This window comes from Crocuta crocuta, unplaced genomic scaffold (assembly GCF_008692635.1).
Source record: "Crocuta crocuta isolate KB4526 unplaced genomic scaffold, BGI_CrCroc_1.0 scaffold6, whole genome shotgun sequence".
Lineage (NCBI taxonomy): Eukaryota > Metazoa > Chordata > Mammalia > Carnivora > Hyaenidae > Crocuta > Crocuta crocuta.
This window is the reverse complement of record NW_027531917.1, coordinates 9805048-9942954: the sequence shown is the minus strand read 5'-3', so window position 1 is coordinate 9942954 and position 137907 is coordinate 9805048. Positions and strand designations below refer to the sequence as shown.

The 137907-nt window shown below is 34.7% G+C and overlaps 1 protein-coding gene across 3 annotated transcripts; it reads left to right on the top strand.

The window, feature by feature from the left end:
• The first annotated feature begins 25345 nt into the window (after positions 1 to 25345).
• Positions 25346 to 134948, top strand: CSNK2A2IP (casein kinase 2 subunit alpha' interacting protein). 3 transcript variants are annotated; one of them, XM_077774882.1, is made up of 3 exons: positions 25346 to 25580; positions 26891 to 26965; positions 131807 to 134948. In XM_077774882.1, the coding sequence occupies exon 3, from the start codon at positions 132091 to 132093 to the stop codon at positions 134245 to 134247; it is 2157 nt and encodes a 718-aa protein (XP_077631008.1). In that variant the 5' UTR covers positions 25346 to 25580; positions 26891 to 26965; positions 131807 to 132090; the 3' UTR covers positions 134248 to 134948. The 3 variants fall into 3 exon arrangements, with proteins under 3 accessions (XP_077631008.1, XP_077631009.1, XP_077631007.1); XM_077774883.1 differs by lacking the exon at positions 25346 to 25580 and adding an exon at positions 78703 to 78755 and having other exon boundaries at positions 26770 to 26965; XM_077774881.1 differs by lacking the exon at positions 25346 to 25580 and having other exon boundaries at positions 26770 to 26965.
• Positions 134949 to 137907: the final 2959 nt, after the last annotated feature.

Genomic DNA, 137907 nt, shown 5'->3' with positions numbered 1-137907 from the left:
CTTCAGTGATTTAGAAAGTCTAATATTGCACAAGGAAAAATAGATGAATGATGCAAAGAACAGAGCCCTTAACAAACATTTATCACATGCTCACTTGATTTGATGAAGTTTATTCTAGTGATATGAGAAAAGGATGTTCTTTTAAATAAATAGTGCTAGGTTAATTGAAAAATTGATCTTGATTCTTAAATCATATTACACACAAAAACTAATTTTAGATTTTAAAATTAAGTATGAAAGGTGAGCCGATTAACTTTCCAGAAAGAAAACACAACATATAAAATAACACTTTAAAAAAATGTTTATTTATTTTGAGAGAAAGAGAGAACTGGGGAGGAACAGAAAGAGAGGGTGAGAGCACCTCAAACAGGCTCTTCCCAGTCACCCCAGAGCCAGGTACAGAGCGTGATCTCAGGATCCGTGACATCATGACTTGAACTGATATTAATAGTTGGCCACTTAACTGACTCAACAACCTAGGTACCCCTAAAATAGCACTTTCTTGGCTTCAAGCTGGGTAAATATTTTTTAAACAAAACATAAAAAAATACTAGCCATAAAATAAATGACAATAAATTGGACATTAAAATAAAGAACGTCTGTTTATCCAGATATACAAATTAGAGTTTAAAAAGGCAAACCTTGGGCCACAAAATGAGAGAAAATTTTGCTGTATGGGTGTGTGTGTGTGTGTGTGTGTGTGTAGAAAAATGTGCAAAAATCGTGAACAGGATCTTCACAAAAGAGACCATCCAAGTGGCCAATAAACATAAAAAATATACATTAATGCAGGGATTCATACATGTCTGCTGTAAAGGGCCAGATAGTAAATATCATGAGCTGTGGTAACACAAAAATGTGCCCTCAAAAGATATCCATATCAAATTTCTGAAACTTGAGAATATTACCTCACTCGAAAAAGAATGTTTTTCAGATATATTTAAGGATCTTAAAATGAGATCACTTTGCATTATCCAGGTAAATCTAAATACAGTAAGTATAATATGAGACACATAGCAGAGAACACACATATGAAGGAGAAGGACAGAGATTGAAATGTTGTAGCCACAAGCCAAGGAAGTTAAGGAATGCCAAAAATTCTCCCCTAGAGCCTCCAGAGGGAGTGCAGCTCTGTCAACATTTTGATTTCAGACTTCTGGCTTCCAGAACTATGACAGAATAAATTTATGCTGTTTCAAGTGATTCAGTTTGTGGTAGTTTGTCATGGCAGCCACAAAATGGTCCATATGATCTCTGTCATAACTATTTAACTCTGTGTTTCTAGCAATTAGCCATAGGTAATAGTAAATGTCTATGCTTATGTTCTAATAAAATTTTATTTATAAAAGTTTGGAGAGACTGTGGAGCAAGGGAATTCTCCTATACTACTGGTGGGACTATGAAATGAAATGAGAATTTTTTTTTTTATGTTTTATTTATTTCTAGGAGAGAGAGAGAGACAGCGTGAGCAGGGGAGGGTCAGAGAGAGAGGGAGTCACAGACTGAAACAGGCTCCAGACTCTGAGCTAGCAGTCAGCACAGAGCCCGACGCGGGGCTCGAACCCACGAACCGCGAGATCATGACCTAAGTGAAAGTCGGACACATAACCGACTAAGCCACCCAGTCGCCCCTGAAATGAGAATTTTGAAAAATTATTTGGCATTTTCTAAAACCCAAAAATTCTGCTCCTAGGTTTAAGAAGAAATTTATAAATATATGTACTAAAACACACATACAAAAATGTTTGTAGTATTACTATATGTAATAGCTGTAAAATAAAATAGAACAATAAATTGTGGTATGTCTATTGCAGAATCAATCAATCCATAAGTTGTGGTATGTGTAGAGACATACAGGTACATATGCATACACATTCATGTAATACTATAAGGCACTGAAAATGAATAAATACTGCTGCCTGTAATAACATGGGTGATTTTTCCAAAAATATTGGGAAAATACAGCTACAAAATAGTAAAAAAAAAATAGTGCATACTGCACAATTACATTTAAAGTTCAAAAATAGGCAAAATATTAATAGCGATAAGAGTCATGTTAGACTTTAATTTTGGAAGGCAGTGACTGGGGTGGGGACATGAGGGGATGTCTGGAGTTCTGTTCTTTGAGGGTCACCCAGTTGTTCTTACTTTGTTAAAATTTGTTGAACTGTATGAGTTGTATGTATTTCTTTATTTATGGTATACTTCAACCAAACATCTGTGTATTTTTGGAGTCTACATGCCATGAATTTTAATGTAAAAGTGGGATCAATAGTACTATATCATGTGACAAAAATTTTCCGTAAAGTTGAAATAGTGACACTTTCTGAATAACAGTTTTTTTCAAGAATTTGCAAAAGTTTTATTGATAGTATTTTTGAAAATCAGTATTTTAAAAAATAGTCATTGTGATTTGGGGACAACATACACTTCTAGTTAATATTGTTGTCTTTAAGTGATTGAAAAAAATTCTGGTAGTTGATGTTCTTTCACAAACAAGAATAATAATGAAAAACTGAAAATCCTGAATATATATATATGTTTTTAGCTCACAGGGAGTTTTTAATTATAAAAAAAACATATTTTCAAACTGTAAAATGCTAGGCAGAATTCAGTACATAATACTTCTTTGGGGATAGCAAATGTTAGTAAGGAAATACAGATTGTTGGCAAGGGCTATCTAGTCTTCTAAGCCCCATAGTTGTAAAGTGGCTAAGATCATAATATGAAGTTAACTTGCGTAGCTATCTTTATATCATATGCACATAGTTAACTCACTGATCTAGTCATTTAGTTGAAACTTTCCTGAGGTATTGATATTTAGAGTTTCTAAAGTCTTTCATTGCCATAAGCCACTTTGTTTAATTTCTTCATTTCAGAAATGGGAATTCTACCACCTTCCTGACATCACAGTGACATGATGATTAATTAGTTAATGTTTGTAAAGTGCTTTGAGGATGTAAAGTGCTAAATAAGTGTTAAGCCCTCTTAAGCATCACAATCAATCAATATAATGTTTTATTGTACAGAATCTCATGTGTTACTTCAAATGCAGTATACTAATTTAGTTAATGTGAGAGTTCTTATGAAATTAGAACTATATCAAAAAATTGGCAGAAATTTTATAAATTATGAAGATACAGCAGGGACCAGAGAATTATATTGATGTACTTATTTAGAGTTTTAATTTGTATCCATTATTTTCATTTTTAATCAAAAAGAATTAAAATTTATCATCTCAACTTTCCATTTTAATTTTATATAATAGAAATACTCATAAAATAATGTATACTGGAGTCTTTTTAGCCATCCTCAATACTGAATATAGCATTTCATTTCCAAAAGTATTATTACTCTCTTTTTAAGAATATATGAGGGCTGGAGTTTTAATGATTTTATCCTTGTTCCTGTATAAAATCTAATAAGTGGCTTTGCCTTAAAAAAGATGGTAAGAATTTTGTAACATGGCTTTTAAGTAATCTAAGACAACCTTTCTATCTAATAGCAGTAGTCTAAGACCGGCTGAAAGAGGCTTGATATAGTCCAGGTATATTGACTCAAGCTCAGATATACAGAATAATTAAGGAGGTAAGAAACATAATTTTTTTTCAAATTCCTTAAATCCCAGAGGACATTCATGTTCTTTGTTCAGGAATGAAGAGTTAACCCAAATGTATTTATCCACATATAATATAGAAATGAGCAAATGATAAGTTGAAAATAATTCCTTGTTACTCAAAATAGTTAACAAACTATTCTTTAAAAATACTGAAATAGATAATATAAGTACCTGAAAATCTATTGCACTCTTTGTTGCAGTATATAATTTCACTCTTTTGGGTGGAGATTTAAGGCATGTAGTGAACCAAATGAAAGCGCAAACCCAGAGTTTGTGTACTCTACATGGCTTTTTCTTGCCTTTGTAGACCTAAGGAAATTCCTTCTCTGTGTTGACGTCAGTACTTGCGTGAGAATAATCTGAGAACAGCAAAAGGTTTAATTAGGTAGCTGACTTTGCAAAAACAAACCACACTTTGAAAAACATATAGATCCTAGAATCTTCTCTCCTTCTGGGAAATTATTACTTTTTGAAGGGGGGGCTCCTAAAGATCTTTTAGTGACATTTTATGGATGAGAACACTGAGCTTAAACACAATCTCTGGATTTGCCTGGGCTCCCAGGCTGGTCACCTCTCCATTGTCTTTGTGGGCGAGGGAATAGGTACAGATTTTGGAATTAGGCAGAGTAAGCCTGGGCCAAAATGTGGCTTTGTCACTTTCCATGTGTGTGACTTTGAGATCACTTCTCTGAGTATTAGCTTTGGTTCCTTATAAAATGGAGAAATGCTGCTGCTTTTCAGGATTGCTGTAAAGATTACAGATAATGCACCATAAGTACCCAGCGAGGAGGCTGACCTATAGTCAGGAGCTCAGGAATTGTGGGTCCAATCATATAATTGTCATATACTCCATTAGAAAATCACGATTATTACAATAATTATATTAACGTAGCATCTTACACACAACAACTCTCTACAGTTATTTATTGAATTTCACACAACTGATAGGTTGTGTTTATTTCTGTTTTACATACGAGAAAGCTAAGGCTTAGAGAGAGTAATGGATATGTGTAACACAATCAAGACTCCAAGAAATTAAGCAATCAACCCAGGAAAGGCCACACAGCTTGTGCCCAGAGAGCTGGACCTCTGTCAAGTTGGCCCATATGCCCTTCTGTACCTTATGCTATAGCTGTCTACCTAGATGACTCATTAATTTTACCCTGTAGCAATGATTCTAAATATAAGCAGGAGAAATTCCCCTATAGAGAAGAGAATGGAAAAATGAGGGCAGGAGAAAGAGAAAGGAATAGATAAGAGTAGAAAAATTCAGCATGCAGTTTGTAGGGTTCTTGAATAACGAATGCCATTGTTACATTCTTTACATTAATTATAGGATTTGAAAAACTCTGGTATTTTGTCACTCTGGTGTAAAGTTAATTCTGCTAGAATTTGAACTTTTCTCTCAGTTTTAGTGTACTATCAGTCAGATGAGGTCAGTTTACATAATATCTTTTCTTTGCCACCAATTTTGCTGACTAAAATAAATTCAATGTAGTATCTGTTACTGACATGGCTCCCATTTGTCACTGGTAAATGCATATTATGTCCTCCACCATGACAGTGACTTTATCCACGGTTCCTTGGGGAACCAGAGTATATCACTTACAGTGCTTGGTGAGCTCATAAAGCTATTTATAATGTGTAACACAACCATTAATAGTTTGAATATTTATAACCATCCTTAATAGCTATATATCACTGGTCCAACAACAAAAAATACATATGGGGAAAAATGGTTTCTTTCTTAAAGGCAAAACTAATATCCTTGCCTTTAAATGTACTTGGGAAGAAAACTAGATTTCTGCACAAAATTGGAAATGGCCCCTCAGGAGAGAGAAATGTGTCCTAGGATTTTTGTAGTGTATCCTTATAGCATTGTTACTTACTTACCTACATGCTGCATTTTCTGTTTGCTTGTTGTACTTTTCTTACCATCCTGTGTCCAATTAGTTCAGGCTGACGTAATTTACCTAATAGACATCCCAGAGTTAACCCATACAAAACTGGAAACTTGACCCCCACAATCTCAGCTTCGCTTGTACTTCCCAGATCCATTTGAAATTATGCTTTCCTCCTGGTTGATGACATGTTTCTTTCCTTCTGATTCGCAGGCCTCAGATTTTCGAGTTCTCCTTCACTCTTGTCTTTCCATCTCTCACTGTCTGGATCCTCTAGTGCGAACCATGCTCATCAACATAAAATGTCTTATAGTTTCAGGAGTTTCACAGATGTGCTGAAGCTTAGACACTTTATGGACATTAGTGTAGAACGCCTATGTAATGCCACTTTCACGTTTATAATCACATTATGCTTTATAATGAAAGCTTTTATTGTAAAATGATACAAAATAAAATATGATTCATTTTCCTAACAAATAGATGATACTTTAATCGTTTCTTTTAATCAATAGAAAAATAATATCTTACTTTGGACTTCTTGTTTTCTCTTCAAATATTGGCAGTAAGAAAGTCTTACATGGAAAATGTGTCACAAAAGAGCTTGAGGATCAGATAAAGGACTTCTGGTCTGCCTTACTAGATTATAGAGAACTTAGATATTCATAACATGACCAAAAATAGGGTTTCTGTGCCTCATTGAGCTTTAAACATTAACTTAAATACAATATTGAAAGAATGCCACCTATCATGTATACAAGCAAGCCAGATAGAAACTTGGATTTTTTTTTTCTTGAAAATTCACTGGGAATCCTATTCTTTGGCAAGTTAACCAATAGTGATCAAGTAAATTTTTATTATACAATTAGAAATTGCAATGTTATTGTACAGTTTGTTGAATGTGAAAAATCCCTGCTTGAGACTCTAAGAAGTTCTTGACCTTAGAATTATAACAAAATCTATCTATTGCTCTATGAGTCTGCTTTTTATTTTAAGTTTTAAGCAATAATGAAGGTGTGGTTTTTACATGGCTGTATATGCCTCTTTTCTATTCCTTTTATAATATTATTTTTTCTAACAGAATTGTTTTTATTTTAAGCCTTTAAGCTTTAATCATTTATAAGTAAAAACAAAATCAACTTTTAAATTAATGATCCCAAATTTAAAGCAATAATTGAAACATTTCAAGTGAAATATTGGCTATTGACCCTCTGAGACTGCAGGGGTAAAATTTACTTGCTATGAACAGAAAAAATTGAATTTAGACTCTTCTAGGTGCACTTATGTGTTATTAGGACAAAGTCGGGAAGTTCTAAAGACATTTTAGTAATAATTAACATAATTTTAGAATATAGCTAACATACTTGGAATTTTAATTTAGAAGAATGGATAGTTTAAGAAATTAATCAATTATTAAAAACTCCTATTGAATTAGGAATTTGTAAGAAGCTAAACAACATTTATATGTTCATAAAGTCATTTTGAAACATGAGCAGCAACGTCAGAATTTGAATTTATAAAATAAATAAAATACAATAAGCTCATTGTATTGTTAAAAATGAGAGAAATGTTTCTACATAATTAAAATAACATTAGTTTAGGTGTTACTGTGGAATCGTAAATTTCTGGAGATAAAAGGAACTTTGGAGTTTATTTCATTTTAAGTTAAGTTCAATAAACAACTGTTTAAGAGTTCTCAATATTGCCATAAAAAATCCAAAAATACTTTCCATTATTACCTGTGCTAGGTACCATGTAGTATAAAAGAAATACATGACACCATTTATTATAATCACAACAAAGAGCATGGTACATAAATTCTTTGTTCCTGCCCTCTTCTCCCTCACCACAGGCAGTCACTACCAACGGCAAACTGCATACATCTGCTAAAACCTCAGAGAAGCTTCAAAATACTTTACAACACGTTCATTAAATAGTCACTTCCTATTTATCTGAGTTGGCTAATAGATGAAACTTATTTACCATTTTCTCCCTACAGTACAACTGCCTCCCAAGAGTTTAAGATCTTGTCTGGCTAAGAGTTATGTCTTTTTGTTGCTGTTGGAAAGATTTGGCAATGTATTTATCGTATGACTTTTTCTTTGGGATGGCCCAACGTCTGGGTGCCAAAGATTCCAGATTTCTCCTTAAACTGGCCTATGTTTTTGAAATAAATCCAAGAATTTATCTTTCACGTTTGAGGATGGTATATGTAATAATTTTTGGGAAGCCTAAAAATTGTCAACAATTCTGAGATTCTGAGTATACTTTACCTACTTCTGGAAATAATACCAATTAACTTTATTTAAGGATATTAAAAGATGAGGGCACATTTAAATATACCTTTAGTACCCAATGTAGCAGTCAGTCTATTGTTAATAAAGATATAAATCTTTTTTCCTTATTATTACTGTTGCAGTTTAAACAGAAGCCCTCCAGAGGATCAATATGCTATTTAAAAAAAAAGAATCCAAGAATAAATAGCATGCATATCTTCATTTTAATATTCTTTGCTTTCCTAACTTGAAGCATAAAAGCCTTTCAGTAACTGATGTTAAATACTTAAAATAGACTACATTATCTTGAACCATATTATCTATTTCCATATGTCATAAAATGACTAAGTTTCTACCAGAATACCGGGAAATATACAAAAGGAGTCAGTAAATGGTATTATTTTCCTAATGAGTTTGAGAGAGATTTAGAATTTGATTCTGATTTTTTAGTGTAACTTGATAAAAATAGGAGAAGAAAAAAATATATTTTACTTGTTAAAATAATCATAATTTAGGGTAAACTATGTTAAATTTTCTCAGGTTTCAAATACCATATAAACATGTGAAAAGGCAAATGTTCCATTTCCACTAATATCTGTTCATTCGTTGAACAAATGTTTTGAATGTCTTCTTGATGCTAGTTGTTCCATGTTACAGCAATGAAAACCAAACCAAACCAAATCTCTGTTGGTAAGCAGCCTCTACATGGCCCCCAATGATCTGAGCCTCTTGGTATTCACAGTCTTGTATAACTACCTTCATTGAGTGTTTGCTAGATTTAATGATTCATTTGTAATGAACAGAATGTGGCAAAAGTAATGGGATGTCATTCCTGAGATTAGGTTACAAAAAGGCTATGATCTCTGTCTTGCTCAAATTCTCTTGTTCTCTTTCTCTTTCTCTCTAGGGCCTCACTCTGGAAAAAACAATCTTCCAGATTGTGAGCTGCACCATGGAGAGACCTATGTGACAAGGAACTGATAATTCTGTCTCATAGCCAGTGAGGACTTGGGGTATGCCAGAAGCCATCTTGAGTGAGCCTGGAAGTGCATTTTGAGACTTCCCAAATAGACTGAGTTTGGAAATGGATTCTTCTCCAGTTGAGCCTCGAGTTGACTACAATCACTGCCAATACCTTGGTTGTAGCCTTGTAGGATACCTTGATTCAAAGGTATCCAGCTAAGCTGTGCCCAGATTTCTGACTTACAGAAATGGTAAGATAATAAATATTTATTGTTTTGTGTTGCTAAGCTTTAGGGGTAAACAGATAAACAGCAATAGGTAACTAATACATCTTCCCTCATTGTTTATATTCAAATGTATATATCTGACCTAAGGAGAAAACATTTTAGAGTATAGTGCATAAAAGAACTAATGTGAATATTAGACCTAATATAAAGAACTAATATTCCTTTGGGTATACTCTGGGTGTATAGTATATATACACAAAGGAATATTATTCAGCCTTAAAAAGGAAGAAAATTCTGATATTTGCTGCAACATCAGTAAAACTGGAAGATACTGGACTAAGTGAAATAATCACACAAATACCATATGACTCCACTTATATATTGTACTTAAAGTAGTCAAATTCATAGAGATATAAAGTATAATGATGGCTGTCAGGGGCTGGGAAGAGGGGGATGAAGAATTACTGTTTCATAGGTATGAAGTTTTAGTTGGAGAAGATGCTAAGAATTCTGGAAATGGGTGATAGTGAGGATTGCATGACAATGCGAATGTACTTAATGTCACTGAACTGTAAATAAGTAAAATGATAAAGTTTATGTTATCTATGTTTTACCACAGTAAAACAAATTAAGAGCAAACAAACAGAAAAAGAAAGAACTATGTATGTAAAGGAAAATCCTCCACTAGCTCCAATACTTTCCTTAAACTCAGACAATTGAGGATGATTGAGTACATTTTAAAGTGGGGTGTGTTCTATGTCCTTAAGGTACAATATGAATGCTTTAGGTGATGATGGAAGACGTTGCCCATGCTCCTCCACCTGCAGAGAACTGAGAAGGCTGGGAGTTGCTCGAACGCACATGGAAATGATAAAACCACATGCAGTAGAAAAAGACAGTGAAGACATGGAAAGGAAAGATGACAGTCCAAGCCAGTGTGGACTTTATGGAGATCATACGAGAGAAGGTAAGAGAGCGCTACAGAGTGTGTTGTCTAGAAAATACATGGCAGGACCTTGATGGGTCACTGATGAGGAGGGGATGTGGAAGCCCAGAGATTAGTCAGACTTTTAGAATTCCCTTTGACCACACTTTCAGAGAAGCTTATGTGCATGGGGTTTACAGGGCTGGGCTGTCACGACACTTTGTGTAAAGCTAAATCTTTTCTACCACATAGTCGGTAAAGAGAAGGTAGAATGAGAGGTGGGTGTTTGGGGCCAGACTGAGAGAATTTGTTCAGTCAGAGAACATGTAGATACATATATATAGCCGAGTACAGTACAAGGCCTTTGGCTTTACATCTACAAATAAGATTTAGAGGACAGAGGTAACCAAGTGTATCAGACTCCCAGATATAAGCTTCCTGCTGTGTCCTTCTACCGCACGGAAAACCAGACTATGAGTCTGCACATCAGATTCGATACTATGCAAGCTCATGGATAGTATTGTTTTCTCTAAGTCTAGAGATGAAAGTCTCCAAATCCTGGGTCCACTTACCTAGACTCTAGGTTTTTTGGTTTCTTCAATATCAGAATCCAACCAAAAGGTTGTATTATGGCTTATATATCAGGTCTTTGGTGCCAAGTGTCTTGTTTTTCTGTTGAATTAAGAGCAGTGCAAAGAGCAGTATAGGAAGGGTCTTTTACCGGAGTGCCCAGTGACAGGCTCAGGGACATTTGAAAACAGTTTACCAGTGTTCTGAGAGGTAACCGAGAAGACAAAAAAGTGTGAGATCACAGTGGATGGAGGACTGAAGGTCAGGAGAAGCATATTTCCCTCCCTACCAATGACCTGCCTCCTTTTATAATTTGCACTTCACATTTGGGTGTTATTTATATCATCAAATACTGACAGTTCAATTATTAATAAATGTCTCATTTAGATCATATCAGTATAGTTGTGAAGTGAGGTGGATCATAAATTTGCTATCTTCATCCCTTTATATTATGAGTTATATATAGGATGCTGCAGTTGGTCACAAGGAAACACAGATGATTTAACAATAAACTTTCCTTCTGAAGTCTGAAATAAAATGGAAGGAAATAGTCATTTGCTTTCTGACATGATCAGCAGGATAATAAAGGTATGATAACGATGCAGAGAAGGAGTGCTTGTGGGGGCAAGAGAAGCCATCCTAGGAGAGGTGAACGTTTGTTAGAGAAAAATTCACCTGTGTAAAATTTAAAGGTCTCATTGGCCTTATTCAGCAATTTACAAGCCAGGCAGTATCCAATCTAGTAGATAGAATGGTACTCCAAAGAGTTGTCCAAGGAGACAGATTTTTACAGAATGAAGTGAACAGGCACAAGCAAGTTCTACTGGATGTTTGCTGATTGGTTCCTTTCCTTATATGGAGCAAAGGACTCTCTTGAGCTGGTCAGGTAACTTGCTCTCAGTGGTCAAGTGGTTGACCCAGGTCTTCCTTTTCTGGGAGAGCCTAGCAGTTAAATTTTGGTTTGCTGATGTAAAGGCTGAACACGAGAGCCTCCATTTTGGGTCTAATCTGGCCACTTTAGCATATTAAATGGTCTTGAATAGGTTCTAGCTCATGGAAAAACAGGGGACTTGGGGCGCCTGGGTGGCTCAGTCGGTTAAGCATCCAACTTCGGCTCAGGTCATGATCTCAGTTTGTGGGTTTGAGCCCCACGTCCGGCTCTGTGCTAACAGCCAGCTCAGAGCCTGGAGCCTGCTTCAGATTCTGTGTCTCCCTCTCTCTCTGATCCTCCCCTGCTCATGCTGCCTCTCTCTTTCTCTCTCTCTCTCTCTCAGAAATAAATAAAAAACATTAAAAAAAAAAAAGGAAAAGCAGGGGACTGTGAAAGATCATGAAGCAAGCAGGTAAATGTTTTAATACTGCTGTCATAGTGAATATGGGTGGCAAAAGAGTCTGAGATATGTCAGGAGAGGCAGGTAGAAGCCAGACCCTATTGTGCTGTGTGCTCCCTGCTGAGTATCTCAACAGACAATGGCGACATTGGCGATATTCTTACAGCCAGTGAAAGAATTCTTGATAGAAGTAAGATGATCAAAGTTATATTTTTTTAGAGATAAAAACTCTCCAAAGGAGTTGTTTGAGTATAATTTTAAATGGCATCAATTGCATGATGCAGACCTTTTTCCTCCATTTCACTTTCTCTACCAACACATTTTGTAAGATCTGTTGTGATTACTCAGATGTAGATAATTCCCACACCATCTCACTCCCTGTTCAGTCCACCCCTCACCTGTGAGATAATAGGTGATTGTGGTTTAACAGGTGGTAGAAGAGTGAAACCAAGAAGTTGATTTATTTGTAAAAATTTATTTAATATTACTATGTTATTTTTTAAAATACGTTTTTGGAGACCTTTCTATCTAGAAAACAAAACTGATTGTTAGACTTCCTGGGTTGCTGCTATATTTCCAAACCAGAAAGTAGTAAAAATGCATTCTTTATTTTCTTCAGAATTTTAAATTCCTCCTCTTACTGTTTCCCTTCTTCTTGAACATTATATACATTATTATTTTTATTTTCAGTGATGTTTGAAATACTATCAAATTAATGATGGTAAAAGTTTTATTTATGAAAGGACAACCACAAAAATACATGAGGAATATTTAATAGATAATAGGGAAAATTAATTTTTGTCTTCTTAGATTACTTTCTTAAGTATATCTTTAGACAGGCTAGTTTGGGTCCATTAATTGTATAGTATCTACTGGATTACTGTAAAAATAAGGCACTTGTATTATAAAATGGAACATAAGATACAACAATCTCCCTACCATGAAAATTCTGTACTGTAAATGTAAAAGTAATATAATCACCAAAGTAAAAATAGCTTGGAATCTTATAATATGAAGATTTGTTTTATGATGAGCCTGAGAAAGATCAGTTACAATTAAATATTTTTAAGTATTTAATAGGGTCTTCTGTTCTTAGTTTAGTATTGATTCCAAAGAATATTGTGGATAGAAAATCAGTTTGAAGAGATTATTAAAAAAATTACCTGGGTACCTCAGTCAGTTGAATGTCTGACTTCAGCTCAGGTTATGGTCTTGTGGTTTGTGGGTTTGAGCCCCGCATCGGGCTGCCTGCTGTCAGCACAGAGCCTGTTTCAGATCCTCTGCCCCCACCCCCCCCCACTTGCGGCCTCTCTCTCTCTAAGATAAATAAACATTTAAAAAATATCCTCCCTAAGATCCAGTGAAGGAAATATATTGCAAAATCAAGTAGCAATAGCAACAGCAAAGCAAAAAGACAACACAAAACTAAATTTCAGGGTATATCTGAATTTCAGACTGAAGTCTAAATCTTTCTCTTCTTTCTTTTTAAAAATTTGTTTGTTTGTTTGCTTGTGTGTTTATCTATTGAGAGAGCCTCAGCTGAGGAGAGATAAAGGGGGAGAGAGAGAGCATCCCAAATAGGTTCTGTGCTGTCAGTGCAGAGCCAGATGCGGGGCTTAATCTCGTGAACCGTGAGATCATGACCTGAGGTGAAATCAAGAGATGGACACTTAACTCACTGAGCTACCCAGATGCCCCTAAATCTTTATTTTTCAAGAAACATATTTTCCTTGTTGGAAATTATGTGTTAGGTAGAACTGTCTCTTTCTGTGCTTTTCTGTTATTCATTCATTAGACAATGGATTTTGGGGTGGGTCCTATGTGCAAGTCATAATACGTAGGTGCCCTTATAGAGATGACAGTTGAATGGGGGACACAGACATAAAAACACTAAACCAGAAATGAAATAAGAACTGAGAAGTTCTTATTGGATATAGCAATGAGGGGAAAGCCTCGCTGAAAGCTGCTTCAATAAAATGTTAGTCATTGTGTAGGTTGAGGAAAGATGGACAGAGAGATTTTGGAGACTGACTATAGATAACTTTAATCAAATTTGGCTCTGATGGGTGAAGAAGGATTGGGGGGGTGGGTGGAGTAGTTCACTGAGGGCTTATCAGTGGAGGGAAGCCTTGTATATTCAAGATTGAAAGAGAGTTAAGTGTGTTCAAATGCTAACCGGAGGGAATTAGATGACAGGGAGAGGTTGAAGATACTGGACAGTCACAATACCCAATGACACACTGCTGTGGGGAACAAGGAAACCCATGGGCTAGTAAGGGTAAGGATTATGTACCATTTATGAGATAGGGAATAGACTGAGCATCTTTTGGGATTCAGTTTCCAGGTAAGATTGGTCAAGGCAGGTGGTAGACCTTATCTCCCACGCTCCTTGCTTCTTTACCTGGATTTCTAGAATGCGAAAGGTGGAGACGTAAAAATAACGGAAAAAAGGACCATTTTTGTCATACTCTGCCTCCCTTTCATTGCCCTATAAAAGATATCATGGCTAGTTCTAAATTAATTACTTAAAAAACTCAACAGCAATAAATCTGGATAAGGCAATAGAGTTTGCTTAAGAACCTTCATTATATACTTCAAATTATTTCAGTGAAAAAAAGTGAAGTAATACCCTTGTGGGCTGATAAAATTTTGGGATGTTAATCTTTATATTTTCTTGCATTCTGTTTTTTCCCCCTTTTGTCCACTAAGGAGGTATTATTTCTCTATCATGGTCATCAAAGCAGGCAGAGGTAGAATGGAAAGGAGATTACAAGTCTGTCTGGGTTTAGTTTTCCAAAAATTGTAACCCTTAGAATAATTTGGAGGGACAATGGAGGAGTTAGAAAGAAGAGGTATCGTGCATATAGACAAAATGTTTTGTCTAACATATTGTGTTGGAGAGTCATATTTCCTCTCTAGACTAACAAGATTTCTCCATGCTTTATAAGTTCAGGGAAAGAGATGAGGAGGAAAGGTCGGGTTGTAAGATGAGTAACAATCACTCTTTATATCCAATAGCATTGCTGGTAAGACTGAGATCTGACGGTAGAATGGCTTGTTGGTGTCTTGGCAGGGGACAGCTTTTCCTGTGGCCCCTAAGCATGGCTTAGAAGCAGCAGAGCCATTAGATCTGGCTGGGTCATATATCAGGAGCAATGGGGAACGTGGCAGAAACTTGTGGTGACTGAAAACCAGACCAGATGCCCATGTGGCCTCAGATGCCTTGGTACTGATCTATTTCAAAGCCACTTGAAGAATTCTGCGTGCTGTGATCTTACTGTTCCAGAAGGGGTATTTATTCTCACTTTGGTGAATTTTGAAGGACAGGGAGGGCAAGTCTCACGGGAGACCTAATCAGCAAGCAGTAGAGATTCAAAGCTGTAAAGTTGCCACTTTTCTAAAAACTTTATGTATCTTTAACCGGTGTATTCATACTGAAGTTTTTTTTCCCCCTTTGGGCTCACTTTCATATAGATTTATGATTCATCAGCACAGAAAGTAACCTACACTGGGGGTATATGGACGTATTTCTGGGTTCCTGCCACTGAGCAAGTGAGTCATATAGCTTTCTTGTGAAGAATTTAAAGACTTAGGATACTTGGGTATAGTAAATTTCAATTAAAAAAAAAAGGGAATGGTAGTAAATTACCTTTCATTTCAGTTTCAAGGTAAAAGAACTCAGTATACAATAACTGTTTTACATGTCTTTTCTCATTATTCTTATAACAATCATAGGAGAACAATGATGCTTGAAAGGGGAGCAATTTTTTTTAAGGTAAATAATTTTTCAAGGTAAGACAGTTGGGTTCTAGAGTTGCTTTTTGAATGCAGGTTTCTCTCTTTTTTCTCTCCCTGTATCTTCTTTCTACCTTCTTTCCCCAGTAGGGAGTATTGACTTTTGATAAATTTACATGATTTACAGATTTAAGCTAGTATCTTTTGTTTCTAAAGTAGTAGCTTTTGGGCATTTATTCCAATAGTAGTTCTTTTTACAAAAAAAACAAACTTAGAACACCTTTTGTCATTTGCCTTCAAAATCAGTTCATGTGCCATGTGAAAAAAATTTTATTTCATGTCTTGTCATATCATTCACGTCTAACATTGACTCTGGATTGGTCACTGACAATTATGACGTTTGGTCCTGGATACCCGGTGGATAGTTTAAAAAACTCTTAATTTATGAACAGATATGATATCTACATTGACTTTAGAAAAAATGTTATGACCTCTTGAGGTGATTAAAAAAAGGCTTATAGTGTGAGATCATAGCTGAAACAGATCTTTGTCCAACTTCCTGTAGCTCAAAGTTACTTTTAAAGTGGTTTAAGTGTGGTTTAAAGATAACATACAGATTATCACATTAGAAACATAAAGTTATTCAAGAAAATGTTCACCACAAAGATTCATTTTCCATCTTTACACATTCTTAAGACATTTAATTCCAAGAAGGAGATTTAATGTCCACCACTAGAGCTAATGGAACAGTGAAGAGATTTCTACTTAATCCCCCTGAACCAAGGAAAGCTAATTTATAAGGCTTCATATAACAATGAAGATTAAGAATTTCATGAAATCCAGATGGACAAACAGTATCTATATTATGTCTCTAAAAACGTATACCTTTTCTTTAGTGTGTTTTAATTCCACTTTAAAATATAATTGAGGATTCAAATACTCTGGATTTTAATCATTATTCATTACTATTATTTTTATGATGCAGAAATATTGCATGTTTTATGCTTCTTGATAGCAGAGTTAAATATGTTTGCATTGTTTCATATATTTATAATTCTAAAATTTTGAAAGTTGTTTATAATGGAATTCCAATTTTCTTAAGACTAAGAACTTTTTACTGAATTTACATTAGGAAAAAAACCTCTTGATACTGTACAGTTGTCTTATTAATATGGAAGCAAGTAGCATGTGCTTTTATTTAGAGATGCTAACTAAATAATAATTTTTTAATGTTACAACATTTTTTTATCTGTAGTATTCCAAGTAATATTAATAATTGCTCAAGAGATGGTATGGTAGATGGAGGGGTGCCTGGTTGGCTCAGTTGGTTAGGTGTTTCTCCGACTCTTGATTTTGGCTCAGGTCATAATCTCACACTTTGTGGGGTTGAGGCCCAAGTCAGGTTCTGTGCTGACAGCATGGAGCCTGCTTGAGATTTTCTCTTGCCCTCTCTCTCTCTGCTCCTCCCCTGCTTGTTTTTTCTCTCTCTCTCTCTCTCTCAAAATAAATAAACTTTAAAAAAAAAGAGATGATAGATGGCTTAAAATCAACATTTAAAAAAAGGTGCTTAAGAAGTGCTTTTTAAAAAATGTTTTGTTTTGTTGTTTGTTTGTTTTTTTGACAAAGAGAGAGTACAAGCAGGGGAGGGGGAGAGAGAGAGAGAGAGAAGATCCCAAGCAGTCTCTACACTCAGTGAGGAGGCCAATGTGGGGCTCAATCCCATGACCCTGGGATCACTACTGAGCTGAAATCAAGAGTTGCACGCTCTACTGACTGAACCAGCCAGGTGCCCCAAGAAGTGCTTTTAAACATGTTCAGTTTCTTCTCTGGAGTATATGGTCATTAACAAAGATTCTTTTTTGCCACATGTTAGAATGCATGTTATTGTGGACAGAGCATTATTAATATGCTCGGTAGAACACATTATAACCAAAAATTGCTGCTGCTCCCCAAAGCAGCCAAAAATTTATGAAAATATAAAAAATTCTCATAAAAATATGAATTAAGTCAAATGTTTGTGTCATAAAATCTCTATTAAAATGTGAAATGAGATAAAGTATTTTCAAATATCCACATAATATTTAATATTGCCTAGAATTCAATATATACATTTTAAAAGTTAATTTAAAAAATATCTGTTCAATGTTTATCTAATTTGCCTAATTAAGGAATATTATTCAATAAGCCCTTTATGTAGCCCTTGAAATGACACATGGATTTTTAGCTTTTCACCAAGACTTGCAAACTTTCTGAGGCAATGCTTTATTTTAAGAGTATGTTGATTATAATGTTATTTGAATAGATTGTAGTTTTTTGAAGTCAGAAAATGTGTCTTATTCATCCTGGTGTCCTTAGCACTTAGCACAATTCATAGGACTTAGCCTATTTATTCAGTCTATTGAATATAGATGAATGGTAAGTTTTTCTTTATGAAACATGTTTGGGATATCTATATCTTTAATATGTTGTATTTTTATTGTTCCAATGAAGCATATCTTTTGAGCTTCCTAATACAGCTCCACTCATTTAAAACTGCATTAACAAATAACAAATAAATCAACAAGTATTTATTGCCTACCCATATGAAAATGAAATATAAGTCAATATCTAAGAATTTTGTCTATTTGGGGAGATACTGAATAATGGCATTGCTTAGTAAAGATAAATTTGGTTGAAGATAATGAAGCTCTTGAAATTGAGAAGCATGAAATTTAAGCTTAAATCATTGAGGTAGGCAATTGAATACATTTTAGGCCTTAATCAAGGGTTTAAGTGTGATAAACTCAGGATTTAGAATAAATGAGCCTCATTGCACTCTAAGAAACTCTAAAAGGACGATAAGGTTAAAGACAAGGATGTCAGTTGAAAGAATATAATTCTTGTGTGAGCTGTATGGTGGAAATGTGAATTGAGAGAGATGTGCTAGAATATATCTAGCAGGAAATATTGATAAGAAAGGATATAAGTCAAGGAGAAGTTGAATTAGAAATTTCAAGCTGGTCTGACTGCAAAAATATATTGAACAACTAAGGCATGAGGAGGAGAGGACTAGAGAATTTGATGACTGGCTTTAGGCTCATTAAATTTGAAATGACTGTAGGGAATCAAAACATCCACATGTAAATATCTGTGTATCTATCTATCTATCTATCTATCTATCTACATATCTATCTATAATATATCATTTTATATGGTACTATAACACCTATATCATATATAATATATAATTAAATATATAATTTAATATCTATTTTAAATCCAAAATATTTAATACTTAGCAGTCTATTTAGAAATGTGAATGACAATGTAGAGCAAATATATAGCTTTGAGCATAGTCAACAGTGAAGGAGTAGTTGAAGTTATGGTCAGAGAGCATGCTGAGATGGAAGAGCTGAGTCACATTGAATCCTGTAAATTAGAAATGAGAGTAGGAGAAGAAGCTACCTGAGAATAAATAAAGAGAGCCAAAGAAGAAGAAAAGAACCAGATTAAAGTAGGAGATGTAGAGGGTAAAGAGAATTTCAAGGAAGGAGATAGAGCTGTTGTGTGCAGAAGCCTATTCCTATCAGTGCAGGAGAATAGATAGTTAAATTTTATCTATTAACTAGGTGCATTTTATGGGACAATTTTTAGACACAGTCATTAAAAATTAAATTATATAAACTCAATTCAAATGAAATATATTAAGAGCAAAGTTAATCAATGCAATTTATCACTTTCTCCTTCTTAGGTTATTTCTTTATATAATATGTAGTTGTATGGTGGAAAGACTGTGCAATTGTGTTATATTCTATTGTCCAACTGTTCCCAGCTCAGCCTACAGTGATATCATATTAGATCGCAGTGAGGGAGTATGTAAACCATGAAAATGGCAAGTGCTAAGATTTAGGCCCAGTTTATAGTTCTATTGATTATGTAGGCAAAGGATTGGCAAACTAAGTGCTTCAGCACTGTATACAGCACTGTATACAGCACTGTATACAGCACTGTATTCAGCCCGTTGCTGGTTTTTATACATAGCTAGACTATTTGTACATAGTTGGACTAGTGTACATAGTCAAATTTTATTGGAATACAGGCATACATTTTTGTTTACATACTATCTATGGCTGCTTTTGTGTACCAATAGCAAATAGGAGTAATTATCATAAAGACTATAAAGTCCAAAAACTCTAAAATGTTCAGTCTCTGAACAGAGAAAGTTTACTATTCCTGGTCTACTTGTGACAAAGTGATGGAGAATATCTGCATAATGCAGATTAAATTTAAAAGTGTGTTGTGTGTACAGGTGTCACATTGTGAAGACCACAAGAATTTGAGAAGATATTCTTCTAGTATTTGAAAACAGTTATCTGAGTCAGCAAAAAAGTTGCCAACACATTGACAGATGTGTGAAGTTTGGACATGTTTCTGTTTTTTCATTTTTGTTGTGTTCAATAACATTAACCAAAATGTCAGCCAACATCCACACTGGAGTTGCACTCATTTGTCCACCTCAGATACAAATTGGCTGCGGATATAAGAGTTTGGCAAATATCAACAAAATCCGGCCGTGAGAATCAATTGACTAGATGGAATTTTCAGTGAAGAATATTATATGTTTTATTGGTATTTGTAAATTGTATCTTATATATCTTTTATGTTAGTAAAGTTTAAAATACAGTAATGTATATATACACATATGCATTACTTTTCATGCAGAGGGCAAGTTGTTAATGATTTCCCAGACAGCACTGTGCAACTATTTCAGAAGCAATGGAGTTTTGGCGGGCGGGGGGAGATAAAAACAGAAGAGTGTTACCTTTAATAAGTACTTAATGACATAGAGTATATTTGTCATCCAGAAACTATGAATCACTTAAAAAATCCTTAGTTAACTGCAAATTTTACTTCTTTTTTCCTTTTACGCATTTCGCAAATAATTAATTGGTTACCTGCTCTGTACTAAACATATGCTAAGTGATTGATATACTTTCAGGAATTAAAACACAGCTTGTTTTGTGGCATTTATAATCTCATGTAAAATGAAGGTGATAAAGGAATAAATAAATAAACAAGCACATAGTTACAAAATTATAGAAAGAGAATATAGAATTAGTGAATAATAAAATGGGATGGATTGACCTTGTTAAGTGGGACATCCAGGAAGGTCTCTGAAGTGCTATTTCGGCTGAGCCAAAGCTGGGGCTGGGATGATTGTGCCTGGCAAGGAGAAAAGACTGTACAAATATCCTGAGGACCTAACTTAAAAAAAATTTTTTTACTCCCTTGCAATAAAAAGGTAATCACCTTCAATTGCTTCATTAATTATAAAAGAAACTAAATTTTAAATAATATTACTTGGGGTATAGGCAGTTACTTTCCTCTAAAAACCTCAAAGTTAATCATGTGTGGAAGTTAATTTCCCAAGTTTCCTTTTAAAGCTAGTGTGGAATTCTCTATATGTTTACATATGACCTTCATTAAGGCTAAGAATTTCTTCATTTAGATTTTGGCTTTATTTGATGCTAATATGTTATGTCGGGTTGTTTCTCAATACTATATATCAAAGGAGTATCATTTTTTTTCTTTCTTTACTTACATGTTCCTGAATCTCCAAACATGTTTAGGCTCAGGCACACAAGCATTCACACTCTTATCCAATTTGAACTTTTTCTTAATTCATCAAACCGCAGAGGTAATATATGATCCTTAGTTTCATGAAAACACTGGGTAAATTCAAGATTACTGTGGCAGTCTACCTTGTGAGAAAAGATTAATTGCACTTTTCTCATCTTCCTTTGTCTGTTTTGCTATATGATTATTTTTTTAACAAAACGCTAAGTCAGGTATAAGTTCTTCAAGTGATAAAGGTTAGAGCTAATATTTGTGCCTATTTTGAAGTGTTGCTTGAAATATCCTCCTTACCACCATTTATTTCCTTCTCTGCCTGACCTCATTCCCTTACTTTTGAAGTTTTTTGATTTTCTTTTCTTGGGCCTTGAGACCCTTCATTCCAGTGTAGGCATTGAGAAATTAGTTATTGAATATTATCATGGAAGATTGGAAGAAACAAAAAAAGGCAGCAAATCTTTGGCTTTTTGTCAGAGGCCGCGCCGGCTCCGACAGGTCCAGGGGTCCCTGAAGGATGGACAGTGTCGGCGAGACAGAGTGAGAGAGCCCCGAGATCCTTTCTGATCACCAGGCAGGCATCTCTGTCCTGTCTGTTTTGGTGTCTTTATTTATAGGTCAAATGTTAACATGGCATCAGGAAATGGAATTTTTACAATGGATAGCTCTTTGTGATAAGGTGTCTTTGGAAGATGTACAGAAACAGGTTTTACAGAAGTCGTCTTGCAGAACTGCCCCAATTATAGTGAGGTTGAGTAACTAAGAAAATAACAAGGTGTTCACATTTTAATAACACTAAGATTAAGTCATAGGTTTGTAGATACGCTTATCCATCCTCATCACAGCTGCCAGTGTAAGGGAAGGTGTTTGTGGAAAGTAGGCCTTAGGGAAGGGGCTGCTATACACCATCAGTCAGCAAAGGTGTATGTACTAACTTATCTTCTGCCCTTATCTGTTCCTTTTCTCTAAGTTAGGCTCTTTGTCTCCGGGCAAGACTTGATTTTCCAGTTATATGCTTTATTGCACCAGAGAGCCAACCATACCTTTAAAGAGTTTAGTTTATCTCCAATACATAGAATAGCCTCTTCGAGTGAATTTACCTCTGTGTCTACTTTTATGATTTCTTGAATAGCTAGGGCATGAGAGACATTTTTGGTTACTTGATTTACATATTGAGCTGTATGAACATCTTGGACTAACACAACGGTAGAAACAGAATTGTACATGTAAAGGTCTATCTTTTATGACTAGGGGTCATTAGCCTGTTCATAGATCAAGGGAAAGTATGGAGGGAAACAGGACCTTCTGGAGACATGATGTCTGTTCCCATAATCAAAAGAAGTTCCCACAATAAGTTCCTTCACAAGGTGCAATCATCATACCAGGGCCGGAATAAGGGGACAAGTCACTCCTGATATTGATCAACAAGGTACCCTAGGGGTCAGTGCTCAAGCAGAAATAATTGAGTGGGGGTGGATATCGGTCGTCATCTGATTGGCAAGAGACCCTGCAAACTTGCTTTAACCTCACCAGGAGTTTTCTCGACTAGTGGGCTCAGAATGGCTCCCAACAGCTTTTAAACTCAAAGTTTCACTTCCTATGCAAGAAGGAAGTATGTAGGAAGAATATTTGTTATCCAGTTCAGAAGTCCCTTCACTCCGGCCAGGAACTTCTCTGAGCTGGAGAAGGGAATAGAACATACAAGAAAGCAAGATAGCTTAGTGCTGGGCCCAGGCTCTGCTTCTGTTCTCTACCCGTTGTTACTTCAAAACAGGGAAAGTGGGTGTTGATAAGTGTGGCTATCCAAAAGTAGAGGGGGCTATTCTGGAGTATCAGCAGACACTTTTCTTATAATACTTCCTATATTGACCAGGGTGTAAATCCTAATGGCTTTTTGTGTTATCTAAGAAAATAAAATCTTGATAAAGATTTAGGGATTTTGTGACTTCAGAGAAGCATGGGAAAATAGTTCATTTTTCCCCCCACTACCTTCAAAGAGGGTACAAAATTTGCTGACAGAAAGAACGAGCAGTCTAAAATGCCTTCTACATTTTGGTTGCTTGATGCTACCTGAGACCATGAAGGAGTGACAAAACCTCTGAGAATGGCAGTGATAATGGGTGCAGGAATAGTCACAGACGTCATCTTGGCATAAAACAATGTAGTACAGTCAACAGCTACAGGCCAGACATCATCTTCTGGCCTCCTTCCCTTCTGTGTATGCTGTTTAAAATTAAATACTGGGTTGAGGAGAAACAAGACGGAGGGAAATTTTGAATGAACTACACTTAAACCTGAAATGACCAGGAAGAGCTAGAAATGACTAAGATTTTCTGCCTATTTTCTATCATTTAGGCAGGATGGGGCTTGACATTCATTTATTCAACATACATTTATTGAAGAGTTATTATGTGCCAGCCACTGTTCTATGTACCTGAGACATACTGGGAGAAGAGATAGATGCTCTCATGGAGCTTACATGCTAGCAGGTGATCAGAGTGATTAGGAGAGTGGGTTGGGGTTAGATTGTTGCCGTAGTAAGGTGAGATTTGAGAAGACACGTGATAGAGGTTAGGAGGTTAGAAAACCTGGTATTTTGGGCCAGAGTATTCCTCTGAGAGGCAGCAGCCAGGGCAAAGTCCTACAGAAAGTAAAAAGAGTTGGAGAAGTAGGAGATGGAGGTGAGAGAGGTAGTAAAGAGCAGATCGCTAGGCCTTACAACCCAGTTTATAGAATTTGTTTTCCACTTTGAGTAAAACAAGACTCTCTTAAAGTGCTGAGTAAAGTGATCCTTCACAGTTTCAAAGGATTATTCTACTCACTGTGGTAAATATAGATGGAGGGGGCAAGGATAGTCACAATGAGAGCAATTAGGAGGCTATTACTGTAATCCAGGCAGGGAAAGATTGTGGCCATTGTGAAGATGAGCACAAGTGATTAGATTCTGAATATGTTTTAAAGGTGGAGCCAATAGGATTTCCTACTGGACTGGATGAAGGATATGAGAGAAAGGGAGGCATCAAGAGAACTACAAAGTTTTCTCTCCTGAGGTACTGGAAAGATGTAGTTGCAGCATACTCAGATGGGGTTAGAGGAAAGATCAGATTTATCTTTGACATATGATATATTAAATTTGATAATATATTAATTTGATAATAAACTGTGTTTATTAGACAGCCAGTTGGAATTTGAGCAGGCAGCTAGCTACATGAGTCTGGAAGGAACTGTAGTAGAGATATTAATTAAGGAGCTTTTAGCATAGAGATAATATTTAAAGTCATGAGGTTGAATTGAAGGCTCACTCATAGTAATATGTTTGAGTAATCGAACAGATCTGCATCTTGAAAATAACAACTATGAATTCTAAACAAAATACCAAAAGCAGCTACTACAAAGGCTCTGAGCAGTTAACAAAACAGGTACGTTATGAAGAAAAATGAAACTTGTTAGAAGTAATTGGGATTGGGTGAGTTTCCTCATCTTTATAAAGGCTTTTAGCTTCAGTACCATCTTCAGTGGTTTCTGCAAGGTTAAGTTGCAATAAGGTTAAGTCTTTTCTGGCCTGAAGAATCAGAAGACAGAGTTTGGGGCAACCACAGAGAGTAAGAAGTGAGGAAACAGAGCTAGAAAAGGGGATCCCTACTCACAATGTATGAACTCTATATCTCTGGCTGACACTTGAACCAACTTGATTAAAAAAAATTCAACTAAAGAGAAAAGAAATGAACTGATATTTGAGCTACCTCTGCTGAGACAGTTTGTAGTTTGAGTCCAATTAAATTAACTCTCTGATGAAAACATTTTTCTACTTTTTGGAGGAATAAAATAAACAGTTTCCACAACATGGCATTTACAATGCCCTGAGTACAATCTGAAATTAGTCAACATAAGAAGAATCAGGAAAATGTGAGTATTCTAAAGAGAATTAACAATCAGTGGAAGCCAATTCTGAGATATTGCAGATGTTAGAATTAGCAGGCAAGGATTTTAAAGGAGCTATTTTAACTGTGTTCAGCGAGGTAAAGATGCTTATACTGGATGAAAAGAAAATCTTAGCAGAAAAAAAAACATAAAAAGAAAAGAATCCACTGAAAATTCTAGAACTGAAAAACAGTGTATCTGAATTAAAGAATTCCCTGGTCTCAACAGCAGAATGGAGATGACAAAGGAAAGAGTCCATGAGCTTGAAGAAAAATCAGTAGAAATTATTCAATTTGAAAAAATAAAAAATAAAGATCATAAATTTAAAGAGAGATTTAAGTCTGTGGGCAATATCCAAAAATCTAACACAGTTGTAATTAGAGCCCAGAAGAGAGGAGAGAGAATAGACCAGAAAAAGTATTTGAAAAAAATTGACTGAAGGTTTCTCCAATTTGGTGAAATATACAATACTTCAGATTCAAGAAGCTAAGCAACCCAGGTCAAGGTAAGTATAAATCAAACTGCGGTCATCATTGTCAAACTTCTGAAAATCTATCTTGAAAATAGCAATAGAAAAATGAGTCATTACGTACAGGGCAGTAATTATTTGTAAAACCACAAACTTCTAATCAGAAACCAGAGACATCATAAGATAATGGAACAATGTCTTTTAAGTATGGACATAAAGTCGTGGAACTATGTGGGATCACTAAGGAAGCAGACAGAGAAGAGGAACCAAGAAATTAGATGAAGTGATAAGAAAGAAGGAAAACTGGATGATAAGTATCCTGGAAAATGTTTTGAGAAAGAGGCTATGGTCAACTATGTGAAATGCTACTATTATGTCAAGTGCAGAAACCAACCCTTGGATTGAACAACAAAGATGTCAGTAATAATCTTGGCAGGAGTAGTTTTGATAGAATAATGGGCTTAAGGCTTGATCAGAGTCAATTTAAGAGAATGAGCGGAAAGAAAATGAAAATTATAAGTAAAGGCAACTTCCAAAGAGTTTTGCTGAGTAAAAAAGAAATGGAATAGTTGTTAATGTGGAAACTGGGTCAAGAGAAGGTTTTGTTTTATTACATGCTAATTAGCATAATCCAGTAAAAAACAAAACAAAAGTGATAATTTGGATAAGAAGGGTAAGAATTGTGCAGTGTTATCAGGTCTGTAGAAGAAAAAAACCGATACATCCAGTTGAGTTAGAATACAAACCATGTACATGAATATCTGGCTTTATTCTCTTATCTCCTCAACTTGTACAAAGCTTGTTATTCCCAAGGCTTTACTATTTATAAGTTAATCATTTGTCATTGCAAATATTTGAAAAAATATGTCCACTAAAAATGACATAAAATTCTATGATTTTACAGAATAATAACTTTGATTTCTTTCTCTGTGTTTTTAATTATGGACATTCCCAAATTATGAACAGTATGTGCTTTAAAAATTGTTCCTTAAGTGATTTCAAAACCGCAAAAATATTTTTCTAATAACATTAATGTTATATGAGGTAGTTTCTCCTGATCAACCCACAAAATCCTGTAAAATAACTGAATTGTAATGCTCATTATCTGAGAAGTCTCAGCTATTCAGACTTTTATTTCTATGGAAAAACTTATTCTAATTTCCAACCCAAGATTCTGGAACACATCTTCCATTGTGAAGTGGGTTAAAGGTGGGAGTGAAGACACAGCCTCCTGGTCACACCCCCCACCCTCATCTTCCAGCAGTGAGGGTAGGCCATCAAAGTTCTCACGGCACCGATTCAAACAATGGGGTAATGGAGATCCTGGACATTTATTTTCTCACCAGTGAAAATTAATGAAGACTCAGGAGTTACTACAACTATAGTGATGAGAAGGAAGTTTCAGCAACTAGAGTGTGTTGGTGAGTTCTTGGTTACATGTCTGTTTATACCAATATATAAGGGTGTGTTAAAGTCTTTCTTGGTGTCTGTGTGTGTGTCTGTGTGTGTGTGTGTGTGTGTGTGTGCACATGCACATGTATGTGTTATTATTTCTGTGTTCACTAAAGTCCTGTTGACCTGAAAACCCAACATGTCAAACATGCCAATGAATAAACTTTTGTACCAATATTTGATTTTATGATTAAGAGATAAATGTCTAGTAAGTAAACTAAAACAGATTTATTTCCATATATATTTTAAAAGAATATAAAGGAAAACCCCATTTCCTATGCATTATGAACCTACAAGATTGTGCAATGATGATGATGTATGTGTTCAATGATGATGCTAAGGGCAGCAAAAAAAATTCTGAATCCCTCATAGTTAAATTATTTTCAGCATAGATTCAGTGCTCTTTGTAATATTTGAACATTAACAAACCATGTAATGCTTGGGTAAAAGAACTGTTAATCAGAACAGCTCCAGATTATGGGGGTGAAAACTTAACATTGTGTCCTTAAGTGGAGAGACACTTTATTGAGACCTATTGAAGTATCTTTTTTTTTTTTTTTAACCTTTTCTTCTTGATCTTCTCTGGGTTATCATTAGAACAATCTTGAAATGTGAAGCTGATAATTTTAGACATACTTTGGACTTTAAGAATTGGAGGTGCATTTGCCTGTTCGTGAGGACACCAACTAACTTGAAACTTGCTGGATGGAATATTTATATATAAATATANCACTTCATCTCAAAGGGTTTAGAGTCATTGTAATTAGGACTCACTGAGAGTAAGAATTATAGCTCAGTAATTTTCTTTTCTTGGTCCAAAAGAAATGGGTACACAGATGTATATCCTGAATACTTACAGAGTCTTAATTGCCTGCCAGGAGGTAGTATTTAGAAGCATGATTAAATGGGTTAAGACACATCTAGAAAGGAAACCTCTAAGAGAGGATGTACTAGTTAATGCTGCTTCTGAGATTGAAATTAAGATTTATAGCATCCCCCTGTTTAAAAGAGAAAAGTTATATATGGCTTATGCACGCATTGTTAGAAACTAAATTGTTTACAAATGATATATTTTATGCTGATTCATTGGCATTGTTTCTAAAATAATGGTTGCTATTTCAAATGTTTCTTTAGAAAAACCCCACATTTTTATTTTTATTTTTTTTTAAATATTTTTATTTATTTCTAGGAGAGAGAGAGAGAGACAGCGTGAGCAGGGGAGGGTCAGAGAGAGAGGGGGATACAGAATCTGAAGCAGGCTCCAGGCTCTGAGCTGGCAGTCAGCACAGAGCCCGACGCGGGGCTCGAACCCATGAACAGCGAGATCATGACCTAAGCGAAAGTCGGACGCTTAACCGACTAAGCCACCCAGGCGCCCCAAACCCCACATTTTTAAATGCCAGGATCTCTTCTCTGTAATCTAGTTCTTCTAAGATATCACTGGTGCGGTGATCAGGAGCTATTTGTTCAATCATGACCTGTGAGGTTTTCATAACCTCTTATAAACTTAAGTGCCAAATCACCAGGCTGGATATAATTACGTTTTAGTGATTTCTTTGAGCTTTGAAGGCTAATGGATAGCCTCAAGTATTTAAATAACTGCTTGAACTTTCTTAATTGATACAAACTGTCTGTACTAATTCCACTTTGTCTAGTATCCCACATGAACAGCTTTATCTTAGGTTTATATACCTAATTGATAGTGTTCAATGGTATCTGATATTTATATGAGCTTTTGTCTAATTGAATTGTATATAAGATAATCATTCTAAGTTATATTTTAATGCTATGTACCAATTCACTGGAATCAATGTTTGTATGCTAGATCAGCAAATTTAGTAGGTCATATCAAATTTTGTTAGTCTTTTGTAAGCATACTAAAACTTATACACCCAAATGAATTTTCCTGTTATTTTTACATTGCAGATTTATATAGTCATGTATTTATATTTCAATTAAAAGAAAAATAACCATGTTAAACCTATGAAAACCATATCAAATGATCTAATATCTAATTATAATGAACAATTATTTGAAGACTTTTAATTTTCATTGAAGAGTTTTATTGATTTTCTTTTTTAAAATTTTTTATATAGTTTATTTAATTTTGAGACAGAGAGAGAAGAGCATGAGTTGGGGAGGGGCAGAGAGAGAGGGAGACACAGAATCTGAAATAGGCTCCAGGCTCTGAGCTGTCAGCACAGAGCCTGATGCAGGGCTCGAACCCACAGACTGTGAGATCTGACCTGAGCCTAAGTTGCACGCTTAATCGACTGAGCCACCCAGGCACCCTGTTTTACTGATTTTCTACATTAAAACTAATCAAGATACACTTCAAGGAATAACTGGGTTCATATCTTGTTTTCCTTTAAGAATATCACATCATAAAATGTACAGTATATATTGACCAGAATCAGGATATAATATAAATTGTTATAACATAAATTGTGGAAGGAAAAAGAATTATAAATAAGAAAACCTTTTTTGGAATTTTTCATTAAGAATGAACCTTAGCATCCTAGATTTGCAACTAGATATTTCTGAGTCTGAATCCTTGTCCTGCAATGTGACTGTTGTGTGACATTTGGCAAGTTTTGACACTTTTATGAACAGCTATTTGCTCATCTGTAAGATGGGGAAAAATTTATGAACTTTATGAGTATGAACCATACTCAACATCTCTTGATATTTTATGAACAGTCAATAAATGCTACCTTATCATTATTATTATTATTGTCATTATCATAAGAAATGCCTATTACTTTTTAATTTCACCTTGATTATCATCAAGAGTTATGATCCAGATTTGGCTTAGAATGACCTTAAATTCTTTTCTTTTCTTTTAAAAAAATTTTTTTAATGTTTTATTTATTTCTGAGAGAGAGAGAGAGAGAGACAGCATGATCAGGGGAGGATCAGAGAGAGAGGGAGGTACAAAATCTGAAACAGTCTCCAGGTTCGGAGCTGGCTGTCAGCAAAGAGCCCAACATAGGCCTGAACCCAAGGACTATGACCTGATTCGAAGTCAGATGCTCAACCTACTGAGCCACCCAGGTGCCCCAAGATGACCTTAAATTATTTTCAAAAACAAAGTAAGTCCCCCAAATATTAAGATATGATACCACTTCTGTTATTTATAAAAATATTTCAGAAAATCTAAAGGCAACTCATTTTTCTGACATGTAACTACTTGAGGAGAGTACCATTTGTTTGAATGCATACATTTTGGTATGTTTGAAAACAATGGCGATGTTCTATAATTAGTTATATATTGCATATTTTTATTCATTGTATTCTTTCCCTTAATAAATAGGTTATATACAATCATATAAGTCATTAAATAGGTTTTATTAAATCTAAATCACCAAACTCAGTTCATCTCAGAATTCTTGCTTATATATTAGCATAAATTTGTTATTTTTGGTGTTGGTTTTGTTTGATAATTTTTATTTGAAAAGATGTGTGTGTGTGTGTGTGTGTGTGTGTGTGTGTGTACTTTTTTGTGGGGGCATTAGCAACTAATATGCTATAGTAAAACATCTTTGAAATAAATCTTTGCTGCAGTGTTGTATAGATATATGATTTGAGTGTTCTGCGTGATTACTAAGAAATCCTGTAGTATTGGGAAGCGCATATTATATTCAGAATTTTTTTATTAAAAAGGAAATTGAGTCATTTGCGTGTGTCTCCCCCCATTGTTAGAAAAAAAGAATAAGAGTCATGGTTAAAACAAAACAAAACAAAACTGTATATAAATGACTCTGCTACGTACATTAATTCTTGGATAAAGTTTGGCAATTTTGCACTTTGATAATTTTGGTGTGTATTATTCCCAGTTTCAGGAACTGATGGATACAGTGTAGCCATTTATGTGAAATTTTCTTTTCCACTGGTAGCCATTAGCCACATGGGACTATGAACATTTGAAGTTTGGCTTGTATGACTGAGAAATAGAATTATAAATTTTATTTACTATTAATTTATTTATATATACCTTTAGACAGCCCTGTGTGCCTAGGGGATGCCTTATCAGACAGCACAATTCCAGATTCATGAATAGTTTTCTTACATGGTTATGTTTATGCCATGGCTTGCTGCTGACAGTACCCAGGGTACAAGGGCCTTGTGGTGGCCTATCCTTAAACCAATCTTCTCATCCTAAAGACATGGGCCATGCAGAAGATTACAAAGCAAATAATGGCAGATATAACACTTAGATTTCCATATATTGTGTCCTAGTCTCAGAATCTCCCAAAGAACTTAATTTCTGATTTCCTTATGACAAGTGGTAAAGTTCGTAGATGACGATAATGATCTTCAACAGCCACAATAATTAAGCTCTATTTCCCTTCCTGTGGTGCACTGATAAGAAATGAGAAATAGGAGAACAGAAAAAAGAGAACATTTTTACGACTTGTCTCTGCTTCTTACCTTTCCAGTGAATCCATTGACAGAAATGGCCATATTCCTAATCAGCATTATCCCTGGGCTTGGTTACAAATCATTAGTTGAGTTCATTATGTGAAAGTCACTAATTTGAGCATAACACAATGCTATTTTGATAAAGAATAACATTGATATATAAATCAAAGAGGGCAACTTTTCAGAATTTTCTGATAATAAAATATAGACTATTTTAATAATAGTAAATTCATGTTACAATGAAGTACACAGGATCAGTGATTTGGGGGTCAAAGATCCATTGCACAGAAAGTACTAAATAAATGCCCAAAGCCATCTAGAGAGTGAGACAAGAGTCTTTCTGTCTTCTTTTCAGACATAAAAAGAAGCCGTTATATACTAGTCATTTGGTATGTCGTAATTTGCTAGAATAGAATATCACAGCTAGCATCTAAGAAGCAAATAACTGCAGTGAGAACTTCAAAATTACCTTAACTGTGATAGAACACAGAAGAAACTGCCACATAGTCGTTTTCATTTTCCCAGTCTAGATTTCACAATGGAACTCTCAGGTCAATCAAGCATTCTTCTGTATTATTAAGATTTATTTGTAGGAGGGCACATAATATGACATTCTGATCTCTGACATTTATTTATTTTTTTTTAAAATTTTTTAATGTTTTATTTATTTCTGAGCGAGGGAGACAGAGAGACAGCGTGAGCAGGGGAGGGTCAGAGAGAGAGGGAGTCACAGACTCTGAAACAGGCTCCAGGTTCTGAGCTGGCAGTCAGCACAGAGGCCAACGCGGGGCTCGAACCCACTAACCGCTAGATCATGACCTAAGCGAAAGTCGGACGTTTAACTGACTAAGCCACTCAGGTGCCCCTGATCTCTGACATTTAAATAAGAATAATTTTGGCAATGTTTTGCAGGATTACATTCTTAAGATTTCATGACTTCTAGGCCCAAATGCTAGAGACTTTTTCATAGAATTTTAGTAGATACTAATAATATTTCTGCTAGAAATTGGAACTAGGCTCAAGTTCTACTGAAAAGACATTCTTGAAATTAACAGCAGTAAACTGTTAACTGTCTGTAGGGGTGCATCTTATGTTCAAAACTGTTTATAATATTCTGGAGGTCCATATGAAATAATTCCTGTCACCAATAAAATTTTGTTTGTGGAAAGTGCAAATGCTCTGGGCTTTAAATGTTTATATATTTTGAACTTGCCATGAAGGCATGTGCTTTTTATTTCCTCAAGACATTGTTTGAAAATCCTCTGTTTAAAGATGTTCTTCTCCAAACTTTAGTAATAATTATAGGTTCATATTGAGCAGCTCGTTAAGTCTTGGGCAGAAAACAACAGAAATAGTTGCAAAAGAGATTCTGAGTTTAGAAGAACTGAGCCCAAAACTGAGTTTAAAGTTAGATAAATGTCAACTGTGGATATCTACATGGATTTGATACAGTAATTCCTTTCTTGATATGCAACTTCTTTTTTATCTTTGTGGGTAACCTATGAATATCTGACTGATGCTCATTTAAATTTGCTCACTTCTATTCCACTGGAAAGATCCCTGTTTAGAACTACAAGATATAAGGGTAAGCATACACATTACTCCTAATAAATTAATAATGAAGAGAGAGCTATCATTACTACATTGTAAATTATACAGTAAGTCTTAGGTGATTTATTTAGTAGCTTAAACACCTAGGAAATTTCACTAGTTGGCAGCAATTGGAAATGCATATTAATTGCATTCTCCATCCCACATCTGAAATAAAAGGAAAATGTCAGGAATAGATTAATTCTGGTTTCCTTTTGAATATCATATTTTAATTTCTTTTATGTTTCTTTAATCTTTTTAGCAGTGCTTAAGGATTTAGAAGATGTTGATTAAAGCATTTCCTCTGATTAATTATATTTTGGCTTTCAACTGTTTTATTTTATTTTAAAATGAAGTGCACACACATTGTCTGGATTATATGAGCATCTGCTCTTCCCAGTCTCTGCAAATATTTATATAAATCTTACTGCCACCCTGTTCCCTCCAAGTTCTCACTGCTTAGCTAATCCTGATTGCATCTCCTCATTAAGCCATCTTTAGGATATAGAAACATAAATAAAACAGACTAACAGCCCACATTTCAAGGATATTTGTGTGCATGGTTTACCATTTAACTCATGTTATTAAATTCTCAGAATTCATTCTGAAATTATAGGGTTTCCTTTACCTCTGCTTTCTCTATTTATGCATCTGATTATTATTAACCCAGGAGCTATTTTGGATATAATGAGTAGGACTTTATCAAAAGGATATATTATTTTTTAAGAAAGGTCTATGAGACTAATATGACTAAAAATTTAGAATTTAGTAGGTGGTTTAAAGATAAAGCATAAATGTCCAATATCTCCTATTTTTCCTCCTTTATCCTTTGTATTTGTTTCTTCCTTTGTTATGTATCTTTGGGCTCAGAAAATAAAAGATAGTACCGCTCCACAGGGATGGAATGCTAGGACTTACTATAAAGATTGTCCTTCACCTGGGTTTCCTTAACTAATTATGGCTTTCATATGGAGACAGTACTTTAATCTGGGGGCTTAGCTTTATTTCATGCTTTGATACAGAGTGAGAGACATCTATTTGACTTCATTTTACAAATTGTCCTTTGACCATGTAGTTTCTGTAGGCAGAACGATTTTTTTTTTATAGTAAATTTCTAAGACTGAGAATTTCTCTTCTTGCAGCTTTATGTAATTATGTTCAAAGGGGTTTGAATTAAAATGGAACAGATGTGTCCATCTTTAATTATGGTGTAACAAATTGTGTTACTCTAAAGCTTTATTAAGCGAAACGCTCATCTTTATGTAATAATGGGTCAGACAATTTCAAAATGATATTGGTGAACACAGCGTATTGCCTATTTCACTTAGACTTCAAAAGGACTGTTAAAATTTAGAGGCTCTGCACATAGAACCAGGAGAAACTATAGAAAATGTGCATTAATTTTTTTATTTCAAGTTAAGTGAAAACAATTGTTAGATGCATATGCATTTTAATGTCATGTAAATAAGACAAATAAGGTAACATTTGGCATACCAGGTATATGTAAAAGCATAATGGGAATATTCAACTCTGTATTGGAAAGTGCAATTTTTAGATTTTCTGAAAAGTCTTTTGTATTCTTTTGTGCAGATACTCTCTTATAAATGAGTGTCCAGGACACTTTTGGGGGGTGGGAGGACCACTTCTAAGTCAGTACAATAAAGTCCTTTATAGAACTAGCTGACAGCTATTAACCAAAAATAAGTAAGAAGAATATGGATAGCCGCAAATCCTTGATGCGAGTCCCTTTCCAAGGTTTCCATTTCTGTCTTTAGTATCATAATCCTTTAATGCTTTGGGACATCTTCAACACCTTATACTTTTTCCATTCCCATAACCCAATCTGTCATCAATTATTAATTGTATTTTGATTTTTTTCTTTACATACCCTCTCTGCTTCATTATCATCACCCCTGGAATCCAGACTCCATCACCTCATACCCCGATTATTCCAACAGTTTTCTAATATGTTTTCTTGATCCTTCTGTCTCCTTTCAATTCTCTTCAATTCATTGCCAATATAATATAAAATAATAATTTTTTACGACATATTGTTTTCTAAAATATTGTGATAGATATAAATTGTCTATTGTATAAGGCTATACTTTTTAGGTCTGGTCTTCAGTATCATCCATAATCTCTAATTGCCGCCTTCTCATCTCCTCAAGAAAGCTGGTGATATAATCTTCCTTTTATCACATCTTTCAGTAACAACACCCAGCTTCTTCCAGGCATGGTTGTTCACTGCATGCCAAAATACACACCTTTGTCTTCACGTCCGTGCTCTTTCTCCAGCCTAGGATGCCCTGGTGGCTTCCTCATTAAACTTTCCCTTTCTTGAAAGGTTAGATTCATCATGACGTTTTTTTTTTTTCCCTTTTCCCTGTCCCTGAGTTACAGTTCAGTTTTCATTTATTCCCTAGTTATTTTCTGAACTAGGTTTGAGTTTTCATAAATATCTTAATCTTGTGAACTAAGGTCTAATTCACAGAGTGACTTAATGAAAAGTATACATACATTGGTTGATCAATTGACATGCCTTTTTTTAAAAATTTTTAAATGTTTTATTTATTTCTGAAAGAGAGACAGTGTGAATGGGAGAGGGTCAGAGAGAGAGGGAGACACAGAATCCGAAGACAGGTTCCAAGCTCTGAGCTAGCTCTCAGCACAGAGCCTGACGCGGGGCTCAAACCCACAAATGGTGAGATCATGACCTGAGTTAAGTCGGACGCTTAACCGACTGAGCCACCCAGGCGCCCCTTGACATGCCTTCTTTGAGGGATTCATGGCTAAGACTGTCTGTGTTTATTGGGATGGGCAGAGAGCAAAAACAGGAGTTGGGTAAGAGTAAAAATTGGGAAAACTAATATTGTATTTTATTATAATGTCTGTAAAATTGTTCGTCTTAAGGAAACAAGTACACTAAATTCAAAGATGAGAAAAAGATGAGTAAACTTCACAGAACTGTAGTAAACACCAGATGTTGAAAGAGGATCTTACCAGACTAGCCATCTTCATCTTTCATCTCCAAGAGACAAATTACAACAAAGAACGAGAATAAACATTAAGAAACCATAGAGGACATTAAATGAGAATGCAGAGCTATAGATTTCAAAACAGAAGACCCACCCAGGGAGCCACTCAGTTTGTCCCTTCATTATCCAAGGCTGACGCTCCCTATCTTTCTGCCTCCATAGGGATCTGCTGGCCTCTGTCCTTTGCTTTCCCCTCCTTTCCTGCAATGGACCTGTGCACTCACATTTTCAGGATCCAAGGAAGGGAATGGAGCTTGATGTTCTGAGTCAGTCAGAGCATCAAGAGAGCTGAAGCAGTTTGATACTTTCTCCTTTAAATTCTCATCATAATACTCTGGATTCTCATTTGAAGACTAAGAGCCTCTTTAACTCTGATGAATTTAAATAAGACAAGAACTAAAACGGAGTTAATTATCTAATATTAGGAAACAAAGAAATGTTGATCATTGGCTTCCCATGGTTCACTAAGAGTATTTTTATGACTTGAAACATACACAGTATAGGGTTTTTCTTATTCTTTACTAATCAATTTAAAGCAACCTAGATATCATTTATATTAAAAAGTATGGAGGAGGATAAATTAAATGTAATATAACAAAGTGAGATGCTACAAATGAATAACATCTTATGGCATCAAATAAATGGGGCAAAGTGGACATGGCTTCAAAGATGTTGATTTCTTGTCTTTTATTTTTCTAATATCAAACTTATTACAATCATTATTATAGAAAATTGTCCAGAGAGAAAAACACAAAATAAAAAGCTTACCCTTACTCATCTACCACTAAGTGATAATCCCAGTCAATACGTTGGTGGACATCTTACCAAGAGGTAGCTTTGCATAGATAGACATTATTTTTAATTACAAAATGATATCTGATTTATGTTTAATAAAAACTTTTTACTTAACAATATATTGTCATTTTCATGTCAGAATAATATTATACTAGAGCTTTTATGCCTAATTTAAAACAACACTGAATGTAAGGTAGCTCCTATTTGCCCTATTAGAAGGTCAACTTATTTAGTTGCAAAGACATTTAAAATAATATGTCTTAGCAAATACTAAGTTTATTTAAAAATGCTAATTTTTAAAAATTTTATATTTCATGAAATGCCATTAATTTTTCATGATTGGAGACGTTCTTTTGAGTCACCAGCTTTTTAAGGCCATCATCTATACTTTGTATCTGTTTATGATGCTGTTACTGGAAATTTTATCTCATGATATAAGTGTTCATTTACATAACATTAAGATTTATAGTATTTTTGTTAATCTCCACAATATAATCATTTATCATATTGCTTTTAAAAGAGATCTTCTTTACCACAATACCAACACTTAGAATTGTGTGGTCAGAATCCGGGAATAACTATTAAGTGTATTAATTGTCTACAATTCCATTTTTTAATTTCAGTCATATTAATTCCCTGTCTATATCTATCTCTCTATATCTATCTATCTATCTATCTATCTATCTATCTATCTATCTATCTATCTATCCACCCATCCATCTGTCCGTCTATCATCATGTATCTGAATATATATACACATAAAACTGACACTTGATGAAGGCAATTTTGGGCTAATGTCTTCTCCCGGCCCCTGCATTGCCATTCAAGACAGAGAAATTAAGAATACACCATTTGGAAATATTGATTTTAAGCTAATTATTTTTTTTTGAGGGATCATTTTGAGGAAAAGAAATTTACCTTGTATTTGAGCATGTAGGTTATGGAAAAGACAATGAATGGTAAGGGAAAATATAGAAAATATGTGTTTAAGTGTTTTTTGTTTAACACTTGATAAAAATTTTTTATACTCTACAAGTAGACAATTGGAACTTATTTTTGAAAAGACATTGACTGAAGATGATTTTATAGATTGTCTGACTTAATCCTTCTATTTTTAAAATAAAAAAATAGTAAGATTAAGAGGATAAATGACCTTCTTCAGTTCCACAGACATTTACAGGGAGCCTTTAAATTAGGCATGTTTGGGGGCATCTGGGTTGCTCAGTCAGTTAAGCATCTGATTTCAGCTCAGGGCATGATCTCCGGTTTATGGGTTTGAGCCCTGCCTTAGGCTCTGTGTCAACAGCTCAGAGCCGGGAGCCTGCTTCAGATTCTGTGTCTCCCTCTCTCTCTGCCCCTCCTCTGCTTACACTCTATCTCTCTCTCAAAAATAAATAAACATTTAAAAAATTAAAAATGAATTAGGCAGGTCTCCAGACAATTTATTGCTTTTTAGTCAATACCATATTGAAGTGTAGACCTTTGTATAAAACTCAGTAAATGGTGGCTCCTATTATCATTAATTATTAGTTTGTATTCGGTATAGAATGGCTGATACTGATCCAACAATGCTGGGTAATGGTGGTGTAAAAGTAGGGTGAGTGAGTATAGACCATAATTCAAGAAATTTGGCTGTAGATAATGAAAGGGGAATGCCTGAGTGGCTCAGTTGGTTAAACATCCAACTCTCTTGATTTTGGCTCAGGTCATGCACGATCTCTCAGTTTGTGAGTTCGAGCCCCATGTCCCAGTCTCTGGCATGTCTTTTCACCTTCTTAATAGTCATTTGAAGAGCAGAAGGTGGTTGTTTTCTTTTTTTTAATTTCAGTAAAGTTCAACTTATTTATTTCTTTTAGAAATGGTGCTTTTTTTAAAAAAAGAAATGGTGCTTTTGATGTCCTTATTTAAGAAATGTTGGCCTAACGCAAGGTCACCAATTTAATAGAAATGTTTAGAAATTTTATAGTTTTATGTTTCATGTTTAAGTTTATGACCTGTTTTCAGGTTTTGTTTATATATGTATACATACATATATGTATATATAAGGTACAAAGAATGGATCAAATTTTTTGTCTCTTTGGTTGAAAATATAGGCCTATTCCATTAAATTGCTATTATATATGTCTCAAAAAAAATCATGTGTTTTTGTTTGTTTGTTTTTATTTTTTGGTAGACATGTATTCTGTTTCATTGTTCTGTGCAGCTGTCTTGAAGACAGTACTGCACTATCTTGAATACTATATCTTTGTAAGTCTTGAGATCATGTGTCAGCTCTCCAAATTTACTTTTACATTTCAAAATTGTTTGGGGTATTCTGGGTCCTTTGTATTTCTATGTAAGTTTTAGAATTGGCTTTTCAATTTCTACTAAAATGCCTGATGAAATTTTGATTGTGATTGCATTGAATCTATAGATCAATTTGAGGAGAATTACTTTCTTAACAATATTGAATCTTCTGATCCATGAACAAGTTTCATCTCTGCATTTCTTTAGATCTTTTAATAATTTACTCAGCACCATTTTGCTTTTTCATTGTATATTTCACATCTTTTGTCAAATTTATACCTAAGAATTTCATTAGATAATATTGTAAATAATTTTTTAAATTACTTTTTGTTTGTCCATTACTACTATTTAGGAATACAATTGATTTTTATATATGGATCTTGTATCTGGCAAGTTTGAGAAGAAATTTATCATGACTAGCAGCTCTTAGGTAAATCACATCTGAATCTCTTCCAGACAATAATATCAACTGCAAATAGACAGGTTTATTTCTTTCTTTACATAAAAATGCCTTTCCCAGGTGAATAATTACAGTGGCCTGAAACTCCAGTACAATGTTGAATAGATGTGGCAAGAATGAACATGCTTGTTTTGTTACTGAACTTAAAAAGAAGGTATTTAGTTTTTGTGCAGGATTTATGTTACCTGTGTATTTTAAAAATCAAGAATGAAATGAATATTAGATTTTGTCAAAAGTTTTTACTACTACTTAGATAAATTTTTTTTTAATTTTGTTAATATGATGAGCTACATTGATTTTCAAATGTTATAACAACCTGCCTTTTTAGAATTAATTCCTATTTGGTCATAATATATTAATCTTTACATATATCTATATATCTATATCTATATGTAGGATTCTATTTTCTAAAACTGTGCTTATAATTTTTGTACCCATAATGAGGAATATTGATCTTTTATCATTCTTTCTACTTACTTTGGACTTTATCTGCTTTTCTTTTTCTATTATTGATTTCTTTAAATTTTTTTAAATGTTTATTTATTTTTAGAGACACAGAGAGACAGAGCATGAGTGGGGGAGGGGCAGAGAGAGAGAGGGAGACACAGAATCTGAAGCAGGTTCCAGACTCTGAGTTGTCAACACAGAGCCAAACGTGGGGCTCAAACTCAGAGACCACAAGATCATGACCTGAACTGAAGTCGGACATTTAACCGACTGAGTCACACAGGCACCCCAGATTTTAATTCCATTGTGATCAGAGGAGATTTTTATGGCTTGAATGCTTTTGAATTTTTTGAGATTTGTTTTATGGCTTAAATTATGATCTTTCTTGGCAAGTGGTCTGTTAGCTCTTGTAAAGAATGTGTATTTTTATGTTGAATGGAGTTTTTTTATTTTAAGTCTGTATGTTAGGTTGCTTGAAGTTGTTCCACAGTTACTTGATTCTCTTTATTTTTTCATGTTAGTTTTTCCTCTTTCANGCTCATTTTAGCCACTCTGACTGGTGTGAGGTGGTATCTCAGTGTGGTTTTGATTTGTATTTCCCTGATTTCCTCTTTCATTTTTAATAGTTCTATTATGTCCTCTAGTTTACTAGTCTTTTCTTTTACATTGCCTAATCTACCTTTACTTCTATTCTGAATATTTTTCATCTCAGTCACAATAGGTTTTATCTCTAGAAAATAGATCTGAGGATTTTTCAGATCTTTCATGATTCTAGTTTGTTTTACATATTGAACATAGTTTTAAGGCCATTTTATCGTCCTTCTCTACTAATTCTAACACCTGGATTAGTTCTGGGTCAATTTCATTTTATTGATTCTCCTTCTCATAATGGCTCATGCCTTCCTGCTTATTTGCAAGCTTGGTAATCTTTGACTGAAGGTTACTTCAGTGAATGTTATTTTTTGAGTACTGGGTTAGATCTGTTGTATTCCTGTAAATATTCTTGAACTTCATTCCAGGATACAGTTAAATTACTTTGAAACAGTTTGATGCTCTCTGGTTTTCCTTTTTATACTTGTTTGCTAGAGCTAACTTAGGGTTAATATTTTTCCTTATCATTGAGGCAAGACCTTCCTGAGTGGTCCACCTCATTACCTGTAAATGATGAAGTTTCTTAGTCTCGATGATGTGAACAAGGCCTTTTTGACCCTGTGTTAGTTCCAAGCATTGTTTCTGATGTTTTTTCCTCCCTAGTTTTGGGTAATTACCTCATGTGCATGCATTGATAATTTCTCTGCTGAATAGTTGAGGGGATCCCCTACAGACATCCAGGATTCTGTCTCAGTGAAATTCTGTCCTCTCTGGCTCTCTGTCCAGTGAACTGTGACAGTATTCTTATTTCTGTATTCTTCTCTATGTCTGCTGAATTCAAGGAGTCTACTTGGGTCCTCCTGGCTTCTCCCTCCCATATTGTGGCTTGAGAGCTCTCTCAAGACAGTAAATTAAAAAAAAATAATGTAGGGCTCACCTCATTTGTTCCCTATCTCTTAGTGATCACTGTAATTTCTTGACTGGTGTCCAAAGTCTTAAAAAAATTGTTTTGTATATTTAAAAAAATGTGTTATGTGTTTTGTCTGTTTTCTGGTTGTTGCTGTAGGGGAGATTGTTTTAGGTAGGGTGGTAAATCTGGTTGCTATTACTTTGTCTTGGGTAGAAGTACAAGGTTCTGTTAGCTTGATTCATAATCTTGAAATATTTAAAAATATTGTATGTTGGCTTCCAATTGTACTGTTGCCTTGGACTGAACAAATATAATGGTGAAATTGGGAAAAAGAAAGGAATTAGCATAGATGAAAAAAAAAGACAGATAACTGATATAATAACAAGGTCTGAAAAATAAAGGAAATATTATTCCTAAAATATTTTTTAATGTTTATTTATTTTGAGAAGGGGGAGGGGCAGATGGTGAGGGAAAGGGAATCCCAAGCCAGCTTTATTCTATTAGTGCAGAGCCCCAATGGGGGGCTTGAGCCTATGAACCGTGAGACCATGACCTGAGCCCAGATTAAGTATCAGGCACTTAACTGACTAAGACACCCAGGCACTTCATTTCCTAAAACTTTTTTGTGTAAATAAAAAAAATGTTTGTTTATTTTTGAGAGAGAGACAGTGTAAGTGGGGGAAAGGTAGAGAGAGAGACACACAGAATCCCAAGCAGGCTCCAGGCTATAAGCTGTCAGCACGGAGCTGGTTGTGGGCCTCAAATTCATAACCCACAAAATCATGACCTGAGACAAAATCGGCCACTCAACCAACTGAGCCACCGAGGCACCCATATTCTTAAAATTTTTATATAAAATAGATGATATAGGATATTTGAAGAATGCGGTTTATAAAACATGCTGTCAATATTTAGAATGGTTGTTTGTTGACATGTAAAAGGCTTACTGAACCATAGCAATAGCATGATTCCTGCTGGAGGTCTTACAGTTTTGATGGTTCAAGCCAAGTTATGCATTTTCCCATCAATTTTTAGCAGTCTTGATGTGGAGTAGAAGAGCTGGTTGACTAAATTTTCCTGTGCCTGATTTGGGGAAAAGAAAATAATGAAGCACAGATTTTAGGCTGGATATGAAAAAATTAGATGAAAATTAACAATTTTAGGAATAACTAGGTTAAAAAAGAACTACTATTTATTTATCATCTACTATGTTCCTTACCTACATTATGTTAAATATTCCAGATTATCTCGTTTTATTTTCAAAAAAACTCTATTAAGTGGGCATGAGTATCTGCTAGATTAAACTAATTCCATTTTCTTTAGATGAGGAAATTGAGGCCTGTCTCAGTGTACATAGCTAGAAAGCAAATGATCCAAGATGTGGATCCAAGTAGACTGATTTAAGAGCCCACACACTTAACCACTGACTATATTGCCAATGAGGTTAAAATGGAAATGGATTAAAATACACAGAGAGCTGGAACGATTGAGGGTTGTGGTCAGAAAGCAGGATATTAACATTAAAGATGTCGGACACAGAACTACTTTGGGTGGTGCTGGATCTAAGGTGGGTGGCTGAAATAGAGTTGAGGTTAATGTAATTAGAGTTAAGGTAATTTAAGAATGTTTAGGCAGGGTTTTGGGTAATTCATATCCATGGAGATTAAAATCACCCATGATACTTTTTTAGGTAGAAAGTAAGACTAATGAAATTTTATTTTCCTACTTTGTCATACTGACTGGCTTTCTCTAGTCCTTTAAGAAAAATTCAAGAAGTTGAGAAACTCTAGCATCAACCCTTATTTAATTAATCAGGAAAGGTTCCCAGGTCCACAACCTGCCAACAGACAATCTAATAAATAGGAATATTTGCTTTTCTGGTGTCCACTACTTGTCAACAACTCCTGAAGTTATCTGGGTCTCAGTCATGTGGCCCTTTGCCAAGGAAAGGTCTTCATGTCCTTGTTTGGGACTTAATCTCTATGCTGTGGTCCTTTTGGCCCCCTTGCTCAGGTACTTTGTCAGTGTCAGAGAGAAATTCCAACACATACTAAGAGTAAGGTCATCTGAAGTTTCCTGCTGTAATAGGAGAATTTACCAAAATAAGTATATATTACAGAGCCAAAACTTAAAGAATCTCTAAGTTTTGTGGCTGCTTATTTAATAATTGTCAGGTAATCTCATGAAGTATCAGCTCTCCAATGTCATCTTAACTCATGGTGTTATTTTAACATAACATTATTTTTGTTATTGTTTTGTTTTGTTTTGTTTTTACAAAAGACTCCTTTATGAGGCTTATTGTTTATATAAATTTTCTGTGGGGATTGAAAGAAAAGGTAGTGCCAATGTCAGCCTATGAAAGGAGATCATCATGGATTCTATACTGTATCTAATAGGACTATAATGTGAAAATTAGTCCAAAAGTAACTGCATTTTGGCAATACTTTCCTCCTTCTGATTTTGTTTAGTGTGGGTTTCCTGCTCTGCTGCATTTGTCCCTCAGTGGAGGACTTTAAACTCTAGCACTTTGAGGTCCCACAGACCCACAGACCTGTGCTGGGTCATGGGTTTCCAATTGTGGCCAGTCCAATGATTAAAGTGCTTCAAAGTATCTCAGCAACAAGGAGTGTTGGCATTCTAGTGCAGTTGGTTTGTGTAATGGTTAAACCACAGATATATGTGGGTATCACACTGTCATCATGTTCTAGAGTAAGTTGACCAAAAACCAAATGAGGCGGGGAAGGCATAAAATAAAACTATAAGGCAAATTAGGAAAGAGAAATTTGTTTTTCTAAAAGAGATTTGAAATTTTCGTGTCAGTGAGTCTTAAAGTTTGGTTTATAAATGAGTCTGGAAGGTGAAAACAAAATACTTGATTTCCTCAAGCAATAATTCTGTGTCCCACCAACACATTTTAATAAAGAATGGGCACATATAGGGTAAGTTTAATTAGAGTGTTAAAGTGATCACTATTTTATAGGGTTAAAAATGAGAAACAGGCTGTAGTTATATTGAAGAGGGAACATGAGGGGCTAAGTCAGAGTGAAATGTATAACTGGAGCCAATGCAAGGAACAAGGGAATATTTCTTAAATGGGCACAATTAATATTGTAAGTTAAAGTGTTCTTAAAAAAAAAAAATAGAACAGCTTGTGTCTCAGCCTGACCCCTTGCTATTCTCAAGAGGAACTTTCTAATTCACGGGAGGGAATAGAAAAGGAAACCAAAGTGAAAAATAGGGGCCAAACAGTTGCTGAGGACACTAAGCTTCATTTATGAAAGTTGTGCTTAGAGTTGAATCTTAATGGGTGATGGGGCAAATACATAGTTAAGGTTGAGGCAAAGAAAGCGTCAGGTGGGGGGAGACACAGGGAGTAAGGAAAGGGTACATTGAAGATAGTGTTTGAGCACAGTGGCTTAGGACATGTTTAAGTTTTGTTTTTCATGTATTGTTACCCTGGTGTATTGTAATTAAGATTTTAAATAATTTCAAAGCTTTTAGAGATAAAAAGAGAGTTCTAAGAGAAGTCCACATTTAATACCTACATTTCTTTATCAGTTATATTCTGTGTATTCAAAACTTTAACTTTGTTGCATATAGTGCTTTGGAGAACAGATCCCTAAGCCTGGAAAGGTCAATGCAAACCCTTCACACCAACAAAATGCACACTTTCCTTTCCAACACCCAAGCATAGTTCTTTTGATGCTATTGAATATTAAAGTAATGAATTTCAGTGTTAGTTACATTATTTGTTTTGTTCTCTGGGTATATGAACTAATACTAATTTGTAAAGGCCGGTTGAGAAAAAAACTTATTTGGATTGCATTTAATACAAAAAAATGCAGTCTTTTGACTAATGGTAAGATTATAGTATTTGGTTCTTCTCCCAAGTAAACAGATTTATTTCCAGAAATTTGAATGATGGAAAACTGACCTTTAAGCCTATTTTTCAAGTGGAAGAGATTGTCCTATTTTGAATATTAGTATACAAATATTTTGGAGACTACAAATCTCTAAGGAATTATGGGAGGCAAAAAAGTATGAGATAAACCATATGGACTTAAGCTGATATTACTTACATTTTCCTTTTATGCATAAACCAGTTGTACAATATAAATTTGAAAGACTTCTAATGAGTTTTATTGTTAAAACTATTTCCAACTAAATTGACTCATTTCTGCTAGTTTTTTGGTTAATAACCATTTGTTGAGGGTCTAATAACTGCCAAATCCTTTTCTAGGGACCAAACATACAGCAGTGAGCAAGAAAATGTTTGCTTTCCTAGACTGATATACTTACTGGGAAAAATAGATAATAAAAAGAAAAGAATGAATAATATGATATCAAATCATAATAAGTTTAAAGGAAAAATTAAATAGGGACATTGACAAAGTTGAGAGGCTACTGTAGCTAGACTGGTTGGGGAAAGACTATCTGAATAGTTTGAACTTGAATTGGAATCTGAATGATGAAAATGATACAGGTAAGTTAAGATCTAGGGCAAGGTCTTAAAAAGAAGTAATAATAATTAAAATAGTGTGAGGCCATGAACATGCTTGGCATTTTTGAGCAGTGGAAAGAAGGACAGTGTGCTTTCTTTTACAAGAAAGAGAAAAAAAGATTCCAGTAGTTAAAAATGATTAGGACATTTTTTGTCTCAAATAACCAGAAGTGCAAAGATCAGGTAGTTGTCAAGACTGTTTGGTCCTGTCAACCATATGGCATCTGTTGCCTGTTTTATCAGGAGGAAAAGTTCAAACATTTCTGTGCACCCTATCTTGGTATTGGAGTCAGGGAAAACCATGCAGTCAAGTACTGGACTAACTATTAGAGAAGAGACAGTAGAAGACAGTTTCTCTAATGACATTTGTCCTCATTGGTCCGTTCTGGCAGCTGATGGAGAGTGCATACCCCTTCATGCTGCAGCATGCAAGAGGAAGACACAACAGTGGGTTTGCTCAGGTGCTTTATGATTCATATGCATAAACATAACAGGGAAAGATGCTCCCCCACAAGGTAATAAACTCAGCAGAGACTGTAAAAACTCTTGATCTCTTGGCAGAGAAGTATTCCAGGCCCAAGGCCCATCCTTCGGCAGTCGATGGGGTGGAAAGACTGCAAGAGTTAGACTGTTTTTCCCAATAGATCCCATCATCAAGAACCCAGTTTTTTCCTCCTCTTTGTTTTTCTCCCCAATATGTTTGCATTAACCTTTGATCTGTACCCCTTGAAGGCCAGTTCACTTTTTGACTAGAGGATGGATGTCAGTAGCTATTAGAGCTTCTTCATTCAAATTCAAGGAACAAGAAAATAAATTTCTGAATGTCTCTTAGAAGAGAGGGGAGAAACTTTCTCAGAAGCTCTGCCAACTTCTTTTCAAATGCTACCCAAATCTTCCAAATGATCAATCCTGAATTAATCATGGGTGAGGGGAATGGAATTGTCCTTAGGTAAATTAGAACTACTACCCCTGCATATGTCTGGGAATCTGGGAAACCCTGTACTTTTCACATTCCTGAGATATGTAACTTACATGTATGAAAAAAGAATATGAAAAAAAAATACAGGAGGATGGGGCAAACTGTTGGTTAGGTAAACTGCTGATTGTCTGATACAACTATTATCACTATTATGGCTATAGTGAGCAAGGAGAATGGAAAAGAATGAGGCCCGGCATTTAAGCAGAGGGTAAATGCTGCATAGTCTTACAGGATACTGAGTTTGTATTCTATTCCAATTAAAGGGTAGGACAATTCCTGGATTTTTAAACTGGTGTGTGTGTGTGTGTGTGTGTGTGTGTGTGTAATATGATCTGATTTGTGTGTTAAAATGATCAGATAATAGGGGGGTGTAACAAGTTCAGGCAATTCTTCCCACAGAAAACAATTACAGTAACTGGAAAATAGTCAAAAACAATAATTTGAAGATACTGGAAAATGACCAAAGGCAGGTAGAAACTTGAGAAGAGTTTACTAATGAAAGACTGCTACTGCATCATGTAGAAAGTACAGTGTTGTGGCTTTTTAAGAAAACCTCAGCCTAAATGATTCAACTTCAGGGCAGCCAAATCACTGGATATTTAAGGGAAAATTCTAGAAGCAGAAGCACCAGGAAATATCTGAAATCCAAAACTCTGAGTATAATATTTTGAAAATTGCTGAATGATCAATAAAATATGACCCCAGACAGGCTGGTGAAAAATCAGGGAGGAAAGAGATATGGGTTTGCTCTTCAATGGCAGAATTGTCTCTGGTGAGATACTGTAGTTTTTAGCCCCCCTTTTTTTAAAGTGTATTTCCTAGTCCATGGAGAGCTTGGGTGGCAGAGAAAAGAAATCATATGATTGATTTCTCAGAAGGCAGGATTCTGGGATGGAATAGCAACTGGAAATTTACTAAGGGGGCCTGCAGGCAAGAAACCACCAAAAGAGTGAACCCCCAAATCTGAGCATTGACTCAGCTAAATTTCTTGGCAGACATCTAAACTAAATAGGAACAGAGAAGACCAGCATGGAAGCTAGGCTAAAAGGCAGCAACTGGAAGCCAAGAAAACTTGGCCGGCAGTATCATCTTCTCCACACCATGAGGAAGACAAATTTTAGTTTGGATCCAGGCAAGTTAGTGGTTTACTGGAACCAAAAGCCAATAATCCTAAGACAAAAAGAGATTTCAGAGTCACTAAACACATTATCTGTTATGGACTGAATGTTCTTTCCCAAATTCATATGTTAAGGCTTCATCTGCCAATGTAACTGTATTTGGAGATAGAGTCTCTGAGGGCATAATTAAGGTTAAATGTGGTCTTAAGCGCGGGGAACTGATCCAAAGGCTTGTTGCTCTTATAAGAGAGACTAGAGAACCAGCACACACTGTCTCTTTTTCTGTCTGTCTGTCTGTCTCTCTGCATACGCTGAGGAAAGGCCATATGATGACATAGTGAGAAGATGGCTGTATGCAAGCCAGGAAGAGAAACATCATCAGCTGAACCTTGATCTTGGAATTCTAGCCTCCAGAACTATAAGAACTGAAAAATAATTTTCTGTTGTTTACGGCACTCAGTTATAGTATTTTGTTATGCCAGTTTGGGCTAACTATTACGTTATCTATCGTGACAAGTTTGCAAAAAAAATTACTAGCCATGGGAATAAATTAGAAAGTATAAATCAAATGCAGGAAAAAAGATCAATCAATACAAACTGATTGTAAGTGGGTCAGGATGTTAAATTAGCACAAACTTCAAAGTACCTCTTATATTCAATGAACTGGAGAAAAGTATGTTCAAAGATCAGAAAAGGTGTATTGCACATTGAATTGTTGAGTTTTAAAAGACAAATGGAAACTAAAAAAGAAGCCAATGGAAAATCTAAAGCTGAAAATTATAATAACTAAAAATAAAAATTCCCTAGGTGAGCTCAGAGACAGACTGAAGATAGCATAAGAAAGACTCAGTTAACTTGAATATAGTTGACTAGAAGCTACACATTCCAAAAGGCAGAAATAAAAATAGATCAGAGAAAAATGAACAAAGCTTCTTCAGAGAACAGTGGAGAGTATCATGTGGTCCAAAATATGTGTAATTGGAGTCCACAGTCAAAAAGAAAAAGACAAATACTTTTGGAAATGAGCAAATGCTTCTGAAATTTGAGGACCTTAAACTGGACAATAAAGAGAAGCTGTACCTACACACCTCATGTTTTAGATATTGAGAGTCAAAGATAAGAGAGAAAACCTTGAAGGCATCAAGAGAGAAATGACTCATTATCCACAGTTAATGATACAATTACAAGCTGACTTCTTATTAGAAATAAGGTAAATATATATTTATACTTTTATTTCCTCATTTCTCTAAAATACCTATGACTATATAAAGGGAATTTTTTAACAATGTATTATTTGGCTTGTAAGCTAGATAATGTATTACACCTAACAATGGTAGCATTGAGGGGCGTTAAATGAAAACTGGACTGTTGCAAATTTCCCATATATCATCAAAGAATGTCAATATTTAAGTAGTTTAAGATAATTTAAAGTTTAATGTTTTAATCCCTAAAGCAACCATTTACAATGTAAAGAATTATAGCTAAAGAGATAAATTTAAATTAAGGAACAAAATTGAAGAAAAGAAAGTGGGAAAGAGGAACAGAGGAAATGAGGTAAACAAAAGAAGAATAGCAAAATGTCAGAAATAGATACAACCACATTAATAATTGCATTAAACATAAGTGGACTTCAATTAATAAATATTGTCACATCAGATAAAGAAAGAACCCTCATATTTTTACATAAGTATGTCTGAAAATAAAACAATAGAAAAAGTATAACCTGCAAAGAGTAATATAAACCTGAAGTGGTTATATTAATAGGAGATGAAATAATATTAACACAGGTTTATTACTAGAGACAGAGGTAGAGATTTCATAATGATAAAAGGGTTAAGTGGGAAGATATAAGCATTATAAACATGGGGGTGCCTGGGTGCCTTAGTTGATTAGGTGTCCAACTTCAGCTCAGGTCATGATCTCTTGGTTCATGAGTTCAAGCCCCGCATCGGGCTTTGTGCTGACAGCTGAGAGCCTGGAGCCTTCTTTAGATTCTGTGACTCCTTTTTTCTCTGACCCTCTCCTGCTCACATACTGTCTCTCTCTGAAAAATAAATAAACATTAAAAAAAAAAAGAATTATAAATGTGAATGCATTTAGTAACAAAATTCCAAAACTTGAAAAAAAAACTTTATAGAACTGCAAAGAATAATAGGCAAATTAACAATTACAGTTGGAGATTATATTACTACTCAGTTATTGATAGAATAAGTTGACTGGAATTCAGTAAAGGTGTGAAAGAATTTTAAAAATACCTTTATCTAGTTTGACCTGGTTGATATTTATAAAATTTTGAAATTATATGAAACATTTAACGTCTAGACCATATTCTGGGCAATAAAACACAGTATCAATACATTTAAAAGGACATTTAAAAGGCATAGAAAGTACATTCTTTGACCATAATATAAATAAATTAGAAATCAATATTAAAGATATCTGGAAAATCCTCATATATTTGGAAATTAAATAATATATCTTTAAATTACCCATGAGTTAAAAAAGAAATAAAAGGAAATAAGAAAATATCTTGAATTGCATAAAATTTAAAATACAACATATCAAAATTTGTGGGGTTCTGCTCACTGGTGCTTGAAGNATCAAAATTTGTGGGGTTCGGCTAACTGGTGCTTGAAGGAAAATGTAACAGTAAATGTTTTTCTTACAAAAGAAGAAAGGATGAGAGTTAATTATTTGAGTTTCTTCCTTAAGAGGCTCAAAAACAGAAGAGGAAATTAAATCTAATTAAGTAAAAAGAAGGAAATAGTAAATGTGAGAGTGCAAATTACACTTAGAAATAAAAATAAAAAATAAAATAGAAATAGAATATAGAAATAAAATAGGAAAAAATAGAATTAAAATGAATGAAATAGAGAAACATGATGAATCCAAAAGCTGAATTTGTGAAATGAGAGAAAATTTGATATCTAGTTCAGCTAATCAAGCAAAAATTAGAAAACACAGGTTGCTGATATCAAGAATAAAAAATGAGGGCTGCCTGGGTGGCTCAGTCAGTTTGGCATTGGACTCTTGATTTCAGCTTAGGTCTTGATCTTAGAGTCATGAGTTCAAGCCCTGTGTTGGAGTCTGTGCTGGGTGTGAAGTGTACTGAAAGAAGAAAGAAAGAAAGAAAGAGAGAGAGAAAGAGAAAAAGAGAGAGAGAAAGAAAGGAAAGAAAGAAAGAAAGAAAGAAAGAAAGAAAGAAAGAAAGAAAGAAAGAAAGAAAAAAAGAAAGAAAGAAAGAAAGAAGAGGAAGGAAGGAAAGAAAGAAAATGAGACTCTTATGACAACTTAATGCAAATAAATTTCACAAATTTAATAAAATGGACAAAAGTCTTGAAAGACAAAAATTCCAAAAGATTCAAGATGAAATAGGAAAACTGAATGGCCTCATATTAATAAAATTTGTAATTTAAAATCTTTCCATTAAGGAATTTTAGGCCTTTGTGGCCTCTCAGGCAAATTCTATCAACTATTTAAGAAATATATAATACCAGTTTTATACAGATTCTTTTAGATAATGACTACCTTCTAGGCTGCTTGCTGGAGAATGGATTATAGAGCAAGACTTAAAACAGGGACACTGGTAGGAGTTTGTTTAAATAGTGCACATTAAATTGATGATGAATTAAATTTGAGTGGTAGCAGTAGCCTTGGTGAGAGTGGTTTTTATTTTGTAAGAAAAGGCAGAACTAACTGAGTTTTGACAGATGTGGGATATGAGAGAACAATCAATCTGCCTCCTTAGTCTTTGTCCCAAACAATTAAGTGGATGAGAGAGCTATTAACTACAATAGGGGATAGCTGAAAGAGTGTATTTGAGGGTGAGGGTGTAACAAAGAATTCTAGTTTGTATGTGTTGCTCTAGAAGTGCTTCTGAGTTCCCGAGTGAAAAGTTGATGGAATAGTCTTGTGTTCAGTGGAGAAATCCTGGATGAAGGCATGGATTTGGGAATCAACAGCATTTAGAAAATTTTGTTAAGGAGCTGGATGAGATCATCTCATCAATGAGTGTAGATGGAGGTGTAGAGATTCTTATGAACTGATTGCTAAGGTCCACTAGTCTTTTAGAAGCAGATGTGAGCAAGAGAAGACTGCAAATGGTGTGACACTATTCAATATTCATCATATTTCTTCTCAAATTCTTCTATTTCACACTCAAAACATACTCTTGACAGCCATATTCACTTGAGAAGACACCATGCCTTTTTCTTCACTTTGACTATGCAATGGCCACCCTTTGCTCTTCCCATGTCTCCAGGCTACCATCATTCCCATTGTGGATCTTTATATTAGCTATTTCCTCTTCCTGGAGCATTCCTTCCACTGCTCTCCCCATGGAGTAGGTCAGAATTTAGCCATGTTATTCTCAGAGAGGCCTCCCTGTCTTCCCTTGCTGACCAAAAAGCTACTCTATAACTCTCTATCCCATTGTCTGATTTAATTTTCTCCAAAATTATTTTGTTATTTAAAATTTTTTTATTTTAATTGGCATTTTATTTCTTTTTTCTTGGTTTTTTTTTCTCTATTTCTAAATATTTGTGTTCTCCAGGATTGGACTTCAGCCTTCTTTTATTTTACATTATATTTCTTCTCACTCTAGAATATATTAATTCAATAAGTTTAGGTTACTACCTGTGTCGTTCATTTCTGTTTCACCAACTTCAAGAACAGTATCTATCTAGCACATGATAGGTGCTCAGTACACATGTTTTTGAATACATGAGTGAATATTGAGGACTTTTGATCTTAGTTACATAAAATGACTAATTTCTGTTTGACTTTCCATAGATTTTTACCTACCTTCATGTATCTTCTTTTTTCCAATAAGAAGTTTCTTCACCTTCTCCAAGACTGAGAGCTCTTTTGATGTTTTCTTGATCCACTATTTCACAATCTTCAGGTGCTCGCTCTTTGAATTACATTCTCTGTTTTCATTTTCAGTCACTCTTTATATTCACGACTTTTTTCAGCATACTGACATATTCAAAACAAAAGAAAGGGATTTACCTTGTTTTTGCCATTTCCTCAAGCTTTTGTGGCTAAACTTATTGAAAGACTATCAGCATTTGACCCTAATGTCAAACTCAAACACTGATTCTGACCTATACCAAGGCTTTTATTCTAAGTTTTTATTCTATTTTACCCTCAACCAGTCTTCAGCACTTAATACTGCTGTTTCTCCTTTCCTTTAATGTAACTCTTTTGTACTTTCACAAAAATTTTCATCTACATCTCTGAATTCTCCTGTCTCCATCTCAGTCATTGTCTTAGTTTCCTCATTTAACCTGAAAAGAGAAGATGTTATTTAGAGATCCTTTCCTCCACCCTCTTTCCACTGGCGAACTCATTTTGTGTCATGGTTTTAATAATTAACAATGTGCCGATGGTTATAAACCTGCAGTTTGAATTTTTTGCCTAGACCCAGATTCTTATTTCCACTGTTTTTGGAAACTTCAACCTGAAGTTCTTGCCATAACCTCAAAGTCAATATTTCTGAAATGAAACCTATCATAATTCTTCCCAAACATCTGCTTCTCACTATATATTGGTGCCCCTCTACCTAGACTTTGGAATTTTGGTATTTCCTTTGACCTCCCTCTTTCCTTCTTCTTTCTATTATATTATTTATCAAGTCCTATTTATTCTAGCTCTGTTATATCTATAAATTTCTCCCCTTCTCTACATTTTCATTGCTGCTACTCTGTTCAGGCACAGAACTTTCTTTGACCTTTGAAGAATCGAATATGTATTCTGTTATTTCCAGACACATTGTCTTCTCTCATCCATGTTGTAGTTTGCTGATGCATTAACTTTCTTAAAACACAGATCCAATAATGTTGAAATTTCACTCTTAATGGTAATATTAGCAAACCTTTATTAAGTGCCTACTACTTGCTAGGCACTCCTTTAAATGCTTTTCAATTAGCCCTTGCACAAAATTATAACACAGATACTCTCAATATCTAGACTCTTAATATCTTTCTTCAGAAGGGGAGACTTCATGAAGCACAGGAAAAAGTAATACGCCCATGGTCACAGAGTGTTAAAGCAGATATCAGATGGTTTTAGCTGGCACACTATGTACTGCCTTAGCAATAAAACCAGAAGATTCTTTATTATCTACACAGTGACCATCTGTGAATTTGATTCAATTCACTATTTTAATTGAAAAGAATTCACTCTTGTCTTAAGCAATGTTATCAGTGATATAACAGATTTAATATACTAATAAATTTTCTCACATACTCATAAAATACATATAAAGTTGTTAAAATAAAAAATGTCATCAACGTACCATTCAAAATCATATTGCATACCATGCTTTAAAACATATCTATCTGCAAAACAAAGTTGAAATCTTATGTTATTATGCAAAATTTTTGCCACTCAGATTAAAAACATATTTTTTTAATGTTTTTATTTTATTCTTGAGAGAGAGACAGAGTGCGAATGTGGAAGGGGCAGAGAGAGAGTGGGAGACACAGAATATGAAGCAGGCTCCAGGCTCTGAGCTGTGGGCACAGCGCCTGATGTGGGGCTTGAATCCATGAACCATGAGATCATGACCTGAGCTGAAGTCAGACGCTCAACTGACTGAGCCACCCAGGCACCCCTGCCACTCAGATTTTTTTAATGATGACAATTCCACCTTAAGTATGTAATTTTTATTTCCCATTTCTACCCTTTATTCTCCCACAGGTAAAAATAAATACATGAATAAATGCAGCTCTTCCTCCCCATATATATCCACTACTTCTGGTTCCTTGACTTTTGTTTATGCTATTTTCTTATCTTTAATACTTTATTAACTGAACTTTTGAATGTTTTTTTAAGCTTATTTTTTTTTAGTAACTTCTACATCTCATGTGGGGCTCAAGTTCAAGACCCCAAGATGAAGAGTTGCATGTTTTTCTGTCAACCGGGCTCTCCTCAATGTCAAAATTTTATCCATTCTTTCCACTTGTGAAGATTCAAGCAGTTTAAATAGATTCCTGAAAGCTAGATGGGACATTTCTATATTCTAAACCATTGCTTTCCTATGACCCTCTTCACAATGATGGAAATATACTTCCAATACACTAACCATAACCACATATGGTTATTGAGCACTTGAAATATGGCTAGTGAGACTGAGGAATTAAGTTTTTAGTTTTATTTAATTTTAAGTAATTTAAATTTAAATTTAAAAAGCCACAGATGGCTAATGGCTTCTGTAGTAGATAGTACAGCTCTAAACTGCCAATTCAATACCTTGGTATTGCTGAATGACCAATATATTTAAAAACTTTATGTTACTGTAGCATGTAACTATATTATATTCTGTTTATAACTTCCTGGAAGGAAGAATCTGCATTTTATTTTTGTGTGTGTATTCTAAGGCATCTAGCACATTTCTTTGTATGTAAAAGATCACAATAAATAGTTGTTATGTCACTAAATGAATGGATGACCATCTGTTAACTTTGTTTAATTGTGTTAGTATTACTGATTATCAAAAGCTATTTCATAATTTAATTTTTTTCAAGATAACAGGGGTAAAATAAATGCTTATAATAAACAACTGGCCCTCATCTTTGCAATTACTTATTTGATTCTTTAATGTAAAGTGCTTTCATTTCATCAGTCCATCCTTATTTTTGCCTGACATTGCTAGAAATGAAAACATCTAGTTTGTTAACAAGCTCAATTTCAAGGTCAACCAGACTGCAAAGCCCCAGATTTACTATAGCTCAGTCAACAAACCCTGGAACATGTCCGCCTAAATTCACTATGGTTCTAATCAGCCTTTTGCACATGGAAAGCTCCCCATGTGGCTCAGACCCCTGTGACACTCATCTCTTTCTGATGCAAGTGCGTGCTTCTCCCTCTGCTGGTTTCAGAATAAATGCCTTGTCAAAAAAAGAATTAGATTTTGACAGCTTTTTTCTGATGGTTAATTGAGGTGATAGATATACTTGACATTTATCTAAGTGTAGAGTAGAAGATTAAGACATATTTTCTACATACATTCTCTGTTTTAGAAGAGGTCACTTGCTGGGGTCCTTTTAATATGCCCGTGCAATTAATAGTAGTGATAATTCTGCTTCATATCACAATGTCTTTAAAGTTCTTTCAAATTGACAGATAAACTTTTCTTTGTAGGGTTTGCATTATTTGGCTCATTTCAAGTTCACCCTCCTGGTCTTCCTCCCCCCACCCCTTTCAATCCTGTAAATTAAAAGTGGTTGAAACATACAAACAATGGTGTGTAAACTCACTCAATTCAAAGAGAATAGAGAAAGATGGCTGGATTTGAGATTACCTTAATTATTGTTTCTAAATTTACGAAGGCAGTCCCTAGCATTGTTAGGCTGACAGTAATAACATTTGAAATTGTGTGTGTTGTGCTCATGTTAAAAAGTCCCTCAGCATCTAGTTGTGTTTGTTATTGATAGAAATGTAGACTATGATTTTTTTTTTATTTTCTAGGGAGATTTATTTATTTTTATTTTTATTTTAGCATGCCAAGGTTATCTCATGTAGATATCTAATATTCAGTAGTGATTCTTAGTATCCAACTTAATGTTATATATTCATTTATTATAGCTACTATTTAGACATTATATTTGTAGTATTTCATTTTAGTCTGTAAAACTTTTAAATGAAACTAAAATGTATTAGTATGTTTTTAGTATATAGATTTGTGAAAGGAATTTTAAAAACATGTATGCTTTTGAAACTGTTAATGAAATTATTAAAAATGTTATAGATGATATTAATATTTATTGGGAGAAGACAATACAAATAAATGGGAGATGAGAAAAATGTATTTAAAAAGGAAAGCAAAAATTATTTTCATCTTAAAGAATGTAAACAATTCTATTTATATTAAACTCTGAATATAGTTGGTTAAGGCAACTAAATTAGTAATGCTAACTAAAAAGCAGATATTTGCAATGTTGTAAGAGACAAGAGAATTAGCCAAAAAGAATATTCTATTATGTCAGTAATACTAGTAGCTTACAAAAAAGAATCTGGTAGCAAGGACATCAAACTACATGTTAACTCTTTCTGAAGGATTTGATTTAATTTTTATATTACTTATTAAGATCATTAGGGACAATAGCACTATTTAGAAAACTAAATAGCACTAGTAAGAACTCTAAAACCACTTTAGAAAAATATTGACTATTTCTAAATAGTGTTCCTTAAAAAATAAGGCTATCAGGTTATATTTTTGTTGACTGGCAATGCTCATGTAAAAGGGAGCGAAGAGGTTAATACTTCTAAAATAGATTCAGAATTAAGGCAAGAAAGGAACATAATAACTATAAGAAATAGAAGAAAAATAAATAAGAGTTTTATGCTATGGAAAGAAAATGAATGGGATAGACTCACTATCTAAAGTTTTTAGAAGGCAAAGAATTCATGAATTTATTTTTATTCCTTTCACATGTTGAGCTATTAAGAATTAATGTCTTCCTGCTAGTGTTTAATTTATTCCTGCCAAGGAGATTAGGTATTAGAAAGTTTGGGCTTAAAGTATCTCTTTATAGATGTGTAAACAGGGTGTCAGTCAAAGTAGAGATTAAACAGGTTCCCCATGGAAGAGGATACTTAAAATGACAGGCCCTTGCTTGTTCAGGTGGAGTCAAAAAGCCTCAAAAACAGAAAGACACCTCAGTGGCCCTGCAAGTTTGCCAAGGTAGTGCTAGGATCCAGCCACTACCAAGTTAGGGTGTGGCAGAAATGTTGTTTATCAAGGCTACCACTCAGATATCCTTGGTCAGGAAGGGTGTTCCTGGAGAGAAAGGCATATCTGTTTGTAAATGAAGACCTGAGGCCTTCTGGAAGGGAATATGTCAATTGATATTCTAAATAATTTTATTTGGAACTCCTAGTATAGAACACCAAGTTGAATGTATCAGAATGGCCCTGGCCAAGATTCAGTAGCAGGGAGGGACAATGAGACGCCTGAAATAAAATTTCCTATAGGAAAAGAGTACTGTGGGCTGGTTCTTTAGATGGTATACTATGAACTAACATTTTTGTTGTTTGGGGAGACGTGAGGTTTTACTGGTTAGGATACAACATGGAGCTGGGGCAGGAAGTTCCTCATAAGCTCAGCCTGGGGTATGTGTGGAGCAATTGCTAGAATATGTGAGTTGTTCTTAAGAGAGGAATATCTTCAGACTGGCATGGAGACCCTCTGTGGCCATATTGGCATACAATAAGCATCCATAAGATTGGGCAAAATAAACTTGAGCAGTAACACAATTTAAAAAATGAGTGGCATGGCAGTAATAGAAGGATCAAGTGTGAGATCTCTATAAGCCTGTTTGCAGAAGACGGTTGACTTTCATTCTTTGAGTTTAGCCCTTAGCGTACCTGGGCAAGAATGGATCATAGTTGGAAGAAATCAGACTTCCTTCTGATAAAGTACATAGGGGTTCAAACAATGAGTTTGAAAAATAAAAGAAGATATAACTATACATGGTACTCTATAACAGCTCAGATATAATGATAGAAGTAACTATTATTCAATTATTTATAATTAAGTAGATAACATGTACTAGCCAAGGATGAACTGTGAATGCCTGTTCCACCCATTCTGAGAAAAGTGGTCACAGTTCCCTTATTCTTGTCCTTTGTGTTTCTCCTTCCACCTGCTTCTTCCCTCAGTTTTCCTACCAAATTAGGACTTGCTGTGTATCCCGTTCATTCAAACATTCATGAGAGATGATCTGACTTGTTTAATCAGTCACTATTCAGTATAGCACATTTCTATTGGATAAGGTTCTTGTGCTAAGCAATATCAGGGTTAGCTTCTTACTTGAAAAATGGTTGCCTTAGAGATTGGAAGTGATCCTTGGTACAATCCTTTGTAGTCAGGATATCAGTATTGAAAAGCTGAAGGGCAACTTGGTTCCCATGAATTTGCAATAGAGAAATACAGAAAGATGATACTATTGTAGCCCCTATGGCTAGTCAGAAGCTGCCAATAGATTGGGCTTCCGTAAGTCTCCTAGAGACCCTGAGCACTGAGAATATTATGGTACTTCTGAATGTATAATCAGATGTATCACTCTGGGGCACCTGGGTGGCTCAGTCAGTTAAGCTTCCAACTTCAGCTCAGGTCATGGCCTCATGGTTCATGAGTTTGAGACCCTCATTGGCCTCTGTGCTGACAGCTCAGAGCCTAGTGGTCTGCTTCAGCTTCTGTGTCTCCCTCTCTCTGCCCCTCCCATGCTTGTGTGCTCTCTCTCTCAAAACTAAATAAGCATTAAAAAATGTTAAATATATATATTACTCTGAAAAATAATATATAAAAATATATGTCTAAAACAGTTCTGATTTTTCCTATCAAGCATTCTTTTTTTTAAATTTTTATTATTTTTACAGCTCTTTCTTGCCATTGTGACTTCTATCTTGCAGGAACCTTTGGAAACTTCTTAGTCTGTCCATGTACAAAATACTTTTGAATGAGTCTAATGCATAGTTGGGTAAGAGAGGGGTGGTGGGCTCAGCTGTGAAGACCTGAAGATGGAAGATTCAGGAGAAATAAAACATGGATTTGTCAATGCTCTGAGCATCTTTGTCCTCATGATTAAGCAATTCTGGCCTTTGAAGATTCATATCCAAGAGGTCTGATATCAGTCATTTATTTATTTTTTAACTAATAGATTCTATTGCTGAGTTGGTTTACTTGTGCCCAATACAAACCTAATCTTTATTTTTATATTATTATTTAGCTATACATTTCCAGTTTATGTCATTGAGCTATTTGCATGAGAGCACCGGATTAGGTCAAGAAGCCAGTTTCTACTCTGACACTTCCCATTAACTAACTTAGTGCCCCTGAATGACGGCTTACCTTTGTGAACCAAAAATTAGTCTCAAGTGTTTCCTCTCCCCCCTTTTTTCCTCTCAGGAGATTAAAAATAGGGCTCCTATAAGTCTCTTTTGGGCCTATACCTTAATTCTTACATTCAGAAGACACTAACTTATTTATTTTTTGTTTGTTATTTGAGAGAGAAAGTGCACATGAGAGCATAAGAATGCATACATACACAGGAAGAGGAGGGGCAGAGGGAAAGGGAGAATATTAAGCAGACTCCATGCCCAGAATGGAGACTGACATGGGGCTTGATCTCATGACTGTTAGATCATGATCTAAGCTGAAATCAAGAGTTGGATGCTTAACTCACTGAGCCACTCAGGTGCCCCCAGAATATACTACCCTCTAAATTTCTTGAACTAGAGAACAAAAGAGCTTATGTGGTATTGTAGAAAGAATATAGGCTTTGGAACTCAGCAGACATAATCTCTAATCTGAGATCCCTCATTCACTATTTATGAAATGTTAGACAAATTCTTATCTTTCTGAGGTTAGAATTTTTATCTGTAAAGTGGTGATGACAATGTATACTTCAGAGTATTATACTAAAGGGGGTTATATAGACAGAATACTGAGCACAATGTTTGATACACAGTTAATTCTCCATTATTGTTTGCTCCCTTTTCAAAAGGACACTCAGGAAGCCACTTACTGTTTACTCACCAGCATATAGCCTAAGTGATATTTCTTGTGCTTTCTTAGTCACAATGGGGGTTATTCATCATTTTGAACAGCCCATGGAAACCTGTTTCTTTTCATGCTATAACTTTGCTTTTGACATTGTAGATATTGGTGCAGAAATAGAAAAAAAAGCTTTCCCAAATTACCCTCTCTGTAATAGCTCATATTCATTCATTATTTCATTTTGTTCAGAAACGTTTACCAGAGAGGTATTTTGTGCTTTTTTCCAGACTGGGAATACTATGATGAGTAAAATAGTTAAAATCCCTGCCCTTATGAAAATTACATTCTAGTATCCTGAGATAGACAACAAAACAGGAAACAAATACATAGAATAAGTATTTACAAATTGTGAAAAAAAAAACGGTAAGATGGAAATAGTATATTTAATTAAAGTCACTGGAAATAGGGTCCATTTTTTTATTAGGTGTTGAGGAATTTTTTTTTCTTTTTCCTTCCCTTCCCTCTTTCCCTTCCTTCCTTCCTTCCTTCCTTCCTTCCTTCTTTCTTTTCTTTCTTCATTCTGCTTCTCTCTCTCTCTCTCTCTATCTCTCTCTCTCTTTCTCTCTCTCAATCTTTTACTGAAACCTGAAATTTAAAAAAAGAATAGTTAGGTCAAGAGCCAGGGGAAGAGAACTTCAAACCATGGGATTAGTAAGTGAAACACTCAGAGGCTGGAAATAACTTGGCAGGAATGAGGAAAGCAGAGAAAGCATGTGTGGCTATTGCATAGTGAGATGTCATAGAGGGATAGGGTGATATATTATGAGATAAAGTTAATGTGACAAGAGTCATTTTTCCCCCTCAAAGAGCAATAAGAACTCCTGGAACCATTTCATACAAGGAAATGAGATGATTCAATTTACATTTTAAAAGTAAATCATTTTGTAGGCTATAATGAGATAAGAATGGAAACAGGGAGATCATAGTGAGACTGTAGTTGTTCAGGTAGAGGAGGTACTGATGACTTAACTAGGATGGAAACAATAGAAGCGGAGAGAAACGGACACATTGAGATATATTTATTAGGTAGAATGAAAGTGACATGGTGTTTGATTGGCTAAAGACAGTGAGGAAAATGGAAGAATGAAGTCAGGCTTATAAGGAAATAAGACAGTATGTTGATTTCTGAGATGCAAAAGGTTGGGGAAGAGTTTGAGGGGAAAAGTAAAAGTTCTTTTAGAACTCAACAGTTTTGAGATGAGATATATTGGAGAAGCCTAGCTTAAGCCATCTGAGTTGGAGATATAAAATGGACAGTTAGATATAAGAATTTAGAATTTAGACAGCAACAGGAATTTGGAACTGGAAAAAGTGTTAGATGGAGATGCAGATTTGGAAATAGCATAAAGTTATTTCATACTATAAGATTATCTTGGGAGAAAGTATAAGATAAAGAGAAAAGGTGATTCAAGGTAGTATCTGAAGGCAACCCAATAATCTCATGCTGGACACAGGAAGAATAGTTAGCAAAAGAGGCTGAAAAAGCAGCATCAGTGAGGCTGAATGTGAAGGAAAACTCAGAACATGTAGTTATACGGAAGCTAAGAGAAGTGGGCGTTTAAGAAAGAGGGATGAGAAACTATCTTCAGTGCTGTAAGCCATCATTAAAATAGAATAAACAGATTGCACTGAGTTTGGGTATGTCCAGGTTTTGGTGACTTGATAAGAAGAGTATGCATGATGCTGGACAGTTAGAAATCATTTTGAAGGAAGTTGAAGGGTAATTGGAATACAATAAACTGGAGATAGCAGTAGTGAGCAACACATTAAATAATCTGTTGAAATTTATTATTTTCTTATTTAGATGAGTTGAAAATGATATGGTACCTGGAAGGGAATGTGGGATCAATAAAATTTGTTTTTAATATATGGAACTACTAGAACATATTAGTAGGTTGACTGAGAATAGTTAAAAAGGGAGAGAAATTGGTACAGCAGACAAAGGAAATGCAACTAATAGAGTAAAATCCTTTAAGAAATAAGAGCAGTTTGAATCTGTAGCTCAAGTTGGCTTTAACATACTCAGTCACAGGCATGACTGACATGGTCATGTCACTTGTTCCATTCTAACAGGAAGAATAAAAGACATAGAAGATGGGTATATAAGAAGATGATTTTGTAGATTTGGAGGTGGGAGAATGAGGAAGTTATTTTTCATGGCTTCTACTTTCTCAATAAAGTATGAGATTATTTATGGAAAATGGAAGAGGATAGCACATGAGTTTGTTTGAAGACATTAGAAAAGGTGTAAAATATGAGCTAGCAAGTAGGAAAATGGATTTACTTGGCAAATATAGTAAGACTGAGAGAAATACAGAGAATTCAATTCAGGTTGAAATTTATGAATGGAAGATGAAATGTGCAATCCATTTGTAAAATATTTTCACAGCAATATTCAATTTCTTATATAAGAAGTACAGAGAAAGCAGATAATTTGGTCAACCTAGGTTTGAGGTTTTGTTAAGTAGGTGTGACAGACAGAGGACAAAATAATTGAGACTATTTTTAGGCAGTGATTGTAATCACTGCACACGTATTCTAACCTGGATTAAGAAGGTATGAAGATGAGAAGAGAGGAAGAATGATGTAACTTAATCAAGGAAAATTGGTAGGGTTAATCATAAAGAGGTTGGATATTGCTGTGGGAGTACAATTGTAAATAAAATGGAGTCAGCAAACAAGATGTTTAATGTAGTGTAGTTATTGGTGATGATGAAGTCCAGGGTTCGACCATGTGCCTAGGTGGCTGATATGGGGGAAAGAAAAAGGGTCAAAGATGAGGACTGAGCACTGACCATCCAAGCACTGAGATAGAGGAAGATCTGGGATGGAAATACAGTGAAACAGAGGCTAAAATTGTCTACCAATAAATAGGGGTGAGAAGCCACTTGGAGAATTTTCACTCATGAAAATGAGCCAGAAACTTGGAAACTCTATTCTTAATCTAGTAATTTCATATATATATATATATTTTAATTTCAGCATTGTAACAACCACTGTTCTTTAAATATAATTGGCTGACTACACATGCTTTCTCTAAACTCTCCCCCTTCTATTTATAGGCTAACTTGTTTGTATACCACTGCAGGTACTGGCGGTAGCCCCCATGATTCCCATTATCTCTCTCTCTTTTTTTTTAAATATTTTTATTTATTTCTAGGAGAGAGAGAGAGACAGCGTGAGGAGGGGAGGGTCAGAGAGAGAGGGAGTCACAGACTGAAACAGGCTCCAGGCTCTGAGCTGGCAGTCAGCACAGAGCCGGTCGCGGGGCTCGAACCCACGAACCTCGAGATCATGACCTAAGCGAAAGTCGGATGCTTAACCGACTAAGCCACCCAGGCGCCCCAGATTCCCAGATTCCCATTATCTCTTAAACCATTTTTATTTTTCATGAGAGTGCATTGCAGTTTTGTGTGTAACTCTATGTTGCTACACTTAATCTATAGGATGATATTGTTGTGTGAATTTTATTTTTCATCTTTTCTCACCTATAGCAAAACTTTGAGATAATCTATAAGCCTTATTAAAATCCTCCTTTCAAGATTGGGTTAATTAACTCTTTCCTAGTTATTTCAGCACAGTACTTATCCTTCTATTTCCCCCTGAAGGCAGTTGTATTATTAGACTTCCTCTTTTGCCATTCCTATTTTAGGCTCCAACAATTCCCATTATTTCTCTGCTGATTACTTTTTTTTGCCATGTAAATTCATGATTAAATCACATACATACACACAAACTCACACATACTATTACTGTCTTACATGAAAGAGTGGTCTGTTTAATATCTATGTTTTTAAAAATGTAACTCTTCTAGTCATTTTGGGGCTAGGCCAATTATGTTAATTAGAATATATTGAGCAAAGTACATATTTCCAGTCTCTGCACATATATTATTCAATTTGATCAAGCTTCAATATATAAAAGCTTTTTGCAAAATGTAGTGTCAAAATGTTACAGTCTTTGGTCAGAATCTTGGCAGATTAAGTCAATTAAAAAGGTCAAAATAATGGTCCTTTATTTTACAGGAAGTGTAAATGTATAGAATTTATTATCTAATTAAATGCAAGTCTGTAATTCAGTACTAGGATAGAGAATATAAATGCATCCAAATCAGGAAGTGAAAAGAGTTGGTTTATTAATAGTAATCAGATACAAGATTTGCTGTCCAGTTTGTTGCTATCTTATTTATTGCCCTTTATTGTTCTGGAAAACATTTATATCCTTATGGAGGCAAAAACATTTTCTATTTCATCAAGTTGTCTTCATTTTTAATTTTTGGTTAGCTGAATATCTGTCAACTTAAGGCTGTTTTGTTTAGTGATGGAAGGAGTCTTCCATGCAAGTATATATAAGATTATTTTTCCTTCTGCCCAATTCAGTATGAAATAATAGTATTGAAGGGTTCATTCACTTAACAGATATTTGTTAATTATCTATAATTATCTATAGTGTCCCATACACTGTTGTAGAAGCTTAGCATACGTCAGTGAAACAAATAAAGAAAAAACAAACTGTAACACTTTGCCCTCATCTTCTTACCTTCTAGTGGAGAGTTATATAATAAAATTAAAACATCATATGAGTATATTAGATGGTAATTTGTGTTCTGCAGGGGAAAAAAGAGAGAAAGAAAACAAGTAGGAATTGGCAGTACTGGAGTAAAGATACAATTTCAAACATGGTGCTCAGATAGGCCTCTGGTAGTAAGAAGGGAATGTTTGATTAAAAACTGCAGGGACATGAGAAAATGAGGGTGGTGTTTATTGGGAGGAAGGTTGTGGGAACAGTCGTGTAAAGGCCTTAGGACTGGAACTTGTCAGGCTGTGCTAGAGGAGTAGCTTGAAAGCTGGCATAGTTCAAGCAGAGTAGGGAAAGATGAGGGCGGAGGGAGGGACATGTCAGATCATGGGGGACTTACAAGCCATTGTAATGATGTTGACTTTTCCTGGTGCACCTGGGTGACTCAGTTGATTAAGTTTCTGACTCTTGATTTCAGCTCAGGTCATGATCTTAGGGTTTGTGGGATCGAACCCTGCATCAGGCTCTGGGCTGACAGCATGGAGCTTGCTTGGGATTCTCTCTTTACCTCTCTCCGATCCTCCTCTCTCTCTCTGTCAAAATAAAATAAATAAGCATTAAAAAATAAAGGCTTATATAGCAGGTCAAATATAACCTAGAATAGTTTTGTTGTTGTTGTAAAAATTATATTTGACAAGACCATCTCTTTATATGGGAGATATCCAAGTGAAGAATGGAGAAGAAGAGTATCCTAGGCACAGGGAATAGCAGGGACCAAGAATCCAAGGCAAGATTTTTTCAAGAAACTAATAAATCCCTCATCACTGCAGCATAAACAATAAAGGGGGACTTACATTGATGAAGTTGTAGAAGTAGAAAAGACGAAACTGTGTATAGTTCTGGAAGCCATGCTAGCAATCTACAACTTTACCCTAAAGAGCCAGGGGAAGTCACTGTCATGATTTACAGCAAGAGTAACATGATCATATATACATTTTAAAAAAAGGTTAGTCTAGAGTCACATAGTGAGGGTGAAGGAAGGAAACTGAGGGTGGTCATAGTACGAGGAGACATTGCAGCAGTTCATTCAAGAGATGATGGTGGCTTGATGTTAGTTTAAATGACGAAACATGAATAAAACTGAAAAATCTTTTCAGATGTGTGATCAAAGGAACTTATAGTTATTTGTATATGGGAAGAAGTGACAGAGAAAGAATAGCCAAAAACAAGTTCCAGATTTCCGAGTGGATTGCCTGAGAAGATTGGGGTGCCATTTTCAACAATAGAAAAGGAGAAGGTGGTTCAGGGCAGCCTGGAACAGTGGAAGATGACACCTGTTGCTTCCCGTCGTGAATTGTGAATGTGTTAGTGTCAACTAGGCAGTTGGGTATGTGTTTCAGAATTCAGGAGAGAATTTTGGGCTGAAGATAGCTGTTGCTATACCCAAAATAGTAATTAAAGCCCAATGGAAGGAATAAGATATCCCCAGGGATAGAGTATTGAATGAGAAAGCTTAGGATAAATCTTGAGGAACTTAATGACAGAAAAGGAACAATAAACAATGAAAAATGAGGAATAGTCAGAGAAACAGTAAGAAAAAATAGGAGACTTACAGGGTCAGAAAAATTTAGGAAAGACAGTTCAAAAAGGAAGAATCAAGCAACGGTTCAAATTCTTGCAGAGTTAAGCAAAGTTAGACCAAAGACTATCAATTGAATTTTGGAGCAAAGAAGACATTAGTGACTTTTATGAAAGCAGTTTCATAGATTTGTAGAAGTTGAAACCAGATTAGAATGGACTGGAAACTAAAAACAGGATGTAGAAATGGAGAAAAGTGCAGGCAACACCTATCAGTTAGGATAAAATGCAGATAGAATATTAGCTAGACTAGTGGGTCAAAGAAAATATGCTTTTGTTTTATTTTATACATTTTACAAGATGGGGCAATCTAAGCATTCTTAAAAGCAGATGTGATGGAGGTTAAAAACAATCATGATACAGTGGCGAGACAGATTAACCATACAAGATTCAGATAAGGGAGAAAGAACTGGAATCTAGAGACTAAATAAGAGGATGGCCTTGAAAACGATGAAGGGCCCTTTCCTTTGAATCAGGAGAAGGGGGAAGTATGTTTCTGTTGTACATCGGATTACATCTTTGGTGGTAAAAGTTGGAAGAAATCTCTCACATATCTGTAGAGGATGTGAAAAAAGATGACGAGTTTTATCTTCAAGCATATTAGAGAAGGTTTAATGTCATTAAGGGACATGGGAAAGAAATAATTTTTTAAGTTAACACTATTACTAAGAGTCATGGAAAATTTTGAAAGCCCAACTGGAGAATATTAAATTATTTTCCATCAACCTATGTGACTGATACTTCTTCACCTAGATTACAGCATGGAGAATGTACATAGTGTATTAACCTGGAGTTAGGTATTTGGCATTTATGTACGGATAAAGAAATTTTAGGAAAGAATGTAGTGCGTAGCAAGGATCAAATCAAAATAGATGAGAGGAATATAGAGATATTGATAGACAGATATAGACAGGATAGGTAGATATTATAATAGAAAAGACAGTGGTTTGAGACTCAGCAATATTTTTTTTAAGTGTAATTATAGTAGCACAGTGACATATACAGAATTTTAGGAGATTGTGGCCAGACAGTGAGATTTCTGAAGTAGCTTAATGTGATTGCTTGGTTTATTCTGTGGTAATAGAAATGTGTGGTTAACATGGAATGGAGGAAAATGCTATTTCAGAAGTAATATTCAGATGTAATTTCAGATGTAATAGAAATTCGGATGTAATACTGAAAATGTGGAATTCAAAAATAATAGTACAGTTTGGCCAGAGAGGAACAATATTGAGCCGGGTGCCAAAGTTTACTCAAACAGAAGTAAAAATGACCAAGAAATTGCTAGATACTACAGAGGGTCAGGGAGAATTGAAGAACTGAAATGATGAAAGCCACAAATGAGCAAAAGTAATAGTCTGAAAGTAGTATGAGGGAACAGGAAAGACAATGACACATTGACACACCTCTGTCTAATTACATATGGTGTGTGGGATAGGGATAATGCATGGCGTTTACTTGAAAAAATTACCAGGGACATGGTGTTCTCAGAGAATAACAAAGTTACATGTCTGGTCAGGAGATGTAGAGGACACACAGTGAAAAATTTAACAATATACAGGAGATTGTTAATCAAGGAATATGTGAACTGAAGTACTCCTGAAGGTTTTCATGGGGCAATGGTCAAATATTTTTAGGTGAGGAAGAAGTACAGAATATCATCAAGGAAAACATAGGATAAAGAATACAACACCGTGGGGGGGGGAGGTGCTTTATTGGTGTTTACCAAAGAAAATTGGTACATAAGATGATTACTGCAAGTCCTCTCATTTCCTTGAGGAAGGTGGGACTCTCACTTCCTCACTTTGAAATAAGACATGATATCAGCTGTGTTGGCTTAAGACATTTTTTCCCTTGTAGACTTTTACTTATTTTTATCCTATAGTACTTAGTTTTTCAATTAATTTTGTTGAAGTATAATTTACATACCAATAAAATTCACCCTCTTTCAGTATAATTTGATGAGTTTGAAAAATGTATTCATCCATGTTACCACCACCACACTCAAGTTATTGAACATGCCCTTCACCCAGACAAGTTCTGTGTCCCTTTGCCATCAATGTATCCACTCACTCCCCTAGTCAACAACTAATCTAGATTTGTCGGTATAGATTACTTTCATCTTTTATTAGGACTTCCTATAAAAGAAATCTGAATATATGTGCACTGTTAGAATTCTTTTGTTCAGTATAACATTTGAGATTTAGCCATGTCCTTTCATGTCTTGATGGTTCATTCCTTTTTATGGATTAGTAGTACTCTTTTGTGTGGATATACCAAAATCTGTTTACCTATTCACCCATGATAAAATTTCAGTTTTGTTCAATTTGGAACTACTATGAATAAAGGTGCTATAGCACATTTGAGTATAAGTCCTTGTGTGGGCATTTATTTGTCTTGAGTATTGTATGTTTATCTTTATATGTATGTTTACCTTATAAGAAAAACTGCCAAACTATGTTCCAAAGTGGACATACCATTTTACGTTATGATCAGAAATTTATAAAAGTTTAATTTTATCCATATCTTCAGTAATATTTAGCATTTAAAAAATTTTAGCCGTACTAGTAGCTGGTGGTGTTGGCTAATGATATTGAGTATCGTCTTATGCTTTTACTGGCTATTCATATACCTTCTTTTGTGAAAATTCTGTTATGTCTTTTGCCCAGTTTTTTTAATTTTTAATTTAAAAATTTTTTAATTTAAAAAAGTTTTTATTTTAATTCCAGTTGGTTAACAATACAGTGTTAAGTTAGTTTCACATGTAAAATACAATGATTAAATTTATTTCATTATTGAGTTGTAATGATTCTTTATGTGTTCTGGATACAAGTCCTTTGCCATACATGCTTATACTTACACACACATACCAAAACACACACACACACACACACACACACACACAAACACAAACACATACATGCACACACACAATTTTCTCGTAGTTGTCTTTTCATTTTCTTAATGGTGTCTCCTGCAGAATAGGTTTTAAACCTATTTTTGTAAATTCCAATTTGTCAGTTTTTTATGGTTTGCTTTTTGTTTCATATCTAAAACATCTTTGCTTATCCTAAGATAATGAAACATTTCTTCTATAAGTTTATAATATTAGCAATTATATTTAAGTCTATTATCCATTTCAAGTTAATTTTTGAGAAATATGTGAAGTGTCAAATTTCACCCCATCCCCCTTCCACCATGAATTTCTAGTTGTTCAACACCATTTGTTGAAAAACATTATCTTTCATCTTTTAATATTTTGGCATCTTTGTAAAAATTTCTCTCTTCTTTTCCATTGGTCTAAATACACTTATAGGTAACGTAAGTCATTACCTATAAAATGTCAACTTTTTCTTTTATATTATTTTTTAAAATGTTTATTTTTGAGAGACAGAGAGCACAAGTTGGAGAGTAGCAGAGAGAGAAAGAGACAGAGGATATGAAGCAGACTCTGCATTGACAGTAGAGTCCAACGTGGGGCTCGAACTCATGAACCCCAAGATCATGACCTAATCTGAAGCTGGCTGCTTAACTGACTGAGCCACTCAGCCACTCCCCCTTTTTTTTTTCAAAATTGTATTAGTGATACTAAATCCTTTACATTTCTATGTTAATGTTAAAATCAACTTGCCAATTTCTTTTTTTAAAAAAGCATGTTGGAATTTTGATTGGGATTGAGTTGAAACTACAAATAAATTTGAGAATTAACACCTTAACAATATTAAATCTTCCAATCCATTAAAATGAGATATCTCCATTTCTTTCTTTCATTTTCACTTTGCCTCATAATTTTTTTTTTAGTTTTTAGTGAATAGGTTCTTCACTTATTTTGATAAATTTACCCCCAAGTGTTTCATATTCTTGTTGTTTAAATAGTATTGTCTTTAAAAGTTACTTTGTAATCATTTATTGCAGTTAATTACTTTTAATTGGTGGTCATATTAAACTAATATTTTTTGAACATCTACTATATGCATTCACTTGCTTTATCTTGGAATTATTATGATGAATAGAATCATAGATCCTCTTGTTCTTTTCAGTTTTACAGTCCAGTAGAGGAGACAGACATTGGTAAAACAGTGACACAATAATTATAATAAAAGAGAAGTGCCTAGTTCTTTAGGACATATAATCAGACAATTTGACCTTGCCAAGAGGATAATTTGATCTTTAAAAGAGCAGGGGGTTAAGTTCTGAATGATGAATAGGAACTGATGAGATGAAGAAAGGAGTGAGGAAGAGCCTATCTAACTAGAAGAAAGAGGATGAACAACGATTCTGTGGTGGGAGGAAGTATAAGGGAGGATGTGTACTGAGAGACGATCATGGTAGTTAAGAGAGAGCAAGGAGAAGCATGATGTTAGATTTGGTTTGAGAGGTATCTTAGTGGCTAGATCATGATCTGGAAGTCATGTTTGTCTTTATCCTGAGTGGTTTTAGGCAGGAACGTAACATTATTATGATTACATTTTAAAAGGTCGATGTGGCTGCCATGTGGATAATGGATTAGAGGAGAGCAGTAGTAGAATTAGAAAAGTTAAGTGGATATTGTCAAAGATGGTGGCTTGGTATAACATGGTGAATTGTAAATGGAGAGAAGTGAATAAATATATGAAATAATTCAGAGAAAACTAATAAGTTAGTGATGGATTGGGTATGGAAGGTAAAGGAGAGGGAAGGGTTAGGGATGTTATCAATGTATCAAATGTATGGCAGTGACATTTTTAAGACAGACAAGAGGAGGCATGAAATAGATCATTGATAGGTATGTTTGGAACTCAGAAAAGAGGTAGTAGAGGAACATTTATTGCCTAAAAGAGTATAGTTATGAATTGAAATCTCACGTGAAGACAAAATTATGTAGATAAGGATTATAGAATGAAAAGAGAAGAAGCCATGCTCATTTCCTGTTCTTCTTTCTAATCCAATGTAGTTTAGCTATAAATGTGTCAAGATGATCCTGTTGATTTTGTTCTTTTTTTCACCAAAATTTCAATTTTGTCAATTTTTCTCCTTGATTTCTTATATTTTGTCCTTCATTTGTAACAGTCTACTTATGATGTTATACTTATACCATTTTAGATATAATTTATTGTCAAATTGGTTTCCATACAACACCCAGCACTCATCCCTACAAGTGCCCTCCTCCATGCCCATCACCCACTTTCACCTCTCCCCCATACTTATACCATTACTAATCTTTTGTTAATTTTATCTAGTTCTACAGAGTAATAAGAATAATGATAGAAAATAATTTGTCAAAATGCTAATTCCTCATGTAACGATACAAAATTTATAAATAATGGGAGTTTATTGAACAAACTTCTAAGTGGGCATATTTACTCTCTAGGTGATCACTAGGAAGATAAAATGTGAATAGGCTGGGGAAGAAAAATTGAGAATGAAGTAAAAGAGATGTGTTATAGCATCTATATTCATGAAATATTAAAATTGTCAGTGGATATGAGTACAGAGGTTTCCTTCTTATAACAGTGTGTGACTTATGATTTTTTGACTTTCTGCTGGTATGAAAGTGATACACATTTAGTAGAAAGCACACTTTGAATTTTGCATTTGGACCTTTTCCCAGGCTGCTGATATGGGTACCCTACTCTCTGATGATGCTGGGTGGGGCAGCAAGCGGCAACTTCCTCAGCCGTGGGATCATGAGGGTAAACAACCAATACACTTAGAACAGTTCTGTACCCAGATGGCCATTTTGTTTTCACTTCTGGCACAGTGTTCAATCAATTCCATGAGGTATTCAACACTTTATCATAAAATGGTCTTTGTGTTAGATAATTTTGGCTAACAGTAGGCTAATGTAAATGTTTTGAGCAACTTTAAGGTAGCTAGGCTAAACTATGATGTTTGACAGATTCGATGTATTAAATGCACTTGCAACTCTTGATATTTTTAATTTATGAAGGGTTTATTGGGATATAACGTCATCATAGGTTGTTACAGATAAATACATCATCTGTATTTTATAGAATTAGCTTTTTAATTATTTAAAATGATGATAATGACACCTAGGGTTTTTGTTTTTGTCTTTTTTTGTTGTTGTTGGTAAAATATCACCACAACTTGAGGCATCTCAATTTCAAATAATAACCATTTCATTACTAAATGTGAAAAGTAAGAAGTAGTCTGATAATATATAAATTGTCCATTTCCCTTTTAGATGCCATCTATTATTTATTCATAAAGCAATCCTTAATCTGGGAGTGGAGCCAGAAAATTGATTTCATTTTCATGACGTATAACAGTTTTTTGGATAAGAACCATTGTTATAACTTAGTAAAATTGGGTAACTGTTTCCTGACAACCTACAGGAAAAAATGCAGTTTCCTATAATAAAACACTGAACTTCATCCAATTCAGAGAAATATGCTGAATTCATAAACAGAAAATTAAATTCTCTAATGTAGAATGAATATAGATATTATGGCCACTGGAATTGTTCTTAAACTTGAGCTGCTATTACTTATGCAAAGAGTCCAAGGAAGATGAATGGCTCATTGTTGAACCCATCGAACAAAAAGCTTTGATTTCCAACAGTGATTTTAATCGGGACTCATTATATGACTTAGAATAAGATACTTAAACAGTCTATGCTCCTGTTTAATCATCAGTGAACTGGGATGAAAAATATACTTTTTCTCTGTTCTTGAACTCTCAGAGTTGTAAAGAATAATAATGCCAGTGTACCCTACCAATATAAATGCAAAAATATAATAACATAAAAATTATTTAAATCCAAACATCAGTTAGATAAATTCTTCCAAAAATAAACTAGGGGTATACAGGAATAAACATTTGTAAATGCCAAAATATATGTTTTTTCTTTCCCAATGCAACACTTTCCACCCAGCTAGGCTTACTGTTAGGTATAGAGGAACGTAGCATTTTGAATATGAAGAGAGACCATAGATATCAGATCCAAGAGCTAGAAGGCTTTATTTAATGATTGCAAGTTGCAAGCTAATCTGACCATGAGGTCTTGAGGTCCTAAGAAGGACATCTTGATTTGTCTATAACTACGAGCCTTATATGGAGATGGATGATTCTTTATTTAGAGTTGTCATTCTTATTCCATAATGACAGGGAACATACATTTTCTCAGTCCTTTGCACATATTAATGTTTGATAGATATCTGAGGAGGAATGATACCAAGTGAGATGTATACTCATCCATTTATTTACGTTTTTAAAAAAGAAATAGAAATTATCCTAGGTTCTAAGGATACAAAGATGTGTCCAGCACACCGAGTTCAAGATCTGTGAGAGAAGTATAATGAAATACTAACTTGATAGGACATTAGTGGTGATATATGTGGTGTTTTTGAATAAAGTCATTTTAGAGGGAGGCATTCTTTAAAAATAGCCTAATGACTAAAAGCATTTTTGAAATAATTTTGGAAAAATTCTTTTGGAATAATAATGTTAGAGAAGACTTTACTACTTAATTCTTGGGCCAAAATGGTTGTCTTGGATTTTTTCTTAACATTTTTAGAAGATAATTTATTGGCTTTCGGCATTTGAAAAATCACATGTATATCTTTAAAAAATAAATCTATTTTTTATATCCCTAATGCAAGGGATTTCCAGGAATAAGTATCTAGAGTGGGTTGAGAAAAATAGGGCAACCAAATTTACCTACCCACTCTGCTTCTGCATCCAAAACTTAGACACGCTCAGAGTCTAATTTTTATGTCACTCTTTCATTCATCCTTTCAATTAGTCATTTGATACGTGTTTATTAAGTGCTTACTATTGCAGGAATGCTCTGGACATTGGGTTGGCAGTGATGAATGAAACTTATTCTTCCTGGCAGAAAAAAGTAATATAACTGACACATAGTCCTGAGACTGAAGTGGGGCTCCATACTACTTCATAGGGTCAAGACAGCTCAGCGTAGGGTGCTAATCCAAGCTGAGCTGCCACACCAGCTGCAGTCAGAAATGTTGGAAAAGTAAAGAAAGCTGGAAAATCTGTCCTTATGCCTTCCCCCGCCCTAGTGTGTTTTTTGGCAAGGAGAATTACAAAGGTGAGTTGAGAAGGAAAATAAACTAAGGAACAGATCTTGCCTTTAGGCACAAAACTGACCCAGGCTGTTAACATGTAGCACATAAAATATGGAGAATACACAATGGGAGGAATAACTGAAAAATAAAATCAAGGGAAAAGTCTAAAACATGATCATATAATAGAAATATAAAATGAAACATATAATAAAGATATACCTAAGAGTAGAAAAGTAGTATTTGTCCTTGTGTAAAATAAATGATAGAATACAAATTAGTGGTCAGATAATAAATGCTGGAGAAACTTTAAGCAAGTAATTAATTTAAGCTGATATAATTAAGTGATGCTTCAAAAAATGTTATTATCTGAACTGGGGCTAGAGAGGCAAATTACTTCATTTAGCATTAATTTTTTTTTAATTTAAAATTTTTTTAATGTTTATTAATTTTTGAGAGAGAGAGACAGACAGAGTGTGAGCAGGGGAGGGGAAGAGAGAGACACACACATAGAATCCAAAGCAGGCTCCCGGCTCTGAGCTGCAGCCCAGAGCCCAACCTGGGGCTTGAACTCTCTGACCGCTAGTTCATGACCTGAGCCAACGTCAGATGCTTAACCGACTGAGCCACCAGTACCCCTAAAAAAATTTTTTTAATGTTTATTTATTTTGAAAGACAGAGAGACAGAACACAAGTTGGGGAGGAACAGAGAGAGGGAGACACAGAATCTGAAGCAGGCTCCAGGCTCTGAGCTGTCAGCGCAAAGTGAGATGCTGGACTCGAACCCATGAACCATGAAATCATGACTTGAGCCAAAATTGGATGCTTAACTGACTAAGCCACCCAGGCGCCCCTACTTCATTTAGCAGTTAACAAATATTTGCTATTAATCTGTCATTTGGCAGTAATGAGACTCTTGGACCTACTTGTAAGATAGGAAGTTGAATTGAGTGAACTTTTGCAGTCAGAACGACTCAGTGCATGCTCTAATTCTATGTGTAAAGAGGTAAACTTTGTTAGGTGGCAGGAAAAGACAAAAATTGTAGCACACAGAATAATGGTTCCCAAAGATTTCTGTGTGCTACTCCCTGGAACCCATAGTGTGTCATTGTACATGGCAAAAGGGACTTTTCAGTTGTGATTAAATTAAGGGCCTTGATGTGAGGTGATGTCCCTGAATTATTTGGGTAAAGTCAATCTGATTACATGGGTAGTTAAAATTGGAGACACCATCATAGCATGGTAGGAGATGGAGAGATATGACATGGGAAGAATGGTCAGAAAAATGTAAGATGACAGAAGCAGGCCACAAGCCAACAAATATGGGTGACCACTAAAAACTGTAAAATGAACACAAGGCCCGTGACACCTTGATTTTAGCCCAGTGAGGCCTGTGTTGGACTTCTAACCTATGAAACTGTAAGATAAGACATTTGTATTGTTCTAAGCCACTAAAGTTGTGCTAATTTGTTGTATCAGCAATAGGAAATGGATGTAAAAGTGTTCATGTAAAAGTTATAGTAGGTCCACGATGCAGAGGGAAAACATAGCAAGTGTTTTTGATGAACAAAGATAAGAAATTGGTAAGAAATGTGGTGGAGGTGCAGAGTGTGGATAGAGAAATAACAGAAGGTGAATCAGTACAAATGAGTTGGGTTAAATTATTAAGGGCCTTGAAATATAGGCAAAACAATTTTATTTATTTAGCTAGTTAGTTTTTTTAATGTTTATTTTTGAGAGAGAGAGAGAAAAAGAGAGAGAGAGTGATTGAGCTTGCATATGAGTGGGGGAGGGACAGAAAGAGAGGGAAACACAGAACTCCCTCTGAGCTGTCAGCACAGAGCCTGATGCGGGGCTCAAATATAGACTGGGAGATCATGACCCGAGCTGAAGCTGAATGCTTAACCAGCTGAGCCACCCAGGCACCCATATACTATTTGCTTTTTATTTTATTTATTTTTAAATTTTTTTTAATGTTTTATTTATTTCTAGGAGAGAGAGAGAGGGAGACACAGACTCTGAAACAGGCCCCAGGCTCTGAGCTGGCAGTCAGCACAGAGCCCGACGCGGGGCTCGAACCCACGAACCGCGAGATCATGACCTAAGCGAAAGTCGGATGCTTAACAGACTAAGCCACCCAGGCGCCCCTACTATTTGCTTTTTAACAAGTTATTAAAATATCAGTCATAAAAGTCAAAAATAAAGTCTTATAAAGTAACATAGTATGTATATTTAAAGAACTATGAGCTTAAATTCTTTTTATAATTTTAAAAATAAGATTTTATTTTCGCCGACTCAGCGACTTTCATTATTTAAATAAAAATATGACCATGTACATACATAATCTACATGATTACTAGAATATCAATAATAACAATGAAGTAGTAACCCCTTAGTTAATATCCCTTATATACAGTTCTTGCTGGTGTATGGGATCTTGCAGAAAGTTTCATTTCATTAAGAAAAAATGAATATCTCCTAGGGACTAACTTTAGGAACAAAGATACTCTTGCAGAAAATGTTATTGGGAACAGATTTGAACATTACTGTAATGGAAATAAAACGACAGGATAAGTTAGCCTTATAGAAGAAAGATAGGTTTATTAGAATTGTCAAACTTCTAATGAAGAGTTAAGGAAATCCTCAAATCCTGCTGGCTGTATTAATGAAAAGACTCAAATGCAAAACCTCTGTGGGAAGTTGGAATCTTTGCCACGTTTAAGAAGTGGCTAACCAGTCCAACTTTACAACTGAGTGTATTTAAATGGGCTTTTCATAAGGGAAGAGAAAAGTGTCAAACAGGAGGAGAAGGAAAAGGAGAAGGTGTGGGACAAGGAAGAGAGGAAGGAGAAGAAAACAGGATTTCTAAGAATGTCACTATTTAGAAAGTATAAATTAACTTTCAAGGCCTCATTTAGAGTTAAGTGAGCTTGTTTTTCAAGGGTTCAGGTAATTTTGGGCCTGAGGAAAATGACATGAAGCAAACCTATGTTTTGCTCTGGAAAGAAAGGGAATCCGCTGTTTCATTTATTCTTTGGGCAATTCACTGTGGATATCACACATGGTAATAGTCTACGTAGGTACGAAATGGGTTACATGGAAATTTAGTAAGATACTTCAAATCCACAACCCTGGAATTTACTGCTTGAAAGGCATTCACTTTAAAATTTGTCTTAATTTTGGCTTTTATATAGAATCTAAACAATGTTCCTTGATTCTGCATTCACCAGAACAATAAACATTTAAGAAATTTGGTGATACCACGTGCTGGTAAGGATATGGAATAAAGGGGACCCTTATATTTTGGTAGTGGTTGTATAAATTGATACAGCAAGTTTTCAGAACAACTTGGCAATATCTGGCTAAGTTGATCAGGATCCAGCGTTCCACTTCTAAGTGCTGTATTTACTTCAGAAAAACTGTTGCATATGTGCACAAGAAACTATGCACAAGGGCATTCAATGCGACCTTGTTTATAGAAAAAAATTAGAAGAAACCATAAATATCCATTATTAGAAGTAGATAATTTTATATTCAGCAGTCACAATGAATAAAGGAAAATGTTGAGAGAAAAAGGCAAACTCTTAAGAACTCATACAACACAAGGCCTGTTATTTAAGAAATTGAAACATATAAGAATAATATATGTTGTGCATAGACACACATAAATATTATACATTTGTGTGTAAAAAGTATGAAAACATGAATGGAAAGGATACATTTCAGTGTGTCTAGATCTGATGGGGATGGCTGGGAATAGAATGAATTGGGCTGCATACACAAAAAGAACTTCGATCAAACCTTTACTGTTTTGTGTCTTTCCACAGTTACCCGAAGAAAATGTGAAAACATGTTTATTAAGTCTGAAAGTGGGTACAAGGTATTTGTTAGATTACTTTTCTGCATTTTCAACTATAAACTAATTAAAAACAAAGGATCATGTTTAATTATTTCACCATATACACTAATCATTTTATGAATAATCTGGTAGTGGCTTTAATTTGGGTGGTTTTGTATGGTTCCATTAACTCTATTTCAGCCTCATTTTTCATTTCAGTCAGCTGGCGTATATTCCTTATATTGTGTTCTTCTAGCACAGAAGTCTTTCTAGTACTATCATGCATTTGAGGATCCATTTACAAAGCTGTTTATCAAAGATTTTCAAAATATCTCTAGAACTATGCTCTGCAATATTTCTATTAGTTTTCTTTTTCAAGATTAAGTTGAATACCCCAAATACGATTCATTAAAAACAAGCTCTGGAAAAAGAAGATCACCATGAAAAAATGTAACTTCATTCTGGACTGGCTAATCTGATTGACGGAGAAAAATGTGTGCCATTTCTGAAAAAAAAGACTAGCTTGTCATTAGAGATGATCTGAATCATTGATACCAAGGGATTCTAATGGGGGCAGCATTATTCTTTCATCTTCATCCTTGGGAGAGCAGCTTTGACCCTTAGCTTGCTACATTACCATGCTTTGCAATAAATCATTGGCCCATCATGGCCAGCCATTTACGGAGCAATAATAATAATAGTTAACATTCAAAGAGCTTTTATTATTTGCTGTGCTGTAATCAGCACTTTACATGGATTATCTCATATCATTTTAACAACTTATGAGGAAGAAGCTATCATTATTTACCTTTTATAGATGCAGGAATTGAGACTTCCAGGGGCCAATGAAATCTCGAAGAAAATAAAAACTCTAGGTCAATGATAGCATAATCCTAAATTAAATTATCAGCATGAAATATTTCATTCTAAGTTAGTAAATGTCTTAGCAAAGAAAGTCTATGTTTTGATTGACAAAGAAATCTGGAAAAAAGTTGGAAATGATGCTTGTGGGTGAAAGAAAAAGAAGAACTATGAATATGTGTCAGGGGCCAAGAAAGACCAGGACACTCCCAGCAAAGGGAAACAAGTTCTTTTATTTCCTGATTATATTGAGAGATAAGTCCCACATGCTTGGTGTATTTTTCTTCTTTGTTTTCTGTATAGCTAGAAGATTCCTGTGGAAGAAATCAAATCCTAAATAACCAGAGGCAAGACAGAGCAGAATCAGAAGGAAAATGGTAGACCAGGGATAGGTTTAGTACGTTCATGGCATCTGTAAAGGATAGTCTTGATGAAGATGCACATGGATGACTCTTCAGGAAGGATGGAGGCTAGTAGTAGGAGAGGCAGCACTGGCAAACAGGAATGCCTAGCAAGTTAGATAAGTTAAGTGACATGGTACAAGAGTCTTTTATGCCAAGCAAGAAAAGGAAAAAGATTTCAGATGGAGTGAACATATTTCATCACTTGAGGTCATTTGGAAATCCTCAGTATTCACATGAAGCCTATATTTTTAGTACTGTATAATTGTTAGAGCAGAGCAATCTGTTAGAAACTTCTCTCTGGGGCACCCAGGTTGCTCAATCAGTTAACTGACTCTTGGTTTTGATTTCAGTCATGATCTCACAGTCGGTGGGATCAAGTCCTGTGTTGGGCTCCCTGCTGACAGCATAGAGCCTGCTTGGGATTCTCTCTCTCCCTCTCTCTCTGCCCCTTCCCTGCTTGCTGTCTCTCTCACAAAGTAAATAAATAAACTTAACAAAAAGAGAGAGAAACTTCTCTCTAGCCCAGGCTAAAACAGGTTTACATGAAAAAAGATTTTTCTTCTTAGACTTTAATATGTTAATACCCATCACTCTGTCAACCTTCTCTCTCTTGACCTCAATTTTCCTTCTTCCTCTGCATTTACTTTTCCTTTTTCCAGAAACCTGAATTTACTCTTATTTACTGCTATTTATTTGTTATTCTCCCATATAACTTTCTCATTCTACACTATTCTGTCTTGCTTGAGTAAATACTTTTTTGCTCCTCATTTTAAAATTGATTTTTTAATCTCTTTAGCTACCTGTCATTTCTTCCTTTGTTCACATTTTACCTGCGTGCCTTAGTTTACTTTTATAGATCCTCACTCTGCCATTCCTACTCTGCTCTCTGTCTGGGGAGACTGACCTACATGGACCATATATCAAGAGGCCCTCTTCCCCTCTGGTAGCTTACTGCAAGGAGTCTGCTGCGAGCGATCAGACAGTGGGAAGAGACATCAGTGAGTTCAGTCCCCTGCTTCCCTCCCTGCAGGATCAGTGCCCCTTAGCTCTATCCTTTGACCACAGGTCAGAGCTCCTGTCCTGGCAAGCCTCCTTAGAGAACCCTTGCTTTGGCTTCCTGGAACCACACTTTCTTCCTCAGTTTTGGTCTAGGAATAGGAATAGCTCCGACTTTCTAGCCTGGACTCTGGCCATAGCTTTTAGGACTTTTTTATACTTGGCCCACACCTTGGTAAATACTTCATTTATTATCCAATTATCCTAATTGTAGTGTGTCATCTGTTTTCTGTTGAGACTCTGACCAAACCAACCATTTTAAGGCACTTCTCCTTTATTTCACTCTTTCCTGATTCAGTTGGTCCTAGACACCTATTTATCTATTTATCTTATAGTTACTACCCTATATTAATCTTTATTCTATCAGGGAGCTTGTAGAGTAAAAATATTTCAGGAATGAAGCAGTTTGGTGTCATCTTGGCCGTCTACTAGTCATGTGGTCAGAAGCAAATATTATTGTTTGCTTCTGACCACATGAAGGTGGTCCTCTGAAGGACCACAGGAAGGTCCACTGAACCTTACTTTTTTATTTTTTCTTTTTCTTCTAAAAAATGAGGAGAACTATATTAGATGATCTCTAAGATTATCTTCTGATTTTATGATTCTATGATTTCATTAAATGAGCAATATATAATTTTTCAATCTCATTGATTGCTCAACTCTAGCCTCTACCTTATTGTGACTTTATTTGAAGACTGTTTCTTTATGAAAAAAAATAATCACTTTAAATATTATATGTAAAAATTTAAATAGAAGAAAATAAGCCTAAATAAGATATAAAAATACCAATATAAAAGTACAAAATAAATGACTGTCTCAATTGTGTAGCTTTGAATTTGAGATTGATACAATAAAATTCTATCCAAAGCTAAAACTGGAAGAAGAAAGTTAAGTGCAGGTAGTTACTTATTTAATGAACATTGATTATAGGCACTTTGAACCTTTAGACTATTTGAGTATGATTTACTTATATTTTCAGGCCTGGGATATGGGAAGAACAAGTTCTTTTTTTAAAAAATTTTTTAATGTTTACTTATTTTTGAGACAGAGAGAGACAGAGCACAAGCTGGGGAGCGGCAGAGATAGGCAGACATGGAATCTGAAACAGGCTGCAGGCTCTGAGCTATCAGCACAGAGCCCGATGTGGGGCTTGAACCCAAGGACCGCAAGATCATGACCTGAGCTGAAGTTGGATGCCTAACCAACTGAGCCACTCAGGTGCCCCAAGAACAAATTCTTTAAATATTATCTATAGAAGGTTTAGCTGGCAGTTGAACTTTTCCATTTTATTTGTCTCTTACCTCTTTAGATGTAAAGAGAATGTTTTGAAATATGTGACATTCTAAAAGGGGGAAAGAGACACTCTATATTGAATGGTCAGACCTCAAGGAATATTTTGTCCTTACATTAGCTGAGAGATACAAGTTTGAACAATCTTAAGATGGAATTTTTGGCCACTGTTTCATTGTACTTGATATTAAGATACCAAACAGTAATGATACTAATATTTTCAAATAACATTGTGCATCTTTTTTTAGCTAGAACGCGTTTTTTTCCAAAGAAGTCAAGGAAACCCACCTGTGTTGTTAAAGTTTTTATTTTTGATAGCCCCAGAAAAGAAAAAAAAACTGTACATAGTATTCAATATTTAAATTCCCACTTGAGACAGACCCATGCCGCCATGCAATTGGCCACAGAATTCAGTTTCTGTCATGGAATTTGCCCTGTGGAGATCACTGTGCAGCTCCACTCTCATGTGGCTGACAAAGGCAAGGGGGAGCATTACATTGCTTTGCCTTGGCTCTGGCTTAGGAAAATTGTTCAGGCAATTGCTCTCTGTAGCATGTAATGCTGTTAGTTCCTACTCCACTGCTAATAGCCTCCCGCCCCCAAGTAGACCACAAAGAGGATGGAAGAAAGAAAAACTACTACATCTACTAACCATATTGACCCATGTACCCATAGAGGGGTGTAGTTTTTCAGTCCTACCTCTTCAAGGTGTGTGGATTTCAAGGACACCAGTGTGGAACCATTTACTCAATACTGAGCCAGGTATTACCCAGCATTGTGCCAACACTCTTCTTCTACTCCAAAGAGATTGTAAATTTCAGGAAGAAATAAAGTGAATATTTCAGCAAAATTAGGAAAAGGAAAGGAGATTCTGAACGCACATTTATGCATTCCCTGTAATGTTTGTTATGCTAAACATGGGGATATATATATTATGTTTTTAAGGATTGATACAAAACAAAATTCTGCTACTAGACTCAAGCTAGCAAAATGAAGAGCTGACATTAAAATTTGATCAGCTTCTTGGTTGCATGTGTAGTATTCACAATAATGTCTTCTTGTTTTTGCTGACATGGTCATTGCTTCTGATGGAAGTCAGCACATCATGTCCACCCACAGTGTAGGTGGTGACACAGGTGGCCGTGCAGGCTGAGAACATATACTTTTTTCCTTTTGAATGGTTAAGAGCTTTTTTACCCCCACAGGCAAAGCTTATTTACTGTAAAGGTGATATATTTTGGAAGAGATTCAGGGAAATACCATGGAATGGAATTACTTTTATATGTAATGGATTAATTTTAAATATGCATTAAAACAGTACATTCAGTAGAACAGAAAGAAAAAACAATTTATTTACCAATACCAAAGTCACTTCTTAATGGGCATATTGCTGAGAGATAAGAAATAGGAAAGAATGTCGCATATACCTAGGTAGCTTTTGTATTGGCAGCAGGGTTAGGAGGATATAGTTTTTCCTTAAAGGAAGGAAGACAATAAATGGAGGTTGCTTATTTTTATTGTTAACAGTAAGTCTGCTCATTTAATGACCTTGGTAATGAAATTCAGTATTCTTGTCTACCGGACCAACTTGTTGGGGTTTTTTCCTCAGACCTGACCTTATGAAAATGGTAATCTCTCAAGATTTTGTGGAGATGGAACAAAAAAGAAGTGTAAAGACTTTTCTATTAAATCAGCTGATTAATTTTATAGTATAACAACAACAAAATATTGTATTTGTCTTGATAATCTGAAACCAAGTCAGTGTCTGAATGGGCCCTTAAAACTATTACCACAAAGAGAAGCTCCTTATTCACTTTATTTTACATGAAATCAAACACTCTATTAATGTTCCATACAGGGAGACAGTCTAAATTTTTATCTCCCAACATGTATATGTTCAAGGTTGCCCATTGTAAGAGGCATTATGCGATCTGGGAGCTGCCTATATACTAAACCGGATGCCTCTATTCCATTATTAAAATATGCCAAACTATTCATCTCAGAGATATGAGCACCTAACAAGTTAACTGGAGGACTCCTTTTTGTTTTATTGTTTTTGTGGATACATTATCAGAACCAGTTTTCTTTGGCAAATACATAAATTTATCATACCTTCAGACCCCTGAAAGTGATTCACAATAAATCAGCCATCACCATTAATGCCAACTGAGACCATTGGAAAGGGGCCCTGGAATAGTGTAATTAGTTGTCATTACGTGGCTGCAAGCCTGCAATTTTCCTACTGACTCTGACCCACTGCCTTGCTTAAGTAAGTATTTGCACGCAAACTCATGATAATTGATCCCCTTCTGTGTCAAGTGTCTTCATAACTTTAAAAATTAAAGATGCAGAGTGTCTCAAGTGGTTTGGGTAGGCAATTTTATTCCAATTTTATTATCACAATGGGTCCATAATATGCATGGAGTGTCCTTTCTGATTAGCCATGCCTCAGCAGTTATCCACTCTATTTCCGTATTTGCCTGTCTTTCCCTCCTGTTCCTCCTCTTCTAATCTAGGCTTCCCTTCGTCTTCTGAGAAAATAGAAGATGCTGCCTGCAGAAATTAACAAGCTATTCAGATTAGCTGCCCAGAATGAGGATTGGCTAAGGCAACAGCATATTGTTCTCTGCTAAAGAGGTTGTCTCTATTACACATGAAAATGATTTCTTTCTGTCATTTCAGGGATTGGGGCAAAAAATGTCTAGTAGCCAGGTACAAATGAAAACTTTGCTCTAAACATTAAAAGGTATTTTCTATATGCTCTCAACACCAGCTTACAGAAAAGTGAGTGTTTTGTGTAGGCCTCAGCCTATCAGTAGTTTCACTATTGCTAGGAATGCCTGCAACATTCATTTGGCCCCTAGAGTTTGTGGTCAGCACCACAGACGTGTCTCTGAGCAGCGCCAGTGCCGTGGCTGGCCTGGCTCTTCTGATTCTCCTTAGTACAAGACACACCTCAGCAACAACTGTCAAGGAACTTTGATGAAACAAGGCTTATTACTCAGAAACCCTGCAGGGTACACAGTGTGTTCATGGCCACACAGCAAGGCCTCAGGTAGAGAGAGGGAGGGCTCATTCAAGGATCTAGAATCCTGCCTTTATTGGGATCAAAGGTAGGGTTCCTAGGGCTTTGGGGGGTTGCTCTTTATTGGTGAATTTAAAACATAAGATCAAGAATTAAAACATGGTAAGGGAAAAGCAGGGTCACTCTGGCAGTCAGTTATCTAGGTCACCCAAAGCTTTCTAAAAGGGGAACTTCCTAAGTGGGGCTGCCTGGCTCTTTTTCTCACTGTATGGCTGACAGTATGTTTATTTGAGATGGATGGCTTTGAAGTCAATGCCTTGGCAATCAACAGTTTAATGTCAGGTCCTTATTTTACAATCAAAACGAATTGTCAGGCACTTACACTACAGTGAGGCAAATAGAAAAAAAAACCTAAAAAAACAAAACAACCCCCCCCCAAAAAAAAACTAGCTTATTTAGCAGAATGTAAGTGATAAAAATTATTCCCAGGACAAATTGTAGCACACAAGCACAAAGCTACATAGAAGTTGAATATAATTTAAGGAGTGAGTTACTTAGTTACAAGATCATTTTGTTTTGTTTCCTTTAGGTTCTTTTGTCATATTCCTATTTTTGTTCTATTTTCTAGTAAAGTCAGTGGTCTTGTCTTTAATTGTACAATGGGATGTATGCTATTCATTTTATTGGTCACTTATAAAATGAAACAATAAAAATTCAAATCATCCTTTACTACAGGAACAGTTATACAAGCAGTGATAATATCCAGCTTCCGTAACAAATGCATCAGGGTGATGTATTTTTAGCTGTCCTTGGGCCATTATCTGAGCCTGAATTAGGACCATTGTGTGTCACAAGAAGACTTTTACCCAACAGTAGTTAAGAAATCCTATCTAGCCTAGGTCAATAAATCAAACTCCGAAGTCTTTAAGAGAAAGAATCCAAATTTTGTCACAAAATGACTAGAAACGTATGGGTGTTCATTTTATTTCATGCGAAAATGTAGTTCATTGATCTCTCACACACACACAAAAACCTCTGTAAGTGAAATCATGAAAACTGAAAACTGCATTTGGGCAATAACTTTAATCAAATTGCAATGTTTACAATATCCTGAAGATGACCCACCCCTGCATATTTCCAAAATTGGGAGGGTTTTCTTTTATATAGCGAATTATTCCTATAAATGAAAAGGGTCTGTTCCTTTGTAGCACATGTAGAAATCAATGGAGGTATGTGAAAATCAGACCCATACTTAAGATCCCCAGGAGTCTGACATTTATAAAGATCTCTAGTTACAGAAGCCCAGGACTTCCCTTTGATTTGTTGCAGTGCGAACCATTGGTCCATTCATGAAACCCTCCTGCCACTAAAGTCCTTTAAAGAACTTGTCTTTTGTGGCTATCTGATGGACAGCTGTTCAATAAATCCTCAGAAAGATTGTTCATGAGACTGTAGATCTCGTTTACTACCTCCAAGACTGGTCTTTTCAGGTTAAATATAAATTGTTTCCTATAAGTTTACTCATTTTATTCTTATTTCTAGTCTCCCATCCTATTATTGAAACATCTGAAATCTAAGTATGAATTTAATTATTGTCAAATGCTTCCATTTGATTATTTCCTGGCTTTATGGACAAGAAGACAACTTCACAATGAGTTTTAGCACAGTGGTGGCTTATTGTATGAATTTTGATGATAAACATTGGACTTTGGTGCCCAAGATTACTCATCTATAAAACATTTTTTTATGTTCAGAGAGAAGGAGCAAAACAAACAGCAATGGAATAAAATGTTGATGTTGTCTTCAAAGATGAAGCTATTTCCCACTTTAACTGCTGATTAAACAAGACATTTAATGTTACAAAATTACAAATGTTTGTGGTAGAGGAGAGGGAAAAACAAAACAAAGAACAAACCAAAAAACCCCACAAATGTTTCTGGTATAATATTAGAAAATGGGTTTTTGTTACCTTAAGTTATCTACGGCAAGTTTCCTTATATAATGCATTTGAATATATTTATATTTGTTACTCATTTTTAAATGAATGAGAAGGATGAAAATTTTCTCTTTATTAAAACTAATGAGGAAAACATAAGAGAAAGAGGTCAGATTCAAAATGTGTTTTAATGTTAATTAAATGTGTTTTAATTTTCAATGTTAACTTTGCATGTGTGTGTGACTCAGACAAATCTGAAAACAGTCCTAGTTCTGAAGCAAAAGTAAGCCATCTTGCTTCCTCTAATTCTAGATATGTTGTAAAGTCTAAGTTAAATGAAATTACCACATTTTAAAGTCTGTCTGTCTATCTATCTATCTATCTATCTATCTATCTATCTATCTATCTATCTATCAATCATCTGTCAACATCACTTATACTTTGTTTCCCCCAAAGGATCAAATTTTTATCAGCCTCAACTATGAGTTTTATTAAGCCAAATCTCTACTAAGCCACTAAAGTAGATATGGATTCCCTAGACAGCTTTGTATGATACTATATGAACGAATCCCATGTAACTCTTAAGAACTTGAAATGTGTATTATGTGAATAAAGAGCTGAGTTTTTAATTTTATTTAATTTTAATTAATTTAATTTTAATTTCAAAACTGATAATTGATGCACTTATTGAAATATATTTTTTGTTTGGAAAACAGGTATATGAATCTCCTTTTTAAATTATAGATTTATTAAATCTAAATACAAGCTAAGTGGGGCACCTGGGTGGCTCAGTCGGTTAATCATCTGACTTCAGCTCAGGTCATGATCTCACAGTTCATGGGTTTGAGCCCTGCTTCTGGCTCTGTGCTGACAGCTTGGATCCTGGAGCTTGCTCTGATTTTGTGTCTCCTCACCCTCTGCCCCTCTGCTTCTTATGCTCTGTCTCTGTCTCTTTCTCTCTCTCTCAAAAATAAATAAACATTTAAAAAAATTTAAATACATGCTAAGTATTGCAGATCTATAGAGTCTGTAATGAGATATTTTTTGAGTGTATAATACATTCCAGATCAAATACTTGGTATTGTTAAAAGAAAATTTCAGATCTAGTTGGCTTTTATTTAGTGATTCATGAATTGGGAAGCAGACAGTCTAGAAAACAGAGAGGAGCTTCAGAGAATTGTACAAACTGAGAGGGTTTTATAGACCAAAGTGAGCAGAAACAGGGAAGTTACACTGGGCATGTGCTTATATGGAGCAAACGGAATTTTGAAGCTGGTTAGGTGATTTGTGCTGAGCAAGTCAGCACTGATTGATAGACGTAGGCCATCCTTTCATGAGAGAGGTGATCAGACATTTAGTTTGCTGGTGTGCAGCTTGGTAGGAGCACCTCCATCTCGGACCTAGTCGGGACACTTCAACAGTGTGAAAAAAGAATAAAATATTTTGTTAAATATTAATTTCACATTGGTTAAATTTTGAAATGACAATATTTTAGAAAGATTAGATTAAATAAAATATATTATTAAACCCATTTTTACATGTTTCTCTTAAGCTTTTTAATATGGTGATTATAAAATTTGAACTTTTATGTGTGGCCTGCATAGATTTCTATTTGACAACACTGTTGGAAGAATACCCCAAGAGAAAGAGTATTATAATCTGTTCTCTATATAAAAAATAAACGAAGTAAAAAGTTTTGTATGAAAAAAATTAGTCATAAACAATTAGATAATAGATACTTTATTTTTGGATGAGGGATGGTTTTATCAGAATTAAGAAAAAGGAAGAAATCATAAATAATGTATTGATCATTTTGACTATATAGAATAAATAGTCTGTGGATTTCTGTGTGTGTCTATTTTAAGGATGCATTGTGAATAAAATTAAAGAGTAAAACTTCATTCAGTATGTTGTGGAGTCAGATTTTACCTTCTTTAGGGGGGAGAGCTCTCCTACTCATTCCCTAGAATTGGATGGCATTTGGATTATCCTTCTGGGCCCTTATTTCTCTCCTAGAGAAATGACTCAGGATGATGAATATTTGCTCATCTTATGACATGGTCTTTATCTCTCTCTACTTGGAGGAATATTTATTTCTATTTCTCGGAGGAATCTTTATTTCTGTTTTGTGGTAAGCTTTAGTTATTGGAAAATATTTAAGTATGCTTAGTACAATTTCATCATGCAAATCTGCTTTTTTCAATTGGAAATTTATGAAATCTGTATGGCTGAGAGTGGGGATGGAAATACATGATTTGTCATTTCTCAGCTACCCATGGTAGGATGGATGAATTAAACTGGTAATGTTCAACGGGTAGAAGTAGATATCCCTATTTTGGCATTTGGTCCAAGATATACATTTTAAAAAATAAATTTTAAATTTACATTTATTTATTTCTTATTGCAATATAATTAACATATAACATCGTATAAGTTTAAGATGTAGCACATATTGCTTTGATACACTTATATGTTACAATATGATTACCTTTGTAGTGTTAGCTAACACCTCCAACATGTTGAATAGTTACCATTTCCTTTTTGTGATGAGAACCTTTAAGATCTAGTCTCTTAAAGACTTTCAAGTATATATTTCTTAAGCTAGCTCTCCCAGGGAATCCTTTGATTAATAAAGCTGATAGTGTATTAATCCCAATTTGCCTGTGTGACTTTAATGTTCTTTGATTTAGCAGGCAGTAACTAATGATATAAGGCATTGGAAAATAATCTCCTATATATGCTCTTGTCAGATATGTTTGACCTAAACTTGATGAGAAAACAGTTAGCTCCATCTAGAAAGTGGGATGTTCTATAGGTTGACTGACCTGGACTATTCAAGTAGTTGATATCAGAAATGACCAAGGAAGGAGCATATAGTTCTACTGGATTGAGGGAAGTAAAGAGACACAATAGTCAAGTGCTCTGAACCACTGGATTTTGAAAAGATATTTTAAGGTAATAGAGAATATTTATTTGTACATGAATATTAGATAACACTATTGTTGACTTTTTTGGTGTGGTAATGATGTTGTGGCTTCATAGGAAATAGTGTTATACTCTTTGGAAGATGCATGCTGAGTATTTAGTGCTGAAACTTAATGATATCTGCAACCTATTTTGGAAGGTTTGATGAAAGACAAGTGTGTGTGTGAGTGTGTGTGTGCATATGTGTGTGTGTGTGCATATGTGTGTAGATAGATATAGAAATAAAACAGGTCTAGCAGAGTGTTAACTGGTGGTACTGTGTTTTCAAACTTTTTAAGCAAACTTTCAGTGGATGTAACATTTTTCAAACTAAAAATTGATACAAAGATATTTTATGTGACTGTGGCATAGAGGATAAGAAATGTGATTAATTGATAATCTTAACCCCTTCCGCACACAGGAGTGACAAGTATTTGCAAATATATGACAGATAGTTATTAATAAAACTAATTTGTAAGAAATTTTTAAGATCAATAAGAAAAGATAGTCTCTTTAATAGGAAAATGGTTAAGCTAAATAGGTTATCAACAGAGGAATAAAGACAAAGGGCCAGTAACCTTATGAAATATTTATCACTAATAATCAAAGTTAAGTCAGGAACTTAAATATAATACTAAGGTAGAAATATTGTCTCTCATTTAATAAAATATTTTAAGATTATAAATAATGATATAGTCCAAGTCAAAAGGTACTCTCAAATTGCTGGTAAAAGTATATTATATTGGAGCACTTGCGTTGGTTCAGTTGCTTAAGTGAAACTCTTGGTTTCAGCTTAGGTCATGATTTCATGGTTTCATGGGTTCAAGCCCCATGTCGCGCTCTGCTCTGGCAGCATGGAACCTGTTTGGGATCCTCTCTTTTCCTTTCTCTCTTCCCATCACCCACTCATGCTGTCTCTGTCCCTCTCAAAATAAATAAAATTAAAAATTAAAAAAAGAGTATAATATATTGAGACAATTATTTGTAAATTTATTTTGATTAACACAGCCTAAGAAAATCAGAAATATCCATAAAATATTTAGAGAGAGACAGAGAGACAGAGTGTGAGCAAGGGGGGACAGAGAGAGAGAGAGAGAGAGACAAAATCTGAAGCAGGCTCCGGCTCTGAGCTGTCAGCACAGAGCCCAACATGGGACCTGAACTCATGAACCTCGTGAGATCATGACCTGACCAGAAGTCAGACACTTAGCCAATTGAGCTCCCCCAGGTGCCCCTAAAAGCAGGATTTTTTAAAGGCAGAGTGTTATGGATTCTGGGTTTTATTTACTCCTTTTTATAATAGAAAATATTTAAAATTCCTGCCTCTTGGTGAAATTACAGCTATTCAATTAGATAATAACTATAAAATTAAGAGGATTAAACAAGATAATAAATGCATAGTAAATGGCGCTTACTACAGTATTCAAATAAAAATGACCAATACATACCCAATTAGGGTGCTATGAAAATAAATTACATAATTTCTATGCAACTGGAAACAATGGATTTATGAAGATTGTGTTCAAAGACTTTTAGTTGAGTTTTTAAAAGAAAAAAATCATGTGTACCCTCCAAAAAAGTATTTAGTATGATCTTAATTTTATTACAAAGCACATAAATCCTTGAATTTATACCCATGTAAAAGCATTAAAGGCCATGTAACAAAATATTACTAACAGTAATTATTTAATGCTGTTATTCATAGAATTATGAATAGTGGTTTTTCTTTTCCTCTCTAAATTTTTCGCAATCATTTCATTTACTGATGTAGACAAACCCAGCAACAACATTACAACATTCTTTTCTGAAAATGGAATATGATTTCTATTTCCCAGTCTAGATTCAAAAGATAAAATTAATAAGGAAGATGAGCTCAAGATACCAGTAAAGTAGGAGTTTAGCATTATGGGAGGTGTCTTCCTATTCTCTTGAGGCATTCTACACAGTAAACACTATTAAGATGGGGTTATATTTTATTAGAAATATAGTGGTGTGGTGGAATCAGATGGACTTGGGTAAAAACTGATTCAAATGTCCATCATAGTATAGTTGGGGAAAATTTTAACACCTCTGAATTTCCATTTTTCCATATGTAAACTGAGAACAATATGCCCTAAATAAGAATAATGTGATCTTTAAATGCAATAATGAAAGTTAGGGCAAGGAATGGAAAGAGTAGCAAGAAACCAACATGTATCTATCCAACATCAACTATTCCAGACTTTCAGCTATTCAATTGACACGCATAATCTCACTTAATCTTCACAAACCAGTGAGGTGCTCTGGACATAGTTCCTTGCAAAATTCATCTGACTTCAAGAGACACACTAATGTATACAGCTTGCTTTACAAGCCCTAACTCCAGATCCTGGATGAATAATGTTTCTTTTATCTTACAGCCTGAAGTGAACCGCCTTGGCAGGTGTGATGATCTGGGAGTGTAACCTTTTCCCAGTAGACCTTAAGTTTTATTGAGATGCCTTAATGTGAATCTATGCCAAAACTCAGAAACACAGAAGCCAAGTTTAGCCTTGTTGCTCTTCTGAAGGTTTAGATGAAGCAGGGTGACAGAGGCTTGAGCCTCGCCACAGAGGATTGGAACTCAGAGGGATTCAAGAAAATGCCACTTGCATTTGCACTTTGTTTATAAACCTTTTGCATCTTTCTAGTGAATCAGATTTTTCCCTGTAGATTCACAGGCTTAAGTTCAGCTCACAGCTGAGATAAGAAGACCCAATAGCATTCTCAAACCTCAGATAAACAGATCAAGATAGCATTACAATTAAGACAGAGAGAGACAGTAATACATTGTTATAGCTCTGAGGGTGGATGGAAATTATTACCTTCTTTGCTCCCGAGACACTTGCTATTCCATATCACTGAATCATAGACATTTATCACCCTTAACATATTTACTTCTCGTAGGCAGCTTCTGGGTATAGAGGAACAATGGTCAGCTTAAGACAACATAACTGTAAATCCTAACGCATTAATTTATTTCTTTTCAAGAAAAGTTCTTGGCAATTCAAATTGCTTGATCAAAGAGCTATTATATTATCATTCAAAATAAAAGCAGATTTTTTTTGTTGGCTTAATTACCAAATTAGGTTAGATTGCTCCGTTTTAATTGCCCAGGCTAACAGTTTTAGTGTATGGGCTCATATGAAACAGTATGTCATGAAAATAATGTAGAGCACCATGAGTGTCTTTCTGAATTCTTCCTAGTTTACTACATTATTAAATATTACAGAAATTATTCAATGTCCTTTATGTCAAACAAATATTTTTTTTTCTTGCAGACTGGATCAAAACTAATTGGTATTACTTACAATTACTAGACACAGATTATACACTTTTTTTCAACTAAAAAGGCCTGCCCTTAATTTACATGCTTCACTGATTGAAGCACAGGGAAAATGTGATGACAGAAAAATAGGGAGGCAGTTTAGTTTATTTACACAATAAATAGCCACATTTGTTGGTATTTAATGTTTGTTTTTTTACTGCCTCTGTGCTCTGAGATAAAGATTTGAGCATGTACTTTATTCTTGGTTATCTGGCCTCAGCAGAAGGTTGCCTGGGAGCCAGAAGGGTAAAGCATTTAAGATCCCAAGTATTTAATTACCTCTCCTGGCCTGGTTCTGAAGACAGTCTGTTGTGCAGAGAAATAAGAGTGCTTCTGCTTGAGCTGGTTGTGTCTGAGAATGAAGGTTTGACACTCCCTCCATGGGATAGGGAAAAAATCGAGAACTTATCAGCTTTGCATCACCTCCCATTTGTAGCCCTATTATTTTAAAAAATGAACGATTCCTGGGATCCCTGGGTAGCTCAGTCTGTTAAGGGTCTGACTCTTGATTTCAGCTCAGGTCATGATCTCATGGTTCGTGAGACTGAGTTCCACATCGGGCTCTGTGCTGACACTACAGAGCCTGCTTGGGATTCTCTCTCCTTCTCTCTTTCTCTGCCTACCCCCTCCATGATCTCTCTCTCTCTCTCTCTTTCTGTCTCAAAACTAAATAAATAAATAAACATTCTTTTAAAATGGAGAATTCCCACAGTGGGCATACCAAGAACCAACTACACGTATAATAGACATGCTAAACATGGGGCACATTTTTCAGTCAGATCTGACTGTTCATTCTATTTTATATTGATCTCAATTCTGCTTCCATGTCACTGCTACACATTGGTCCTGGTTCTATCTGAAGCAACGTAAAAGAGTCCTTGTTCTTTTCTACACTAGAGCTCTTGTCTGTTAGAGTTTTCTATGATCCACAAAGGTCCATGTTAGACTTTGTGATATTTTGACTGGTACTGCCTAAAACAAGCATGTATGTACACATCTGTATTATAATGGAAGATAGAAGATTCTTTCCTAAAGATCAAGGATTAGTCCTAGTTTAGATCTGAGAGGAAATATGTGGAAAGTTTTCAAATTTACAGTATTTTATCACAGCATCATTGTGGTGCTGTAAAGGACTTGAAATTTGGTAAAAATGTGATTATATATTTTAAAAATGTGAGAAATTGAGACTATAGTAGGTTTGTAGATGCATTTGTGAGGAAATCTCTTGACCCAACTAAATAACGAAACATATATTTTTTAGAGCATTAAAATTCTTATGCAATCAGAATTCATTGGTAATTCTTTTGGAATTTAAGAGGGTACATGTCACTGGGATGATGAGAGGTGCTTTGATAAAAACCAGTGGAATATTCCTAAGAATTTTATTTTAAAAGAAAGGAAAAAGACCATGGTGCAGTTAACATATTGTATGCCTGTCAGCATCTTATTCTAAAGCACTCTCCACACAAGAGTAATTTTAATAATTAGGACTGTCATTATGCTACTGCTGACAACTTCCAAATGTCTACAGGGAGCTAAAGGTCTGTGAGCGTGTGTGTGTGTGTGTGTGTGTGTGTGTGTGTGTGTGCATGTGCCCATTTGTGTACCTTTATCCTGTAGTTTTTAGCAGCGTTTAGTATGGCCTAAAATCAGATTTCACTAGTTACACTTAGCTGTAGTCAATGAGGGGAGGTGATGGGAAAGGAAAGGAGAATTCTAAGGTTAATGTTATTTGAAATTAGGCACTTCATTATTATGTTTTTTATACTTTAAAATTTCTTCTCTTGAATATGAAGAAGACTTAATGGCAAAGAGAGCTCTTATAAATCTCTTTAATAAAAAAAAAAACACCAACAAGAAGTCTTTTGCTTTAAGTGCCAAGTCTTGTTTGATGTTCCTTTAGAGCAGTTGAAAGGATGTTCTGAGGTCCAGAAGGCTCTGTAAGGCAGTAAGCAGAATCATGGCAGAGGGGGAAAATCATGCAGTATCTTTTACCCTCACACCTCATCAGAATCACCTGGGAAGATATTTAAAAAAATACTGATCACACCCAGGCCCCTCTCAGGAGATTTTAATTTTAATAGTCTCAGTTGGGGCTTGGGCATTGGTATTTTTTAATATCTCCCTAGGTGATGCTAATGTGTAGCTAGGGATTGGAACCACTAGTCTATTTTAGAGTATCAAAAACATAAAATTTTTACCTGGAAAGTTCCATACTTGAATTAGGCACTTTCATGGAGGTACATCTCATTGTCTCTAACTAGTTGTGATGCTTTATTCAGACCCAAAAAATATGGTTGTTGGTTAATAAATGGTTAGTTTAATACTGTACCCATTTATCTCATGTCTAGCTATCGCTTATGAGTAAGACTGGATGGCTGATCTGTCTCACCTATGCTACAACTCTGTCATTCCCACATCCAAAGTAGGCATTTTTAATTGCCCTCGCTTGCCCACTAGCCTTCATAAAGCATCATAATCTTTCCCCATGTTGCATGTAAGGCAGCCATGACTAATGAGTCAGAGTTGTTATGTGGTATTAAATCTATATACCACTTCTGCACTAAAGTTAAAGCACCTGGCATTTTTTTGGAAAGACATTTGCAATGAGATTTATAAAAGTTAAGTGTTCACTGATTGCGGTATGTATCATAATAAGCCATATTTTTGTTATTTATCATGAACAAATCAGGATAGACATTCATAAAATTCTACAGCCAAGGGGTGCCTGAGTAGCTCAGTCGACTGAGTGTCAAACTTCGTCTCAGGTCATGATCTTACAGATTGTCGGTTCAAGCTCTGCATTGGGCTCTGTGCTGATAGCTCAGAGCCTGGAGCCTGCTTCAAATTCGGTGTCTCCCTCTCCCTCTCTGCTTCTCCCCTGCTTGTGCTCTCTCTCTCACAAATAAACTAATAACGATTAAAGAAATTCTATAATAAAAAAATGTTTAATCATGAGTAGATTCTTCCATGAGGGTGGCATAAGATACCTTAGAGAGAGAGTGGAATGCAAAATTCTGGAGAAGCAAGATTCGATATTTAAATTACATTCAGTGCCCGACTAAAGGCTATGTATGGAAATGTATATTAGTTGGGTAATGAAATGTTGATGATAGATAGGAAAAGGTGAGTTAAGAAGAATACAAAATGACTCAGTAAGGGCCAGTGAAACAAATATTTGGTCCAATCTGAAATGATCTCTTATTTATTTGTATGGGATCCATCTTCTAACAATAGGAGTTGGGGAAAGTGGTAAAGTCATAAGGAAAGCTTCTGACACAAAGGTTACAATATTTTAAATAAAAATTGTTATTAAAGCTCTAAACTTTAAATTATAATTATATATAATATATAAATTATGTTTAAATTATAATTACATATAATTAAAATTATATATATAATGTTTATTTTTGAGGGGGGGGAGAGAGAGACAGAATGTGAGCAGAGGAGAGGCAGACAGAGAAGGAGACAAAGATTATGAAGCAAGCTCTAGGCTCTGAGTTGTCAGCACAGAGCCCAACATGGGGCTCAAACCTATGAACTGGGAGATCATGACCTGAGCCAAAGTCGGACGCTCAACAGACTGTGCCACTAAGGCACACCTACAGAATATATTTAAAGACAATATATGTAGGGGAAATTTGTGTAGGGTACATGTAGAACATATTTATTATATCCTTTTTCCCTTCCTCTTATCTCAGAATGAGATGTCTTAGCTCCTTTTTTTCAATTTCTTCCTGAGTATTGAACCCACCTGGTTCGTATACTTTATTTCTCCATAACTTACATTCTTAACAAGTGAGAAAAAACCCTTTTTATGATTGTACTCAAAGCCATTGTGTCCATGTCCTGGTTTCTTCTTTCAACCTTGAAGATACCATGTATGTAGGGAGCCTCGCTGAAAGTTTGTCTAGTATTATCAGCCCACAAGGCCACACTGCCTCCATATACAGCAGCAGCTGTCTTGCTACACTTAAAGCTTCTCTTGAGTTAATATGGCTTTATTTTATATTTTCAGTACTTTAAAATTATTTTTATTTTACAGAAACACAGCACTTTCTTCCTATCAAGAAACAACTCCACCAGCATATAGACTCCCCAAAGCCACCTGGATTTGCCCCTAGTAGTGCTGTAAGCTTGCTCATGAGGACAACTTTGAATAGAAACTCTCCTAGAAACAATTACTCCAAGAATCTGTATATTTTTCTAAGAAAAAAAAGTAATAATTATTTCAACAGAATTTAAAGCATAGACATAATAGCATAGCAGTAGCAAGAATTCATGAGCTATTTAATTACTTAATTAGCAAACTTGTCTGTCCTTTGCTGTATCTGACAACACATGTGTCTCTGTAGTAGTTGTTCGAGTTCTTTTTTTAATATTTCTTTGTACATTGGAGTATGTGTCTTTGTATGTCTGTTTACTTTTTTTCTACATGGCTCTCCCTGGGTGAGCTTGTGAAATATTTATAAGGAACTTTACGTCCATCTTTGTGTGTCTGCACACTTGACTACCTGGGTTCTGCAAGGGGCAGAGCACTCATTTTTCTCTTTATCTTCCTGTATGTCCATTTGTTTGACTTTTCTCTTTTGTTACCCTTTCCTCATTTCAGTCTTTTCCCCTCGTTTTTGATTTATTGTATGCCTTTATTTGTCCAATTGAATAGCTTTAAATTTTTGTTCTTAGACCTAAATATGGATGTTTTGGGTGGTTATATCTATCTTAAAACAAACAAACAAATAAACAAACACTGAGCCAATTCTCTGCTCCTTTCCTATAGCACAATATCAATTTAGTTGCCCTTTTCTTTTATGGCTTTAATGAGTTGGGTTTTGTTTTTTTTTACTGAGACAGAAAATAATATTTTTCCACATCCATGACCTAATAGCCATCCTACAAAAACAAAAACAAAAAAATAAAAATAAAACAAATCAAACCAAAACCAAAACCAAAACATGAATATAGGCCTGGAATGAAACATCTAAAAATAGCATTAGCTTAACAACTATGTCAGAAAGAACAAAATAAGTATCTTTACAGAAAAAGCAATTGTTAATCTGATGTGGAAAAATTTTTGATTAATTTATTTTACATACCTGAGACACAAAAAATATTTGGTCTACTGGTGCACCTTTATTTTCTTCTTCTCCCATTGTTGAATGATTGCAGGCAAAAAAGTCATCTTAGCAGGCTAACAACCCCTAGTGGGTCTTGTAAGACACACATTTGAAAAGTTAACATTTCTTGGGGCACCTGGTGGCTTAGTCGGTTAAGTGTCCAACTTTCGCTTAGGTCATGATCTCTTGGTTCGTGGGTTCGAGCCCCGCGTCGGGCTCTGTGCTGACTGCCAGTTCAGAGCCTGGAGCCTGTTTCAGTCTGTGACTCCCTCTCTCTCTGACCCTCCCCTGCTCATGCTGTCTCTCTCTCTCTCTCCTAGAAATAAAAAAAAAGAAAAAAAAGAGAAAAAAAAAGAAGACATTTCTGACCTATGTTCCTTTCAAATTCAAGATCTCCTCCAATTTATGATGGCATTTTTTTTCACCATCGTAAGGTGAAAATATTGTTAAGTTGAAAATGTATTTAGTACACCTAAGCTATTGAACATCTTAGTCTAGCTTGGGTGCTCAGAACATTTTTATGAGCCTTCAGTTGGGCAAAACCATTAACACAAAGCCTATTTTATAATAAAGTGTTGGATATCGCATGTAACTTGTTGAATACTGTCCTGAAAGTGAAAAACAGAATGGTTGTCTGGGTACAGAGTGGTTGTGTGTCAACTGTTCACCGCTCGGGAACTGTAGCTGCCGCTTCCCACTCCCACCCCAGATCTCGGGAGAGTATCGTATGCATATCACTAGCTTGGAAAAAGACCAAAATTCAAAATCTGAAATATTTTGAATATATTCTACTGTATGCTTATCACTTTTGCACCACTGCGAAGCCAAAAGTCATTTAGTCAAACCATTTTAAGCCACAGACAATCTGTACAGGCTTTAACAGATAACTTTTATTAGGCCTTTTTGTTTATAAGTAGCATTTATAATGACTTCTATCCATTTGAAAGCAACAGAACAATAAAAATAATACAACTCGAGTTTCATCTATCTTTGACCTACTACGACAGAAATGTGCATTTCTGGATTTAGTCCTGAGTAGTAGAAGCAGATAATCAGTTTAGACAGTAAACTCCATGAGGGCAGGGGACTATGTCTGCCTGGTTTTCTGCTTATTATTTGTGCCTAGCACTTATTGCCTCATACACAAGTAGATGCTTAATAATTAGTGGTTGGACAAACTCAAACATTTAAAAAGCAATTTTCTCCTTAACTGTCAAGATCTCAACCATAGAAGAATCTTATAAATTGGATAATTAACCTCAAGTCTAATCCTTGTGGTCTAAAATAATTGTGAGTAATGTCTTAGTTTTCTATTTTGGGGTCTTATATAGTTTTTTTACAAAATGATATTGGATAAGAGGAGGCACATATAGTTATATTCTGATTTTTACTGACAGAAGAGTCTCATTGATTTGGAAAATTCTCTGATAATAGAGGAAACAAAATACTTTAACAAATTAGAAGAAGCCTTCCTTGTCTCACTTCCTTTTGCTTCTCCTTTATAGAAATAAATTGTATTGCCTTTAAAAATCATTGACTTATTTCTTATATTATTTTCATTTTATGATGAAATTTTCTCTCTTGATTTCTTTTGCACGAGAAATCGGGATGAGATTTCATACTAACATTTTACCTTTCTGAACAAATAGCTGTTAAACAAGAAAATATTTATTGTGAACTAATCGATTTAAGTTTTCATTCTTTCAACATGTGAAGAGGCTTGATGAGTATCTGGGATCTTTTCTAACACTGACTACATCTAGGGGTTTCAACTCACAGTTTTTAAAAATCCCAGTTATTAGGTTTTTTTTAAAAATAATATGTTCTGTTTAGGTTTCTGGTTTTGGCTCCAAGCTGAGCAATCCTAAAAAAGGGTTGATGGGTTGATAGATTGATGAACACCTTCATTTATTAATTTTTTTCATTCATTGTCCCTATGCAGTACATACTGTAATGTTCACAGAAAGTATAAGCATAAAAACACGATTGGTGTTTGTATAGGGAGGATATAGAAGGTGTCTCTCTATGTTAAGGATCAGGAGAAACAGATTGACAGGTACCTGATGGTCTACTCCCTGTTGTTTTGGCCTCTTACAAATTGTAATACAGGAATATTTCGGTTTCAAGAAATTAGAAGATTCTTTCACCTCATGGCACAGACTTTAGAAGTGATGTGGCAGATCAGGGAACTATGTCCAGCAGTAAGGAGTAGATGAAATGGGCCCTGGCAGCAGAGTGGGTCCTTAGAGCACAAGAAAATCTCATTTTATAGTTAAGGGATCTGAGGCACCTAAGCTATGAAGGGAAACCAGTGTCCATGCTCTCCTGTATCTGGTACTCCTTGTTGGCTGTCCCCTAAAGACATTATATTTTACATGACACTCTTAGAAAAGAGGTACTTTACTCAGAGGGTTAATATTTTCCCCGGAATGTAGAAAGGTTAATGTCAAAGTTAACCTCTTACTGGGATATTTCTCTCAAATAAGTTTTAGCCTTACCAGCATCTTGGTGAAGCTGCAATAGATTGTTTTAAAATTTCCTCTCCTTTTCTTTTTTTCTCTTTCTGTGACCCCTACTAGCATCCTTCCTATCCTTCCTTGTCCCTCACTCTTCCTCTTGCAAAACCTTAAACTGCTCTCACTATTATCTGCCAGTCGTGGTGGTATACTTGTGGATTAGAATAAGTAACTCAGTGCTGGGAAGATGTCTTGTCTTCAGAAATCAGAGGACATATGGGGTGCATCAGCACACACGGGACACGTGTGTTATTCTAGAGTGTTTATGCTTTCTCAGCTTTGTGACAAACGCTCTTGAAGCTAGTAATAAATTAATTTTATATGTCCATTTCAGCCCTTATATTCTGGACATGTTAAAGGAGAAAATTTTGTTGGAATAATGTACCTTTAAAGAGATGAGGCTGCAAAAGGGGAAGACCAGATTTTACCATTGAGAGACACTCTAGAACTGAGAAGAAAAAAAACTTTGGAGAGAAATATTCTACAGATGTTCATGTTAACTTTCAGCAAGAAATAAGAAAGTTTTTGTTTGTTTGCTTGTTGTTTGTTTTATAGGGACTGCTCTGAACTGATAGATCGGTTGGAGGGAATTGCCACCTTAAAAATAATAGATATTGAGTCTTGCAATCCAAGAACATAAAATGTGTCTTGATTTATTTTGGCCTTTAATTTTTCAAGCTTTTGTAGTTCTCAGTGTACAATTCTTAACCATTTCCTATTGATCTCTACATGTTTTATTTATTTTGATGCTATTGCTAAAGGGATTAATTTTATTTTCTGATTGTTCATTGCGAGCACATAGAAATACATTTGATTTTTATACTGATCTTTATTTTCTGTGTACTCAGTAAACTTATTAGTTCTAGTAGTTTATTATGAATTCCTTGGGATTTCTTTTTTATTTCTTTTTTTAATATTTATATGTTTTTGAGAGAGAGAGAGAAAGAGAGAGTACAAATGGTAGAGGGACAGAGAGAGAGAGAGGGAGACACAGAATCCAAATCAAGCTCCAGACTCTGAGCCATCAGCACAGAGCCTGATGACAACCTTGAACTCACGAACCATGAGATCATGATCTGAGCTGCAGTCAGATGCTTAACATACTGAGCCACTTTGGGATTTCTATATACAAGATTACATCTTTGGTGAATAAAGACAGTTTTTCTTTTACCCTTGTAATATGGATGCTATTTAGTTCTTTGTTTATTTACAACACGGACAGTGTTGGTGCAGATTTATTTTTGTGGATTCTTACTTTCTCTGTCACAATAAAGTATTAAATTAATTCTGGGAGGGACTTTCTATTTTGCAAAATTTGCAGTGGGGGTTGGACTCAAAATTACCAGTTAGGTAGTAAGCACACCACTTATGTTCCACATAAAGTTACCAGGAATTTTCATTTCCCTGTGGAACATCCCATGATCTTTTTAAGGGTTCTCTTTGTCATTGGTTTTTATTTGCCACCTCCACTAAATTCTTGGTTTTTCTACTGTGTTGGAATTTTTACCTTACAGGTTTATATGCTGCCTATCCACTGTTCCCGTGGTCATATTAACTATAAAATGAATCTTTGCATGTAATACAACTTTATTTATTGTAGAGATTTTTTATTTTTTCTCAGGGAAAATTATGATACACACAATTCTCAAGTGAAAAACAAATAAGGAAACATAAAATCATATACTAGAATGTTTGTTGTTGACATCTTCTTGACTGTTTAATATAGGGAACTTCCTATTGGTTTTATGAAAATACATGGGCCTGGCTACCATCACCATTGTGATGGTTCCTCTCTCATTTCAACTCTGATGTATTCACTTAACTCTTCCTTTAAATTCTTACTCATCTGTTATGAAGAGAATTTCAGCTCTTACTTGTCCCTACTTTCAAACTTAGTTCCAGGTCCTGGAATTTTTCCTATGATATGGCCATAATGTTTAGTTAAATGAATTGCTGTTTGTTGAGTTCATAATTCTTTTGTTTTTAATTTTTTACTGTTTATTTATTTTTGAGAGAGAGAGAGAAAGAGACAGAGCATGAGGTGGGGGAAGGGCAGAGAGAGGGAGACACAGAATCCAAAACAGGCTGCAGGCTCTGAGCTGTCAGCACAGAGCCCAATGCGGGGCTCGAACTCATGAACTGAGAGACCATGACCTGAGCCAAAGTCAGATACTTAGCTGACTAAGTCACCTGGGCGCCCTGCTGAGTTCATAATTCTTGAAAGAAGGTTGTACTCTGAAATATATTTTTTTCTGTCTTAATTTGCCATAACATTTTGGACTGAGTTCATGTGGCAAATTCCATAGGAATAGACTTAATGAGCTTTCTGTAGAGTGTTGATGAACTTCAGTCACGAGCTGCTGTAATGGAGGTGTCTTCACTGTCTGGTATAGCGTGATCTTGTACAAAGTTAATATTTTACTCCTTCTAAAGGCTTATGAGGGCAACTCAAAAGGGACATTGTACTTGAGGGACACAGTTTAAAAAAAGGACTAAAAATGTCACCTTTAACTAGTGATAAATGTTTTATGGTATAAAAATATATTTTGTATTAGAACATCAGTGGAAGAACTTTCATTCTTTATTTAATATCATTGTCCCAAAGTATGCAAATTTCCATCATTGGTTTTTACATGGGTAGACACCTACATCTTTAGAAGTCACTTATCAAGTATTGATATCTATATTTTAACTCTTATCAATTAAGGAGCATGCACTTATTGGACCATGTCTTCCTGGATTTAGTGTATCAGGAAGTAATGTTACCCATTTACCAGTTATGCCTACATGAATTACTTGCTTCCAGCCACAATCTTTAACAAAACCTTTTTTCTGCATGTGAAAATCCTGTAACCTAAACCTTAAGAAGTGTAACTATGTAACTTTTAAGGAACAGTGTATATAAATTCCTTATAGTCTCTTAAATAAGAGATGGAGAATTGAAAATGTTTCCAGTTTAAGGAATAGACCTAAAGAAGCAGACAGAAATGCAGATTGTTGAGTTTCAAACACATGTTATACATTAAATTTCTTTTTAGAATCAATCTAAAAATACAGCAGAAACTTTTTATAAAGATCTATATACACAGAGACACATTGTTGACATTTCATTTCAGAGATGTTACTCTAGTACCAGAATTATTCACCTAAATAGTTTTAAGTATTATGTAACTAACTGATAAAAATTATATACTACATAATCATAATAAAAATCATATTTTCTGGAGACTAGAAATAACTGTATTAAAAGATACATGACAGAGGTGTCTCTCTCTCTCTCCCTCTCTCTTTGCTCCTCCCCCATTCACACTATCTCTCTGTCAAAATAAATATATAAATAAAACTTTAAAAATCATACATGATAATGCTGATTTACTTTTAAAAATATTTGTAAATGCCGTTTAAATCAAATGTAATTAGCTCTCTGTAGCATTTAGTATTCCAACTAATCTCTGCTTCTCTTTTTTTTGCATCAAGATGGATTAAAAGTAGACCAAGATATGCTCTTCTTTCTTTCCAAATGTTAAGATGGTACAAACCTAAATAAACAATAAACATAAATAGATATAATTAATGTGTTATACTTTGAACTTTTAGATTTTAATTTTTGGAGTTAGATTTGTCCATTTATATCACTGCTATCATATCCTAAATAACTGAAACTTACTTTATTCCATGAACTCAGTTTTCTCATTCTTTCTATAGTGATATGCAAATTTAACTGTAGAAAATATATTCTTTCTATAATAATGCCACCTGTGTTGAGTGTTATAGGTGACAGGCATGAAGTTACTTAATTGCTACAAACTGGTGGTAATACTAGTTCCAATAATAGTACTTACAGTAAAAGTAGTGTAGTAGTAATATAATGTAATAAGCATTTATTTGTATTACACTCTCAGTTTTATAATACATTGACATATTCCTTATGACATTTAATAGTCAAATCATTATTATTATCTCCATTTTACAGATGATTGTTTAGAGACTCAGAGAGTTTGCTTTTCCACCAGGATTACTTGGTAGAACTTCAATCAAAATTTCCAATCTTGAGACTTACATTCCCCTTGTTATGCTACATGTTATAGAGTCATAGGCAAGTTTAACAGTCTTGATTTTACCCCTTAAATAAGCTGAAATCTTGAGAAGTAAGCAACGTATTCATTAAATATTCATTTATTCTGCACAAATACTGTGTGGGAAACTTGCTGGTTGTAAAGGAACCAAGAATATATGAGCTGAAGTTTCATAACAGACATTGTAAATATTTTCACATAACAGACACCTATTTTTAAGGGAAAGTAGTCCTTTCCTACAAAACAAACAAAACACAAAAGAATTTCTGAAATGTTTCTTGATACTCTGCAGAACTAAGAAACTCATGAATATTTAGAAACTTGCTTCTGCTTTGTTTGAATTAAGATCACCATATATTTGTTAGATATAAATGTACTAAATGTTGCCCTAGTGAGCAGAGTTAAAATGACTTTCTAAGTGTCTATGTCAAGTGTCTGTACGTGTACTAGGAAGAATGGCTACTCCAACATCCTCCTACTTAATTTGTGGTCCATGGATAACAGCATCAACAGTAAATGAGGCCTACATTAAAGTGCTGATGCTCAGACTCTCCTCCAGTCTTAGTGAGTCAGAATTTGTATTGTAGCAAGACCCTAATGTCATTCTTATGTTCATTATACACTAATCCATATAGTTAAGGAAGGGATAAATCAAGGATTTATTGGAAATAGCATGGTATAAAAACCACATCAGAAATTTAAAAAACAGGTTTTGAAGGTTGCATATGGAGGTAAAATGCTATGTGATGTTTGGCAAAGAATGCAATCAAATGAGACTTAGCAACCTTATATCAAAGACAAGATGATTAGACTAGATATTCCTACCTTATTTACATTTTCTATCAGCATTTATTTTTCTAAATTAATTGGTACATAAGAATTGACTGACCACATCTCTAGAGAGGCATATAGTACTCCCCTTTTTTCTGTGGGGAATACCTTTCAAAACTCCCCATTGGATGCCTGAAACCATAGATAGTACCAAACTCTCTCTACATATATACTATGATTTTTCCTATATAGACATAACTATAATAAAGCTTAATTTATAAATTAGGCACAATAAGAGTTTAAAACTAACAGCTAGTAATAAAAGAGAACAATTATAACAATATACTATAATAAAAGTTATATAATTGTGGTCTCTCTCTCAAAATGTCTCATTGTATTATACTTTTCTTTTCGTGATGATATGAGATGATAAAAAGCCTACTCAATGAAATGGAGTGAGGTGAATGACATTAACATAGGTGTGATGATATAACATTAGGCTACTATTGACCTTCTGAGGATATGATAGAAGGAGGATCATCTGTTTCTAGATGACGGTTGACCAAAGGCAACTGAAATTGTGGAAAGCAAAATAAGAAAATGGAAGAACTCCTGTAACATTTGTGTGCATTTAAGCAATTTATAAAATAATTAGCCCTTCTGAAGTCAGAACGGTGGTGCAGTTTACTTCCCCTTGGGTCAGAGCCCCTGTTAAAGGTTTGCAGATATTGGCCCTGAATTTTAGATATAGGGTTCCAGTAACACATTTCTTTTAGCAATCTCAGGAGGCTCATGCTTTATTTACATTCTTTATTTCCATGGGTTAATGGATACTAACCAATACTAGAGTTCTGTCCAAATATGGTCCTCAAATTCAGTCATTACCTAGAAAGCTTGAAGCATGACCTTCGGCACTTTGCTTATTCTCTTGTCTCTTAGCTTCTGCCTTTTTATACAGTGGGCCTGGACAATGAGACAGGGGGATATACCTCTAAGCTCTGTCCCTGGAGGGGAGTCTTCATATTGATATTATTTACTTTCTCAGGCAGGCAGTGCCTACAGGATATGTTTGAGGAATCCAATAGGAAGTAGCTGGGAAATGTCAGATTCCTTTTCCTACTTTACTGGCTCTTCCCTTTCCTAATCTTATTTCCTGTTGTACTTTTTATTACTGTGACTTGGCTGACACTAACTTCCATCTAGGGCAGATAATTCATCATTGGCAAACCTCAAAATTATCTGATATTCAGTGTAGCTGAAATAGCCCGCTCTCTAAACAAGACTATGCTGTCTTTTTTTTTTGGTTTCAGTTAGAATAGCTGGGCTAAAGCTTGTCATTTTCTAGTAGGTCTTTACTGAAGGTTTTTAAATTCACCAAACTCTATAGAACTCGACAATCTTTTAGTTAAGCCTCTAAACTCTTGCCTTCATAGGTGCATTTTCTAAAAATTTTTATGCAACAGGTGGCAATTTGACATCTTGACATTCTGTTTTACATGCCAGCCTAATTTTGCAATGAAGGACTAGAAGGACTCTCTACTGCTCCGCACTGACCCCTCTAACGAGTGTTAACTCTTCCTGTAAGAGAACTTTGAGAGGATATTGCATCTACAAACAAAAAAGGCTGCCATACATGAATACATATATATATCTCATATAACAAGATAGTGCTCCTAAAAATTAAGTTAAAAAAAAAAGGAAATTGCTGAAGAGCTACATTTAGTAGAGGGACTAAAAAAATCTATTAGTTATCAAAAAGGAAACTTGATAACCAGCATAGAGAGGAGAGACAAAGATACAGAAAATGAGAATAGGCAAAAGACATGAAGATAGAGGCTCCCGTATTAGGTTCCCATACTAGGCTAGTAAGAATTTCAGAAAGAGCGAATAAAGCCATTGAGGAGACTGATTATAAGAGAAATTTTCCAACTTTTAGAAAAGCCAGTTGAATGGAAAACAGCAAACTAAATAGCAATCATTCAAAAGTACATGGGGAATAAACCTCACCCACATACACATCATACTCCTCCCCCTTACACACACCTTAGCCACCTAACAGTGACATTCAGACTTCCAAGAAATCAGCAAAAGTTTAAATGATTTAAAAAAAAGAACTTTATTTCTAAATAGAGGAGTGAATGACTTTGTTTAAAAGTCTGTTTAGACCTGGTTTCAGCAATATTGAATAGTAGGAGATAATAAAGCTAAAACTCCAAAATTTTAGAAAAATTACTTGAAGATTCACTCTACCAAAAAAGTGTTGAGAAAAATAAATGATTGGGCCTAAGGAATTAGTGGAAGCTATTCAGGAATATGATGCATAAAATTTGAAGATAACAGCAAATTCAGAAAATGTATAATGAATTGGTCCAACTCATAATATGAAGTTAGAAGTTTTTGAGTAAAGTTAGGACACTTTAAACCAATTTTCAGGGTATATTCTAGAAATTCTAGATGAATTGTAGACATGTGTCTTCTACTAATTAATGTGAAAATTAATTGGCATTCTGGGAAAGACAAATCTCTAGAAAACGTTCCCAAAGTGAAGCAAATAAGTATGTGGCATGCTTTTAGAAAAATAAAGCAATTATGTATTGATTAGATGATTCAGGAGAGATAGTACATAGTATAAGTCGTGTAACATATCTTTAGAGTTTTAATAGATAAAGGTTCTAGTCATTTTTACATGATGTGGTGTTGTATTTTCCTCTAAAAGTGTGCTATTTTATAAGACATTTTAGTTATAACATTTATCTTACTGTTTCTCTAAAATTTTTATACTTTATTAAGAATAGTTTAGTTTTTTACACAATTGAGATGAGATGCCTTCTAATTTTTAATGATATACTGTATCTTATTTTTACCAAAAAATAAAACTATCTTCACTTACAAAACAAATGCCTTAAAGAAATTACACGAGTGACTCCAACCACTTTATATTTTTTCAATTTTCAAATTTAGAAGAAGGCTTTAGGAAAGGATTTTTATTACTAAGAAAAATATTTATCTAAGGTTTAGTAATTTATCTAATTTCATATGTCAGTTGATTTCTATTTAACCAAAATTAATTAAATTACATATATAATACATATAGAAGGAAATAGAGAATATGAAACCAATCTATCATCTCTCTGAAATTTAATATATAAAGAACTGAATAAAATTTTTCGCAATACCTACAAACGCATTTGAGGCAAAACCCAGTAAAGTAAAACATAAACTATCTTGAAATCTTACTAATAAAAGATAACTATGATTTAATTTTTAATTAAATTTAATTTTTTTCTTTGTACTATAGTATAATCTTTCAGAAGGAAAGCTGAATTCTCCAAGCTAAAGTTAGGGCAGGTAAAGACAGGGAGATAGCATTAGCTGGAGGAAAAACAATCCTAAATTCTCAAATTTCTATCTAGCATCTTCTCTTAATCATTCTCTTTCTTAACAAAAGAGCAATCAGGGTTACTGTGAAAAAACAAAACAAAACAGAAATAAGAGTTGTTTGGCAAAAGCAGTTGTAAGGTAAAAGCAGGTGGCAGGTGATGGATCCCTCCCGAGAGTTATTTTTGCAATTCCTTCAAGGCAGATACTCCGGCAGTGGGCCCTGTGCAAACTTGGGTCTGACAGGCCACAGAAATTTAGATTCAAAACTATAACAATCACTTTGAACACAGATACCAGGTCATGAAATTAGGGGAAGACCAAAAACTGCTAAGGTATTTATTTATAGATTTCTCTATCACCAAAGAAACTCCAAGGCTGACTGATGGTAGTCTCAAAAGGGACTTAAGAATTTCCTTAAGGGAAATTCTGTGTTACCAAACTCCATGTAAGAGGAAAACGACTATTAGGGCTCTTGAGTCTCATCTTAGATGTGGTTGTAGCAGAGATCAGTGCCCATGGAAATTAATGGGGAGGAGGGTTCTGAAAGCAGAATTCTAAGCAGGTTCTTTTGTTTGCCTGTAGTATCTATTCAGCTTCACCTTCTCCTTCTTAATGAATATTGGTGAACATTCCCAATACTGTGAGGTATCCATCCCTGTTCTTTCCAGCTCAGTGCTACAACCTTTTTTGTTCTCAACTCCAGGAGCTAGAAGTTGCATATGTAAGTCTATTTTGGTAATCCCAGTTTTCTTGCCAGAAATTCATTTAGTAATAGACAGATTATTTGATTCTGGCCGATGAGATGAGATGCAAAGTTCACTGGTGTGCTTTTGGAAGGTTCTTAAGCGACAAAAGAGAAAAACTCTCTTGACTGTCTCTGAATATTTTCATGTGTGCCAAAATGAGATACTAAGAGTATAGAATATAAAATCATCTGGCTACTAAACTGAGAATAAGCCAAAATAGGGAGAAAGCAAAGCCAATTCACAGGTTTACAGAGAAGTGGATGTTATCCTCACTTGGAATCCATTACCCCTCTGGATTTAATGCTGTGAAATATTCTTTCATTTGTTAATGAGGCAAGTGGGATTTTCTGTCACCTGTAGTTTTTTTTTTTTTTAATTTTTTTTTTAATGTTTTATTTATTTTTAGGAGAGAGAGAGAGAGAGACAGCGTGAGCAGGGGAGGGTCAGAGAGAGAGGGAGTCACAGGCTGAAACAGGCTCCAGGCTCTGAGCTGGCAGTCAGCACAGAGCCTGACGCGGGGCTCGAACCCACGAACTGCGAGATCATGACCCAAGCGAAAGTCGGACGCTTAACCGACTAAGCCACCCAGGCGCCCCTGTCACCTGTAGTTTTAAGAAATATTCTGAGTGCTCTCAAACACAAACAGTATTATATAGACACAGCTCAAATTTCATTTGGTTCATAAAGATTGTAGGTCTGAATAAGCAGAACATCTTCAAACATAATATGGAAGACTTTTTGAGATAAATTTTAGTATTCATATAATGTATACATCAAGGAAAGGGTGAAGAGAAAGAGAGAGAAGGAGGGAGAATCATACAGAAAAGAAAAAAGAAACACATTGAAGAGAAAAGAAGGACAATCATGTTTACAGCACAATGTCCCTTAAAAATCTGAATTGCTTTACCCAAATGAGCAAGGCAGAACACATTATATTTAAACCTTGTAAACACTTTATCATTTTATATAATATGCATTACCAGATGCCAAATATCTTGTGAATTTTAAGTGGTAACATTTGCAAGAATAAAAGGTTAATCGGTTATTCCGCACTGAAATACTAGATTAAATGGAATTTAAAAAGTCAAGATCATTAAGGGAGATTCCAAAATAGAGAGGTTGAATGACATACTACCAGGATAATTTAAGGATTCAGAGAGGCTGATATGAATGGAAAAAGAGTATATGAGCTTTTTTTTTCCCCCCTTAAGAAACCTTTTTTGATCCTAAAAGGCGCTTCTGGCCACATTTCATTGTCAAACTGATGGTTGAGTTGTATCATGGTAACAGGATGGCTTTTTCATTAAACATAATCCTTTCATGAAATTTAAACAAAATCTAAATTTAATTATAAAATACAAAAATGTACAAACTTTTAAAAGGAAAGAAATACTACATAAGTTCACAATTAAAATAATTAAAGCAACATTGGCTGCTTGAATCTGATGAACTATATCTACTGCAAACGCTATCTGATCATTCAGGAAGAAGGAAACTCCTCAGATGATCATGACAGTACATGGAATTTTGATAATGTCAGTTTGCTGGGTAGTTATATACTGTGTTGCAGCAGCAAGAAAACAAACAAACTAGAGTTCGTGGCATTCTGTTGTTATACTGAAAATCTTGACTTCATAAAATGGTCAGTATTTAAAATTTAGGAGCAAATCTGTAATTGTCTGTGTGTGTGTGTGTTTACAGAATTTTTAATAGAAAAGCATGAGCAACACTATATTCCAGTCAAAGTTCTAGTGTTTATAATCAGGAAAAATTTATTCCAGGCTGGAATGAAGTCCAATATGCATGAAAGGAAAACTAAGTAGTCTTTATTTATTTGAAGTCTACCACTTGATTCAATAAATGTACTATTAATTAGATCCAAAAATGATTGGTGACTTTTTATTATCAAGCTGTAGCTATTCTTTTCCAAAATTGTATGCAAATGCCAAGTTTATTTTTTTCATACTAGGTTACTTTTCCATTTTTCTATGGGGTGTCTAAGTAATATAATGCTAATGGTACCATAGCCTCTGCCTGCTCTCTGTCAGTCGCTTGGAAGATCACAGCCTGCTTCGAGGGTACCTAAGAATTTATCTTATTGGAGGGTCATTAACAGAGAACAAATTCAAATCCCATTAATGGTCTTGCTCAATTAGTGGCAGATGTTTCAGAATTCATGGCATACTGCCCTCAGTTAAATGGAAGCTACTATATTTCAAGTTCAACTGGAGTTTACCAGGAACTAGAAAATTGTGCAATACCTTCATTATGGGCCAAGAAGGAATTCTTCAACCATAATATTATTATAAAACTTTTCTTAAACACCTTCAATCTTATCTCGTATTGTATATAGGCTATACAGTATATTAGAAAACATGATAAATTTGTGATTTTTTCTAAGTAAAATTAATTGCCAATATCAGAAATGCTAAAGTGTTTTAAGAATCTTAGCATAAAAACAAGATCAAGTTCAATTACTATATTATAAAGGATTGATTTATTACTCATGTATCTCAGACCAGTGTTAAAAAATAGGGTGCCATCATTATTTGCTCTTTAATATCAATTTTAGTAGTATTGAGTAGTTATTAAATTCTTACTATTCTCTAGGTCCTGAACTAAATATGTTACACTTTACTTATCATCATAATAACAACAACTTCCCTGTTAATCTTTCTTAGATTACAAAGGTGATTTCTGGAAAGAAATTTATAAAGGCTAAGAAAATTATTCAAAACACTCAATGAATGGCAGAAGCTATTTCAAACCCAGACCTAATTTCCAAATTCATGTTCTTATTGATTCTGGCATTGCATTTCTCTCTCTACTTTATACCTAGATATTTCAGAAACAACTTTCTAAAATAATGTCTACTCTAAATCTGTAAACTGCTATCAGATTATCACAAAGATGTATTTATCATCAACTTCTCTGAAACTTTTACCAGCTTCCTGCTAGCCACTGGTTTACATAAAATGGTTGTCTGTACATCCACATTCCTTTGTATTGCACCCTAACTTCTGTCTTACCATGCCCTGATTATTTCCTCCATCTGCCTCAGTGACTTCATATTCCCTGAGCATGTTCTTGCTTTCCCCCCTGCTCTGCTTCCCTCTCCAGCATTCTGGTCTTTCAAATTGTGTCCCTTTAATGGCCTTGTACAAATATGACATCATTCCCATGAAATCCTTTCTTTCTTTCTTTCTTTCTTTCTTTCTTTCTTTCTTTCTTTCTTTCTTTCTTTCTTTCTTTCTTTCTTTCTTTCAAGTTTATTTATTTTTGAGAGAGAGACACACACACACACAGAGACAGGGAGGGAGGGAGATTGTATGTATGTGTGTGCATGAGCAAGGGAGGAGCAAAGAGGGAGGGACGGAGAGAGGGAGAGAATCCCAAGCAGGCTCTGCACTATCCAGTTCAGAGCCCAAGGTGGGGCTTGATCTCACAACTTTGAGATAGTGACCTGAGCTGAGATCAAGAATTGAATCTTAACTGACTGAGCCACCCAGGGGCCCCTCCATGAAATCTTTTCTAATAACCAGTCTTTCTATCTTTCAACCTCTTCCAATCTTTAAGTACCTTACATGTCCCAATTTTCTTTGACCTTCTATCCACTGCCTTTGGAAACTACTATTACTGTATATCTGTTGAGTAATGCCTTATCAGTAAGTTGAATGCTGATGCTTCGGAACAGTGCTCCATCGTTCCATGCTGATTTCTTTTTTATAGATCTTTTTTTGAGGTCTATAGTATAAAGTTAGAGTTAAACAAAATAAAAAATAATGTGATAACACACAGTACTCTATAATAGTTTTTATATTTTAATAGGTCTATTTAATTTTAGTTTAGTTGCTTTTACAAATCAGAGTTAGCCACTACCAATAACTGCATGTGCACCAGGATTCAGTGCTTTAAAATTTTTTTTGCTTTGGGATGGAGAGAAAAAGTTTTAAACCAAAAGCTGACCTCCAGTTTACAAGGCTAAAGTGACCTTGTGATTTGTTTTCCAAACTGGGACAGTTTGGGAAGATAACAAGGTAACTAAATGTAGGACAGACTTGGGAAATCCTGGTTTCATTAACTGGCTAGACGATCTTAGGAAAGCCATTCAGTATATTTGGATTCGGATTCCTCATCTGTGGATGGCAAGTTTGAACTAAACATTTGAGATGTTTTCCATCTCTAAACTTTGTGAAAGCTGTAAAATTTGTACTATGCTATAGAATGTATAGCAGTATTGCAAATCTGTTATACTGTTAATACTTTACCATGTGTTTTGCATTTTTGATTTGAAATTCAGCGAAATGTGAATGCAGGAAATGGTAGGGCAAAGAACCCTTCTGGTAGAAAGATAAAATTTAGAAAACTATTAGTTGGAGTTAAGGATGAGATACTTTTCAGATTAACTCGAAAAGAGTTCAGTAGCAATAAAAAAGGAATAGTTAGTAACAACAAATAGCTTGTTATAGATGAATACAGATGTTAAAACAGAATCTTCAGGTTTCAAATAGGAGTTGTGTGGGAGAGGATTTTGAAATGTCTAGACCTCTGGTAGATAAGACATAGGAACTTCTCCAGAAATATGTGCGTGGCAGTGGACATAAAAAAAAAAGGGTATACATCTATTTGCATTAAATATTTTAGATCTTTGGGGCACTTAGGTGGCTCAGTTGGTTAAGCATTAGACTTGATGTTGGCTCAGATCATGATCTCACCCTTCAATGGGTGAGATCAAACCATGTTCTGCACTGACTACATGGAGCCTGCCTGGGACTCTCTCTCCCCAACATTTCTTTGTCCCTCCCTTGGTTTCATGTGTGTGGATGTATGTGTGTGTGTGTGCACTTTCAAAATAAATAAACAAAAGAAAAACATATTTTAGATATTTCTGGATAATCAACTCCAAGGGTTCTAGGAAAAAATATATTTTTAAATGTGTTTGATCCAATTTAAATATTAGTGTTGATGTAATTTTGATTTTTTGTTTGTTTTCATGTAGAAACTATGTCTTTCATGTCGAAAGTGACTTTAGAGGTGTGTGGTCTGTTTTTATATTGTAAACTCTAATGTCTAGAAGTTGCCTGCTTTTCTGAAGTCACCTACAGATTATCTCAGCATCTTTATGTAGCATTTTTATATAGTCATCCTGTTACCTCATCCCAAATGCCAGGAAATAGCCTGACCAGATGCAGATAAAAATATTACATTCTGTTTTAATGCCACTATTTGAATTTCAAAAAAGAGGAAATGATCCTTAATTGTAGATTCAGTTGTTATTTGCAGGTGCAAAAGGGAACTTTGGCTGCTTCATTTAATAACTTATTCCAAGAGTTCAAAGGTGAATTAAGAGGATAGTACAATTTAATAAATGCCCAAATTAACTAGGTGTTGCCTGGAGAAGTTTATGAGCCCTTCAGGGAAGGAGCAATATATTCTATTAGCAAAAGGAACTTCTATTAACTAATCACACAGCATCAGAAAGGTGCAAACCCACTTTTTTTTTTTTAAAGATATCCCTGCTTGATTTTTTATCTATTGCCAAGAAACTGATTAAAGTTTGTTTGGAATTCATGGTTTGGGCTTGGAAGACTTAGGTGTGTCTGAAACCTGCCTAGTACACATTTCCACTTAAATAATTTAACTTCTGCAAAGTGGGATATTTTATTACTGTGGGAAGAAATATAAAGAAACTTAAGGATTAAATGGAATATGTTTCTTGGTTTCCTACATTAACTGATTTTGAGGTTATTTCTTCCTTCAGCTGTTGTACCAGGGAAAAAAAGCAATAAAAAAGTTATATGGTGCATTGCCATGATTGATTATCAGCTGGGTCAAATCCTTAAACAGTAGAAATGTTTTCTTGTCAGATTCTTCAGTTTCAATAGTGTGATATTTTCCTGAACATTCCCATACATTTTAAAAGTCTGATATAAATTGGAAGATCTTTTAGATGGAGAACACAATTTTTCTCCTTAGTTACATAGAATTGTCTTATACTAATACTTAACTGTGAAGTTATCCTGCTACATCTACATACAATAGTTTTGATTTCGATGTAGATTCTTCTTTTCTCATTTACTGTGAACTGATTGTACATGGACTTTATATTTTTATCCAAATGTATGCTTCAAGTACACTGATCAGAATGAAATGCTGGTATGTAGCTATGTTTTTACAGGAGTTTTCTACAACCCAAGTCTGGCTACTTGTTTATCATCTTTATAAAATGTAGTGAGCTCAGTTTTAAAAAGACAATCTTACTTAAAAGCAGAAAAGAAGGGTTAGGCACATCTTGTTTTTAGTAGTTTGTGAGTTTTTTAAAAATTCTTTAGCTCTTGGGAAGATTTAAAAATTAAATAGCTAGACAGCAAAGCTAATACCAGAATTGAAAGGCTGAAGCCCATATATCTCTTGTACACTTGCCATGCTAGATTAGGATGTACATATTTCCTATATGTAGGATACACACATTACACACACAGATACACACAAATCAAGTCCTGTTAATTTACATTTGGCCTCTGAGATCTTTATTGGGTATTCATACATATATCTCAATATACTGTATTTCATTTCCTTATAATTACATAGCTAATGGAAACATCATGGGTTCCCATAGGCAAGAAAACTCAAATACAGATCAACTGTAATGGGTTATGGGAGAGGTATCTATATAACTTAATTTTCCACCATATAATTAGGCAGTGGTAATTATTTTATAATAATAAAATGACAATTTATTAATCATATATTCTTTACTAGACATTCTACCAGGCACTTTAACTACATTTTCCCATTTATTCCTCACAGCAAACACGAGATAACCACTACTATTGTCTTTATTTTATAGATGAGAAAACTAAAGTATCCAGAATTTAGATAATTTATCCAAGATCATAGAGCTATAAAACAATATAATTGAACCTATAATCTTGGTATACTTGACCTATACTTTAAAAAAGTCTTATTGAAGTATAATTGACATACAATAGTAGTTTTAGGTGTATATCATATTGACACAAATTTTATACATCACTCAGTCCTTACCACAGTAGGTATCATCACCATCTATCACCATTTTATTATAATATCATTGACTATATTCCCTATGTTGTACTTTTCATCTCTGTGACTTATTTATTTTATAATTGGAAATTAGTACCTCTTAATCCCCTTCATCTATTTTGCCTACTCCCCTGGCTACCTCCCCTTGGCAACCACCAGTTTGTTCTCTGGATTTAAGAGTCTCTTTGGTTTTCATTTGTTTTGTTTTTAGATTCCACATGTTAGTGAAATCACATAGTATTTGTCTGTGACAACATGGATGAACCTAGTATTCTGCTAAGTGACCAAGTTTTTTTTAAAACTTTCTTGTCAAAAATATGAAAATTATCAGGGCATCCGAGTGACTCAGTCGGTTAAGCATCCAACTCTTGACTTTGGCTCAGGCCATGATCTCATGGTTTCTGAGTTCGAGCCCTGTGTTGTGCCATCAGCGCAAGGTTTGTAAACATACTGTTTATATTAAATGTCTGGTGTTTTGCACTGCTGTTCAATAGAAACATCTAGATTTTACCTCAAATGCTTTAAATTGTTGACCTAGCAATTTTTGCTTGGGATTCTCCCTCTCTCCCTCTCTCTCTGCCCTGCCAACTGCTCATGCACATGCACACACATGCACATGCACTCTCTCTCAAAATAAATAAACATTAAAAAAGTAAAAATATGAAAATTATCTTAACCCTGTTGCATAATTTTTTCCTGATTACAATGAGTTCTTATAAAGTCTTGTTATGTTTCTTAATACACAGAAACCTGGTTCAATCAGTAATCATATATTATGATTAGTTAATTAAAAATTGAGATGTTTTCACTGCATTTTTTATAATATTTTTTTTCTTGTACACATTCAATACTCTGGCTAGTTATATAAGTTAAAAAAATATTCTATTCAGTACCACTGGGTTTGTAAATATATTGTTTATATTAAATGTCTGACGTTTGGCACTGCTGCTGTTCAATGTAAAAATTTGGATTTTACCTTGAATGCTTAAAATTGCTGACATAGCAATTTTTAATAGTGTTATAAATGAGGAAGCATATAAAAACAATGAGCTTGATAGGAAATAGAAGAAGGGTTTAGGAGTAGGAGTTAGGAAAAATGAGTGCAAATTGAGAAAAGAGGTGCATAGATGTGGGTCAGAGAGAAAGGGTCAGGAAGATGAAAAGTCTTGGAAGGTATGTAGAGCATGACTGAAAACAGATGCTGGCAGCAGTCAAGGGAGAGGCAGACAGGAGATCATGATTCTGAAGGTTATTTATCTTTTAAAGATAGAGAAACAGAAATCAAATGTCCTTCTGTATTCAGAGGGAACCTGAAAGGATATTTCTTACCATCTTTGAAGAGAAAAATGATGAAGTCAAACCTAGGGTGTGTGACCCACAGGGCCAGGCCACTGTTCTTCATAAAAATGGAGTTACTATCAATACCTACTGAAAAGGGTTGTTACAGAACAGTAAAAGAGTTAATGCATATAGCAAGAACTGGGAAAATCCTGTCTATTAATCGTCGCCACAATCGTTTCTATATTACTTCATTTGCCATTCCCCAGTTTTCGATGAATAGAAGAAAGTTTTGGGAAATAGAGGGATAGAAAAATAGTAAAGGAGTAACGGAATCATTTTGATTTATTTGTGATATCAAAGGTCTAAATAAAAATTTTTACTTTTTTTGTTTATACTTTCCATGTAATGTTTTAAGAAATATATGTGACAAAATTCCTTTTGTTGTATCACAGATAATGCTTCCAAGAGAAAATATTGCAGGATAGACTCCTAGGAAGAATTCTAAAATTTGTATATCTTAAAACAAGATATTAACTAGGTAGATGAACAAACCAAAAGTTGATTTATATTTACTTGTAGTAAGCTTATATGAAGAAATTCTGAACAAAGAGTAGTACTGGAGCTCAGACAAAATCTTTTAATCATAAAATCAAAAGTATAGAAGAATTAGATTCATCTTTTATGTGGAAGGTTTCTTTTAAAAAAGGATCTAAACTAGTGAAAATTTAGGTGAAGGCATTAATAGTAGCTTATTTAAAAAGTCTTTTATGCTTATGAAAATAAGTCAAAGGTTATGCAGTTATTATATGCAGTAAATTATAGAAATGTTACCTGCCATCATGACAATATTTTAGTTTGTCGTCATGATGAGAAAACTAATCTCTTGAATTTGGAAAAGATTAATATTGCTAGCTATTTGCCAAATATGATATTTTAAAATATCTTATTTCATTCTTACCTTAAAATGGTGATCATTAGGCTACTGTCAAATACATGAAGATACAGAAATGTTATATTTATGTATTAACTAGTTTAATGCATTTGGAACAAAATCTGCATTACTGAAATCTAATCATTTTAGATTCAGACAGCAAGCGGTGTTCTGTTAAATGAAAAACACAAATCAAGCAATATGAAGGCAATGTGTAACCTACCAAATTATCCATTGGAAGCTGTGTTCTTGATTTTGTATGAGCAAAATATCTTGAATTAGACATGCAATGTAATCAACAGGTCTCTTAATGTGTCATGGTTTTCCATAAGGTCCTTCCCTTTGTTTGCACAGCTGCTTTCTAGAGACCTGTATATCACATTTCCCTTATATTATTGTCACTGCTATTTTAAACCTAGTGACTATTTCCAGGAAGAAAGTTGCTTGTACAAACGTTTGATCTTGTGAAAACTTGATCCATTGTTTCATTATCATTGAAATTTTTAATTTTTCTGTAGTCAAGATATTTGGATTGTCCAATATACTGTTAAACTGTGACTTCTCTAAAAAAGAAGAGATGTTTATGTAAGTTTAGCCCAGAGAGTATAGTATAACATATTCCAACATCTAGTACCATTCAATCATTTTGTTAGAAATATTATGTTATAGGGCAATTGATTTACAGATGATTTATTGACTTTGAAGAGATACCTTAAACCTCACTCTCAAAGGCTATGTCTATTTTAAAGTAAAATTTATAGGCCAACAATGCTATGAACTTAATACCAAATTACACAACTGACTTTTAAAGCATATACACTTCTAATAAAACACACTGACACCAATATACTTTGTATTAGCAACAAGAAGCCAATTAGCAAGACACTGTGCTATTTGGTTCCTACCTAGGTTTACAGTCTGATTATTCACAATCATCTTAATGATCTCACTTCTCTAGTTGATTGTTTCTTCTCCTCAACAGTTACCTCCAGGATAAGATTTATACTTTTTAGGACTATACAGAGCCCTTCTTCATCTGCTTCCATCCTCATCTTTCCAAGATGCCCTCTTACAGTAACCCGTGTTACCGCCACAGTGAATCTCTCACTCTCCCTGAATGTTTTAGGTTCTTTCATACTTTTGTGCCTTTTCTTGATTCCTTTCCCCTGATTTTCAATGGTGAAATGATCGTTCAAAAATCCAATTCGTTTCTCTCTTCTTCTTTGAAGCTTTACTGGACTTCTTATCTGATAGAGAAGTGCACACATTTCATAAAACCATGACTCTGAAAGTGTAAATCATTCTCTATTTGACAAGACACACAGCCACATATGCTTTTGTTACTTGAAGGTAACATGGAAAGTACCTCAAAACTTTTAAATTGTGCCTTTATGTTGAACAACTTGATGATTATTATAATTAATCAACTTGATATTGTAAGACATCACTTTCTTTGGCATCTTGTGAATTTGTTGGACATACTAACTTTATTGGAACTCCAGGTTATATTCTCACATATGTCACAAGTAAAAACTGTTAAAAATATAATTCTTGTATTAAATGATCATATTGGGTGGGTCAAAGCTTATCTCCCAGGTATGGTTAATTTTTTAAGGCAAACTACGTAGGAGAAATATTTGCAGTATTTGTGATTAAAGTTAGACATAATATATAAAGAACCCTTACATTCAATGACAATAAGATGAATACACTTATTGAATCATGGGTAAATAAAGGGACCAGGACATAACAAATAGAGAAATATAGGTAGCCAAATTTAGTTCATATTTAAAATATGGATATTAAAATAAATTGTCATGGGGTAGATGCCAGCAAAGAGAAAAATGTCTGAAATAGTCTGGATCCAGAATTTGTAAAGTAGGCAAGTGTCACTTATCTATTACTGATGGGAATGTATTTTTGTTTTTACTTTTTAGAAATTCACTGGAGGAATATTTAGCAAAATATTTTAAAGTTTTAGCATCTGAAATTTTATATGAAAAAAGTAATCTAAAAAAAGTAAAGATGTACAATAATAATGATCCTCTAAGCCTTGCTTTAAAGTAGTAGAAATACAATGATGCACTTATGGACACCAGTTAAAATTATATTTTGGAAAAATATTTAAATACATGAAAATATCTGTGTTATTTCACTAACCAAACAAAAAAGAAAATAAGTACCTCATATATGTATAAAAATGAAGATACATAGAAACATTGGAATGATATACACACAGTAACTCTTGATGGTGGGATTATATTGATTTTTATTTTCTTGATCATATTCTTTTCTAAGTCTTCTATAATAAATATGTATTACATTTATCACTAGAATATTTAAATAACTAGTTTACTTGAAATTGAAAGCAAAAAAGTTACAAGCATAAAAATTAATGGATTTTTACAAAGAATATTATTTAAAAACGTGTCTAGACTGGGCTAACTCAACTCTGCATACCAAGCCCATGGTTCTTGAAGTTTTTTAGGACTTGACAACAGAGGGGATAGACAGTGTTGAATACAGCTGCATGGCAATGGATAGATTTCTGTAAAACCCGTGGTGGGGTGGCTTAAAGTCCACTCCACTAACAGCTCCATGTGTTTGGGTGAAAACTTTTAAAATATATATTTCTTTAAATTCAAGTCAGTTAACATACAGTGTCGTATTGGTTTTAGGAGGAGAACCCAATGATTCATCACTTATATAAAGCACTCAGAGCTCATCCTAAAATGTGCCCTGATTGCTGGTAAAAAATGGCCATTTTCTCAAAGTTCTTACTTTGAATAGAGAATTGTAGAGCTCTTTCTGGAAAATTATATTTATTTTTCTGTACATTAGAACATGGTCCTTTCAGTATTACTTCTCCTCACAGGGAATGTAAATAGTATAGAGCCTACAAGTTTGTCTAGCATGAAAGTAGCTCAAGTTTCTTTTCTAAGAATCATTGAAGCAGTCATATTTCTAGTTTTCATGAAACTTCTCTTGGGGAGAGGCACATTCACAATCAGGAATATGTATAGATGACTGTGCATGTATATGCAGGTAGAATAGAGTTCAGAAAACATAGCCCTGGAGTAGAATCTGAGAGATTTCTCATAGGTTTATACTTAGAAAAAGATGAGAATGGAATGTCTGAGCTCAAAGTAGAAATGTCAGGTACTAATGTCAAATAGTCATGTCAAGCTAGAGATAAACCTTGGATTACAGAGATTTCTTCTCTCGTCTTCTGTTTACTGAGCCAGTACGTCTCATGCAGTGGGCTCCCCAAAGAGGATTATCCTCTTTGAGTGATCAATTCTTACTCTGACTCTAGCGCTTAAGAATTGACTTTCAAGAAATTCTCTAAATTCATATCTTTTGAATTGCAAAAATGATATAGGCCCAAGGGTATTTTAGATGCTGAGAGTTTGGCAGACAGGAGACACCAAACCACTAAACAGATTAAAACAAATAATGCTAGGTTACTCTAGACTAAAATTAAAAAAAAAAAAAAAAAGATATTGCATGCTCTATTAACTCAATCTTAAATTGCTGGAATAGTAATATATATGTACAAGAATACTGAATATAAAGGCCAAACCAATCTTTACCAGTTTTTAAGCATCTATGCATTTATATTATTATTGTATGGGTTTTCTGGAGGCCTCTTTGATGTTTTTTTGAACCTAGAGCATACACATATTTCTATTTTGATGGTTTATTGAGAACACAAAGCATTTACCTCACTGTATTATCATTGTTCAGAGGTCTTACATTTGAAATATGAAACATGGTTGGTTTGTCATACACTTTTTGTTTTATATATATATATTTGTCTAATAATTTGTAATAATTTTGCTCCTAAATTCTCAACTGAAGATGGGATCCCTGAGATTAGAAGTAGTGGTATTCTGGGGTGCCTGGGTGGCTCAGTTAGTTAAGTGTCTGACTTCAGCTCAAGTCATGATCTTGTGGTTTGTGAGTTCGAACCCTCCATCAGGCTCTGTGCTGACAGCTCAGAGCCTGGAGCCTTCTTCAGATTTTGTGTCTCCCCCTCTCTCTGCCCCTCCCATGTTCATACTCTGTCTCTCAATAATAAAACTTTAAAAAAAATTTTTTTTAAGGAAGTAGTGATATTCCATTGTATGAAGCTACTGTAAATTGTTGATTAATTCACTTGCTGAAGGACATTAGATAATTTTCAGTTTTGGACTTTTAAACTAAAGCTGCAATGAACATATTTCTACAGGTCTTTGTATAGATGTGTACTTTCTTTTCTCTTGGATAAATACTAGGAGTGCAATGGCTGGATGGTATGATACATGTAATATTTTGCTTTCTAAGAAATGGTCAAATTGGGACGCCTGGGTGGCTCAGTCGGTTAAGCGTCTGACTTCAGCTCATCGTGGTCTCACAGTTCGTGGGTTTGAGCCCCGCTTCAGGCTCTGTGCTGACAGCTCAGAGCCTGGAGCCTGCTTCTCATTCTGTGTCTCCCTCTCTCTCTCTGCTGCTTCCCCACTCATGCTCTGCTTCTGTCTCAATAATAAATATAAAAATTAAAAAAAAAAAGAAATGGTCAAACTATTTTCTAAACTTCTTGTGCTGTTTTATGTCTGTCTGTCTGTATATATTTACTTATTTATTTCTTAAGTGTTTATTTATTTTGAGAGGGAGGACACAAGCTGGGGAGGGGCAGAGAAAGAGGGAGACAGAGAATTCAAAGCAGGCTCCAGACTCTGAGCTGTCAGCGCAGAACCTGATGCGGGGCTCGAACGCACAGTGAGATCATGACCTGAGCTGAAGTTGGACACTTAATCAACTGACCCACCCAGGTATCTCTCGGGCTGTTTTAAACTTTCTCCAACAGTGTATTAGAGTTCCATTTCTTCCATACTATTGTCAGCATTTAGTAGGTTAATGTAAAAACAAAGTTAGCACCTCTAATAAGTATTTAGTTGTATCTCATGTGGTTTCAATTTCCATTTCCTAATGACCAGTGATGTTGAGTATCTTCTCATGTGCTTTTTTCCCCCCATTCACACATCATCTTTGGAGAGCTGTCCAAATATCCTTCCCATTTTTCTATTGGATCACTTGCTTTCTTACTGTGTTTTTAGACTTCTCTGTATACTTTTGATAACATGTCCTTTGTCATATATTTCTACACATTTCCCTGCATTTTTAGCTTACCTATTCATTTTCCCAAAAAAATCTTATGAAAGCAGAAGTTTATAATTTTTGGTAGAGTTCAGTTTATTCATTTGTTCTTTTATTCATTGTGCTTTTCGTGTCACATCTAAAAATCTATACCCAATTTAAAGTTACAAAGTTTTCCTCTGTATTTTCCTCCAGGATGTTTGTAGATTTAGGTTTTATGTTAGATCTGTAATTCCATTATGAATTGATTTTTATGTATAATTTGAGGTATGGTCAAATTTCATATATATATAGTTTTTTTTGGCAGATATATATCCAATGATTACAGCATCATTTGGAAGGATAGTTCTCCACTGAATTGCTTTTGCACATTCTGAAAAAATTAGCCATCCACATATGTGTGGGTGTATTTCTGAACTTCCTATTCTGTTCCAGTGATGTACTGGTCTACCTTTGTGTCCATAGAGACCATTTTGACTGTTGTTGCTTTTTAAAAAAATTTATTTATTTTTGAGAGAGGTGGGAGGGGCAGAGAGAGAGAGAGACACAGAATCTGAAGCAGGCTCCAGGCTCCGAGCTGTCAGCACAGAGCCTGATGTGGGGCTCAAACCCATGAACCATGATATCATGACCTGATTGGAAGCCAGATGCCCAACTGACTGAGCCACTCAGGTGCCCCAACTGTTGTTGCTTTTTAATAAGTCTTGAAGTCAGGTAATGTTTACCTTCCGATTTTCTTCTTTTTCAAAGCCGTTTTGTCTATTTTAGCTCTTTTTCATTCCAACTCTTCACCCAGATTTTCCTAATGTTAACATCTTACATCACCATTGCCCATTAATCAAAACAAAGACATTAACATTGGTACAATATTATTGATTGAACTATAGATTTTAATAGAATTTCATCCTTTTTTCCATTAATGTCTTTTTGTTGATCCAGGATCCAATCCAAGATACCACATTGCATTTAGTCATTATGTTTAGATTTTTTTCTAATCAGTGACAGTTTCTCTATCTTTCCTTTTTTTCTCCCATGACTTTCACACTTTTAAGGAGTATTGGTGAAATATTTTACAGAAATTTCCTTAATTTGGGCTTGTTTGATATTTTCTCATGACAAGATTGGGAGTATGGATTTGGGAAAAGTGTAATATCATTTTTAAATTGTTGGATTTGACTCAGTAAAAGTTTGGGATTTATGCATTTATCTGAGGAAAATAAGTCTATAGGTTTTTTTTTTTAAATATAGTAATCCTTTTGTTTGGTTTTAGTATTAGGGTAGTACTTGATTCTTAGGATGAGTTATGAAGAAATTTTTTCATTTGAATTTTCTAGAAAGGTATGTACAGAATTGAAATTATTTCTTCCTTGAATGTTTGTTATAATCCACCAGTGAAGCCATCAGAGTCTGAAGTTTTCTTTGTGGTAAGGCTTTAAACTGAAATTCGATGTATTTAATAGATATAGGGATCTATAGTTTTAGAATTTATTTTTGAGTAAGCGTTGGCAGTTCGAGTCTTGCAAGAATATGTTTCTTTCATCAGACTTGTCTACTATATTGGCATAATATTCTTAGTATTATTTTATTACTCTTTTCAATATTTTACAGTTGTTGGTAATATCACCTCTCATTCCTGGTATTTGTAATTTATTTCTCTCTCCTTTTTCCTTCCTGACATGACTGACTAAATGTCTTCAATTTTATTGAAATCAACTAACTTTTGGTATCTTTGATTTTCTGGTTTCTATATTATTAATTCTCTTCTACTCTTTTGTTTTTTTCTACTTAATTTTGGCTTAATGTTCTTTTTTCTCTTCGTTTAATAAGCAAGCTAATATCCTTGGTTTGAAAGCTTTCTTCTTTTCTAATATAGTTTTTTAATGCTACAGATATATCCCTCTCATAAGTTCTGCTAAGCACCATCCTGAACATTTTTATACAGCCGATTTTTACTTTCACTTATTGCAAAATAATTCTTAACTTCCTTTTTGAATTCTTTAGCCCATGGATAATTTAGAAATATATTTTTTATACTAAATGGTTATTTTTTCAGATATTTTTGTTATTAATAATAATTACCTTCATTGCCAAATTCAAGAACGTGTTATGTATGACTCAATCCCATTTGAATTTATTGAAATTTGTTTTATAGTCTATAATGTTTTGGTGCATATTCTCTGTGCACTTGATAAGAATGTTTTGGAGTGAAATGTTCTATGAATACAATTAAGTCTAGTTAATTGATAAGCTTTCTTTCAAATTTTGAAATATAAATTCTTACTGATTTTCTGCTTGTTTCTATCCATTAGTGAAAACGTTACTGAAATTTCTAATTATAATTTTTCTATTTATTAGAAATATTTTTTGAAAAAAAGAAGTAGAATGCAGAACACAGAGCATCTGTGCACTGGAAAGAGAAATGAAAGATGCAAAAGAAGCATCTTTTGCAGTAAACTGTTGGCTTTCTTTGATCACTAGGCATTTGTATTTCTTCTCTATAAATTTTTCAAATAATTGCTCATTTTTGCAATAAGATATTTGTATTTTTATTGAATTGTTAGAGCAAATTATATATAAAATATCTATGGTCATTATATACCCTGTTAAGTGTTGATATTTAGAAATATTCTTAATTCATATATACAAATTTAGTAAAGTGACTTCATTGAACTTTCTGAATTTTAATATATTATTGATTCATTCAGGTTTCCTTTATTCTAAATTGAGTTTTTAATCATATAATATGCATAGAGATATAATTTAATTTTTGCCTTTTAAATAGTTACAGTTCTTTATTTTTACTGCCTTTTTTTTCTTTATTTCATTTGCCAGATCCTCCCAAACAACATTAAGGTGTAATAGTGACTGTATGATGAATATACTTGTCTATTATCAGACTCTAATGGGACTAGCTCATAGTTCAATATCAACTGAATGATTTAATTGTGGTTTCAGATAGAAGTTTGTTTTCATTAAATAACTAGTTTTTTAGTAGTTTACTGAGTTTTATGAGGAGGTGTGGTTGGATTTTATAAAATGGCTTTTTTGAGCATCTATTAGGATTTATTTTGAATTATGAACATGATGAATTATAATGTTTACTAATAAATCATTACATTGTGTGAATAAGATCCAGTTGGTGGTAGTTGATATTTAGTTTATTGTTATGTTAAATTAAGTTTTTTTATTCCATTTAGGAATTTTGCATGTGAAATAAGTGACATTTTATTATTATTATTTTTGAATTTTTTGGTCATGGTATAATATCAGAACTATGTACAGCAGCTTCATAGAACAAATTTAGACTTTCTATATTGACTATATTCTGAAAATATAAGTTTATATAACACTATGTAAATCCCTTCATTGAAAGTTTGAAAGAACTCGACTATAAAGAGAATTTGGGCCCAGAGACTATTTGTGGGTTAATTTTTTTCTTAAGTAGTATTCATTTTTTTCCATAGTTATAGCAAAACACATTCTTTGAAATGAGAGTGCCATTTCCCTGCATTAGTCTGAAAGTGGAAAACATTCAGAAATGCTATTTTTCTCTGGTTTTTGTCTTAAATAGATTTTTGTTAGTTACATTTGTTTTGAATTTCTTTATTCTTCTACATATGATAGCAGGATTTCCACATCACATTCTTCTTTTTTTTTTTTCCAAGTTTTCATTACATCTGGGTGCCAGATCTTGGTTCATCCTTTAATGTTTCACCTTTCCGTCCAATTTTGTTTCAGATGTGTCTTTTCAAATTATCATCAAGTTATGTATTTTTTAACTTTTTATTGAAGTTAAGAAACATACAAAAATACACATAGTGTAAGTGTTAAAGCTCAATTATCACAAAATGAGTTCACTCATACAATCATCATCCAGGTCAAGAAACAGAATAGTACCACTACCCTAGAAGTTTTGATCCCTCCTAATCTCTACCTCCCCAAATGTATTTGCTTGGCTTTTAAGATCATACTATGATGTTATTTTGTACTTTCATATGTAAAATTTTAAAGTATTTTTTGGGCATGTTATTCTTTTCATTCAACATTTTGTATGTGAGATTCATCCATGTAGTTGCATGGTGCTCGACTTTCTGCTAATTTTCATTGTTGTTTGGTATTTCATTGAATGAATATATCATAACATTTATATATTCTGCTATTGATAGCTAATTCTAGTTTGGAGCTATTGTGAATAATGTTCCAGTGAACATCCTAGGGCATGTATTTTGGTGCAAATAATCATTCATTACATGCCTATTGTATTATACCTAGGTGTGAAATATAATATGTTTCTCTGTCTGTGTGTGTGTATGTATACTAATTAATCTACATAGTTACAAATCGTTGGCTTTATCTGTTTTTATTTCATTTTATTTTACATTAGTCATATTTTGATAATGTGTTGTAGTATCTCTCCGTGTTTTAATTTTTTAATGTTTATTTTTAAGAGAGAGACAGATTGCAAGCAGGGGGGGGCAGAGAGAAGAGATACAGAATCCAAATCAGGCTCCAAGCTCTGAACTGTCAGCACAGAGCCCGAAGTGGGGTTCAAACTCACAGACAGTGATATCATGCCTTGAACCGAAGTCAGACGCTTACTGAACCACCCAGGCACCCCTCTCTGTTTTAAATATGCACTTCACTGGTTTCCAATGAGGATGAGCTTTAGCACTAGTGTTTGGATATCCTCATTTGTGAAGTGCCTGTTCGTGTGTTTTGACATCATTCAAACTGTATTTTGTTTTCTTAACATACAGAGGTTATCATGTGTGTAATATTTCTACGATAATATCCATATCCTTATTTTTCAGATATTATGTATTATAAATATGTTTCACATTCTTTCATTTGCCTTCACTTTTTCTAAATATGGTGCATTTTGATAATTGGGAGTTCTTAGTTTTAATTTATCAATTTTTAATGGTCATTGCTTTTTGTGTTCTGTTTAAGAAATCTTTGCATACATCAAGGTCATGAAGTTATTCTGTATTAACAATTAGAAGCATGTTAGGGTGCCACACAGTACACAGTGAAGTGTACCATTTTTTCTGTCTTTAAAAAATTGGGTGTGTGGGGCACCTGGGTGGCTTAGTCAGTTAAGCGTCCGACTTTAACTTAGGTCATGATCTCACGGTTCGTGGGTTCGAGCCCTGTGTCGGGCTCTGTGCTGACTGCCAGATCAGAGCCTGGAGCCTATTTCAGAGTCTGTATCTCCCTCTCTCTCTGACCCTCCCCTGTTCACGCTGTCTCTCTCTCTCCTAGAAATAAATAAAAATATTTTTAAAAAATTGGATGTCAAATCACACCATACAAAATCCAACAACCACAAATAACTTCAATGCTTATTATTCATGCAGATATAAGCAAAGTGAAGGGAATCCTCAATTGAGCAGGAGCTGTGTCTCAATAGCAAAAACTTGCTCTTGCATGTCCAGAAGTGCAGATGGAAGAGAGTGAGTGAGGTCATGGAGGAAAGATATATAGCAGTTAATTTAGTAATACATTTTTCTACACGAGATATGCCTATTATATAAAGTAAAATAGTGGCATTGGATAGGAAAAGGTAAATTAAGATGTGGAAGAGGTATAATCAGCTAATATTAGTATGTAAGTGGTTCTGGAGTGTGAAGCTGTCCAGGGCAATTTCAAAGATTCTGAATTAGATAACTAGCCTTTAGACACTGAGATAGAAGGCATAGAAAAAGATTTCTCTAGAAGAAGAAATAACTTTATTGAGTTTATGTGTTTTGTGTTTGAATTCTCTTTGGGAATTTAGGTAGAGAAGTCTGATTATTAGTTGAAAATATAATTTTGAAGCTAAAGAGAAAACCAGCACTAGAGACAAAAGATTAGGAACTCAGTGGCATGTAAATAATATTGTTGGTACTTGGAAAATTCCACAAAAAAGGACTCATAACTTGAAAGTGAGTGAATTATGATATCAACAAGATATATTTTAAAATAGATGTACATAAGATTAGAGTATATTTAAAGATGTATGTAAGATTAGGTGAAAATCTCCTTCTAGGGGAAGGGGAAGATTAGGGGAAATTCTTCTAGCAGTAATAGAATTGATAGTTGATTAAATAGATAAAGTGGCATATATGAAGAATACATTTGTCCATCAGAAATTGGGTTGGTAAGTCATGGAAGCATAAGAAAGAATCATGAAACCAAAGTTGGACAGTTCCCACATTCAAGGGCCTTAAGGCCAATGTGTTTATTGGCTGATCCCAAAGTCTATTGCAATCACTGTCAGTTTTTTGTCATACCCTGTGTCTTAGCCTTAAAACCTGAAGAACAAATGCTTGACCATGAAAATGCACTAAAATAGTGTCATGTTCTATTATGTGTCATCTTTTAAAAAGTAGCACATCTATCTTTTCTGAGCTTGTATCACTTTTGGCCAGCTATGTATTTCTGGGTTTTTTTTGTGTGTGAAGTTTCTATAGTTTATTTTTAAATTGTAAACAACTAGTGTGATTGCATAGGACTAAAATAAAAAGAGAAGAGACCTGGTGATTGAACACTTAGCACTATATTGAGGTAAGAGGAAAATAAAATAAATTAGTGAAGGCCTGGAGTGAAATGAAAGAATGAATGGAGATAATCAGAGTAAAAGGAAATAATAAACATGAACAAAGGCATTCATTTTCAAAGGTAGTAGTCGACAGTTTAAAAAGATACAATGGTGAAAAATAAGAACAAGATTAAAGGTATGCAATAGACATTCAACTAGAATTATAGACTTTTAGAAAGAAGCTAAAAGATGATAAGAATAGATAATTGAATCTAAATTGAAAATCAACATTTCAGAATTTCCATTTCACTTTTCTCTAAGATTCTCTTATTTCATGCAACAAACTTACCATAGATTTTTTTTTTTAACTTAAGCCACCAAGAAAGGAGTACCAGAAATGGCTATTACCTTTTATTTGAGCGTCTGTTATATCCTGGACAATGCTATTCTTTTGTATCTTGTTTAGTCTTTAGCTCAATAAGTTAAATATCATATTTATTTTATGGATACATGAATGGGGTTTAGAAAGTTTAATTCAAAAGTTGTACACAGAGTAAGTGGCTTGGATTTTACATAAAGCCCATGCTCTAGTCACTACAACAAATTGGGAAAATTTTAATATTCCTATAAGGATCTCTTCTGAACTCTCTTCACTATTATATTAACAGGCATTATTTCCTCAAGACAGAGAGAGAGAAAACTCTAGGAAATGAAAGAGAAGACAGAGGAGAATCTCAAACGGTGATAATTTTTTCAACCTCATCTACACCTCAATTTTGAGACACTCTGTAATATTTGGGAATTAACAGAAAGGAAACAAGATAGAAGTTAGAAACTACTGAAGAATATTAATTAAAAATATTCTTTGTCCATGGAATCCAGCTAAAAGTCTAGTTACTAAAATATCTCACAAACCAACTGCTTTCAAAAAGACCTCCACCACTAGCACAAGATGGTGCCATTGACATATTATGATCAACAGTTTGTGCCATTAGAACACTCTTACCAGCCGGCCACAACCAATTCATTGACACATCAAAACACAGGTCAAAAACTAAATCAACCCAGTAACCAGCCTGTAGTCAGAGTGCAATCCCACAGTAATTACCTTGCAGCACCTCCAGTTAACTCTAAGAGGATGGTACAGAGCTGCTCAGTATTGCTCTCTGCCAAGTCTCAGGACACAATTTCACATGGCTTCTATAACAAGTCTCCAAAAGCACCATTATCCCAATCCAAATATCAAGGCACACCTTCTCTAGGCCAGAAAACTTTACTGCAGCCTAATCTGAGAGCCCTGAGCTCACCTTTGATCCACCCTAAATCCTTGACAACATCTTCACTTGACCTTAATAAGACATCTCTGTCACTGGAGTCCAGTCAAACAGACTTAAGCTCACGATTGCCCCTCCCCAAACCTCAGACCATATGTTCCCGAGATGTTTGCTGGACATCACTTACACAGAAGTCTAATCAAAGAGTCTCAAGTTCATCATTATTTCCCCCCAGACATCAAGAAACACCTTCCCTAGACATCTTTTGGAAATCATCTACTTTGGGACCTAATCAAAGAGTGCTTAGCACAGCATTACCACAGTCCAAGCCTCAGAAAACATCTTCATTGGATGGCCTTTGGACATCTTTATTAGAGCGCAATCAAAGATCTTTGAGCTCACCATCACTCAACTCTACATCTCAAAAACATGACTTGCTTCAGTCATCATGCTCATTGGAGTCTAATCAAAATAGCTCTGAGCTGTTACCTGACTCCAGACCTCAGAAAACAGCTGCTTTGAGCTCTAATTCCAATGTTCTGAGCTTACCATTGTCCCAGTCAAAACCAAGGAAACCACCGTTAGCACATTCTGTCCACCAGACTAAGAGTTTGCCATTGTTCCCACCTAAATCTCAGACGGTGCTTACACTTAATCATGACTTCAGGACTCTGAGCTCACCAGTTTGTCACTCCAATTTTCAGAACGCCTCTTCACCAAATAACAAACACAGAGCCACACATTTATATTCACTCCAGTCTAAACGAAATGTCTCAGGTCAATCATTATCAAGCTCTAAACACTTTATCAGGAACATAGCTGTTTCAACACTGGGCTCCAGATTCCAAACTAAAGGCAGCTTTGATCTTTGTGCAAAGACAGCATCAAATAAAGAAATTTCATGGAGTTTAGATTACATTCATCCCTGCATCGTTAAAGGTGGAACTGTCCCTAATGATGTTGTAAATAAAATTGTCAACTCTCTCTCCAAGACCAGAATCCAGAGGGATCTCTGTAGGCAGATTCTCTTTCGAAGGATGAGGGGAAGGCCAAATCCTCATCCTGGTCCCCGCCTTTCATCAAATTATATGGTATGTTTAGCTTGCGCTTCCTGCATAAAATCTCAGTGTAACCATCTTACAGGAAGGAAAGATCCTCGTGGCGCAACGCTATTTGTCATACCAACACCTGAGCTCAGTTCTGAGGGGGAGGTAGAAGTGAAATTAGTTTTGCTCCTTTCTGTACCAGAGACTTCTCTCTCATCTGGTCTCCGATCCTCTGTGAAAAAAAATCAGCCTGATGAAGTCCCTGAAGACAACCCTGAAGGAATGGAGAAGATGGAAATTCTCCCTGCATCTAAACCTGATATCACCCAGAAGCTAAATAGCAAAAACAAATGGCTGACAGTAGCCGCTGAGGACAAAGTTGTAAGCCAACAACCCCAGGCTATTGACTGGCTACTTTATGTTAAAAAAAGTAATAATTTTGAGCCACAGTCCCTGCCTACATCCTCTTCATCCTCTTCCTCTTCATCATCTTCCTCCTCATCTTCCTCTTCAACTCTGCCCTCTTTACCCCCTCCTTCCAAAGAGTCTACCACATCTACTCTCTCAGGTTGTGTGTTCACTAAGGTACTTAGTTACCACCGGTTGCCTCCAGGGGTCTCCTGGCTTGAGTTTATATGTAGTAAAAATCATCAGCCACTTACTGGGAAACCAAAACAAAACCAATCACCATCTCCCAAAACAAGGCCTATGAGGAATAGCACCACAGTAAAAAGGTCAAAGGGACCAAAGATACTATTCAAATTTTTCCAGACAAAGTCTCAAAAATGAGAGAAATATTGATTAAATTAACTTTTGTTTCTTTGAAAGCAATTGACCTCAGTTCTTTGAAACTCGAGATTGATTTCCTATCATGCTTATTAAAATCTTAGTAATAACTAAGTGTGATTGTATATTTTACCTGATGAAGCACCTAGTTAAGGGGAACTAATTATCTTAAGTCTATTTTCTACTTGAATAATAGACTATGATCCTAGAAGGCAAAACTGAATCCCAGGTTATTAACCAAATGCCTGGCTTATAGTAGCCACTGTATAATCATTGTTTTCATGGATTAATCATAATTGGCCATAAACCAGAAATGCCTCATCTATCTTACCCTGAATAGTATCCATCTCATTGTTATTCTCCTTCCTCATAGAATATGCTAATGCAGTATCCTTAAACCAATGTATGCTCATCTGTTTCCCTATCTCCTAAGAAAATTCAGATTATGGTCAATAGCTAAGAATGTATGTAAAGAGGAATCTATTCTCTAGTTATGATAATCTCTTTCTAGTTATGTGCTCCTAGGGAAACTTCTTCTATGCTAAGATCCTATACTCTGAAATCCAACTATCTATTCAACCTTAGTTAACAAATCTCAGAAGAGAATAACTAACTGGTACAAATATCTTTACCTATTGTCTGTGCCAATATTTAAATTATACATTCTAAAGTCACCTGTTCATCACTTCTCTCTATACATCCAAAATGGGTTAATAAAAATGTTTTAAAAATGGTTTTGTTCCACTGGGTCTCCTGGTCATGGGAAGAAAAGGGAGTTGTCTTAAATTGCTCACCTTAAGTGATCATCCCCACGGGCTAGAATTAGTATCACTTGCATGCACTGATGACTCACAGTTCTGTTCCACCAACATCTTTCTGACTGTATACTGGACATTTCCAGTTGGAACTTTGCACAGGCATCCTAAAGCCAACATGATCCACTAGAAATTATTATCTTTACATGATCGTTTGGGTCATTACATTTACAATCCTTTGTCCCCAGTGTTCCACCATTCATCGCAGAGTCATGTTTGACTGTTTTTCTCATTGCCTGCCCCTTTCTACGCCCATGAGTTCTGTGGCCTTAGTCTTCTTACAGCCCAGCATTGTCACTATCCTAGTTGTGGTCACATCCATTTGTCACCAGAACCACTGCAATATCTCCTAAACATGCACTTCTAACTTTTGAATGCAGTTGTAAGACACAGATATGATAATGCCCCTCCACTGCTTAGGGTCCTTTCATCATTGGCCAGTGTTTTCTTGGGAAAGCTTCAATTTTTTTTATGCTTGAACTATAGCAGCCACTCAAAATTTATTTCTGGTTCTTCTCCTGTCTCCTATCAGATGCCTTAGATGGCTAAGGCACTAATTGCTTTAAAATGCACTGAATGTGCCAGCTTTCAAACTGATTTTTTTTAATAATTTATTTTTTCAATATGTTAAGCTCACTTTTTAATCTTTCCTTCATTGCCCCACTCTCTTCTCTCTGGGAACCATCAGTTTGTTTTCTGTATTTAAGGTCTTTTTCTTGGTTTGTGTCTGTCTCTTTTTTTTTCCTTTGCTCATTTATTTTTGTCTCTTAAGTTGCACATATGAGTGAGATCATATGAAATTTGTCTTTCTCTGACCAACTTATTTTGCTTACCATTATACTCTCTTGCTCCATCCATGTTGTTGAAAATGGCAAGATTTCAATCTTTCTTTTTAGAGCTGAAAAATATTTCATTATACATATATATCAACTCTTCTTTATTCCTTCATCCATTGATGGACAACTTGACTGCTTCCATAATTTAGCTATTGCAAATAATAAACATAGAGGTGCATATATTCCTTTGAATCAGTGTTTTTGTATTTTGGGGGGAAAATACCCACTAGTGAAATTACTGGATCACAGGGTAGTTCTATTTTTAATTTTTTGAGAAATGTCCCTACTGTTTTCTACAATGGTTGTGCCAGTTTGCATTGCTACCAACAGTGCAAGAGGGTTCCTATTTCTCCACATCCTTGCCAACAATTGTTGTTTCTTATGTTTTCTATTTTAGTCATTCTGATAAAGTGATATCTTGTAATTTTGATTTGAAATTCTCTGATGATGAGTAACATTTTCATGTGTCTGTTGGCCATTTGTATGTCTTCTTTGGAGAAATGTCTGTTCTGTCTTCTACTCACTTTTCAATTGAATTATTTGCTTTTTGGGTATTGAGTTGTATCAGTTCCTAATGTCTTTTGTACATTAACCTTTTATCAGAAATGTCATTTGCAAATATCTTTTCCCATTCAGTAGGTTACCTTTTAGTTTTATTGATGGTTTCCTTGCTGTGAAGAAACTTTTTATTTTGATATAGTTCAAATAGTTTATTTTTGCTTTTATCTCCCTGGCCTCACATCCTACACTTTTAAATAGAAAATTCTGCTGTTCAGAAAGATCTTCCTATACACACATTTTTATCCTACAGAGTTCTGTTTTGTCTTGACATCTTCTGGAAAGCCTTTTCCTGATATACTTACAAAAGGGTTAGTTGGCTTTCCTATTATCACAAAACTGTGTTAGCTCTTTGTACTGCTCTTAACCACATTGTAAAGTAATCGTTTCTTATCTGTTTTCACTTACTATACTGAAAACTCCTTGTTCACTATTATTTTATTAATCTGTCCTTGGCATAAAGTGCAGACTCTAAAATAGTGTTGATATTGAATTAATGCTTTTGAAGGTCTTCATCTTCTTTTAGTTCTCTGAAATGAGTAACATTTCATCAGTTTGCTTCTTTCCCATAAGTTTGAATTGTTCTTTGTACCTTTTATCTTGGTGAGAACATGTATAAAACTGTTATTGATGACAGCACTCATCTTCGTCTTATTTCTTATGTTAACAGTGCTTCTTTCTAGTATTTCAGTATGAAATGTGATGTTGGCTGATGTATAGCTGATCAGTGTTGATGAGGAAAAAGTTATGTATATGATAATGTATTCATGGCCTTCTCCATGACATGTACTTTAGAAAACACTTGACAGGTGTTTTATTCATCCTGAACTTCTCTTTTGGCGACACACATCACTTCTGTCATTTCTTGTTTAATATGCTCTCCACTATACTAATCTTCAGGAATGAAGGTCCTGTGTCAATCTCATTTACCACTAACTCTTCAGGACTTAGTAGTATATGGTGTGTATTAAATATTCAATATATATTTATGGGATTAAATTAAACTAAGCTCAACTGATTTTATTTACTGATATCATTTACATGTTTAATTTTCTATCTCTTAGCTTGTTTTCTAAACTTTATACCTCATTGTAGTTTCTTTTCACTTCTTTCCTTTTTTTTTTGGACTATGATTTAGTTGTTCTTAACTTTTCAGTGTTTTGGCAGTTATTTATCATATCTTAATTCTGACAGTGCCTGCTTTCAATTTTTTTTTCCAAGGAAGTCGTTAGCCAGTGTGTTGTACTTTGAAAATAAAATTGCATCAAACTTATAGGGAAAATGCATAAGCAATGGTTATCCGACACTATCTCTCTCCCAGCTTCTATTGAGATACCAATAGAATTTTAAAATAAGGAAAAATGTGTCATTCCAGAAAGACTAAAAATTTTTTTACCAAATCTTGTATAGAGACCAGATTTCAAAAAGACAGGACTCAAAATTCACTACATTTG

Bases quoted from the DNA above. Each gene is read 5' to 3' on its own strand.
- CSNK2A2IP (XM_077774882.1), top strand. From the start codon at position 132,091: ATGGTGCCATTGACATATTATGATCAACAGTTTGTGCCATTAGAACAC.